We start from the raw sequence: 144,179 nt of genomic DNA, 5'->3' as shown, positions 1-144,179 counted from the left end.
CGCGACTTCACCGGCACCTGTCTAATGAAGCAATCCTCAACATATACGCGTTAACACACACGCGTGCGCGTACAAACATGTATACATATATACATATGGTAGGAATGTCTTCCACCATAGTCCAGTCTTCACGTTGTCCAAGCATCGTCGTTCTCGTTTCTGCGAGAGTAACAGCGTGAAGAAGGAGGCCAAAGGAGATAGAAAAGAAAGAAAGAAAGAAGGAAAGAAAGGAAAGAAAGGTGCTGGACGAAGGGCTCAAAAGCGTCGTTGATGAACCGACCAACTTGAATCCCTAATCATGGCTCGATACTACAATTAGTAATTACGGTAGCCTCGTTCGACGCCAGGAGCTTAAGCGACGACACGAGCACTGTCTCTCTCTCTCTCTCTCTCTTTCTCTCTCTCTCTCTCTCTCACTCGCTAACTCTCCTCCTTTTTATTTCACCATCTTTCTTTCTCTCTATGGCTCCGTCTTTTTCCCTCTTTCCAGTTAGTTGCTCGCGCACGTACCTACCAGGGCCCAGGGCGTTATCATAAGTCGAGTTTTTCATTGACGCCGGTAGCCGCGGGTCGAAACCGGTCCATGGAGATCGACCCACGAAGAGGCTGCTGTCGAAGGAAGAAGCCAAGGGAGAGGCTATGAAGAGAAGACGAAGAAGTCGAGACAAAAAAAAAGACGAGAGAGAAAGAGGGAGAGAGAAAGACTCTGACTCCACCTCGTTGCACGGCAACGACGACCTCGGATACGAGGCGAAGCTAAGACTTTCCTGACCGAGTCCATAAAATGCTAAATGCTCGGAGAAGAACGACACGCGATATTCCGTCGAGTACGTCCACCAAGCCGCGGGATACGTTTCTTTTCTCGTCGAGTATCAAACGTACCTAATACTAACCCCGCCCCGTGCCCCCTCGCCACTCCTCTCCGACCGTCCTCCCTTACACACCCATTCGATTCGTACTCCTTCGAGAATTCACGATTAGTTTTGCATCCCGAATCACAAACGCTCTCGTTCGTGTCCCGAACTCGAGAGAGCAACATGCATTTTTTTTCTTTTACCCAACCACCGATACATCTTTCTCTTTGCACGTGACACTTGAATAAGTTAAATACACATAAGTATATATGTATCTATGTATATATGTATTACATTGGTACTTTAAGTTTCGATTCTTCCTAACTATTTCACCGTTTTAAGAACAAATCCCACGATATTGAATTCGAAAGAAAATCAAGCAGCATAGGGCAGGCGTCGTGAGCGCCGTTAGAAATAGAGCGAATCGAAGGTGCAGCGAACTGTATCCGAAAACAAATGGTTATGCGGAAGGAAGAAAAAGAGAGAGGGAGGGAGGGAGAAAGAGAGAGAAAAAGAGAAAAAAAAAGAAAAAGAAATAGAGGAGAATCCGTGTTGGATCATTTTTCAGTCAGTCCTCTCTATCGAAAAATAAACGAAGATGAAAAGAGAGATTCATAGATAGATAAAAAGAGAAAGAGAGAGAAAGAGATAGAGATAGAGGGAGAAATAGAGAAGGGACGAAAAGGGAAGAGTGGAGGGGAGAAAGAAGGAAGAGGAGGAAGAAGTAGAAGCAAGTTACGAGAGCCGGACCTATTTTCGGTCGGCAAAGTGCAAGCAGGACGATAGTGGTGCCGTGATGCATCGCAGCATATGGCGTAAATCAAGCAGCTGCGACGACTGATTCCAGTGGTACCAACCCACGCTCGCATTATATCAGCCGAGAAGGCATATTTATTGCCACGGGCCGCCTAGATTGGAACAAATGCCGCGTTGGCTGCCGAGCCATCGCTCGTGAACTCGCTCGGGAGAGAGACCGAAAGAGAAAGAGAAAGAAAGAAAGAAAGAGAGAGAGAAAGAGAGAGAAAGAGAGAGAGAGAGAGAGAGAGAGAGAGAGAGAGAGAGAGTAGGAGCATATGCGCGCGCGCGCACCCGAGAACACAACCGAAGAGACAGGGTCTACTACGTCATTCGGACACGTGTCGACGACGTTTGCAAATCGCGCGAACGGACATTGTTTCGAACAGGGGGAAGAACTGTGGTGGTGGTGGTGGTGGTGGTGGTGGTGGTGGTGGTGGTGGTGCTGCTGCTGCTGCTGCTGCTGCTGTGTTGTTGCTGTTGCTCTCCGGGATCGATAGAGCGAAACGTGCCTTCGAACTCGGGAGAAGCAACTTGGACGCTGCATATATTTCCTCACTCTCTCTCTCTCTCTCTCTCCCCGTGTCTATATGTATGTATATGTGAGGAAGAGAGAGAGAGAGAGAGAGAGAGGGTAAAAACGATAACCGTGAAAGGCCGTTTGCATTTTGCACGCACCTCTATCGAACGATATGTTCTCGCACGCATGATAACGCGACAAGCGAGAGTACAATTTCTCTTATAAGAGAGAAAGAAGTCTACAGGTGGGCGGTTTCCGATATTTTCTTTTTTTTTCTTCTCCTTTTTTTATTTTATTTTATTTTATTTTATTTTATTTCCTGTCTTTTTTTTTTGTTGGGTTTCTGTTTGTTATTTTTCTTTATTCTTAACACCTCCAGGCACAGTGTGCTTCTTCCCTAGCTTATACGACCTAACGGTATAACGTTCTTGTATAATCGGGATATCCTGCCGCGAAGTAGATATATAATACTTATCAAAAATTATGCGAAAGTATTCTTCCTTTCAACGAGAGAGAGAGAGAGAGAGAGGGAGAGAGAGAGAGAGAGAGAAGAAAGAAAGAAAGGAAGAAATAACGAAGTCAACGACCTTGCACCCAGCTCAACCAACGCAAGCATAATATCTTTCCGAGTCCCGTTGATAATAGTGACGCGTGTACGAGCACGATAACGCGAGATGGCCGCGGGACAGAGACGAGGGAGAGGGAGAGGGAGAGAGAGAAAGAGAGAGAGAGAGAAGTCCTCGATTTGTGGTGGCAAGAAAACTCTGATTGCCACGCTGCCACGTTCATTACCGATCGGACCATTAATCTGGAACGATTCGATCGCGAGACTCCAAAGGGGCTTTTCTCCGGTAAATATCTACGACGATAACATCTCAAACTTAATATTCGTTTTACCGATCGAGGGGACATAGATCTTTGACTTTTTATTAAACTCGCGACAACCGGTCGTCTGTTCCTATGATGAACGTCTTGAACGTTCAGATGATATTGAAACTCGATAAAAGCATTATTGCTTGACGTCTATCCCTTTATAGGTATAAGTGTGTAATCCTGTTCTATGTTCACGCATACACACGTATGTGTATACATTCTCGTTCAGTTTGAAATTATCAGACAAGAAGGATCGTAGAAAGTAATTGATTTTTATATAATTAATGTACTGATTTTAGATAATAAATAAATAAATAAATGAACAAATATAAATCAGTAAAGTAATAAAAAATAATAAAAATTCCTACGCGTACTAGTTATTTACTAAATAAAGAAACTTATGACAATATTTTATGCAATCTACAAAATATTTCTCAACCCTTTATTATTTCATAATGTAACACTTGTGAGAACTGAATAATCCATCTCTTGGTAGCATTCAGGGAAGACGTACACCTATATTTTCTCATTCAAGATTTTCAACCTCGTTCATTTTGTAAACCAGTTTTTTTTTTAGCTGGAAACGGATAAATACATAAATACAAACGTACTTTCTGCATCGAGTCTACGATTAATCGAGAAATACCAACAACAGCAGCGACAACAACAAAATGACAAAAGGAAACTCGCGGAGGAGCCGCAGTTTAAGTCGAGCATTTGTGTGCGTGTAGGCATTCAACTTTAAAGATCTACCGAGTAATTAGATATCCCTGGAAATACGTCAGGTGCTGACTGGCTAGTCGAGATCCCTTCGTGAGTTTATACGAGAGCACGAGCATAGAAGTGTTTCGCGCTCCTAGGAAATAAGCGATATTGGCTTACGAGATTGGAAAAGCGATAGCCTTGTCCACCGGCTTGCCCGTTCTACTCTCGCGCGTTTACTTATAAAGCACGCGTGGTGTAAGCGCGAGAGGAGCAAAGCACACCCTCTATTCACCTTTTCTATATCGTGAATTACATCATGGAATCCTTTCCCTTTAAACCTAAAACGTTTCTCTTTCTCTCCATTTTCGCGTTAATTTGCATAAACGAAATCCAGATTTTCGCACGAACGTTTATATATATATAATATTTATCTACAATTTATAAAATAAATCTCTTTCCAGAGTGAAAGAGTAAAACGATCGCGAATGAAATATTGTTGTAGAAAAAGCAATGAAAAAAAATAAAGGAAAGAAAGAAAAAAGATCGAACGTTCGATGACTTCGAAAGACCATTTTCCCGTACCGGTGGGTAGGTAATATTTTTTCTAAGTACATACACGGACTCACAAAAAGCCTATTCGAGGTATCGAGGATCGAAGAAGTATCGACTAACCGAGCATCTACTATACATCGAACTTGTAACCGATACTCGTGCTACATGCCACGAAACACCACCATCCTCTTTTCTGCGCCACACGCACGCACAGCTTGTCGTTTAGAGTCCTCTCGCTTCGCTAGTTTCCCCCTCCCCCCCTCTCTCTCTCTTTCTTTCTTTCTTTCTCTACCTATATCTACGCTCTTTTTCTTCTTACTTCGCTATCAGCCTCCGCCTCGTCGTCGTCGACACTTAAAAAGGAATATCGTGCGCGAGCAATTAAATTTGCGGGACAATAATTAACTCTAGACGAGACGGAGGCGCCTGTTGGTGGATGCATAGAGAATTGGAAAACAAACTACCTATCTCTCTTTCTCTTTCATACACTTTGAATTTCGATTTCCGATCTCCGTGGTACACGGTATGCACTATGAACGATTACGAAGAGTGCACAGGATCGAGGCGACAAGAGTACTGCTGCTACTTTTGCTGGTGCTGCTGCTGTTTCTGCTGCTGCTATGCGGGACCAGAATTATTGGCGAATTTGCATCTTAATGAAACTACCTGCCTACTCCTGGGGATAGCACAAAGACCGCCTCGTAATTTCTCCTACTATCTGCTACCGTCCAACTCATCGTCGTCGGTAATCAAACCGACAATACAGATAAACTCTTTAGAAACGCCGTAGATCATTGATTTTATTGCAAGGAAAATCGTTCCCTAATGAAACGAGCAGACGACTTACCTCTTAGAACAAGATTACCTTTTAGTTTTATTTTTCATCCACGATCGAGATAATATTTTACGTACATATATCTATCCTACGTATATAAGTAAGTATTCATAAATATATATATACACACGTAAATATGTAAACGCTACAAGGAGAGAAGGAAAAAAAATAAAACAGAATGAAGATGAAGAAGTAGATGTAGATGAAGATGAAGAAGGCTATCTCTTTACGAATTTCTCAAGACGCGTTCACCCGACGACGTAACGCGAGAGGAGAAATTCCGAAATAGAAGTGCAGGGAGAAACGAGCCAGGGAACCGAGAGGAGACTATTTCGGGTGAGGTCAGAGGCTGAGGTCAGTCTATAAGGCTTGGTCAGCCACCCACGAGTCCTGGAACCCTGCCAAGCGCGACACCCACGCTTCGAATCAGACGGAAACCTGCGGGAACTCGAGCAACGCGTTCGTGGATCGTGATCTACGTTTCTACAATCGCCTTCTTCGTATTCACTTTGGTATTAGAGGAGAATACTGAACAAAAAAAATTATTCCTTAAGAAGAAGAAGTAAAAGTAGATAACCTATCATTCGTAACGTGTAAAGAATAATATTAAACATTATAATTAAATACAAAATATATTTTTCCTTTTTCATAATTATCAAAGTATTTTAGCGAAATAAAGAAGCTATGCTCATATGTATATCATACACATAAACAAACACACACACACACACACACACACAGAGGTAAAAGCAATTGATCGACCTCGGCATTTTGTAGATCGCGATCTACAAAATACCAAGGGGTCCACGCATGGCGGCGGCTTCTCTGATAACCGGTACGTGGGTGAAAGAAGGTAAGAGATACCGTGAGGTCCATTCGGTCGCGCGTCCATGTATATGTGTGTCGGTAGAAATAAAGAAAAAGAAAGATTAAGAATACGACAAAGGCGGGACGAGAATCGATCGAAATCCCCTGCCAAAGCTTTGCAAACTTCTCCTCTCCTTTTCACCATACGAAAGTATTTTACTGCTTTACGTCGCAATGAAATATGGTAATCACCCGGTACATGGCAGATATTAGCAACGATTACACCACTTGCGTCACCGATCTCCACGCGTGCTCGCGCGCGCATTCACGCGTGTAGTACGTGCCTTTAGTTATATACGAATTTCCATCGAGCCTTTTATAAAATCACTTTCTGTTATTTTCCTTCGTGTTTTTCGTATTAGTTGAAAGTAGAAGTAAATAGTAGTAGTAGTAGTACCCTTCGTCTAACGAGACGTGAATGATGACGATATTTCCCCATTGCGAAATCGCAAAACGTTAGATGCCCGCTGCCGCTAAAATAATTCAGACGATAATGGCCGTAGAAATTTGTTCGACGCGTACGAAAGCTCCCACGATGTTTGAGAATCGTCTTGGTGTATCGAGAGGAAAGAGAAACACGTAGAAAAAGATTGAAAGAGAAAACGAAAGAGAGAGAGAGAGAGAGAGAGAGAGAGAGAGAGAGAGAAAGGCAAGGGGAAGATTCTTTTCATTGTGAAAGGTTCCGACGTGCTTTCGAGAAATCATCGTGTTTCCCCTTCTTAATCGACATCAATTTGTTTCTTCAAACGTTTCGTATCGTTGATCGAACTGATCGATTGTTAAACATCTTTCTGATAGTTCCAATTACAAAAATAAATATTTTTTTATTTATTAACAGGAAGCATCCTTTGATAAATTAATTGGAAAAATAATATTGGAGACAGAGTTACGGAAAACGACAAATGTAAAAAGAAACCAAAGAAAAATAATTATAAAAGACGTTCAAAATAGTGTTTAACAGATGTTATTAAATGATCAAATATATCAATATTATGCTTAAAAGAATTAACATAAATGATCATTCTATTAAAGCAACTGTAATAACCATTTAGTTATACGTAGAATCCTTATTCCTATAATTGTAACAATTATATCAATTTATCTATTTTTTATTTATTGTATAAATATTAATATAATAAATTAATTATATAAATATAATTATTTATTATATAAATATAATAAATATAATATATTTTTTATTTATTATATAAATATAAAATAAAATAAAAATATTCATCGACGGATGTAAACATATGTGAAAATAAAAAAAATAGGTCGTTTGAAGTCGTTATAATTAATGATTTTTGTCTCGTTTACTACGGTTAGACGTTCCAAGGTAATTTTGAAAAGAATATTAAAGAGAACAGGAGAGAGAAACGCGTTATCGCATTTCGTCGACGGTAGGTATACCTTGGAGAACAGCCAAAAAAAAAAATGAAAAAGAAGAAGAAGAAGGGTAGCGTGGGTGAGGGAAGCTGACCCGAACTCGTCTCGCGAGACTCGACCTCTCCACTTCTCTTTCCCTCCTTCTATCTGTTCACCAGATTCTCCGAAAATAACCTCGCCCGTTTAGCTTGACGTCACCCCGTCGTCCAAACGAACCAACCAACTAACCACCCTCTTCCTCCCTGGCTCAAACATTTTCAGTACCGCGATCGACTTTACGGCACATCGAAAGCATAATCGTTGTCGTTTATTCTCTCTCTCTTTCTCTCTTTCTTTCTATTTCTCTTTCTCTTGAACACGCCAAGATCTACCTTGCAGTCGGTTATTTTTCGATAGAAGACGGCTGTTACCAGAAGTGGAAATGGTACGCATCGCGAGATTAGATTTATGTGTTGCGCGTGTCTCCATCTTCCCCTCAAAATGCAACAACGTTTTTCGATCTGTACGATAGAAAGAGAGAGAGAAAGTATATGTATATAAGTTTGGTCAGGTTAAATCGAGCCAACGTGTGCCTCGATGGATCACTCGAAGTAAAGATCACTGAAGATCAACGCACGAATCTCGGCTATCGAGTCATCCGTTATTTTCCGAATTAATTAATCCATCAAACTCGAAATGAACTCTCGCAGCTTCGAATTGATATATTCTATTTCAGATCAATTTTATTTAAACTGGTTACTATTACTAATATCACCAAAAATCCATACGATTAATTAGCGTCGTTCTGTTGAATTCTGAAATCATTTCGTATATACAATAATATACAAATGTATTCTAGATCGAATCGAAAATTAGAAATAGAAATAGATAGGATATGTATAGTAAACCTATGAGTTGTAGATACTCGGTGCAATCGAGTAGATCAACGTTAACGTTGCACCATGATGCAACGAGCCGCGAAGAGAAAAAGGGCAGGTTCCAGGATGAGGATTCAGGATGGTCTACGCGAAGACGACGATTGACAATCCCGCGGTGCTCTCGCCGGGTCAAACGGATAGCGCAATTTCGAGCTAATGTTCCAACACGATCGCGGATCGAGATCGAGATCGATCGTCGATTTACTCCGAGAAGAAGAGACGCCACGATATATTGGTAAGTACTTACGTGACGGTGATCTCTCGGTGAAACGGCTAATGGCCAGGAAGCAGCAGCATAGAGGGAAGAAAATGAAAAAGAAGAAGAACGAACTAGTAAGAAAGTGAGAGAGAAAGAGGAAAAGATGATCGTAGCCTGGATCGTTTCCGATCGAGAAGAGACCGGATGCATCGCTCACCGATGTTAACTCGAACCGAAGTGCTGAGACCGGGTGCTAATGGCCCGGAGTGAAATAAATAGCCCTCGTTACAGGAAAGCCAGGAAAAAAAATCTTTCCTACCCGTGCCCATCGATGGAGATATAGAAAGTCAAACAAACGAACGAACTAATGAACTAACAAAAAAACGAACAATCGTGACTTCCCTACCCGAAAGAGTTGTTCGACTTTTCATCCTCAATATTTTACTCGAATGGTTTTTGTTCTTTTCTTTTCTTTCTTCATCCCCTTTTTTCTCTCTTTATCTCGGTCTCTTCTCAATTGTAACGAGCAATTATACCGATCAGTTGGACATTTACCACACCTAATTATCGAGTATCTATAATCGTTTGTCACTCTAAAGAGTAGGCCGTTATCTTTTGACCAAAAAAAAAAAGAATAAAAGAGAAGAAAAAGATATTATATTCGTAATGTAAACAGGAAATAAAAATAAAAATGAAGAAGATCGTGTTAGGTTAAGTTGATCGATCGATCGGTTCTTTAAACGTTTATAAAAAGGATCGATGTATACACACATGCGGATAAGTAATCGGTTGAACGACGTACCAAGACGATGGTGTTCGAGTTCCGGCGGTTAATTAACAAGGCGGTGCTCGACATACATACACGTGTATACGTGCAACATATAATACACATAAGCACACGAATACATTCAAACGTATATCATGAATCTCGTCGCTAAAACGCACCTTCGTTACAGACTAACTGCCGTATCTATCACTCCGCAAATACGTAAATCGTCGTTGCAGGTTAGTAAGCAGTTATTAGAACGCGAAACTTAAATAGCGGAGGACGTTTACTTTACTAAAGGAGAAGAAACGACAAAAGGGAGTTCGACGATTAACTACCAAGGCGAAAGGCAATTTTCAAATACCGTCAGCCCGTATCTCTTGGGTAGGTGTTTGATTGCTTCGGTAAAAGACGTATCTCCTATTCCTATCGATAGATAGTTCGAGGACTCGGTGTTCTTTCTCTTTCCATACGCTTTAATTACGCAAATAATCATCCAACTTAAACGATAGCGATACTGTTAATTTAGTCGGCGAGTCTCTCTCACGATCGGACTCCCTCTGTGTCCCTAAACGATTCTTCGAATATATAGTATTAGGTGTACCTGATACACACACTTCCAAAGATTAACGTCCAACCTGTGCGAAACTAATCCGAGCAAGCTTAGAGATACGTTCTGTACGTATCTACATATGTGTATGTGTACGTGTATTAAAGGAAAACGACGAACGATAGGTAATATCGCTTTCGACGTGGAACAAGTAATTACTTGTAGACGCGAACCGATCTTATATATATATATATATATATATATAAATCGTAGCGGCATTGTATCAGAATAAAGAGAAAGAGAAAGAGAGAAAGAGAGAGAGAGGGAAAGAGATAAAGAGAATCTAATTACAATGGCAATTCCCTTATCAATTTTTTCGATCGATCTCTCTTTACCTGAACGAAGCTGATACAAATAATAGTAGCGAGCCCCGAGTAAGAGGAAAGTGGGAGGAAGGAGGAGCGAGGTTAATGCGAGTCGATGTAAATTTCTTCGTCGAAACTCGAGCGCAGGCCCGGCCGTTCGTTTCACGATGAGATTAATTGCCGCGATCTATACGATTGGCTTGCTTACATGAAATCGGTATCGCGCGAATCCACCGTCCTTTTCTCCCTACTCCCTTCTCTATCTATCTTCTCTCTTTCTCTCGTACTTGTTCTTTCACTCTTTCTTTCTTTCTTTATCTCACGTTTAAGCTTTTACACACATATACGTGGTTCTAACGCTTGGCACTGCGACTCGGGCAAGTTTGCTTGGGGAATATACGAAGAGACAATGCGCACATTCGTTTACCTTCGACACCGACGTGATTTACCGAGGTCTCCGATAAATCGACGGTACCATAACGTGATCTACGATATTTCGTCCGACTCTTTGATACCAGTACGTGTGTCTGCACCTGTGTGTGTGTGTGTGTGTGTGTGTGTGTGTGTGTGTGTGTGTGTGCGTGTGCGCGCGCGCGCGCGCGCGCTTTAATGTATATGTATGTTCCGTGCGTGGCTCGCATACACATCGATGACACGTAGAGAATACTTTTCGCTTAATCGAGTCCTTCGAGCTAGTACAATCTTAGCAAACGAAACTACTGCTTAGGTACTTGCTCCTCTTTTCTTTCGTTCATCGATTATTTGAGAATATTATTCAATTTACGCGAGTATTATCTTCCGTTTGTTTATACACATTCATTTTTTGGTTATACACAAAAATCCAGGAAAGGGAAAAATGGTTCACGGGGAAAGTTGGATAGATTTGAAATGGTAGTAGACTTGAATGGAACTCGCCATAATCGCAAGTTGAAAATTGTTCTGATAATTGATTCCGTCATTAGGGCCAAGTTATCCGAGTAACGAGATATCGGCTTATGTGTAAATACGTCAAGAGATTCAAACGCAGAAACCGCCTTGCGATAGGGAAAGACCGGTAAAGCGACATTCTTAGCTAACTTTTGCACGAGAAGAATGTGCATAGTGCCAGAGAAGTACGTCCGCGATTTTTGATTTTTCTTTTTTTTCCTATTCCGATTAACGCGACTTTAAACGAGGTGTCACTTTTCGGTTCGACGCATTTTCTGTCGAAATCATTCATTATAGAAAAGTTTCTATTCGAACCAATTTATATGTCAAAACAAGCGTTTTCTCCCTTTTCATCGAGATTTCCAATATAGTTTTGATTACATCACACAAATATTTGTAGCATTCGCGAACAAGAAATTGAGTCGTTTAACTGACCGAACCGAAACTCGAACCCGGGTCTCCCTTTTTGGGGTCCCTCTCGGATTGGCCTCTGTCAACTTCCCCAACGTATAACTATATCATTTGGCATGGAAGTATTACTCGATCCAATATATTAATTTATTTTAAAAAAAAGACAAAAACTCAAAATCAATGAATGATCAATTTATATAATATTAATCGTACGATAGGCTATTGAAGAAATTTCCTGGATAGAAAATGAGAATAAAATAACTCATGAATTTCTCATATATTTGCATATAACTAAATTTTCTCCATCGAGTTAGTTACACACGCACGATAGATACGGATCGACAGATCCAAAGAATCCGATATCGTGTGGACTTTGAAAGAAAGAAAAGAAGAAAAAGAAGAAAAAGAAGAAGAAGGAAAAGGAGGAGGAAGAGGAGGATAAGCCCTGACCGTGGTACCGAGGACAACGCGTTTACACGGGCGGCGACATAGAGACCAAGAGAAAAAGACAGTAATAGAGAGAGAGAGAGAAAGAGAGAGAAAGAGAAAGAGAGAAAAGAGGGGAAGAATTAAGAGAGGGCAAACGTACATGCGACACCAGCCACAAACATATTCTACGTATCCTGTTGGCCGACGCATTAACTCGGAGCATAACCGTACGATATTACTGCCATTTCGAGCAAAACGTAGAAGGAGTCTTCTCGAAGTTCTCCGATGCACCTGCGGTAAGGTACGAGGACTCTCCGAGTGAAAGAGAAGGACAACGGTAAACCGTTTGGAACTTGCTCTCTGTCCTCTCTATACTTCTCTCTTTTTTCCTTTCTGTATCCGAGGACCCTTTTGATACCAGTACCAGTACAAGATCGGCAATATCATCACACGACCACCACCACCACCACCATCACCACCGTTCCTTCTATCTTTCCTTCCTCTCGCATTGGCATAAGGGCACGCGTGGGCAGGCGTGAAATACTACCGCACGACGAACGTTTTATAGGTGGAAACGAGAGGCGACCACGAGAGGTGGGACGAGGTCGGGCTCTCGGCAGGCCCCGCCGATTAAAAGTACGAACACGAGGCCCACGGGTGATAATTAATTCACGGCAGTGTGCACGCCAGACGACGGTTTATCCGTCCGATCCGAACCCGCGCGCGCGCGAGCGCACGCTCTCTCTGTCTCTCTCTTTTTCTTTCGAAACTTCAAACTTTCTTCTCCGTTCCCCTTAACCCTCCTCTCATAGCCCCCCATCTCTCTATCTATCTCTTTTTCTTTCTCACGAGTCTGTTCCCGTCTCTTCCTTCCTGAGAGAAAGAAGATTTAAGAGTAGTACGGTTCACCAAGAGCCCTCGATGGCTCTCTTTTTTAATTGCACGGACCGTCGATCTTGATTATACTCGTTCGAGAAGAATGTCGCTCGAAGGTTGGTGCACTACACTGTAAGAGTCTCATCCGTCAGAACGTATTCGACGTGAGCACCAAAAGCGACCGTTATTATACATGCAAAAGAGATGCCGGCATCGTGACCACGTCCGATGTATTCTTTCTCTTTTTATTTTTTTTTTTTTATCAATTTTTTTCTTTCTCCTTCTCTCCGTTTTTTAATCGTCTTCCATATCTCGATCTTTCCATACGCGTATATGAACTTCCCCATCTAATGACTTTGTAGATCAGTTAAGTGGAAAGTATACGCTTGATATCTCGATTGTATCGAGATTTTCGTTATTATTAATTGAAATTCTGACATTGATTCAGTAAACGTAAAGTTGAATCGTTGAATCTTATTATTTTGTAGTGATATATCACATTTCCGATGAAGATTTTATTTATTTTGTAGAATCATTTTTTTATGACACGCTTTATCGCACCAATCATCTTTTTAATAGTATGATAATACTATATTTATATAGATGAGAAGAAATATTTATTACATCCAAATGAGAACGATTATTATTTTCAATTATTCTCGAAAAATAATTATAATAATTAATTTCATTATTATATCGATATAATGTAAGAAATAAAATCGTTTATTACGACCAATATGGAAAAAGTGTCAATAATAATCGTTTTAAATATTTCATTGAATGAAATATCCGCCCAACGCTGATACGACATAATGGGAAAGCATTTTGTCTCGTGTAATTCGAGACGCTCGTGAATAAGTTCGTTCCGCTTTTAATCCTGAATGATCGTTCTAATAATTTCTCACTCCTTTCTCGTATACACACACACACACACACACACACACACTGCGTTGAAAGCTCAACGAATTTCTAAATGTTTCTACGTTCTTATATCCGCCCCTTTCTATCTGTTGAATCCATATTAATCGATTCTCGAATTAAGCGGGAAAAAAAATATTTCAATGAACGTCTTTCTTTCTCCAAGAAAATAAAAGAAAAGAAAAAAAAAGAAAATAAAAATAAAAACAACGTAGAAAGAGAAAGTTAAAGGATTTATCAAGATCGATCAAGGAGACGGAATCCTTCGATATTTTTTTATTTCTTCCCATTCGTGTTCTTTTCTATCTCTGTCTCCTTTCCTCCCTCCTTTCTCTCTCTTTTTCGTAAGAGACGACGTTCAATCACGAGAGAATGAACCAAACAGTCGTGGATGCAAACGAGGATATTCGTTTTACTTACTTAGCGAGCGTACGACTCGCTATTCTTTTTTGCTAATGAAGGAATCGTCGGTTCGACTTTGTAATTAAACCCGTCACGGGTACAACAACAACAACGACGACGACCATTTCAATGAAACTCTCGTTACAGATATACGGATTGTCCTCTGTCTCTGTCTGTCTCTCTCTCTCTTTCTCTTTCGTACCACCTACTCTTTTCTTTCTTTCCCTCTTTTCCTTATTTCTTTCTTTCAACAACCGAGTCACGTCAGGCTTCGAGAAGATCGTGGCTCCGTTGGCATGACCCACGTCGCAGAAAGTAATTACAATAATGAATGTTTATTTTCGCAATCAGTTCAACCGCGGTAGGTAGAAACGTATACCATTCCATAAGGTTAGCTTCTTTCAGTCTTTCTCAAACCCTGCGGCAAGGTGGTCCCACTTCTCTGTTTCTCCAGTCTCGTAGGGGGGCATCGATGTGTCTCGATTCGGATACACTCGCTTACGTATTTCCTCACACTGTTTTCGTACAACAGTTTCCTTCTCTTATCTTTCCTTTTTCCTTTTTTCAATCTATTAAACGAATATAAAACGACGAGCTTACATTAATCCGTACGAACGTAAAATAAAATGACGATAGGTACAAATTTGAAGCAAGAAGAAGTTAAATGAAATTCGATTTACTGTGAACAAAAGAAGAAGAAAAAAAAAGAAACGTTGATTAAAACGTAAAGAAGCGAAAACGCGAAAATTCGTTCCCTTTGTTTTTTTCTGTGTTTTTTTTCCTTCTTCTTTTTTTTTCTTCTCCTCAACGACGAATCAGGAGATTTACGCGATTGCCTTATCCAAAAGTTCGTTTTCTCTTTCGCACGGAGTATGTACCTTCTACTGCTCATTTATCCTGGCCGATCGCCGACGTATGTAAATTCGCGTAGCCGTTAATTGCGGCGAACTTCTTTCGGGTTTCTTTTCGTCGAGGGGGCGAAAACAGAAAAGAAAAAGAAAAAGAAAAGAAAAGAAAAAACATAAAAAAGAACAGAACTGCGCATCGCTGGAGGCATGCGCCGATACTACCTAACTACCACGTTTAAAAAAGAATCGTGATTTCTAAGAGCATCGTCCTTGTTGTTGTCGTCGTCGTCGTCGTTTTCTGTGTGATGCCGAAAGCATTTAAATACTATGTCTCTAATACTAACGTCTCTTATCGAAGTTACAAAAATTCAATTCAAGGAGTAAGAGAGAGAGAGAGAAAGAAAATCAAATAAAATCGTCATTTTTATGAATCATCCCCTAAACTTATTGAAAGAAGAAATTAAATTAAACGACGAAAAGAACAAACAAAACAAAACAAACAAAAAATCTAGCAAACGTAGTATGAATCGACAGTGGTAGAAAGAGAAGAAGTGAGCGTATTATGCGGCAAGTTCGAAGATCAATACCGGTTTTATCGTCGGCATCAGTGGCGGCAGCCACGTGTGCATCGGCGAGCATCTATTACGCGCTAGTACGGCACACGAGTTTACGTGTTCTTTCTTGAAAGAGAGAGAGAGATAGATATTTCTCTTTTCACTCTCTTTTTCCTTTCGTTCACGGTATGCAATTGTATCGATAAAACAAAAGCGGCCTATCGGCGGCGGAGCGTACCGTACCATTAATGGTTACTCGTTTCCTCCACCCACCAACCAACACGGCTTTCCTTCGCTTCTGTTATGCGATAATCCGCAGAGGCGGCTGCTGCTACTACACCGCACTGCATCCCCGTTCGTATCCATTAGCGTGAGACAGAGAGTAAACTAAGAAATTGTAACCATCGTGGCGAGGGCAATCAGCAGTAGATGTAGAGGTAAAGGAAAGCAGTGGCAATGAAAAGAGAAAAATAAAAAAGTTTAGAAAAAGAGAGAGAGAGAGAGAGAGAGAGAGAGTGAAAAAGGCGAATGGAGAGAGAAAAGAAGAGAAGGAGGAGGCACGTAATACCGGTGTTAGTTAAGTAAAAGGAAGAAAATTTATGCTAAGATGAGACAAAAGCCCTTTGTTCGAAAAACGGCCGAGGAGTTCGAGTTTGTTTTATGCGACAACGATGATAAGCCTAAGTTAAACTCTCTCTCTCTCTCTCGCTCTCTCTCTCTCTCTCTTTCGCTAGCTTGAGTCTCGTCAATGATCGTTGCTTTTTAAATACCTGGGTGCGTGCCCCGTCGATGACAACGGGAAAACGCATAGAAATTTGTAAACAATACACCTTCTGATCTACGAAGTTTCTTTTATAACATATATTTTTCTTTTATCTACGCCCACATTTGGAAAGTAGCGTAATGCGAACAGTACGAAAAAAGATTAGTCGTTATTTATTCTTTCACTCTATTCTCTTTATCCTTAACAACGATGATGCTCTTTCATTCCCTCTCTCTCCCTTTCTCTCTCTCTCTCTCTCTCTCTCTCTGTCTCTCTCTTTCTTTCTTTTCGATTAAAGATAAAAAGAGGAGTGAGTAGGGAAGATATCGGTGGCACGCAGCTCGTTTCGTATCGGCTCGTCGATACCAGAGAGAGGAGTAGCATCGTTTCTGCGAAAGGCTGTGCGGTAGCAGTCGGGTAGTAAATGTCAAAATGCCCACGAGCAGCAGCAACAGCTTGCCAGGACGAGGTTTGGTGCTGTATATGTCGCTGCGAGCTCCATTAGGCGAGAGTATGCGGAGAGAAAGAGAGAGAGAGAGTGAGTGAGAGAGTGAGAGAGAGAGAGAGGAATAAAAAGAGTGGGGTGAAAAAGCAAAGGACGAGGAGGAGCACGCTACCAGTAGTGCACCTCTGCACTATGCAATATGCATTCGAACCAGTTGTACCGGGATGGCGAGGTCGGGGTGAACGCCCAACGCCTTTAAAAGAGAGCACACCGATGCGATGCGATGCGATGCGATGCGATGCGATGCGATGCAATACGATGTGCTTGCTTCGCCCTCTCTTACCATATTCTCTTTCCTCTTTTCTTAAAGCTTAAGGGTGCATTTTCAACCAGGCAATGAACAATTCTCGTTTAATGTTAAATAATGAATACCTTGAAGAAAATGACGCTTTCAATATTAGCGTTCTTCCTCGTAACTCATTTCAATTTTGAACGTATCATAATTTTGAAATTTTTCATTTAATTATTGATTAACAATGACCTCGTTAATTTAACGACACGCAACCATAGGCGTTTCTTAAACGCAATTTAACTATAGATAAGTACAAATCCAGTTAGAGGTTTTTCTTTTTTTCTTTTTTTCTTTTTTTGGTTTAAGATCGAAGCCGTAGGTATTATCGAGTTAGCCTATGATAGATACAGTCGTTGGCTGGGTAACGAAGCGTAGATATTTAAATCAAGGAACAAGCTATTAAATCAGTAGATCGTTATAAAGAAAATCTGGAGCGAAAAGAATAGTTCTTAGCAGACATCCGTAAGTATGGGTACGTCGTTACCGTATCGTCGAGAACTCGATAAAAACATGTTTCGTGATAAGGTTACGAGTTAGCGGCTTGATTGGTAATATGACGGCAATTGTTAATTAAACAAGGCAGGTTTTATCGGCGATTTCTTAAACACCGATTGATGACGACTTCAATGCGATTTTTCATTTCGTCTATAATCGAACGTAGGTTAACAAAATTAAAACAAAATGAACAATAATAATAATAATACTAATAATAATAATAATAATAATAAGATAAGACAAGCCCTTAGAATCGGCAGGAGCGAAAAGCCGAAACAAGTCTCGAGCTATTTTCTTAAACACGTCTTAAATTCCAGCTAATAATTGAGCAGCTGAACGTCTGGGCGGAGATACCGGAATTATGCAAATCGCGTCAGATCGGGATCGCGTCCCGAGGGTACGACGCGTCCAAGGAAAGAGGAAGGCGGGGATGATGTTGGCCAAGGAAGAAGATCTACGGCAGGAGGAAGAAGAGTAGCGGCAACAGTAAAAGAACAAGAAGAAGAACAAGAAGATGAAGATGAAGAAGATGAAGAAGATGAAGATGAAGATGAAGATGACGATGAAGACGAAGGAAGAAGTAGAAGAAGAAGAAGAAGAAGATGATGATGATGATGACGAAGAAGCAACAGCAGAAGCATCCAAAAGAAGAAGCGAAGAGTGCAGAAAGAGAAAGATAAAGAGAGAAGAAGAAGAAGAAGAAGAAGAAGAAGAGGGTAGAGTCTCGCCCCATTGTGATTGCCATAGCCAAAGGCCAGAATGTGTTTCTTCGGTAGTGTGCGCATCGTCGACGTCTCATGCCGAGCCGCGAGCAAAAGCCGAACGACTCCTCTCTCTCATCCTACCATTTCGTCCCTCGTTCCAGCAACGAAGCAACAGGTTGCACAACCTTTTCCACCTGCCCCTCTTGTTTACCGGCCGCCATACACGTATACCAACACGGGTCGTCCTCTTTCTCCGCTTGGTGTCGAGGATGAGACGAAAAGAGGGACTTGCATGCTACGCACACACGTATTTACACACTCACGTGAATGTAATATATATATATATACATCAACGAACTAGTCCAGAGTAGGACGTTGTATGTACGTACGAAAAGAGTCTTACATCGCAAGAAGAAAAAAAGAAGAATATTATATCCGTGAGAAGTTGTGAATAGTAACAGTACACTCTGATTTATCACTCCTGTTCTCGTTCGATCGGTCGAAAGAATTATGAATCTCTTACTACCTCGCTTACGGAACGATTTGAATGGTTCAAAAGAGAAAGATAAAAGTAATGTGTTTATATTCGCGTTCATTCCCCGTTCATACGAAAAGAAAATTTCGCACGGATAAAACTAACGCGTGTTACGTTTCGGAATACATTTATCTCTATAGAAAACGAGGGACGCGTTTTAGCGATTCTTTTGAAAAGAAAAGAACTTATACGCGCGGTGGTGGTGTAGCGCAGCAAGAAAAACGCTTTAACGTGGACGAGGTTACGAGCGTGTTCCAGCCGAATGGAGATGATTTTTGCGACGTCGTCGAACCACGACGAGGAACGTCGTCGCTACGATGACGGAAGTTTCGTATACGTGCCATGAAAGAAAAAGAAACAGAAGAGATGGTGGAGGAAGAAGAAGAAGAAGATGAAGAAGAAATGAAAAAATAACGACGAGGACAAGTTTCAATAAAAAAGATACCTATGGTGAAAGAAGAGGCGCGAAAATGTCGTTCTCCAAGATAATCTCGCTCGAATTCCGATTCGTATGCGAAGCATCAGGAGCAATGACTTTGCGTTCTTCTTCTTTTACTATCATTCTCTCTCTCTCTCTCTCTCTCTCTCTCTCTCTCTCTCTCTCTCTCTTTATCTTTCTTTCTCACTATATACGTGTATATATATATTTCATTTTCTTTCCCAACGATAGTACGCCGAAGCAAGGGCGATCAGAAAAATTTCAAGAACGAGAAAGAAATGTAAAAGAAAAATGTTACATCGTGTGTGTATATCACTTATAGGATATATTCGACCTGTTCATTTGTCAAATTGAGATTATCTAAACGCGAAAAGAAATTTAATAAATTTATCTATACAAGTCGTATATTATTTATCATTAAACGAGCACAAAAATACTTATCATTTAGTAAAGTAAATTTTAATTATTATTTATCATAAATATAAAAACTCAAGTATATACACTTCGCCTTTAAAAATTTCCCTCCAAAAAAAAGAGCAAAGAAAATTCTACAAATAAAATTAATTTCTTCTACCTTTTCTGTCCTCTATCCATTCGTATCACGAATCGATCGATATTTTTTCGAATTATCTTCAAAAGGACACCAACTATCGATATCAACTTTTCCAAGAAAGGTAAAGTATATATCCTCGAGATCGAGCAAAGAAGCTAAGAGATCTCAACGCAGGCATCGTTGTTTTACGAAGGCGTGGCCGTGCCCATATCCAAGATGGAATCTTTCTAGGACGAGGTAAGAAGTAGGAGAAGAAATTCTTCTCTGTAAATTGGAACGATTCGCTTCCAGAAGTGGGTGGGTCCGGTAAGCATCGATCTAGACGTTATTCGTAACGTTTGTATCGTTGTGCATATTTATTTGAACACAACACAATTAAATAGAAAGAAAAAAAAGAAAAGGAAGAGGGAAAAACAAATCAAGAAATACCTTTACTTTCTATCTGTCTCTCTCTCTCTCTCTCTCACACACACACACACACATTCTCCTATGTATTTCTCAGTTCTTCTATCTTTGTCTCTCTAGCACACGTGATATCGGACCATGTGGCATACGGTGCAGGGGTCAGAGATAAAAGACCCAGATAAGAATATACCTTGGACGCGCAGGTGAACCGAGGAGAGTAAACCCAAGTCGATAACCGTTGCTCGTGCTATCTTATCTCTCTCGCACGCTCTCCTCTTCTAACGAAGGTTCGATAACAAGTCGCTCGTTCGAACGACGACAACGTTGATGTGAGTGAGACCACGTAAACTCCGAGTTCCGAATTAACCGCAATTATTCGCCGTTTCCTTCCTTAAACTTTTCTTGTTTTTCCTCGAAAAAAACATCTTCCTTCTCTTTCCTATGCCTAACCACCACCAACTATTTGTTTAACGTTTAGCTAGTATGATCATTTTTACTCGAAAGGTTAATGCAAACAAGTTTATCTTTTCTTTTCTTTTTTTCACTCTCAGTTTTCATTTTTCCTAACGGAAGTTTGTACGAGTAGGTACACGAGTTACGAAGAAAGCGATTATCTGATAAGAAAGAACGCCTGAATCGTTCGTTGCTATGAGACAACGATTAATGTCAATAATTTTTGTTTTTTCTTTGCGAAGATAACAAAAACGAGGAACGGCTTGTACAAGCGGATGTATTTGAACTCGTTAAATCACGATTTTTTTTCGTATGACGTACGATTTTGATCATGCTAGATTACGTGTCACGCGTGATTCGAAACTAGGACAAAATTTGTATTATTACGCAGAAATGAAATCATCCGAATTGTTTTTATATAATTGATTAACTCAAAGTTTTCTTTCTTCCTGACCGTTTACTTCAGAATTATTAAGATGGTGATAAAAAATTATAGATTGACCATAGACAGTAGGATTTCCGAGTACGTCGTAGTCGTCCTCGTTGCGGTCGAACGATTGCACGGTAAAGTTTATCGTAATAAAAAGCTACGGAATAAACACAGTACAAAGTTGATAATGATAGACTACGTAGATATTCGCTAGTAGATACATACGTTTTCTAAGTATTTACATTAGATTGATATTATATTTTCTTTTAAGTCAGTATTGACCGTTATAAATATTGATAAATATCAATAAATATCGATTAATGTCGTACCGGTATTAAAAATAAAATCGACTTATTATACAATGATCCACGAAACTGATCTCCGATAAATCCTAAAATTATAAAATCTTTATCTTTGTAATGACATGAATAATTTTTTTTCGAATAGAATCTGCCACAATTAATTTTATTTTGTATTTATGTTTTAAAACTACGAATAATTATAAGCATTACATGAAAATATATCTCTTACGCGTATCCATATTCAAATTGAAATAAAAATAAAATTAAATTAATTAACCCACCCCCTTCCTCGCGATACCTGGTGGTTATAAATTTTGGAAACGCTTGTATGAAACGCTTCCTAATTGTCGCGGATTTGTTCGCAAGAATGCATAAACATTCTGATCATCATCCGAAACAAAAATAGTCACGGTTAATCGTTCACTCGGAACGGAGTTTAAGTAATCGAATTTTTTCCGCCGAGTAAAGATTTCAACGCAGGTCTGTTAGTGAAGCAGAACAATATTTCAGATTGCAAAGACGTTTGTATGATACATTATGTCAAAACTTTTTTATAGGAATGTACTCGAACTTACAGCTACATATTCACTTGGTGTTCCGCTATCAGTAGCCTGTACTTCCGCTCGTTATCGTTAACTCTATTTCTGTATAACCTTACAGCATAAATAAATTATATAAAAATATCTATATACATACGGATATTTACTTGGCAATTGAAAAAAAACCTAGTTAATCCGGAATTTGCTAAGTTCTAAATGTTATTATTTTTCTATTATCTTCTTTTCTACTAGAGATAAAAGTACTCGGTATACATATGCATATACTTTACAATTCGAAACAACAAATACGTCACAGTTAACCTGAAATTTGTTAACTTCCAAACTTCATTATTATTATCTTATTATCTACTTTTGTACTACTTACCAACTAGATACACACGTGGATATATTTGTCTATTCGAAGCAATAAAAATGGTTTACATGCGCGTCATACTTAACACTAAATTTGTTAAGTTATAAACATAATCATAATCTTATTATCTACTTTTGTACTAGAGTAAAAGTAAGAGAATAAATATATACATCCTGTACAAGGCCAGATAAGAAAATTTCTATTATCCAAGAAGAGACTTTCTCGATCCTACCGATTCAAAGATAAAGAGCAGAACATTCGCTACGACAAACAACTACACAACGACAAGAAAGAAAGAAAAAAGAAAGAGAGAGAAAGAGAAAGAGAGAGAGAGGGGGGGAAGGAAACAGTTCGTTTTTTCTCGTTCGACAAAAAGCCCCGATTACGTCTCGAGAAAGTGCAATGTTCCATGAGAATTTCCATCCAACGGCTCGAACTCGGCACGAACGTTCGAAGGTCCAACAACGTACTTCTACTTTTATACTTTAAAGTAAGTATTTTGCCTTTCTCGTTCCATGACAAACGCGCTTCATTGTTACTAGATAGAAAAACTTTCTTGATTTTTTACGATACCGATCGATTTTCGCTACATGCGTCCTATTGAAAGATAATCTATACCAGCTAGCTATTGATCTTGAAGATTGCAATTCTTCTCGGTATTCAAAGTAATGCACCGTACGATGAATAAATAATATAACGAACGAACGAACGAACGAATGAATGAATGAATGAATGAATGAAAGGAACGGAAAGAAAAAGTGGAGGAAAACAAAAATTCTCACTCACCTAATCGATCCGGTTGCCTCCCACGTCGGCGCGTCTTCAAAGAATCCCACTGACAATGAGTTCAACTCCACACATTGTTTCCTTCTTCAACGTAAACACTCGGATTCAGTGTTAGATGTTTACAACGACACGATGATCAACGAGTGTATATAACACGGTCCACGGTGGCCACGTGATCTGATCGTAGGCGCGGGGAGGAGACACGAAGGGAATGGTCGGACGCACGTGACGCAACTAACAATAAGAGAGAGAGAGAGAGAGAAAGAGATGGAAAGGGAATGAAATGGAAGTAAAAGAACGAGTAAAAGTTGTAGATAAAGACGAAATAAATAATATTCTATTGATCTAACCGGTAATCGTAACGACAACGAAGGGACAACGATTGTCGCGATCGCACGCGCGAAATCATACTGATCGTAGATTTTGCTCGGCTACGCGTTCGCCGCGAAACGCGCTTTTCAAAGGTGCGCGGATAAGAAGGCGGCCGCGGCCTCCTAGACGAGAAAGACAACGTATCATGGGAGAGAAAAAGACGGAAAGAACGAAAGATATAGAACGAGAGAGAGAGAGAGAGAGAGAGAGGTAAGAGGAGCGCGTGGCACGCGACGTGGGTCATACGTCTCCACCCCTCGGCACCTTCACCTTTTTACCACACGCGCGCCACCTACCGTCGCGGTAAATAAAAGCGTCGGTTGGCAAGCCAACAACAGCAGCAGCAGGTCGCGTTTTCGAAAAATAAAAATGTACAATTGGCCACAGAAAATTCGGCATCTGTCAGCCGATACCAGTTCATGCATCCTAACTTTTCTATTTCTTCTTTTATTTTGTTTAATTTAATTTGCTTTCCTTTGCTTTGCTTTCCTTTCTTTTGCTTTCCTTTGCTTTAGTTTAATTTTTTTTTCTTTTCTTTTCTTTTTCTTGCTTCGTACACGTACCAAAGCACACGACAAACGCGTCCGAACGGCGATAGCGACGCGCCGCGAATACTTGCGACGTCTGGCATTGCGAGACCTACTCTCCCGACGATGACGTCGACGTGGTCTCTCCTTTCGAAACGCACGCCACCTTCCGCACCCCCGCGAACAGACACTACTAACGGTCGAACGAGGCGCACTAAACTTTTCAAATTTCCCGCTTCCGCCGCAGCCGCCGATGCCGCCGCGAAACTTCTTTTCCTTTTTTGATATTTTCAACCCACGGCATTGAAAATTTATCTACATTTTATTTTTAACGCAACCCTGACACAGCTTTGAATATTTATAGATTTTTTTGTTTCTTTTTCATCAACCTTGACGCAACCCCGCGAAAAGAAACTTACAGTCGAACGGGGTGTATCTCATCGTTTCACGCACCGCCAAACTTCTTCCAATATTTTCTCATACGCTCGATCGAGTTTCTCTTGAATGATTTTTTATTTCTTTTTTTTTTGCTTTTAAATAATTGACGGAAATGTAGAATAAATAAGAAATAGAAAAATGTATTATAAACGTTCATCCTTCTAATTGTAAGAATCGTTGTAGTAATATCGTTAGTGTAAATGTCTACACATTGGCGTTCAGCGAGTACTTTTACTCTCGGCTTTCACAGTCTCGGTGCATGTTGTTATCGTTTGAAATTCGATAGTCCGTGTATTTTCTCGGGTATCGTGAATGCGATACCGGGTAGGCGGATGTATTAACGAGTCGTCGAGTAACGACGCAAGACACGCACGCCGATACGAAGTAAACACGAACGACCAACATTTATCGACACTCCCGATTTAACCAAACGATCCAATCCATTCCCCATTCACTTCGTCTGATATTCTCGCACGGTGGGTTGCTTAAAAAATGGATCTTTCTAAACGCGATTAGAAAGATTAAACGATTCGAGGTTCGCGTCTACTTAACCGAACAGAACAACTGTCGAAACTTTCGATAATCTAAAGTATATCCTATCCAATCGATTGCGTTTATTTACCGACCAATCATAATCGAATAATGGCAAGGTTTTGGTAAATGAAGTTTTCTTATTAGTCGATGATTTTCTTCAACGCTGATTGGTTAATATCCGAAGGATTACTTATCGATTATTAATATCATATATTATAATAGATATATATCTTCTTCTTCTTCTTCATTCTTTAATTAAGGCAAGTTGCCTGTTTCGTAACGACGTTTTTCTGCCTATTGCACTGTTAAATTGTCGCACTATCGTTTTCGTGGGCGCCCCGCACTTCTGCGGCCAATCGGTGATTTATCCCGTGCAATTCTGCTGATTCTTGTTGTCCATTCTGCTAATAGACAGAGTGTCGTTTCTATGAGCCGCAAATTTTTTTTTTACGTTGGGTAGGGAGCTAACCTGATCCAACAACCTTCCTCCTTTTCCCGGGCTTAGGACCGGCAACATGATCGCTGACCTTGATCCGTCCAGCGATCATGCAGGCGGAGTTAATAGATATATATATATATTAATTATTATATATATTAATATCACATAAATTGTATAAATGGTGGTTCTCATAACTCGACTCAACCCCAACCCGTTCAAATCATATTTAGGTTCATCTCCGTTACATAAATATTTGTAAAAGATTAAAAAAGGAATAAAAGAATAAATAAATGAGTTGCACAGAAAGTTTACGCCGATTAACAAATATTATATTATACACACACATATATATATATGTTTCATTAAAAAATCGAACTTTCCGGATAATCCGATAGGAAGGTCAATGGAGAATCGATTTGTCGTCAATCGAAGCAAATAAAAGAAAGAAAGAGATATATATATATATACAGAGAGAGAAAGGTAAACGTAAGAAAGAGAAAGAGAAAGGAACAAATTTGGTCAAACTATTCACAGGATAGATAAATCAAGGAACGTCCGAGATCGGATATCGCATCGCGTGAGCGTGCGCGCGCGCAAGCACGCTCGCTCAACTCGCGTCTAAATTACCCGCCGTTAGCCGAGATCTGAATTACCGGTTAACACCGATTGTCGTGTCAGGAACGCGATGTATGTTGAATAAAAACGGTTCGTGCTGGGTGTATCGCGGTAGTTAGGCATACCGACGCACGAGCCGGACACATTGGTGGTGGTCGGATCGATCTGACTTACTTGTTAGTAGTAGTGGCATAACTATGGGCAGCCATGCGGAATTTTAGAGAGAGAGAGAAAGAAAAACGACTTCCAGGTTTCGCGCATTTCAAATTCGATCGTTGCCGATAGATCGGTAAGCTGTACTATTCATAAGACTTAGTAATACTTAAAGAATAGTAACTCTTAGGAACGTTCTAACCATTTAAATTCTAATATATCTTCAATCCTCGTATACTATAACGAGTTAGTGCAAAATCGCTTTCTAAGAAGCAACGTCGTACGCTGCAGTTCATTAATCGGAAATTGTTAGTCTTGCTAACGTTTCTTTTCTTTTTATTAACCTCGAAGGACATTATATGAATGTAGCAGGTACAATTGCAAAGTATGTAACGTAAATTTTAATCGCTCATCTGACTGTACAATTTGTTAAATGTCAGCCCGTTCATGTTCGAAGAAAACGATTTGACGAGTTAGAACTTTGTGACAAGTCCGATGGAGAAGCGAACGAATTGTATTAATGACTGACTGAGATTTGATTATTCGATTTTTTAAAAAGAGAAAGAGATGGAAGGATTTTTAATCGATTTTACGTTAGATCAGAGCCCGTTCTCGTTTTGTCTTTAATAAAGTCACCTTCTTCAATCCTTCTTATTTTTCATCTTCATCTTCTTCTTCATCTTCTTCTTTTTCTTTTTCTTCTTCGTGTTCAAGATACGAACGTAAAGTCGTTACTTTTTTGATTTACAAGACGATATAACGGAAGAGTAAGAGCCTTTAATGCTTAATTCTTTTTACGCGTTAGTCGTTTTTATATTCCGTAACCGATCGTCGTAAAAGCACGTATGATAATACGATGTAATTTATGATACGTCGTCGCCGAGCATTGACCAGTACCATCGAGCTACGTTACGGCTTTATTATTTAGCATTTTCAACGAACGAACTCATAAAGATCATACGAAAACAAAGAAAAAGAAAGAGAAACGTCATAAAAGAATCGGTATAATCTTTCCATTTTCATCGATTCACAATAACGATGAGTTTAATTAAGAACAGAACATAAAGTTATTCGTGGAAATTCATTCATGAAATGCTAATAACCATTGGTTTACGTCTAAATCAATAATTAATTTCTACTGCTCCATCTTCGATCACAATTAACCATCATCCATCACGGAGGAGCATGATCGCTTTGCATATGTATAATTAACATACGATCATCCATCATCGGTCTTCGTTGTCGATAAAAGCAGACGCGTTATACACCGTATGTACGTACTATTTCTGTTCGATCAGTTCGTTCGACTAATTGTAAATTCAATGAAGAGATTAGATACACTCGATAAGTTTAGACGGTCGTCGTAGAATTTTAAATATTACCACTACATATATATATTCAAACATGTAAATTTAGTATAGATTTCTTCTTAGCACGGTTGTCTTCTTAATGATAAAAGGGCAGAGTTCTTTTTAAACTCGTAAATAGAAAGGATAGATCTACGTGACTCAATAAACCTTTAAAGGTTATTACGAGCGAAATTTTATCCGATAAAAATATTGTTTTAATATTATTCAAAGATACATTTTTGTCAGATTATCAGTAACGACAATGTTATCGTAAAATTTATCAGTTCTCTCACTTATTTTTGCTTGCCAACGTAACAAAGTTAGATTACTGTACCTATGTATCGTATAAATATAGTACACAGAAACATATATAAGATTTACTATATAGCTGTATTATTTAAAAAAAAAAATTCTAATATTTTATTTATCAAGAAAGTACTTACTTACATTCGTATATCTTATAATGATTTTCAGATACATACCAACTCCACTTCAGATTCCCACCTCGAATACGCTCGTATACACGCGCACACGCGTTTATATAGTGAATACGAAAAATGAGGCGTAAGAGACCGATAATAAAATTGTAAAAGTGTCTTAAAGATCGAAAGAAGAGAAAGAGAAAGGAAGGAATGGACCGATGCTGTTCGTTCGATTCAAAAAGCCCGCGCGCGCGCGTTATTCGACTCAGGTTTGCTCGCTAATGGTGCGGCGGCAGCTTTTACGCGATCGAGTCGTTAAGCTTCTACCTTTTCTTTTCTTTTCTCTTATTCTCCTCCTTCTCCTCCTCTTCTTTTTCTTCTTTTCCTTCTTCAGTTTCTTGTTCAAATATATACGCGCGACCTCGGCCACTCCAATTCGCCGTTAATTGGGCGACATTTTCGCCGTGTGCACCATTTTTACGCTCCTGGCCTATCTCAACGAGCCTATATCCAAAGGTAGCCGGGTATAAATTATGGCGATTACTGTAAGCGCGGCTGCGGTTGGTATCCTCCAACCCGGCAACTCGATTCGGCTCGCTAATTATCAACTCTGCGTAAATTTCCATCCTTTCTACAGGATACTTTCGAACGGATGCCGCCGATAGAGAAATAAATGTGCGACGTTATGTGCAACAGGATGACGTTAATATCTCGAGTAAGTCCAACCGCGCGTTACTTACTTACATCTTCTACCTCTATCAGTCTTAATTCGATCAAAAGAAATCATCGGTTTAAGAAAAATTCATGTAAGATGGTGCTTAGAAAATGTTTTTATCCTTTCACGACCATCCTACATTTGTATGCAAGAAGAAGAAAAGTATTTCTCTTTTTACTCCCTCCATCCCCCTTCTCCCTCTCCTTCTCTCTCTCTCTGTTTTTCTTTTCCAACGGTAGCTGAAACATAAAAATTTTTAATACGCGAACCACCTGACGATCGCTTAAAGTCCGCTGAACCGTAAGCGTAAGAAGTTTATGTTCTGAGATGCCTAGCGTAACGCTGCCCAAGATTTACGAGCTTTTATCGAAAAGGGAACAACGTACCAATAGCGAGCCGTTATTTATCGCTTAGGAACGAAACTTTCCAGTGTTTCTTTTCCGTAAGATGTTCTTCGTCGCGATCGTTAATAGCAAACAACGGTGTGGGATTTACAATGACTTCGTGCATTTTATCCCGAATTCAAAATCGACGTTTCAATGCTGTTTTTGTTTATCGATGGCAAAACGTGTCCAGTGTTAATTCCATTTCGTTTGGCGAGTCTCCGAGTTGAAAACATAGTCTTCCGATTAAAGTGTCTCGAACGCTTCGAAGCGAATGTAACGAACGTTGAATAAAAATGCGCTCATAATCCTTGCTTTTCTCTTCTTCTCTTACTTAAAGGGACTCTCTTAGGTTAGTAATGAATAAAAAAAAGAAAAAAGATTCGAAACTGTTGGTACTTAGGGAGACAACGTTTTCTTGATTCGCATCGTCGACGTGTACGACCCCCATTGGAAATTCCTCTAGTAACGTCGATACGACCTAATGGATTTTCTGTCGGCTACCATTAGCGATACTGTCCTGCGACTATCCAATAAGGAACAAAAACGTTCGTGACACTGTATGCCCAGGCAAGGAATCGAACCACCAGACCTCTAAAGATCCTGGCACAACAACGCGTTTTTTACTGATTACTTGCAATGCCACCCAACGTTTACTCGTGCATACATTGTCCATATTTTTATGTACGTGTAGGTAGGTATTATAAATAACAATGTATAATTAAACAAATTTAAATGATTATTTTCTCGATATAAATCAGGACATTTTTTTGCTCTTTCTTTTTTGTTTACAATATATATAATTAATCTTTTCGAAAATATTTCAATGATATTCTTTTCGTCTCGAAGATGGTTAATTTTTATACTGTTTTTTTTTTATTTTCAAGGCAAAGGTAGATGATAGATGCGAGACTGCACTCGGATTCTTTATCTTCGATGCACTTCCGAGGAGGGTAAAAGCCCGGAGGTGGCGAGAACAGGGCAGCAATTTGCGTAATTGCGATATCTCGCGAATTCTACCTCGGGCGCGGCTCCTCGCGACTCCTCTTCATTTCTTCTTTGGGGCTTTCAAAAAACGACATGCGTGAAAATATCGCTTTGATCGATGGAGCTAAACGATCTCTTGCATTCTTCGCTCTACAATCCTACTACTTTTTCATAAGTGTAATCTTGAAGGTAGCAGTAATAGCAATAGTAGTAGCAGAAGACAGGTAATATAAAACTAATGTTTTTGTGATAGTAATGTAATACTAATAATAGTAGTAACACTAGAATAATGGTAGTAGTAACAGTAGTAAACCATAACATGTTCGTACTATTCCAAACGTTTTCCGAGTATAAACGTTAGTTCGATTCTTTGCTCCTAACATTTAATCTTTGGTATGCACAAGTATTTACAAAGTTAAGTAGTAAACCTAGCTTCAAATAAATAGTCATTTCTCTTTCTCACTCGGCAAACCAAGTACGATGGAGATACATTGAATAAAGAGGCACTTATATACATAGACTTGTTTCATATATTTAATGCGATTCACCACGAATAGATATTCGCAACATTGATTTCCTTAGAAAATATTTAATAGATCGAACTAGATATCCGTAATATCTGTTATCACTTCACGCTCGACTAATTGTAAAATCCTAAGAAACGTTCTTAAAAAAACATCTCCAACTAGTTATGGATATTATCGATCTCCTCTCTCTCTCTCTCTCTCTCTCGCGTTAGAGTAAATTACTCACAGGTAGGTACGATTAATTATTAAATTTATTCGACTTGTGATCATTCATCGATTAACTAGGAGGAGATGTACTGTTAATAAAAAAAAAACAAGAAAATTATAAGATACGAGGCATTCAAAATAATCGCGTTCGTTGCATTCTTCTTCAGAGGAAGAAGGATCGAAGGAGGATAGAAAGTCCAAGTACACGCGCCAGTTACCTACACGCATTTGCGTATAAATGAAAAAGAAAAAAGGTGATTGAGATGAAGAAGAAGAAGAAGAAAACCAAAACCAAGAAGAAGAAGAAGACGAGGATGCGTCGCGGGCGCGGCTCTTCGCGTGGCTCTTCGTCTCGTCGTTATATGCACACATATGCATTCGTTCAAGATTCGTTCGTGTGTGTGTATATACGTAGGTGAACTCGAGATATGCGAGATCAGCAAATCTAAGATCGTGCAACTGGTGTCCAGTGGCGTGTCCAAGGCATACGTTGGCCAACGTTCACCACTGAGAGAGAGAGAGAGAGAGAGAGAGAGAGAGAGAGAGAGAGAGAAGGAGGGAGAGACACTTATGTGGATGGGAACGAAGAGTGAAGGATGAAGAGGGCCGAAGAAGAAGAAGAAGAAGAAGAGGAGGAAAAAGAAGAAGAAGAAGAGAAGCTGAGCCAGAGGCGAAGGAGAAGGGAGGTGGAATGCGCGGGTTCTCGAAGGAGGAGCTGTCGGCGGTGAAAAATCACGCACCCCGCTACCACTGCCATGGCCACAGCATCTGCTCTACATACCCTGGCTCTCAACTTTCTTCTTCACTTCTCCTTTTCCTTTTCCTACTTCTTCTTCTTGTTCTTCTTCTTGAAAATCTACTTGAAACACACCGTGAGAAGAGACACGACGACGACGTCAGTGGTACCCGCATCTCGACGATAACTCTTTTCCTTCCTCAAAGTATTACCGATATTACCTATCCTAACTACTACTGGAAGGGAAGAAGAGATCCGACCAAAAGAGAAAAAAAGCCCAGTACTTCAGATAATTCGACACGATCCTTCGGCAGTCTCCCTCTACTAACCTCCTCGTAAGCCCGTTAATGGAGCTGAGCATGATAAAAATACGATATTACCTGCAGGTTACTCTAATTGGACGTTATCGTCTTATCTTTTATCCCCTTTACAGCGTCTACTCACTCTACGATACCAGATATATATATATATATATAGTGTACTCGCGAATAGGTAGAAAAAGATTTTTTCGTTAGGGTTACGATAACAATGAGGTAAAACCCATCAATGAGAACCTCGAAGAATCAGAGTGCAGTGTAGCAGAGCAAGATATACGTGTGCTGGCTGAGCTACCGGTCGGTCGGGTCGGGTCGCTGTTCTCCTGTGTTTCATCTCTCCCTTTTGCTCTCTTTTCCTGTCCCTTGCCCCCCGTCCCGTTGTCTCCTTCTTTCTCTCTCTCTCTCGTCTTCTTCTTCTTCTCTCTTTCTCTCACTCCTTCTCTCTGCTTCTCTCTTTCAACGGCCGCTGCTACTCCCAAGAGTCGTCGTTGGACCGTTTTATTACTTTTATAAATGCCGCCGAGGCGTACCGCTGCCACCATCGCGGGCGTTTCCTTTGTTGCTGTATTACGGTCCATTGTTGACTGGCAAGAAGATGCAAACTTTCATTTTGATATTGTTTAATATTATTTATATATGCACAAACTACGCGGGAGACCGTTTGGAACATTCCATTTTCTTACCGTACGTATACGTCTGAATAAGAAATCTGATGATAAGAGTATCGACGACTTAACTCCGATCTCAAAATGCTCTTACTTGCCATCCTAACGTAGAGTCCCATTTGTGATCCTCTTTCGATTCGATACCGTCTCTATCTATCGTACCTCTGGTTTAAATATAAATTTTGATTGGTAAAATCGAAACCAATCATAAATTCGAAGATACTAAAGTTTAAGGAGTATTTCTCTCATTGTCTATCAAAAACGATCATTGAAAAACGATCTCGTTCTTCTCCATCCTTGAACGTGTTCATTGCACCGTGTAGAGATGCAACCTTTTGTCGCATATGCATAAACATAAAACGGTTACACGAGTTGCGTACGTAGGAACGTACCTGCCTCTTCCCTCCCCCCCTAACTCTTACCCGTCGTTGTTGCCAGGGACTTGCGCTCTAGTAGCTCGGCCTACCTGGAAATCAATATCAGCCGACATCCAGGTCCGCTTCTAACTCCAGCGACAACATAATGCGCAACAGTTGCGTCTCAATAAGGAAAGAAGGAGAGATGCTTGAAGTAGAAATCCATTGAGCTGTCGTACATTTGACCGATAACAACCATAAGGTATCGTCGTCCCGGTGTTACTCTCTTTCTCGTGTGTACTACTTACAAATGATCGATAATGTGATCGAAAAAAAATAAATGAACAAATCCCAAATAAACGATAATTTATAAAATCGTTCGCGTCAAGTGGTCAAATGAAATTAAAATGAAAATTTAACGATGAACGAGTGCGACAAAATATCGACCTTGCTTGAATATCGTAAAATGAAATTGTTGATTAACGAAGGAACGATAAGAATAAAGCTAAATTTTTAACGTCTTTCATCAGGATGACGGAAAAACGTCTTTCGTTGGGTATCAACGTTAGTATTCTTCTGATTCTCACGATATTTGGTATTTTATTGTCTCTACCTTTAAAATTACTTTTGAATACGAATTACGATGTACAAAGTCACGAAAATCAGAGTGAAAACGATACTGATACATTGTCCAACGAGAATAAGAACAAAGAGATACTAGAATTGTTAATCGATTATCGTAAATTAAAATTGTGCAGAAGACATGGTTATAAAGATCGGATAAGATCGATCTTTTACAGCGATTACGACGAGAATTGTATGTACGTACAAGTTATTACGAAACAGAAAGAAGAAACTAATTTCGATTCGTTCGAGCAAGTCAACGAGTTGGTGCTAAAGGTGGATAAGAAAATAGAAAAGGAAGTGAAAAAGGAGGAAGAGGAGAAGAAGAAGAAGAAAGTGAAGGACAACGAAGAAGAGGAGTCGCAAGAATCGAAGGAAATCGTTGGTAAGAATATAAAAAAAAAAAAATCGAAACAATACTGTTGAACTGACAATGAGAGAAAAATCGAATTAACTTCAGTTGCAGGGCACATCCTCGTGACGATGCTTCTCGTTTCAGCGATTGCAGCTTTGGTCGAAGTACTACGGATTAGATTTTCCACGGACAAGGTATCGCCTTTCTCTTGATCATCTCATTTTCTTTTTTTCTCTATTCTACATTTAAGCATAAAACAAATATCTACTTACTAATCATTCAAACTCTAGCTCGTCTCAATGTTGAAAAATACTTTATCTTCTTTCTTCCTCGATGTTAAAATCAGAGTAAACGTCTAAAAGGTCGCATATCTTTAACAAAAGAATAAGGATTCTTCGTCGAGAGGTAACGTCCCTTCAAGAAAAAGCTCCACCGTTGATCTTCCGATTCAAAGACGCTTCTTACCAAGAGAGCCAATGAAGAGTCAAAAATCCTTCGAATTGTTAGGAATGCATCGATCTTCTTTGCGTCTTTTGGGTATGATACCTAAATGTATTATGCATAATAGTAAATAATGTGATAATCGTTTAATAAATCGGTAAATAAAATATAATTTATTATTATTATTATTATTATTATTATTATTATTATTATTATTATTATTATTATTATTATTCGTTTTCTAGGTGAGCGACCAACCCCGCTTATTCGACGTTCTTCCTTCCCAACGCAACAGGCTAACAATAAACGATCGGCTCCATCGGCCACTGGCACGCCAAATATACGAATGTCACGACGTCAATCGGCCGAGTCCGAGGAAGAAATCGGGGTACTTATCACCGCTCTTCATCATCGTACACGTTTGATCCGTCGCCATTAAGGTAAAGTGCATTCAAAGGAGCTATGGAATTCAACGTCCATCTTATCTCGACGTATATCGATCGATCGATCGAACGAACGTTCTCTTCTTCCTAAGAATCTCATCGTTTTAAAAGTTCGATCCTCCCGATTCCATCTTATGAGAGCTTATCTTAGATTTATTTTCATTTCCAATACTTCCAACAGGTCTTTTATGCACGATGCACAACGAGATCATATCCAGGACCTTTTATCAAATTCAACCTACATATATAAATACAAAATATATATATACATACATGCACATATTCATAAACGTTTTGAACGTCATTAAGGCCCATCATGCATGGAGGATAACTTTTACGAGAAATTCATTATTTCTTATTGGTACGAATCTGACTGCTGTTCGCATCTGAAACTTTGTATGTCATCCGTATCAAATGGAATGATTTCTTTACGTCCGTACTTACCCCAAATGGAATCATAAAAAATTATTTTCACAATTTTCACAACAACTAAGCAAGATCAATTATTATGCGTGTATGTTTAGAAAGATACAATTTTCATATTTCATTTGATTTCATTTCATTTCATTACTAATGATGACCTTATGTTTTTAGCAGGCAAACTACATATGATTACTAAATAACATCTCAATGAAGTTCAACGACAAGAAACGAATTGTATAAGTTCTTATACATTCTATTTATGTATAAGAAGAACCAATGAGATAGAAAGAAATGAAAAAGGTATATTTTCGAGAATTAATGAGTTAGAAAATATTTTGGTAATAATAAGGTAAAAAGAGAAAAAAAATAACAATTGTTATATTCCTCCGTTATAAGATACTTGGGACCGTCTAATCCTGTGATCATCGTCGTTCTTCATGTGATACATAAAATGTTAATTATAGCTTATGAAATCTATACATACATATATATATATATATATACATACACATGAACATGAATGTTCTATGAAAATGTTTTGCTTCTTCGTACGTTTCGCTCGCCTTTCTGATATTTTCTTTTCAGACTTTAAATATATAAAAGCTCGATCTTAACAGTGTAAAAAGGGAAAAAAAATTTCCAATAAATCGGATAATTATAAATCCATCATCTTTATTCAATCCATCCTTTATTTAATAAATAAATAAATAAATAAAATAAAGAAAAAAATCCGAAAAATAAGAAGAACGTTTTGTTGTTTTTATCCTTTTGACAATAAAAACAAAAATTAATAAAATCAAATGAAAAAAAAAGAAAAATTTAAACTACAATCGATTAAAGAATTTTCGCGCGTTAAATTTAAAAGCAACGTTCCTTCAATCGGTAAGTTAACCTCGAAAGAGAACTAACTTGAGAGTGAGTACGTGCATTCGAAGTAATGACAGATGGCGCTGTTTTCAAGGCCATTGTACGTCGTCGTCGTCGTTGTCGTCGTCGTCGTCGTCCTCAAGTATTTGCCGTTGACGTCGTCGTCGTCGCTATCGTGTCGTTATCGTTGTCATTGTCATCGTCAAATGAAGAAAAGAGACGTAGAAAATCGAAATAATGAATTAAAGGTATCGCGGTAAGAGGTTTGTCCGGATTATAACGTGCAAAATAAAAGGAAAGAAAAAGGGAGTTTAGAATGCGGACCAAGATTGAAGATAAGATAACGTGTATTTCAGCAAAATAGATCAGATCTAATCTTATATTAGTGTGGTCAAAGTTTCGCTTGTTGCACGCAGTTGCCTAGGCGACTAAAAGAGGGTACCCTTTTATTACTACGTACGTTATACGTGCATGCTCTGAAAAAGTGTGATATGAGAGTGGATCGACGCCAATCGTCGAGATGTCGATTTTCAAGTTCCTTCGATGATTATTCAATGTTCCTAAATCGATCGATCTGAAGAAAAAAAGAAAACAAAACAAAAAAGAAAAAAAAGAAGGGTGAGTTGAAGAGGCGGGGTGGAAGAGGTGAAAAGGGGCAGGAAGGAAGGAAACAGGGAAAAGGAGAGAGAGAAAGAGTGAGAGAGAAAGAAAGAAAGAAAGAAAGAAAGAAGAAAAGAAAGAAAGAGAAAGAGTGTGAAATAAAGTGAAAGACAGACAGGGAGAAAAAAATAAGGAGATCATGGACTATCCTATTTTAAATCACTACGACCCATCCGTAACGGATGAGACAGCCGGTAATGGTGTAGACCAGCAAGAACTACTTTGTGAGTTTTCTAGATCTTTCCATCGTCTACCTTGCGATCCTTTTTTATTTCAACTCGTCGGTGTCAGAGGTAATAAAGGAAGATGTGAAAACGCACATAATAAAAAAAAAAAAACGCGCGAAAACATCGTTCCTTGTCACAAAGTGCTCTAAGAGATTTCTATGGTAGAGATGACGTATGTATATATAAAGATGTATGTATGCGTATATATCGTTCGATATGATGGGGCTTAGAAAAGGCGCCAAATTTGTAATTTTCTATAAACGTCGCATTCTTTTGTTCTTTTTCCCCTTCAATTCCGTCAATGTTAAATTTATCTCTTTGCTAATCTTTCTTATCGTTTACTACTAATCTTTTGTTTTTACGGTTGTTTTGATATCAATGACAAGTCTCTTTTTTTAATATTTGTAATGTTTCTTTCGATTAATAAATTGTGCATAAAGTTGCAGTTTTAAGAATGGATATTGAAGTGTATTTGTTTCATGTTTTCTTGTCAAATTTCGTACAATAAGAATTCCCGTACGTTATATGCGAAAAGATTAAAGGTTTTTCTTTTTTCTTTTTTAGGTTTGGTTATAATTTTTAATTTTACTTTTTAGGGGGAGAATCGAATTATGTATTACCAAGCGATGAGTATATGCCTACACCTGAACAATTTGAAGAGGAATTTATAGGAGCTGAATTTCGTGAAACTCGAACATTGCTCGCAGATGGGGGAGATAGGTTTGGAGTTTCCACTGCCACTTTCGATACCATCGAGGAACTTATGTGGATGGGAAATCAAGGGGTATTAGAACTTTAATTCAATTCTTAAAGTGTATTTGTTATATCAACTATAATGTTTGCGAATAGCTTTTGAACTCTTTTACTTTCTGTTTATGCAATCATATTTTTTATAGGGTCATGTAACATCTTATTATGGTCCTGGCTTACAAAAATATACTTCCTTTCAAGTACACGCAACACAGGAAGTGCGACAAATTCATCCGCTAGATGAAGGAATTTTGGTGCTCACTCAAAGTATATTGCGATGCCAATTAAGACGTGGAATACCAATATTCACACATATGTATGTACACATATACTCATAAGAAAACTTTATACTTCGATATTAAATGTTATCAAATTGTAGGTCATCGAACATGGTAGATATGCAATGCATGCTTCAAATTTCTCCAACTAGAATGTTAATGGGAGGACATCAAGAAAAAATCATTGATTTTAATCTTACTAGAGGAAAGGAGACTGGATTAGTAAGACATTTTGATATATTTATAAATCAACTTCATATCGACAACTATAAATACTTCTCATTGTTAGGTTCATGTGGGAGAAAATGGTTGTGCAATATTAAGGCAGCATAGTAGACTTATTTGTGCTGGTAATCCAGCAGGAAGAATTGATCTCAGGGATCCAAATACGTTATCTATAGAACATACTTTTGATACTCATAGTGGTTCCCTTAGCGATTTTGATGTTCAGGGAAATTATCTTGTTACCTGTGGTTTCAGTCATAGGTAAAAATAGTCATTATTAATTAATAGATTTGAGATTATTTAAATGTTTTTAATTTATTTATATATTGTAATATATATAGTCGTCAAGGTCTGACAGTAGACCGATTTTTGATGGCATATGACTTAAGACAAATGCGAGCTTTAAGTCCTGTTACGACATTGGTGTACCCTCTTCTTTTAAAATTCCTCCCAAGCTATTCCAGCCGACTTGCAGTTGTTTCTCCTTTAGGACAAATGCAATTGCTTGATACAATCTATGCCAACGTACAACAACCTTTAACATGTTTATATCAGGTGAATGCTTATATAATTGGCTTTAATTTATGATTATTATTTATAAGTGGTTACACGTTTACATATGTAATTATAGGTTGCCACTAATGGAGGGCTTATACTATCGTTTGATGTATCTTCTACATCCCAATGTCTTTGTTTTGGAGATTCTGGAGGATCTATACATTTAATGTCTACAAATACTTCTGAACCTCAGTTTAATACATTTTCAAGGTTAGTAACTATTCCATATAGATACTTTATTAATTAAAATAATTAATACACAAATTAAACTTTTCTTTTATTAGACCTACAGAATTTGCTGATCCTGTTGATTCTCTTCAACCTATAGCATTTGATGATGATCTTACACCATTCAGTGCGATACCTGTGATGTATACCGGACATCCATTACTAAGCGATTGGCCAGAAGAATTATTGAAGAAAATTTACAGGTATGTTCTAATTACTATAGCTTCTAAGAAATGTTTGTTTTATTAAATTATTTATTTTAAATTATAATAATGTCAAGATTTTTTCTGACTACTAACATAATATTTAATTTAATAAGCGCTATGTATTGCTTTATTAATTTGCAGGAAAACTCCTCCAATTGATTCTGAAGTCCTGCGCACAATGAAAATGCAAGGAACAATAGGTTATGCTCCAAATCCTCAGGCTTTTCGACGTAATCAAGTGAGGAAACAATATTCTCCCAAATTTCTACAATATTCTTCTCCATCTTTTTTCAAACTCCCTTAAAACGTATATTTTTCTCTTTGCATCCTCTGAAAGATCTCGTATTTATATTTTCAATTGAATTTAGGAGTTAACGAGTGTTATCTCATTCATAAGGTTTGATATAATTATACATGTGAATGTATATGCATAAATATTTAGATATTATTTACCGTACTATAGGTAAAAAGATAATTCAGACTATTTTTTTTATGCTTTTGAGTAATCTTCAATATCTTATAAGTAATTGAATTTTCAAACGGTAACTAAAGTCCTTTATATATAAAAGCAACACTATTTTGATTAAACATAATCTAATGATTCTTTTGTCTACTGCCATCCGTGATATAATATACAGCTAATGTAATTAACTGTAAAGATAATATCGCGAAACTATTTTACTATCAAATGCCTTAAAGATCTTATTTTAATCAACAATATCAGTATAGTCTTACCATTTAAAAGCAATGCGAGAGCAATATCCTTGTTCTATATCTGCAATATAGAAATTCAAGCTCAATATAATTAAAATATTAATTTTTGTAGAAAGAAAAAAGATATATTATTAAGACTGATAATATTTCGTGATAAATTTAGAACTTAACATTGTTAAAAAAACGTGATATATTTTCATAAGCTAGTCTATTGTATTCTAGTAATTTCAGTGTGATAATGCATAAGAAAGAAGGATTTATTGTATAAATCAAAAACATACTGCCCAAAAGATGACATGGAATTGCCATTTCATTTTTCAAATAAATGTATTATTCAGTTTAAAATGATTTATATAAATGTAAGGAAAAAATGAAAAGTATGCTAAACGCTCAATTGATCTCGTTGGTGTAAACTGTTATATTTTTAGTTACATTTAGTAATTAATAGCTTATTACTTACAGTAACAAAATTATGAAATAAGAAAATTGTGTATATATATATATACACACAATTTTCATATATATATATTTATTTTCTTTTAATTATTATTAAAAACAAAATTGAAAGCACAAACTATCGGGTAAACTTTTACTTATATTATCATTATTATATAGTGCCAATTCATAATAATTGTAAATTTATCCTAAATCAAGCAAGTGAAACGGTGAAGACAAGACCATACCGAGGGTTTTGATGAAATTGCAGGGTTACGTGTAATGAAAAAAAAAAAGTATTTTAGGAGAAACTCTATGGATAAAAAAAAACTTAGATTAAGTCATTAGGAGATGGAGGATGCAAAAGAGATTCCCTAGCATGCTACAATATGCACTTTAGAAGCTGTAGATTATAATATATATATTTCAAAGTTAGTTTATATTCTTTTGTGTTCTCAAAAGGTTCTAAATTATAAAGAAGATAGAGTTAAAAGTATTCATAAAAGTTCAAAATCGATCAGTATTTCTTTATTCTAGCATTAACCCTTAAATTTCATCAATTAATATGACAATCTCCTATGTCTTCAAGTTAGCATAACAATACTATGTTTATAATCAAAGCGTTTACGAACATACACTGGTTACTTTTTTGATATTTTTTATAATTATAAATATTAAGTACATTTTTGCATAGATTGTGCCATTTTGATATAAATGTATAATTGAAGTTGTACTTGAATGAAATAAAAAGTTGTAATAATATATTTATAAGCCTTGCATTAATATCGCGCTACTTAATTGAGTCGCGCCCAAAATATTTTCCGAATAGGTATTATTTATTTTTTAACAATTCTGATTAATTTATGTGGAGCTTATAACAAAATTATACAACTTTTATACTATGCAGAAAAAAAATTATGCATATATTAATGATTAGAATAAAAATAAATAATACCTCTTTTACAGATACCTTACAATTTGGAAAAACGACGTGGCGTAGTTGCAAAACTTTTCGCGTCAGATTCACGAGCTAAAACAGATGACGGAACTTTTGTGGCAATACCAAAGCGTTATCGTAAAATTGAGGTCAAATATTCACGAATCGGTTACGATGAATTTGATTTTGATCAATACAATCGGACCAATTTTTGCGGTCTCGAAGCTACACTTCCAAATAGTTATTGTAATGCGATGTTACAGGTAAGTGTGAAAAATAATTTCTAATATTTGTATTATTATAACTAATACACGTATATAATATCCTCGTTATAATTACAGTTATTTTATTTTTGTGAACCTGTAAGAGTTGCACTACTTTCACATTCATGCCAAAGAGAATTTTGTTTGTCGTGTGAACTGGGATTCCTTTTTCATATGTTGGATACATCACGTGGATTACCCTGTCAAGCAGCCAACTTTCTTAGGGCTTTCAGAACTGTCCCAGAGGCAGCAGCTTTAGGTCTTATTTTAAGTGACTTGCATCCAGAGGCCAAAAGGAAAACAAGTTTAGTCAGATTAATCCAGGTATTTATACGGCATGCAGATATTTTTTCATCTATAGTTAAACGTAATACGAAAAGATGTTAACAATATTTTCAAAATCTTCTTTTAGAGTTGGAATCGATTCATTCTTCATCAGATACATTACGAAATTCTAGAAACTAGAAAACGCCAGCAGGAAGAAAAAGAAGCGGCACGTTTGAAATCGGGACCTAAATGTGCACCATTTGTTTATAATGAACAAGATTTCCCAAGCATTTTACAGGATCTCGGTTCTCGATATAAAAGTCATGATAAAGAAAGGAAGAAAAGGAGAAAGCAAGAGGAGGATGGTAAATATATGTGGATAAGATCGAAAGGTAAACACAATTTATGTGTATCCTTAGCACTGGGCACTTTTTGTGTTTATTTTTCAGCCTGTATGTAATCATATTTTATATTCTGCTTAAAATATTCAATAGAATTCCATATATAGCCATAAAATACAAAAAAAGGCAATACGTTAGAACATGTATTATTGGGATGCATTATCAAAAATTAGTAATTGGGAAGCACACTTATATAAAAAGTTTATCATTTAATTAATGAAATTAAAACATTTAAATGTTTTATTATCAACCGAATTCTAACTTGACTTCTTACTTATATTTTATGATATTCCATCAAACTCTATTAAATATTTTAAACAGGCTTGTTCGAAGGCTGCAGGGCTATATCCGAAAGATGACAAGAGGCAACTGGAAATATACGGTATTCTACTATATTTTGTTTTATGATGTACTACTACCACAGTGGCACAAGAATCTTTATTATTTTATAGTTTCCATCTTAATAGAATTTTTAGGATCTTTTTGTACTCTTGCATTTTTTGGATATTGCATCTGAAGCTTTTTAATCGAACGTATTTTAATAATATTTCGGACCCGCAATTTTACCTTAACATTGCTCTAGATGTTCAGCAATGCATTGCATTGATTGTTCGAGTGCTTTTTATATGATTTATTTTTAATAGATCGCAATGTTACAAAAATGCACGTTTATGCCTTTTGCACACTTGTAAATGAGTAAGTTTGTAGTTAAATAGAAAATACATTTATATTAACGATTTCTATTATTTTATATTACAAGTAGATCAAGGTAATAAAAAGTCCCCTGAAGAAAATGAAGTGCGAGATGAGGAAACGGAAATCAGTCGGCTATTTGGATCTGAACAAATGCACATACATCGTTGTCAGAAATGTGGACAAGAAGCAACTAAACATTCTATCATGTTATTATGTAATTTAGTATACCCCGAAATAGTCAATCCATGTAAGATGTTATCTAATAATTATATTTTTGTATACATATTAAGTTTATATATTAAATTATTAAAACGATGTAATATACAACTAAACTTTTGTTTCATGTAGCAGAAGAGATTCCATTTACAAACATACTTGAACGAAGCTTGAGACCAGAAAAAATCACTCCTGCATGGTGCGACGAATGTCAAAAGTTTACACCTACTCTTCAATCTCGACAATTGACCAAGTTACCTCAAATATTGGCCTTAAATTGTGGCTTAGATACGCAGCAGGTCAAATATTTTAATATAAAATAATTATATATATATGCTATTGGATTTTATTAAATTATAGAATATTATATATAAATGATAATTGATTTTAGGACAAAGCTTTTTGGCAAAATCAAATGGATATCGTCGTCCGGAAAGTTTTGAATAATAAGGAAGCTAGTCCTTCATCTAGTCCTGTTCCAATTACTGTTAAACCATGTCGATATGGTAGCAATTGTATCAGAGTTGGTTGTAGATTCAGGCACATTGGACGAGATTCAGGTAGAGTCATAAGTAACATTTCATAGAATCTATTATAATTTTATCAAGATATATTGGAATAAATTTAAATGATATTTTAAATAGAAACATTGACGGTATCACCTGCTACACCTCTTTCAAATATAACTATCACGACTACTTCAACACCTCCGAGTCATCTGTATTATTCACATTCATGGATTCCTCATAATATTGAAATTTCTATAAATGAAAACGGCGTATTGTCAGTTGAAAAAATAACTTCGCCAAAGATCGATGATAGTACTGCACCAACTATACTAGAAAATGGACAAGATGATAGCAATACGCAAAAAACTTCTAATACCATAGAAATAATTCAAGATAAAAATGAAAGTGAAAATGCAGAGACAGAAAAGAAGGTTGAAGAACAAACAACTAGCTTGACAAGTAAAGCTCAATACAGCCTTAGCGCGGTTGTGTGTTATGTGGATGATAAAAATAACGAAGAAAGAAGAAACCTTGTCGCGTTATTACGTGTTGGTCCTAACTATCATAAACGATCAACAGGTAGTGCGGTATCTCAGTGGTATATTTTCAACGACTTCTGGCAAGTAATATTATAAATAATAAATATTCGCTGATAATGTAAAACACGTCTGACAAATATTTTTGATTACAGTATATCTCCAGTTACACCACAGGAAGCAGTTTGGTTTAATCTTGACTGGAAAGTACCATGTGTTCTTCATTATACAATAATTCCAACACCAGAACCATCGACATATGTAAGTCCACTTACTTATGATGTCTTTGGTGAGGACAAATGCATTGCACGTAGTGGAGGAACAACGGGTATTACGTTCACACCTCTTTCGTCGGATGAAATGCCCAAGAAAGGTACGATGTGCGAATAAATAAAATAATGAAGAATAGAACGATTGTTCTCACAAGACCATTTATTATTTTAGGAGAACTAGTAGGAATCGACGCCGAATTTGTTACTTTAAATCAAGAGGAATCAGAACTTCGAAGCGATGGAAAAATGTCTACAATTAAACCGAGTCATATGTCTGTTGCGAGGATTACTTGTATACGAGGGTATACTTAATTAAATATTGAATCGTATATCTTATAAATATTAACTTATCTTTTATATCTAAGTAAGTCTTAAATTTGTAGACAAGGTCCTCTCGAAGGCACACCCTTTATCGATGATTACATTAGCACACAAGAACAAGTGGTTGACTATCTTACAAAATTCAGTGGAATTCAACCGGGTGATTTGGATGCCAATTTCAGTAGTAAACATCTTACAACGCTCAAATCGACCTATCAAAAATTAAGATTTTTAGTGGATAATGGTATTATATTCGTCGGTCATGGATTAAAAAATGACTTTAGGTATTTATCAATGAATTTGTTTCCTTACAATTAATTATAGTTTCTAATCTATTTATCTCTTATGACAATTTTTTTATATTTATTTTGGTGATAGGGTAATTAATTTGGTCGTGCCTCCAGAGCAAATAGTAGATACAGTATGGCTGTTTCATCTACCTCATCATCGTATGGTATCGTTACGATTTCTAACGTGGCATTTCTTAGGTAAAACAATACAATCTGAAACACACGATTCTACGGAAGATTCACGAGCTGCTCTGGAGTTATATCGTAAGTACAAAGAACTGGAAAGTTCAGGAAAATTAGCAGAAAACCTCAAAGAACTTTATACCGTTGGGACCCAATTACAATGGAAAGTTAGTATTTTACTCATAATAATATTTATAATTTATGTATTCATTTACTAATTAATAAAAACTGTTCATCGTTGCAGGTACCAGATAGCTGATATGAGGTTAGTGAGTGTATTAATGATACTGAGAACATTGAATTAGAAAACGATAATGAGGTCCAAGTGATAAATGCATTTGAGTGTATAATAGGCCAAGTAAATAGTTCAAAAATTAATTCATCTGACAAACTTTAAATTTAAAAACGTTGATTAATCCAATTAAGTTCTTTTCTTTTTTTCTTTTTCTTTTTTACGGCGATAAAACGTTTTATCTATTATATATGTACAAAAATTAATTTTACAACGGAAGAGAATATGAACAATTTTCGAGGTTAAAAACGATTAATATGGAAATTAAAATTACGGGTATAACATGTTGATAATTTGTTTAAAAAAAATTAGGTAAAAAAAAGAAAAAAAATAAGAGCCTACTTTAATCTAATCTAAGTCAGAAATTTGTCGTTTATCATGATTCGTTATCAAAATATATCGGAATTCTTGTTACATCGAAATTCATTATGAATTATAGAAAACATTTTATAAAACAAGTAGGTGAATTAATATAACGAAATTTCTTGTTAATTAGAATTCAGAAAGATGGTATCTAAATTGTTAATAATCAATAGTAAGAATTGTACATAATATTCCATAGCATATTAGCATATCGAAGATCAGAAATTGTTTTTCACGCTGTTTCATTCGTTCGACGTTTCCTTTTATTTTATTTTATTTTCTTTTTTTCTTTTTTCATATTTTAACAATTTCGACAATATCGTTAATCATATTAATACGAAACGAACTTTTTAATAATGTGTGTGTATAGAAATAGTAATCGGTATTATGGCAATACTTTTACCGTGACAAAATAACATGTACACGATCGTAATAATTTCCTTGTATATGTACGCTCTATCGGGACATAATGATACTTTTTTATTCTCTTAGGGTACAATAATTAATGTATTTTTTTATAATCTTTACTTTTTCCGATGAATTTTAGTTATTTCGTAACGATCATGAGCGTCTTTATTTATTCCCGACGATTATCAAAAGTGTCGTCAATCTAATAACTCTATCTTTTTATACGAAACTTTCGAAACGCAAACACATTCAGGATATAGTGATATATTTTACAAAAAAGAAAAGAATAAAAAAAAAGAAAGAAAGAAAAAATAAAACAAATAATTGTACTCATTATAGGTTATTTTTGTATACATTTTATCAATGAAAAGAAAATATTAAAAATAAAGTCAAAGTCTATTGCAAATATTGTCTCCTATTTGAACGCGAATGACGTTATGAACGAATAAATAAATACATTTTTATAACATAAATCAATTCTATCGTAATATTTGATACGACATTTTTCCAAAGTCTTGTTCACAGATTGAGATGATCGTGTTGAGTAAAAAGATCGAGAAGACAAATGATCGAATCTTCGTGCTAGATCATTACAATATTTGTAAGTATTTACTTAAGTAGTTACTAAATTAATACATCAATCATTTTCTTTTACCACATATTTTTAAAAGTACTATATATATTTATTTATATATATTTTATATTATATGAACTTTTTCTTATTATGTGTCACATAAGACCTTTTAAATTAAATTATAAATTTAGTACGCAATCAGTGATGACAAAAAAAATAACAGCATTTAATTAATATTAATATCATTATATATTTTTTCTTTAATGTTACTGCTTAATGTCGTATTTACAAAATTATTTTCTGTTTTTTTTTTTATCGGTTGCTGATTTTATCCATTTCAGTCAAACGATCTGCTTTAAAACTTACTTTCCGTACGTAAGTATATAATAATATAATTAATAATTTACAAAATTATACACACACCTGGGGCATGGCTAGAGCCCTTCTCATATGTTAACGACGCTCTGTTATATGTTAAGTGGTATACATACATACATATATAAATTTAATAAATAATATGAAAAATTAGCGTACTGCCAAGCCTGCTTCCCAGATGTAACGAGGAGCCCACACATAGGCGTTGTTGATCGTAGAAGCGAATGAGATCCTTCGAAAGGTAAACTCTTTTACGCGAATGGTTTGGAAAGTTTTGAACCTAACGTAAAGATTTTTTTTTTAGTCAAACTCACTTTAGCAATCCATCCTCGTACATTTGTTTTTTTCTTTCCTCCCGCTTCTTAATATTTATCTGATCTTACTTATTTATATGATGTTTCTTCGTAATGAAATAAAGAATAGAAAAGAAACAAAATAAAATAAAATAAATACAGAGGCAGTTTCGTAGGTCGAGCAAGAAAATAAAAAGAAAGAAGAAAGGTAAGATAAAACTTTGATTTTCTCTCGCTTCTGATGACCCGTAAGGTATGGCTTCAAAGTAATTAAGTTACACGTAAAAAGAAAACATCTCCTGACTAGAAACTTGTGTGATCGAGCTGCTGCAGGAGCTGGAAGGAGTATTAAGTGGCAGTATTGCTGTGTATGAACGATAACAAATCTCACGGCATTATTATATCGTTCGATCCACCAGCTGTTTATACGTTTGTCTCAAAACAATTAAATCCACTAGATTCATTTTCTCCTTCTTTAGCTGGACATCGAGAACGTTAAGGCACTTATTCCGTAATTTCCAATGCACGATCGAAACGTGGAAAAAAAGATTCGATCGAAAAGAGAAAAAGAGAGAGAGAGCGCGAGAAAAATCTGAAGACTCTCTGTTAGGAGAAGTGCCACATTTTTAAAGGTGTTCTTCACCTTGTTGGAAGTGACCATTCCTGTTCAAGGGTTGTCTTTCGGGTGCATCGGAAGGTCGATTTCTTTTGAAGAACCCACACTATTAACAGAGATCAGATATATTGTAATAAATAACATAAGGTATTTCTATAGAATAGAATTATAATGAATTAATATTAATTTTCATGTTTTGATCTAAAGTATTGCGTTCTTTGGAATTACTTTAAACTTACCTTATGAAGTAGGTAGATGAGAAGTAGTAAGATTATCGTTCCGGCGCACGCCGACAAAACTACTATCCAAAGTGGAATGACATCTGGAGAGGACGGAACAGCGGTCGGTTCGATGTTCGTATAAATTTCGTGACTTTTCACCACTTGTTCAACTGGTGTACCGATAAAGGGTTGCTTTGTAACACGTGCAACCAATTGACTGGAGACCTTAATTTTTTCTTGAAACGCAAGTTTCTTCAAAGTTCTGATATTAACGAGATACCTCGCTGCGATAGTTATCTCTTGATCCTTCTTCAAAGGACCAAGGACGCAACGTAGTATGACACATTTTGTGGTATTACAAGGATTCGGATGTTGAATGATAGGATTAGTTTCATCCGTGGAAAGATTATCGTCGATTTGTCGACGATGTCTATTATTCATTTCTTCGAATTTTCTAAACTCGGCTACGCTCAATGCATCGTCATTCTCTCGCCTAAATCTTGAATTGAGATGATTTGGATCTATCTCACCAACGAGATCGAAACGATTTCTACCATAGACTCTGGTATCGACTTGTCTATCCTCCATTCGTTTGTGTTCGTCAACGTGCGAGCTAAATTGGCTCTCGTAATCTTTATCTACATTGGATCCTGTTTGTTGGAATCTGCTAGAAGACTTGATAGCTGGAGTACCACCTATAGCGTAAGTACGTTCTTCCGTATAAGTGTAAGATCCTTGTAAAGGAAATCTGCGACCATCTTTCAACACGATATATCCTTTCCTATCCTGCCCAATCAAAAGCTGACCTTCTATTCTCAAAAATCGGCTATCTTGTGGTTCGATTGATTCAGAACTGTAACTTTGTACGCCTCTTTGATCCTGTAGAGGGAACATCGAACCATCCTGAAATTCTATGTATTCTTTCCTATCAGCGGATGTTCTAAATCGTCCCATAAACTGAACATATTGTTTTCCCTGCCTACTGTATGATTGATAACCAGTCGCTTCTTTCGACAAGGATCCGAGAACTTTCTCTAGTTCTTGAGTAGAGCTAACGTTTCGCAAACGGAATTCTATTTCACTGCTACCAACAACATGCTCTCTATCACCAGTTATGAATTCCGTTTGTCTTTCTGTATCACGATTTTCCAAAATATCGTCATAAGTCTTTTCTTCATCGTAATCATACTCTTCTTCTTTTCCTTCCTTTTGTCTTAATTGTTCTTCCTCTCTCATACGTTCTTGCCCCCCTTTACGACGTTCTTCCTCCTGTCGTATCTTCGAGAGTAAACCTTCATATTTTTGTTGCCGAGACAAACGTTCTTCCTCTGCAATTCTTTGACGTTTTAATTCATCCAAACGTCTGTCCTCTTGTATCCTTCTCAAACGCAATTCTTCCTCGATTCTCGACATTTTTTCCTCTTGATGACGACGTTCTGCTTCTTGTTTCCTCATATATTCTTCATGTTGTCTTATATTTTCACTTTCATCGACACGCACCGCCGGAGTACGCATTGAAGAAAATGAACTTTCTTGATTTCCATAAGCAATCCTTTCACCTTCCTTCCAACGACTTTCAATAATTCTACTGTAATTTGAATGTCCATTACGTGATTTATCCAAATTTGATAAATTCGGATCAAAATTATTTCCTTGAACTGTCGTATGTAATCCACTTCCTATATTCGTTGAGCTACCACCATAACCATCGGAGTCTGAATGGAAAATAATTCTCCTATTAACACCAGATACTCCATCGGATGTACTACCACCACCAACACTACTACTACTACTACTCGTCACACCAGAACTGTTTTGCGTATAAGTGGTGGTTATTACATCGGGTTGTTCTCCACTAGATGTAAGTTGTATCCTTCTGGTTTCGCTGTTAATGACGTTCGTAGAGGACGACGAAGAGTGTCGTGATTTTTGAATGTCCGAACTGTCCCCACTGTTTACGTCACTCTCTTCCTTGCGATTCGATTTATTATTACTTTGCATCGTTTCAAAACCTCTTTGTACGTTGATCGTCTTTCCTGAATGCGACTCGTCCAAAATGACGCCAGACGGATCAGGATAATTTTGCAATGGCCTTTTTCGTTGCTCAAGCTAAAAAAAAAAACAAAAATTAAAACGTGAATATAATATAACGCTAAATTATTAACACAATTTGTCGATGTTATTATTCACCTGGAGGCTAAGGTAATTAGCATTCGCTGTTTCGCAAGCAATCGATCCAGTCGTTTCTGGTTGCTCAATCAAATATAATAATTCTTCACCAGCAAGAGTTTGAGCTGGCCATATAAGAAATGCTTCTGCTTCAAGTATATCCGATGGTCCCTGATTATATATAATATAATTGTGAATGACCGCTGGTCCAAATTCCGATTCAGTCGTAACGTTCGTTCCGGTGTAATTGTAAGGATTGTAGTAGATCTCTTTAGGTCGACTTTCACCTTCCACGAGTAATTCCGTTTCGATCCAAATCGGTAAGGATAAGTGCCAACTATTGTCGCCGGTGGTCGTACTATTCTCAGGATTGGTCGTATTTACTTCCATATAAAATTCGTAGGACGGTGCCATACTGCTAGATGTAACAGGTTGCAAGAGTACTTTGAAATTGACCAATTGTGTTTGAGGCAGAGGATTGCCGATATCGCAACGCAAAGTATTGTTGTTCGATTGTTTAGGTGCCGAACATTGTACGGGTACTTCGGTTTTATCGATTCTCTCGATTTTAATATAATCGATACCAGCAGGCAATTGGATATTGTAAGTCGCTTCGAACGCATCCTCGCCGTTATTTATCACCAAAATCTCGAGTTCCAATTTCTTTCCAGATCCTAGAAGGTATCGTCCGACGTTTGGTTTCACGCTGAGCCGTAGATCTGGTATGCAAACGTTGTCAGGACCACAGTTCTTTCTAATCGATAATGAATCTTTTTTGGACATGGTAGCACCGATAACAGGTCTCAACGAAATCCTAGGATCTCGTGGACGATTATCGGGCAAATGATCGTCTTTCAAACTTATACGTAACTCCGCTTCCAACGATGTCAACTTATCACGGATATTAGGTGTCACGTAAACCTAAACGATAGATAATCATGTTAAATACAAGCGAATTTTATACGTATGATAAAAAAATTAAATAGGATTAAATTAGAGATTAACCTGCACTGTACGACAGAGTTGTTGATTTCGTTCGATCGTGATTGTTTTATTTATCATATTTTTATTCTCATCTTCGATAAAAAACAATCGGGGTGCCTTTGTTTTCTTAACGTCAACAACATATTGAACATTAAATACGTATTTCGATAAGACACCATCACCGCTGTATTTGAAGCATCCTCTCAATGGTAAAGATGTTACTCTGGTACCATCGGAAAGAGTATAATTCTTATCATCCAAAGATATCAGTTTAGATTCCGTTTCAAAAGTCACGAAAGAATCCATTTTGATGACTGGACGAGCTCTGAAGAAGAATGCTGAGCTGGATTCGTAAGCTCCAACGACCAAATCTGGGTAATGATTGCCATCGAGATCCAAACTACCGGCTACAGAAAATCCGAAGGTTTCAATTGGGACGTTCAATTCTTCCGCTTGGATAACTTGTGAATATTTCTCTGAAACACCATTTCTTGATCCGCGATAAACATAAACAGCACCCCGACCATTCAATCCAGCGTAAGGAGCACCCACGGCGAAATCGCCATAACCATCATGGTCAATATCCCCCAGAAATGCCAGTGACAAACCGAAACGCCCGCGATTACTCTCTCCGTCTCTGGAAAAATGAGATAAAAAGCTTATCGCGAAAGTTCAGTGAACATTAACGAGATTTCGGAATTCTCGGAATTTTTCTCTTGATAATTATTTCTACTATTTATGAAAGTGAAACTAGAATTTAATCTAACAAGATTAGAAAGATATTGAAATAATATATATTTATTTTTTTTTTGTTCATTTTCAATCATACCTGCTGTCAACCTTTCGGAACTTTTCAAGACCTCTTCCTTGATAGATAACATAGATCCTTCCAGTTTCGATGTACATTTCTGGATTATCTGGAATAGTATACATAGGTGCTCCAACTATAAGATCGTCCAAATTGTCACCATCAATGTCACCAGCTGCAACGGCGTAACCAAAGTAAGCACCCATTTGTTCACCAGTGACGTTCTGATGATTAGTCATATTGGAAGTGAAGAGTACGACCTAGAACAAAGAAGATTAGAATATATACAAGATGTCCTACTTAAATTGTTAGAATAATATGGAAGTACATAGTACAGATTATTTTTTTTCAAGATAATTTTTTTTTGAGATACCATAATCATCAGTATAATATAATGAAACATAAATCATATTTATTACTATACTATAACATATATAGAATAAATTGACGTTCAATCGTTCGAATTGAATATTCACAGCTAAGACAGGACAACGTCTGTCGGGTCACTTAGTAAGAAATATCTTTTTGTGAAGAAGAAAAAAGAAAAGCAATCGCAGAGATGAAAAAAGATTCCTTGTAAAAGGAATGACGATTAGGCTAGGTAGGTGTATTTATCGTTGGTTAGCAGTAAGGTCAGAGTATATCTTACCTTGCCACGAAGACCAGATCCCCTGGGTACACCAACAGCCGTGCCACTGTCTCCGTTTCCAACGAAGTCTCCCGTGGCGACCGAGTAGCCCATGTAACTGTCGTCTTCGCTTGCCGGAGCTTCCTTTGTGAACATCACTTTGGCGCGATTATTCAACGGCTGCGAAAATACTTGGCCTGAAAAGCGAATTGTATAGTATGTTTAAAAAACGAAACATTTCTAACGGTGATTAACGATCTCTTTCTCTCTCTCTCTCTCTTTCTCTCTCAAGTGGGTGGTTGTCCATGTACGTATATCTTTCACGATTCCTTATTTACTATATCTATATATTATTTTTCTTTATTTATTTAAGGACAATATTTTTAAAGTCGCAAACCCAGTACGAACCCAGCACCATCGGTCGGATTAAAAGTTCAATCCTGGATTTTACAATTTCTTTTTTCTTTTCCTTTTTTAATAATAATATTTCTTATAAATATTATCATATTATTTTTAATAATAATTGACGCGAAGATATTTATTTAAAATATTTCTAATTTAATTTGTTTATAAATTTAATTTGTATTTGTAAAAAAAAAATATTTATATATGTCACTTTTAAAAGAGGCATTTGATGAAATGAATTCATTAAAATTACTTAAGAAGTTTGATTCCAGAAACCCTTAAAGATGCTTATTAAATTGAAAAAGAGGCGAGCTTGGGTTCGTGACATTTAAATTTTTTTGTTGATTCAATCGTGAAATATCTCGAACATGATGGACTTGTTTGCAGGTTTTACAAGCGATACATTATTATTTCATATTAATATTTAGCTTTTAAGCGTAAACATCGTATCGATAATGACATTATTTATACGCAGCGACATTCCAGCTGTCTTGATTCTCTTTTTAAAATGGAATGACGAGAGAGAAGAACTGGAGCGACGATTAGAACGATTACGAGTAGTAGCAAAGGTAGCTGGATCCAACATTACGTTGCACGCCTCAGTTCGAAACGTGAAGCTGGAAAAAAGCGACCTGCACCTGCTGTTAGACGTGATCATCCTAAACTAACCTGGCAGTAATCATTTTAATTAACAAATAACAAGCGTTCTCATCAATCACGATTGTCAATTCGAATATCATTTTTCTTGTTATTTAACAGAATAAGTGTAAGTACAACAAATCGTCAATCAAAATTAAAACGTATCCTAATTGAAATGCAAAATTATTTCTTCTTTAATATGATCAATAAATTTATATTAGGATATCCACTGCCAAGCGAGTATGGGAAAGATGAAAGATTTTTTTATTCTGTATTACTCGACAGACACATTCCTTCGAAGATTTTCCGTATATAAATCTTTGAAAGAACAGCGTAGGAATATCAAGCAACACATGTTAATTTGCCATTTTTAAAGTGGTTTGCAACAAAGAAAGAAAGAAAGTAAATGGGGGCGGGGGGACGGCGGCTAGGGTGGTAGCTGATTAAAAAACCGACAATCACTGACACATTTTGTTTTACTTATTAGAAATTGGGGCATAAATTTGGTCTGCTGCAAATACGCGGTACCTGCAACTTCTTCCTGTTGGAATAAGGTAGTTGCCACGAATTGGAATTTCATCGAAGTGCTGATGGAATAAAGTTGACCTGAAACGTTTGACCTTTCTAAATCACTTAATAAATATATCATTCACTTCATTTCAATAAAATCCGTCTCGATTCTGCCGCTTCTGAATCGTCCTGTAGTAGCAGATAGCGTAGATAAATTCAATCAATTTTTTACATGAGACAATAATTTCCAAAATTTATACATAAATATATCTAATAACAATGATCACGATAAAGCATAAGTTTTCGTCATCTTCGTGATTATTAAAATATATTTCATTTTAGCTAATAATTAACGAGATTATACAATCGTTGACATTGTTCATATTTTTTATACGTATCTTGATTGAGAAAAAAAAACGAAAGAAGAATGCTTCATCGATTCGTACTCGAAGACAATAAAATTCTCGACAAAATATTTCAAAGATGTTAAAACAAAAAATTAACTTACCTTGCCAATACCAACTTCCTGGTGCACCGATAAATAATCTTTCGCCGTTCTGAAATCAGTAAAAATATGAATTGAATTAAAATGAGAAATAAAAACAAGATAAATGTAAGAAAAGTATGATTTGTTAGAGTAACGCATTGCTCTTCAGTAAACAAAGTATGCACAAGTCGAATTAAACGGAAACTGAGCGCACCCACGAAACACGAATTTTTTTTTAATTAACAAGATAACTTCGAAGATAATTGTAGTATGTACTATGTACACATGTGTACATGCATAGTGTACTTGTATACGAATCTCACAAATACGCGATAAATCGGCCGCTCTCGGGAACGTATGCTACTCGCATGCAAGCGAAAGGGAGACACGCTTATGCGTGTAAGCATATTAAATTTGTCGAGCGAAACGTACGCGAGAAATCGCAGATAAAATCGACGATGCTTTCCCATCGTCGTTCATTAATTTTAATGATAAATTCCTTCCGAGAGTTCTATAGGCGTGCCAAATTAAAAGAAGATTTTTTTTTCATTTAAATCAATAGTTTTTAATAATAATTTCATTCTATTGTACTTGCATTAATGTCAGTCATCTGAAAGAAATTTTTGTTTCTATATTATTTTTATTTATTTATTTATAATTAGTATTTTACTTAATTAATTAATGCTGACTATTTATTTAATTAAAAAAATGTTGGGGAAAATATTGATTCAACACAAGTTGTCTTGTTTTTAATAAAAGTTTAGTAAATAAAAATTTGTCTTAAGAAAGAAAATTTAGAGAATAGTCGAAAAACATGGAAAAATAACTAAAGCATATCTTAAGTTTCTGATACGACGATGATTTATGAAAAACAAGTTAGGTACTTAAAAACTCACAATCCACGTAATCACTCAATCTTTTGAGTGGCAGCACTCGAAATCGTTGACATATCTAAACGCTCGTTAATCCGTTCACGACTCACATTTCCCATGGCGTCTCACGTACGACGTAAGTATAATACTTACTTATTTACTTGCTTACCATATTCAAAACCGATCGGCAAGAACCTGTCGATTATAAACTTGTAAAGAATCCGAGGGTCAATCTCTTAAAAGGTGCCGCTTTTATCGAATTACTTGTCCGAGCACATTTACATTTTTTATTATAAATAAATTCAATATAATGATACTAACATATTAATTTAATTATTTTATCATTTAAACAATAGATTTACCAGACCAGTCAAAATAACTGGTCTTGCAATTTTAATTTAAAATTCCTACTGCATGTAACATTTTCTTTCCGTAATGATATGACTTTTGTAGCTATAACTAAGGAATCAGTTTTATGAACTTTATATTATCTTATATATATTCGTAACAAATATATTTTTTGCTATTGCTATTTTTACCCTACTAAGTACTTTTTTTAAAGACCAGTCATTTTGACTGGTTTTGGTAGAAATAGGTTTATCAAAATAGCTGGTAAATCTAGTGTTAAAAACCGATCGGAAAAAATTAATCGATCTTTCCTTGAAAGAAAAATCAGAACATTGTTAAATCATAGATCGAGCCCCTTTTAAAACGAAGCCGCCTTTATTGAATAGCTTTTTGTTTGAGCATTGATTTCTATTATAAATGTATCCAAAGGATTTCCTTCCTATCGTTCATTGTAAGATTCGTGTTCGGTATAGAACTGGTTTAATTGTATCTCTTTGTCCGTTAGCGAGATAAACGCGGTATAGTAGCCTATAAATTATCTCACTAACACGCACGCTTCTGTGACGTTTGCGTTCACGTTCTATATAACGGTATGAACTAAGACGGAGACATCTAACGACGGTAATAAAGATTACGCATCGCATACATATTAATTAATAGCCCGGGGAGCATGAATGATCTCGTAAGAGACCAAACGCGTGGAAAATAGATGAGGCCGTTCCTTTTCTTTCTTTTATCCCTCCTCCCCCTCCCGCGAAATTACGTAAACGAAGTGGTATATACCGTCGGTGCATATCTATACGTGTATCTATGCAACTTAAATGCATTCTAACATGCATACAACAACAACACGATGCATGGGACGACGACGATTGATAGGCGAGAAGAGAATTTAATGGCATAACGAATTCAAACGCGGAAAATAATTATCATTTTATCGGCCTAACGAATCAAAATTATTACGTAACGTGATTGTTTCTTTCTCTCTCTCTTTTTGTTTTTGTTTTTTTTTCTTTCAAAGATCGTCCCTAAAGGGATAGAAAATATATTCGACGAAGACGAAACTAACAATAAGATCGGAGTATGAGAAAATATGTTTCGAGTCAAGGTCTCGTATTGTATATCGTTGAGATCAAAGTGTTAATCGTGGGACAATGCTGGTGCACTTTCTCGAAGTGCACCTATGCTCGACACGTGTACCCGATCACCTACGCGCGAGGAGATGCATACGAGTTTCATAAGTCGAATAATCTAACGATGATGATGATGATGATGATTATGATGTTAGTGAAAGCAAACGTTTAAAAAAAAGGTTAGTGAAGGGGATGAATAAGACGACATGTAAATGATTAAACTGATGATATTCTTAAAGGGCATAAGTTTGTTATAATACATAAATTTAAAAGGAAATTTCAAGTTTAATTATTTCGCGTATCGAATTAATTGACTACTAACAATGATTTATGCATTTATAATGATTCTTCATTGAGATTTATTAGAAAAGACAAAAATATTTATGTCGTATATAATAATAAATTAAAAAGAGAGTCACACACAGAGAGAAGACATGCATATCGATTTAAATCAAATTCTTTAAACGTTTAACAACGTGCAACGACGTAAGGGGGTTGAATAAAATCGAATAGAAAAGCGATTAACGCGATTGGAAAGCAATTCAAACGAGAAAATAAAAGATAAAAAATAAAGAGATAAAAAGATAGTAGGTCCAAGGGGCGCGATTTATTTACTTTTCATTTCGTTTCTCTTTCATTCTCTCTCCCTCTCTCTCTCTCTCTCTGAGATGGTCGCGAGTATATGTCGAAAAAACTCGTCTAGTCCGATCGCGGAAAATATTTTATTAGGAATAGAATAGAAAAATATATAGATATTTAGATACATACGTGTATCTATCTGTATGTAAGTAATATACGTATATTTACATAGTAAGAGAAAAAGAAAGAGAAAGAGAAAGAGAGAGAGAGAAAGAGAGAGAGAGAAAGAGAGAGAGAAAGAGAGAAAGAAATAGGATAAGAAGTACCGCGTACATGCAAGGGATTCGCGAAAAGAAAACTATCGTCTAGCTTCGTTTTACTCTGCTTATCATGAGAAATGGCGGCCGTTTATAAAACAATGCAAGCAAGACCACCGGTGCGCGTAGGTGGCCTTCTTGCAAACGGTCGACGGTGAACACGGAACGCGGTGACAGAACGAAATGTCCGAGCCTTAAATGGCCACCTGAAACTCTCCTTCTCTACCTCCTCCTCCTCCTCCTCCTTCTCCTCCTCCTCCCTTTTCACCCCTTTCCCTCGTCAGCATTGCCATGCTGTGCTTGCATATATCCTCTCCTTTTTTTCTACTCTTTCTCTTTCTCTCTCTCTCTCTCTCTCTTTCTCTTTTATTATCTCTTCCCTTATTCTTTCAAGTTTTTTCCTCATCCCTTTATACATATATCCTGACTCCCAGTGCTCGAAGGGATTACGCGTACACCGTGGAAGCTCACTTTCAACGTTGAGCATACAAAGTCAACGTGACAAGGAATATCTCTCTCCCTCTCTCTCTCTCTCTCTTTTTCTCTTTCTCTTTCTCTTTCTCTTTCTCTTTCTCTTTCTCTTTCTCTTCTTTCGATCAAACTCATTTCACGGCATCTTACTTACGATTAATGCTCACGTTCGAAGATTTTTCAACTCGAATTCGATTTCGATGTAACGTAAAAACTGGGATAGGATGAAAAGAAAAGGACAGGAGGGGAGTGTAGAGGAGAGGAGAGGAGAGGAGAAGCAAATACGTCGGTGGTCGGGTGCGTAAAGACGGGCAAAGTACGAGTTTAAGTGGCGCCAGTCCGGTGGGTATTTCGGCTCGAGCCTTTTATTTATCGTTTGTGTCCATAAATGTTATTATTTGTGAGAGGGCGCACTGCCCGCAACGCCGGAGATTCGCACGCTCGGCGAACAATGGAAGCGAGCCTCCTCCTATTTTTCCTCCTCATCCTCCTTCTCATCGTTGAGAAAGGACACACAACGATGTCAAACGTGCGACCGAGTCACGTGACGTCCAATGTTTCGATGGCTAACACATACACACACATACACAAATATACACACGCGTATGCATATGCACCGATATACCCAACCGTGACTTCTATACATTTGCAAGTTTTTTTTTGTTCTTCCTTAGATACAAAGAGATATAAATATATATTTATTTTATTCCGCAATGTTATGGGAAAAATTTGAAAAATAAAAATGCACGAATTTTTTTCTTTTACTTCCTTTTTCTTTTTTATATACGCATATAACGTCTTATAATGCATAAAATTTTCAATTTATTATATATATATTCCGGAAAAAAATATAATATAAAATTAATTTCAAATGTAAGTATTATCTTTTTTTTAACAGTCGCCAAAAAGATCTCGCGGTAGAAGCGTTCGAGGTATTAGTCGTGCAACGGTAAGCAAATACGTGCATTTGTCGTTCGGTCTCGTAAGACACGAAAAGACACGAGAGGAGGAAGAGGATGGGAATGAAAGAAGGAAAGAGGGGGAAAGAGAGATGATGCATACGTGTACCCCCTACGGAGTAGCGTCGACTCGATGCTTATACACGGTAAAAATTTGCAACCGAGACAATGGCGATCGGAGGCACCGGTCTGTCTACACGAAACACGACCGACACGAGTTGTATTCTGGCGCCGATCGGAAGAAGAAGGAGAGAACCACCGAGTATTCGAGATTGAAATATAACCAACCGACCGAATGTGTACTCGGGAGTATCAAGTGAAATTTATGCTGACATCCCAGGCCTCGTGCTCGTTCTCCCTCTCTCTCTCTCTTTATTTCTTTCTTACTCAAGCTCGAGATCACCCTCTTGGCATGCCAGCCGAGATTGAAAGTACTTAACCCTTAGTAAGAAGAATTTCTTCTAATATTATTTTTTTCCTTTCGAGTTATACGCATTTTACTATCGTCGGTTTACGTTTATCGAATTTGAGAATCACAAATGACCTCTCACTCACTTCTCCACCCCCACCCCTATCCTCCCCCCGTCATATATCAACCCGTTTATCTAGATTATGAAATTTTTTTTTAAGGGAAGAAGATAAGAAAGGAGAAAATAAAAGAAATTAAACGACGACAACGACAACGACAACGACGACGATGACGATGACGAGAACGATGTTGACGTGGGTTCCTCGCGAAAAGAGAAATTCCATGTCCTAAATCGTCGTCAGGATTTGCGAGCACGTGCTTCAATTTCTTTTAGCAAGGATATTTTGTGCTTCGTCGTGTATCGTTTCAGAGAAATTATCTTTCGCAGCATCTCCGCGATCCGGGAGAAGAACGGAGAAACTCAGTCAGACGTACGCACGAAGCCTAGATATTACGAGCCTTATATATATATAATATTACGAGCTTGAAATATACCATATCGAATGCAACCAGTGAAAGAAAGAAAAATAAAAAGAAAGAGAGAAAGAGAAAGATTGTACTCTCTCGAGGGCAAGAAACTTACAGCTGGACGACTTTGGCGAGCAAGAAACGATGTAAGAATTACATTGAAGAGATCGATCGAAGAGAGATACACAAGGTATATATCGATCGGTTTCTATGCATAAATGAGTATCATCAGGATTTCGAACGATCGAACGAGAGCGTGCAAAAGATATCGAATGAATTTGTGAGATCCATACGGAGAGATCCCTAGATCGATGTATATTAATATTATTTATTTTTATCGAACGTCAATTAACTATATTCTATTGAAAATAAGTATTTTATTGAATGAAATGAATTATTTGTGAACAAGGGGGGGAGAGAAATTGGATTATATCGATTATATTATACTTTCGTTCTTTTTTTTCTTTCCCTTTTTCTATTTTTATTTGCGTATGAATTGAAAATATTTATGCGATTTTGCATGGCATCGAACAGGAACGATCGAACCCGAGAAAAAAGAAAGAAAAGGATCGAGATAAAGTGGACGACGGATCGTATCGAAGAATCGGCATCGATCGTTATCGAACCCGGGTATATCGATCGATCGATCGATCTCTTGCAGATCCAACGGCAAGATAACGCGTGTAAGTTGCTTCGAGGAAAGAGAGGACGCGATTCCAGAAGCGAGCAGTTTAACGCGAAGATCGATGGTCGATCGTACGAACGTTGGCATCGAAAGGCCCTCTAAATCACCGCGAGTGAGATTTAGTAGTCGAACGGAAAGAGTACTACTCCGTTCCGTCCTTTGAAACAATAGCAATTTTTCTTACTACGTCCATACGCGTCCATTTCTCTTTCTTTTTTTGTTTTCTCCTTTTTTTTTTTGCCATTTCATCCGTGAAAGATGGAAATATATTGTCAAAATTCATAGTTCTGTTCGTTTGTAAATCGATCGAGTTAAATGTCATGAATAATTTCTTTCATGTAAATCATCAATAATTTAATTCGATCTTCCGACATAAATTCTATTCTTTTTGTTACGATAGAAGAAAAATACATTTATTCATAACACGCGTCGGGCAATTCTAATCAATCTAATCAAATTCCGAACAGTAATAGATAATAGATAGAAAGAAAAAAAACAAAAAAATTATTAAAACATCTAGATATACTTCTATTATCTATTTTATTACACACACTGAACTATTCTAATCGATCTGAATAAATTCTAACCAGTAATAAAAAAGAAAAAAAAGAGAAAGCAAAGAATTCAAAAAACTAAAATATCCGGGGATAAATTAGAAATCGAATTAGCTTAAAATCTTTTCCCAACGGAACGACAAGACAACACTTGTTGCTTACGAGAAAAGGGGATGAAACGAGAGTGTGGACGGAATGAAGAGGAGGTCGATTTCGAAGCGTGGGTAAGAGTATATCGGAGGATTGAGTCGAAGCGAGGGCGGGGTATTAACATTGAATGCCGTTTCAACGAGAGGAGTAAAGTCGGCTACGATCTGCACCGGGGGAACATGCATTAAACATCTGCCATATAGCCGGACAATTCTGAATTATACATCCGAGGAAGATAGCTGAGCAACTGAGTGCTCGCGGAATTGTCCCACTATTTCTTTGGCGGCAATCGAAGCTGTCCCGCTGCGCGAAACCACTCTCTCTCTCTCTAACTCTCTTACTCTCTTTTCCTCCCATCTGATGTGAGCTTAAGTTTATACGAAGTCCCGACGTCGTCTCGTGTCGAGAAACTTCTTACGCTTAGAGAGAGATTAGATCGAAGTCGGTAGGTCACACGATCGATAGAAAAAAAAAGGAAAAAAACGAGAAAGAGATAGAAATAAATAAAGAAAGAAAAAAGGAGGAACGAAGACAGATAATACGTGAACATACCTATAGAACGTAACCTCGTGAACAAGTGTCGTGAGGATAAATCTCCTTGATATTGTATGTAACCCGTTTAGTTTCCGTGAAGTCTGAGGAATGTATGGAATTCAAAGAAATCGATGAAAAATCTCTTCCCAAAGTCTTCTCGATCCTGACCCGTTTGGAGGGACCCAAGTCGAGATACGACGGGCCCAGAAAAGCGAGTTTTCGACAAGACAATCGACTCGCATACGAGAAACAGAGAGAGAAAAATACAAAAAGATAGAAAGTTTGTGTGTTTATGTGTGTGTGTATGTGAGAATCTTACCGATTGCTTTTAGGGCCGTGGGTAAACCACCATAAGAATAAGAATACAAAATACATCGGGATGTTGCGTAGCATTGGAATTCGCATTCCTCGCCATATTCGGTTCTCACCGAACCCCTTGCATCGTCCCTTAACTCTTTTCCTGACATCTTCCCCAGCACCGGGACACGCCAACACTATATTTATATACCCTCCTTCCACCCTCTTTCGGGATTTATACCGTTAAAGGTGATTCTTTACAGATTCGCCTCACCGATTTTGTTTTTTCATTTCTTTTTTTCTATCGTTCTTTTATTTTTTTACATGTTAGAAAAGTTTCAGAAAAATGCTATTATGTTATTAATACCGCGTGATTGTTCGCTAGTTTTCATATTATAAACATAAAATAGAATAATGTGAAAGACATTCAGTTGAAAATATTATAGTTGAAAAAATTTCGTTGTTACCTTAGCCATGGCGGCACCCAGACCCGCCTGACAAGAGCCTTGCCTGTGGTATCCCCAATACCCTGAAACGGAAATGAACAATTATATGTAAGTACAGTGAATGATCTTTCTTTTATATAAATATTTTTTTCTTTTTGCTTATTCTTTAAACTCGTCACACTAAACTACTCTCACGATATTTTCATGAGTATATTATTATTTAAACAAAATTATATATTATTTTTATAAACGTACATTTTGTTAAATCTTTAAAAAGAAAGGTGTTATTGAAAAATATCGGTTCCATTGAAATCATCTAATAGAATAATTCGAGGAAATATTAGAAAATATTGAAATTCGCGTTGCTTATAACGGAAGTAGTAGTCTAGCATATTTCGACGGTATTTGAAGCGTTGGAGGTCGGATCTCAGAGTATTACGAGTTATGGACTAGGAAGTTGAACGGTATAAGTTTCAAAGGCAGCGTGTGCATACGCCTAAATGGTTAGGTGCACGCATCATTAACCTCGGATCGATCTTCTCGCTCGCCAACTCTGCGATTCATTTTCTTCATCTCTAACAGTTCGCCTTTGAGCGAAAAAAATGTCTACTTCTTCTTCTTCTTCTTTTTTTTCTCTTTTATTTCCTTCCATACAAAATTCCGAGCACCGAACAGGAAACTACGATAACTTATCCAAAGATAAGAAAGATTGTAATTAATTAACCTTTACGCATGACTTTTCCCTTACATGTTAAATATTATTTCCGGAATACCGATGTTAACAATTTTATGTTTAAAAAAGGAATAAACGTTTTTTGTCCAATTTAATTATCGATTCTATCGTAACTTAGGATAACTGCATTCCTTTGCATAACACGTTTATTAGTTACTGCTTGAAACTATCTATCTTTAACCCATGTAGACCTCCTACTATATATAGTACAGTTCATTAGAAAAAAAAATTTACTGACGTACACGCTCGACTTTTGAATATCTATGAGCCTACTGTACCATATTTGGGAAGAGTGGTTCCCACCAACCCTTATATGAATTTATTCTTTTCATATATTTTTCTAATGTTTTTTTTTTTTCAAAAGTCTCTTAATTATATTTATAAAGAAAATTTTATAAAATTCTGACTGAATTATTTTTTAAGTCCAAACCAGTTAAAACTCGAAAGGAAGAGTAAAAGAAGGAAAAGAGTTTTGTGTTTCACGTACTATCATCCTTCTTATCTCTTAAATGATTCAACTTCCAAAATTTCAGTCGGAAACATAATTATATACAGAACGTAAATTCTATAAAATTCTGACCGAATTATTTTTAGATTTCAACGAAATAAAAACTCGTGAGTGAAAAAAAAGAAGGAAAGGGGGTTTTGTTTCACATAACTATCCATCTTATCTTTCAATGATTGACCGTACGGAAGAACTTCCGAACTTTCAGGCGTCGGCGATGACAAACACTACTGTTCGTCAACGACTTACAATCGGAACAGGCCCAGAGATAAGAAAGTAAAAAAATGTAAGAGAAAGGGAAATGAAAAGGAGGGGGCTAGGAAAGTGGATATTAGTGAAGGAAAGTCATTCTCAGGGTGGTCTTAAATTTTCCCCAAGTCACGATTACCATAACGTTTATCGTATGGGAGTTGAAACAATGTCAACGATAAACTAGAAAGTTATGAGTTCGATAAGAAAGGAAAAGCAACTATACAAGTGGATCGTTTCTCGAATAATCTTACGATAGATTATAACACTTCAACTTAAAAGGAAACCAAGAATGAGAAAAGAACAAACAAAATAAGAAAAGAAAAAACGAAAAGAAATACGTAAAAAAAATTAAACAATGAAAAAGAAAGATATCGAATTCGCGTAGCAATAAGATGAAGTTTTGCGATATCTTACATTGAGAGTCTTTCAACGTAAGCGTCAGACGTGAGAAATCTGTTTTCTGAGATCAGATCTCTCAGTTTGGATCCCTGACCTCAGTAAAGCCAAACCCCGTCGTCCACGAGCATGCTTACGTCACGCACGCGCACGCATGAAACGCGTACAATGCATGGTAGGTAAATATATATATACATAAGTACAACATAGTATACCTGCCATAATCCAGCTTGGAATTTTTCTTACATTTCCTTACGAAAGAACGTAAATCGGCTATCAATTAAGTTGAAAATAGATAAACAAAATTGTAAGAGAGAAATTCGAACGATCAGACTTTTATTCCATCTACATGGCATTCGCATAATCTTTGATCGATTTTACGATATACTTAACGCAAGAAAAAAAAAGGTATTTATCGATCTATTTATAAAAATCAAGAAAAATCTATTTCGGTGATTAAAACGTTAACTCTACGAGGTACAAATAATTAACCTCTTTCCATTCTTAACGATTTTCCGTTTCAATCTGTTTACATATAGAAATATCTCGAATTATTTCTATCGATATATTGTATTAAAAGATCAAACATAATGCAATTTCGTGTGAGATTCGACATAGGACAATGATGAATTAATTAATTAAGAACTGAATCCCGATAGAGTCATAGAAGAGTGACAAAGCGTTTATTGAGAGTAGGGTCAGTAGATATGTTGACATCTATGAATAAATCGTTTCGAAGATTTACAGCGCGTCTAGGAAGTAGTTTGTTGTGATGTGTGAGTTTCAATTACCAATGGACGAATGACTTTATAGAGATGATATTTTCTTTTATTCCACATTTAAATAATTAAAGAAAAGATTATTAAATTTTATAATACTTTTATGATATGTAATTATTTTTTCAAATGTTCATCATTTATAATAAAATATCAACAATAAACAATATCGTATTAACAGAATGTATAATTTGATATTGTCATTGAATTATTTATATTATTATTAATAGATTTACTGATCATTCGTTGTTAAAAATACTATCAATTAATTAATAAAAATACTTGGTCAAATAAATAGAATTATTTTTTAAATCAGTGTACTAAGAAAGAAAAATATGATAAATATCACGATTAAAATTCTATTCAAATAATATAACTTGTATTTTTTCGTATATAAAAACACAACACAGAGAGATATGCGAATAAAAATTTTCGTGGAAAATTCCAAGTGGTAATGAAATATATTTTAATTGAAATGGTCAATCGTTAATTGAATTAAATATTGTCCAAGACTGACGTAGGGTCATAGCAGCGTGCACGGACTGTAAGAAATGTAGGCTCGAATGAGGGGAGAATATCCGGTCTGTTCCCCGTCGGAGGATCTTGGCCGTGCCTTTCTTCCATATACATACACATATGCACACACATATATATTTATTTATATATATATTTTACCAGTACTAAGAACTTTTACATACTATACACGTTATGAGAGGAAGACGAAGGGAGACCGAAGCGAACTATCGGTCACTTTGGACGAGAGCTGCCACTCATGCAATTACATTTATCGCTTCTCGTTGTCGATCCGATTCACTGGAGAAACGCGATAAAAAAAGGAAAAACAAAACACAGTTCAAATAGATTAATATTTTCCGGGCTTTTACTTCTCGTGAATGAAAGAGAAAGAAAACACGAGTTCCGAGTTTAATTACGAATACTTTTCAACTTTCCCTAAAACTTTTTTGGTTCGAACAATAAATCTTTTACATTTTCTTTTAGAAAATTGATTTATAATTTTATTCGCCAATTTCTGTGTTAATATTTGTCAAATTTTTCTAATTCGAGATTAGAAACATAAATAATTAATTTTAATTAATTGCAAATATTTTTCTACTTTTTTTTAGAGATATTCAAGAAATATTATTTCAATGAATAAAATTATTACGTTCTTAAAATGCATTAAAAAATCTAGAAAATGACTACTACATATATATATATGTAATTTAAAAATAGGGATCGTACAAGATTGTTTAGACGAAAAAATCGAAATCACGAAGTCGAGTGGTTCGGGAATCGCGTTGTTCGACGAGTCTCTTAATCGAGTTACATGGAATGAATGGAGTCACTGTGATACTCTTGGATGCTGCGAACGTGTGAGAAGTCCACGCATTTATGCATTATTATACGTACTGTGGGACGCGCCTTTATCGTATCATTTTTCTTTAGAAATTGGAAGGCCATTGCTGCTGCCACTTCTTTATTCTTTTATATCGGTTATCGACCTTCGTTCATTATCTGTTTTTCTTTTAAATTGTACAATTTATTATTTTTAACTTCGTCGGTAATATAGAAACCTTCTTATATATGTTGTATTTAATTATTGTGCAACAATTTATTCTTTTCCCTAGAAAGTTCGAATTCTTTTTCCATTTTAAATGAGCATTTTGTTATTTATTTTATTAATTGAAATAACGAACAAAAGTACGGTGCACGATACGTCGTGGTCTTTTTTAAACGTGAACTGTACCGTCATAAATATACGAACTTTGTTCATCTCTTTTGTTTTATCTTTAAAAAAAAATGGCCACCGTACTCATCATAGATCTTACAACGCGAATTAGTATCATTCCCGACAAAAGTAACGATTAGCGTGAATTTCACGTCGAAACACCGCGATAAATTGCGTCGGTGTCACTCAACAATTTGTTTTAATGAATCAGCAAGCCGGAAAAAGAAATATGCAGCAATATAACCGGCAGGCAAGCAGGCAAGCTGGCAGGGATGGCTAGCTCGATCGTAATTCAAGTAGGATCAAGTGCTAATTGGCCTCGTTAGAACAACGCTGAGTTAGTACCGTTCTCACTCTCTGGCGCCTTCTAATTATCATTTTTTTCAGCACATCTATGTAACTGCTGCGAACGTGTGGGTGGCTTTCATGGGTGGAATGTACTCCTAACGTTTTGTCCTTACTTTCTTCCATCTAATGGACACCTAACTAACGATTATTCAAACAACACATCTTACATTAGTCTATACATTATAGAATTAATACAAATTATTTAACCTGTTTGATACGATCAGATGGATCAACTGAACCATCCGTCAAGATTTCAGTTCTGTTTTTGTAAAAAATAAAAGAAAGAATACATTTGTTTCTTACTTATCAACAAATCATTAATTCAGTTTCGAAAATAGTGTATCTTACACATTTATTTCCACGAAAGAGTTATTCACAACAAATTTTCACGCACAAGTGCCAAGTGTTCCTGTGTTGGGTAATAGTGGTTACAGAATCCTAAAGATAAAACATTATAAGACATACATACGGGCGAGAGGATGTGGCTTTTCTATTCCAGTAAAGGCGAACAATACTCGTAGTTGCAATCTGACGAGACTTTCCATCCATAAAATAAAACGCGACGTTAGAAATGCGTTATAAATCGCGCAGCGTAGACGTAGAGCAATGAAGATAATCCTACCTATTGCTGAAAAAACGATTCCCAGGAAAATATCAGCTGCGTACGGGTTTCTTTTCTAATTCGTTCTCTCTCTTCCTCTTTCCTTTCCTTGTCTATCTATCTCTTTTCTTCTTTCTCTTTTCGAATCCAACAAATTGTTTAATTACGCGACTCACGAGCTTGGAATTTCTAAACGATGAGTTCACGCCATGATCTCGCTTCATAATCGAAATTTCGAAGTAATGCGTTCCCCTTTTCTCCTCCTCCTCCACCTCTTTGTAAATGAGATATCTATTGCTTTTATGAGATAACACAGCAGTTATACTTTACTCCGTCGATAAAGAAAATTGATAATGTGAAAAAAGCTATTTTGGCACGTTTCGTGTTATCTCTTCGAAGCAATATGTTTTTCTCGTCGGTTCTTAAAATATAAGATTGTTTTTGTTTAGAAGATACTTTTCCTTTCTTAACTTCTAAAGTACAAGAAGAATCGAAAGATTTTCGTTGAGGAAAAATGTTTAAAATCGTAAAATACTCGAACTAACATACACCATCGTGTCACGTCGTAGCTAATTGAATTTCGTTGCTTTTTTAAAACGACCACGAGGAAACTTGCTCGTATGGACAACTTAAGAAGTATCAAAAGGTACGAAAGTCGATATGTCTTTTGTCATTAAAAAGCAAGCAAGAGGCAGAGGAGGTAAGGAATATAACTACGGGTTGGCAGGAAGTATCCTGTTACGTATAGGCGTATTTATGGTTGCTATACTTCGAGAACACGACCATATGTCGCTGAGGATCCTTGAGTCCTCGAAGCTTTCTCCTCCTTTCCGCGCATCCCCCAAGGATTTACCTCTCCACGGGTAAATTCGAACCTCCTAAACTTTTTCTCCGCGTTAATGACGTTAACGTGAAAAAAAAGGATATGAAAAGAAGAACTGTAAGAAGAAAAAGAAAAATAAGAAGAAGAAGAAGAAGAAGAAGAAGAAGATGATGATGATGAACATAAAGAATAACGAAGGGAAATAAGAGACAGTAGCCAAGGACTGTCTCTGTTTTTAAGCCAAGACGCACCACTTTACGACTGTTTATATCACTCAAACTTGAGTCTAAGCAGTATCGCCAGCAGCAGCAGCAGCAACAGCAGCAGTAACAGTAGTAGTCTAACATAAGTCACGACATCATTCTTCAACGTTTTTCCGTAAATTCGATAGCTAAATACAGAATAGGAATAGGAATGGTCGGCGGCACGTGTAAGATAAATCATGAAAGTTTTTTTGAGATTGTACGAGATGAAATACTCTAATAAAACTTTTTTGTTAATCAATAAGAAATCAAAATAGAAAACAAAAAAGAAAAACAAAAAAGACAAGGAAAAATACTCACTCGTTCTACATGGGGAAAATTCTTGAGTTTCGTTGAAATTCTTGTCGACAACCCAGCAGGTGCCAACTGGGTCTCTTCGATTACCAGCCTTAGCTTCCTTCACTGGTCTCGGATCTTCAGGATCGTATCTTGGTTGTATAAGGGAGAACCAAATGTATCTCGGTGCACATGCCTGTAACAAAGAGAACATTTTCTTAACCAAGTCAAACGTCATTCGAGTTTATTTCTTCATTCTTAAGTTTCTCGTCTGATGCGAGTATTTGAATATTTGCTTTATTAACTCGATACATTGCTCGTAATAAAACAATCATTTTAACAAGTAGTAGTAGTCATCGTCTTCATGATCTCGTTCAATGCTAACAACGTTCAAAGTTTCACGATGAACTTGATTTTATTATGAAAGAAGAAAGAATTCTCGTATAAATGACGTCACTACGTTATTTACTTTTCAAAGGCTTCTAAGTTCGAGGATATTTATCCGCATACGTTAGAATATTTTACGTAATGAGTATGTATCATTGCTGTATTTAGAAATTATCTTAACTCGTATAATTATCTACTGTGTGCGTATGTTACTGGATCGTATCTCGCTTTACGTTTTTATTACGAACGAAATCACGAAACGCAATAACGCTTTTCATTATCGAGATAAAATAATCGAAATAATTTAACGAAGCGGGTAACGTTGATAACAAAATTTCATTCGTACACTTTGTACTCTCTTTCACACTTATCTATTAATAATATCGATGATTATCCTGACGAATTCATCCTGTTCAATTGTTCACCATCCCTTTTGTTCTTTCCGACTCGATAATAATCCAATCGGTTTAACTCGATCTTTTGTACTTTACTGACTAACAGAAGCAGCCAATGACCTCGGGGGAAGAATAAGTAATAACAGGTGAAAAGGATTCGATTCACTATCTCTCTTTCGTTTTGTACACTATACCAACGATGTGTAAATCGTTATGAAAGAAATCAAACGAAAATAATAATAATAATAATAAGAAAAATACGAATAAAGCGATAATAGTTCTTCGAACGATAGCCTTGAGCTAACGTGCATGATTCTCACATTGTTTGCTTTTTCAACACGTTAATATTTTAATCGTTTTTCAAGGTTGGCCAGTGTAAGCGAGCCTTAACGAGCTTCGAACGTTAATTTCACATGCACACACCAGAAGTAAAACCATACACGTGTTGTTAGTTCTTGTTCTCTCTCTTTCTCTTTCTCTCTCTTTCTGTTGTTAACCCTTTTGAGGAAGAATTATACGAATGCACACCGGTGTTTATTCGATGCACGCAACATAGGCAATATTAATTGCGAGCCAATTAAGGGCCGCTACAACGAGCTTCGTCGTTATACGCACGCGATTCTCTTATATCTGGGACACGTTGTTGTTGCACGGAAACCGGTGTGCTCTACACACCCACTATATCCAATCTACCCTTCTTTTAATCAAGAATTACGAGGAAAGCGAATCGTTTTATCGATTAAGTTGTTTCACGTGGAAATTATTCACGATTCTACGAACCTACTCTAATAACTGATTTGCTAAAGTAACTGGTGAAATATATTGAAAAATAATGTTTATATTATATATTTTTAAACGAATCAGAGTATTGCAATGGGAACAGATGGTTCAGTAAGAGCGAATGAACATAAAAGAAATGAGAGAGAGAGAGAGAGAGAGAGAGAGAGAAGACAATGAGCCGGAGTAGCATAATTTATCCATTGAGCCAGTTTAGGTCAATTTTTCAAGGTAAAACGTATTGAAGAATAAAAAACGTCGAAATATTTTTAGACCAATCAGAATATTCCAGTGAGAACAGATGGTGTGTACCATACCATAAAAAAAATGAAAGAGAAGACCATGCGTTAAAGTAACGTAATTTATTTGTAATACCTGTCTGGCACAATCGTTAAAGATAAAACATAATGATAAAAAATTATTTAAATCTTTTGTTGATAAATTAGAGTAATAAGAACAGATGGTACGTAACATACGAACGAAGATAACAAACAAATGAAAAATGATGATGATGCGCCAAAATAACGTAATTTATTTATGATATCTAGTTTTGTTCGATAATTGAAGTTAAACATATTGAAGAAAAATAGTTTGAATAGTTTAAAAAGCAAATCAAAGTATACTAGTTAGAACAGATGGTGCGTACCATCTGAACATAACAAAAGAAATAAGAAAGTGAGAAAGTGAGAGAGTGAGAGAGAGAGAGAGAGAGAGAGAGAGAGAGAAATAGAGAGAAGACGATGAGCCAAAGTAGCGTAATTTATCCATTGCGCCAGTTTAACTCAATCGTTGAAGGATTACCGCTATGATAACGTACGAGCTAGCAGTGTGTCTGAACTCAATGCCGACTGACGGAGAGCAAAGATGACCCGTTAAGTGCGCTCTTTCACATTTCTTTCCTTTCGGTTTGGCGCGATGTCGTCGAAGAGAATAATGGCGGTAGAGGACGATCAGAGCTCGCAACTATGTCGTCGAAGCCGTAAGAGGAAAGAAACGGTTATCGGTCGTTCCAAATAAAGAAACCTTTGGCGATTCCTTTCACCGGTGCCGCGAAGAACTAAGGAATTCGGCCGAAGAATCAAAGGAGAACAAGAAGAAGAAAGAAAGGAAGGAAGGAAGGAAGGAAGGAGAGGAAGTCATCGGGGATGAACAGAAACCACGAGAAGAAAGAACTCGGCCGAGCAAGTCTAGGGAATTCGATTGCGAACCTCTTACAAAACGGTTCTTCTACTTTTCTTCGATCAACCATCTTCGATTTCAAAGAAAACGATCACGCTGGTTCAGTAGTAGATTGAATATTTTAAATTATCTTCTACGTCTTTTTTTACCATTTCTAATCCATTACGAACTGTTCTCATTGTTTTTCTTCTCTTCGATTAAATATACTTATCTTCGATTTCAAAGAAAATGATAAAGCTGGTTGTTTCGTAGATATATATATATAGAAGATATTACGAATTATTTATATATATATATATATATTTCTTTTTTTATCTTTGTTTATCCGTTACGAGTATTCTTTATTTACTTCAATCAACGTTTCTTGTTTTCAAAGATAACGATCTAACTAAATAATTAAGTAAATAAAAGATTCAAACTTATCTTTATATTTTTATTTTTTTCATCAATGCAAGTCCATTGCAAACAACTCTAATTTGTTTCCAACGATGGAGAACCTAGTTTTAGTAGATAAAATATTTAAAAATAATTACACTTTTAAATGATAAGAAAATAAGGACAGACAATAATTGCTGAACGTCAAATTTTTGTTCGATCGTCGAAATCTTCCGTTTACTTTTCATGATAGAAATAGCAAACCATATGAAATATTTCAATCTCGTTATCGTCTACGCGAAATAAAGAAATAAAAGAGCATTAAAGAAAAACGATATGTCTAATTTTCATCATTCTTTTTCTTTAACGGTCACTCGAATACGATCTGTATGAACTCGAGGACCACTCGAGGTAGCTTAAAACATGGCTAATAACACGGTTTCTTTAATGTCTTATTCGTCAAGCCTCTTTACAAGCTTTCAACGAGCATATCTCAGTAAACGGGGTAGGAGAAAAGTGTGAAGTCGTTCGTGAATTTAGCGAGTAAAATATTACATTCATGTATCGTATGTATAAATGTGCATATACCGTATAATTAGAAAAATTCATATAGAACGATGAAAACAATAAAATAAATTTTACATAATACATTGTATATTTTATATTATATTATAATTATATCATTATATCATTATAATATTATAATAATATATATTATATCATTATATAATATTATGACGAATATTATAAATCATTATTATATATACATATTGACGCGTACACGTGCAGATAGATCATAGGATAAATTCCTAGATTATATATAGATAGTTATACATCTGATGAAAAAATAAAAAAGAGGAAATAATTTTTGCGGTGGTAAGAAACGTTTAAAAAGGAAGAACACGCGTGCAGGGTGTTCACGTCATTTACGATTCTTCGGCGAACTTTACGATCAAGCCGATTGGATCCAAGCCAAAAGAAGAGAGAAAGAAAACCAAACGGCAGCTGATCTCGCCATCGTCGTAAAAAAGCTCTTTCCTTCCTTCTACCATGCGTTGCGTCTTTATTGTTCATTCGAAAACGTGGAACACACGTGAAGATCCTTCGTGTCACGAAGATACTGTCGTCTCGAATAACCGACGAGATTAACCAGATGCAAAGAAAATTTTCCAAAATTTGTAGAAAGTATAACGTATCGATGAAAAATAAAAACAAATCTTTGAACACTTTAACCATACGATTCTCTTACCCTTAACACAAAAAGTTTCACCATAAGAACCTTTGAACCTTTCGACTCTTTCTCCGAACGATAAATCTAACGTAAAGATAAAAACAAAAAAGATAAAAGAAAGAGAAGAGATAAGAGAAGGAAAAAAGGACGATCGTTAAAAATGTTTAGAAATCGAGGAAAGTTCGGAAATTTATTTTTGGGGTGCGAATGAGGTCATCTCTGGTTGGATGCACTCAACTTGATATTCTTGCGGATAGATTGCTCGTGTTTTAAAACAGTTGACAGTCCTTTTAAATCTGAAAGAAGAGACCAGGGTCCTCTCCTACGTTCTCCACCCTCATACACCCTCCTATCCGACCCGACATATATGTATATTAGGTTGTCCCATAAGTTTCTTCCTTTTTTTTTTTATGCGACTTCAATAGACGATATTTGTTGTTTAAGGTTGATTTACTGTGCTATATATGAACACGTACTTTGAAAGAGCTGTGAGACGACTGGAATCGATGCCATAAATGGACAATAGATGTGCCTGCATGTCTACAAACATAACTGGCTCGAAGTCACATAACGTGGCGCGGAAATAACTTATGGGACAATCTAATATATAAGATTCATACATAAAAAATCGTTTTCGACGATATACCTAAGTATTTATAACACTGAAAGCAACGAATCAGGTTACTTCCGTAGCACGGAAATCATTAAAGAGTACAATGGTTGGTCTCTTACAAAGTCGATAACGTTGAGTTCCGAAAGGGCTAATCTTCCGTTTCTTCGGATTAAGAAATCTTATCTCGTCGAGTACAAAAGAGCTCTTGGAAAGATTAAGCTAAATCCTTTATTCGAACGTCATGAATCGTAATCCCCCCCTTAGTGATGACTACAAACTATCTTTTTTTTTTTTTAAGAGATAGATGGTAATTTTTAACAAAGCAAGAAAAATAATATGATAAAGTATAAATAACGTGCGTGTGAAAGTAATAAAAAATAGAGGGAAAAAAAAACAAACAAAAAAGAAATTTATTCTTTATCTCATAGAATAGACATTGAATTCTGACTTTCTTTTTTTCCTATCTCTCGTTGATACACGAAATGACCCATGATAATGATTAAATAAAATATAATAAAAGAATAGACGACTGTATTAACGCTGTTCAAAAATAATCAACATATATATATAAAAAAAAAACAAAAAGGGAAATGTAACTTTTCCCTATCCTATAAAGTAGACATTGAACTTTGCTTTTCCTTTTCTATTTTTTCAACTGATAAACGAAATGGTTCGTAATAGTGAGCTCACAAAACGTCCATCTTTCTTTCGGCTACGTACGAACACCTCGAGACATTTTATTTACCATGAATGAAATTAACGAGGCATACGAAAATCAAGCCGGTGAACGAGTTTCCGTTCACCCCCTTTCTCGTGAGTCGTAATCGACGAATTACGACATTCTGAGCCGAAGGTGAACTTGATTATTTCGTAGAAAAGTCTCTTACAATTATATCCAACAAGGAGACGATATGAAACATTTTATGACAGTGACTTTACATGACTCCAAGTGTATATCATTGTTAAATTTTGTTTTACTCCCTATCACCGTAACTCGCAAAATATGAGAAGAAAAAAAAGGAATAAAAAAATTAATAGAAAAGATAGATAGGAAAGAATAATTATAAGAAGAGAGGAGTAGGTATACTTCTCGAGTGACAGAATAACAGAGTAGTTACGGAGTGGGATATTTACGTCATAAAGGTGGAGTCTAAGGAGTTGTTTTAGTTTCGAGGTTGACTCACCTCGTATATACTGAGTCACAACATTATTTATACATCGTACGAATACGAGCATATGATTCTTGTGGTCGTGGACGTGCATAATAGCAAGAGACAAAAAAGAGAGAGGAAGAGTTTACGAGAGGAAGGTTAGGAGCTTGCAACTATCACAAAAAAAAACCAGCTCGAACCATTTGTCACTCCTGAATCCTGCAATTTGTTACTGCTACATTTTATATGATTAATACTATAAAAAAAAATAAACTTCCTTTGCGAAATTTCATTTCGCGTTTACACGGGTAAATACAATTTTGATTTCCTCGAATGATTTATCGGCTAATCGTACAATTTTCATATGTTGAAGAAGTCAATCTAAATATTTTGATCAACTTGCTATTCATTTCATTCTGGTTTACGAGTATGAACGAGTAGTTTCACGGTGTTTTACCGTATTAAGGTCGCATTTCCTTGTTCCCGTAACAGAGCTGACGCCGCTAAGGAGACTTCAGAGAGAGAGAGAGAGAGAGAGAGAGAGAGAGAAAGAATGAGAGAGAAAGAGCAAAGTGGTTCGTTCTCGAACGAACTGTCTCGGAGGAGGCCACGAAAGGCTACCGCGGAGCAAAAAGGGATCGTTTAACGGGCGTCGCAATTTGTCCCCTCGACAAAACACACGACTGGAATGCGTATTGTCTGACCGTCGGATTATCCGATCCCTTCTTCTTCTTCTTATTTTTTCTTCCTCCTTCTAGGACCAAGCACCTCACGAGACAAGTTCCAGACTAGCGATGAGTCTCTTCTCGAATTAGCTTATATTTTAGAGTTACTTTCTTTAGTACTAAACCTAAAGACGGTACACGTATATCTATTTAATACCATCGTAACTGATCGAACGATCAAGCTTTTAAACAAAGTTTTATTCTTTTTTACAATCGAGTATAGATAGAAGATAATTTTTTATTGACTTAAACAATACGTATTGTTTTTTGAGCATTGATCACGGTTAGTTGTGAAATGTAACTAATACAGTTTAGGATAAACGAAGTATATACTAATATCAAATATATTTTCTTGTTTCTTGCAAAATTGATTTCATATTATAAAGTAGTAGAATGAATCAAAACGGTGTGTAATTTCTGAGTAACCTCTGAAACCAAACTAAATCGCTTTAAAAATTTTCTAAACAATATTAAAGCTTATTTTATTCGTAAACAATCTAAAAAAAATAAAACACGCAGAAAGCAGTTGAGCACTTGTTAAGAAAGAGAAAAATGTCCTGATTTTAAAATTAAAAATAAATCATCAAATTACTTTAGTATCAATCGGATACATTGAATTCTAAATGTATCATAAAAAGTAAATAATAAGTAATACTGTATAATACATTAAATTCGATCACTTATATTATATAAATATATTCGAGTTTTTTGAGACTTTATTTTCCAAGTTCGAGATATGCATATCGAGTGAATTTTTCTTTCTTGTAACAAAAAAAAACGAAAGATCCGATCGGAAATATACGACATAGGGCAATGCATAGCTATTTCAAGATCTTATAGGTATATGCCCTTTCGTGGTTTAACGCCAATGGTGACTTCTCTGAAGGAACATTGTCCTGTCGAGTCGATTTTACAATGCCATTTCCATTTTCATTCTCACGAGGAGTCTGCCGACAAACGACAATCTCGAATCCTATCGATCCTCTTGACTTCTCCAACGCGTTCACGTAAACTCGATGGGTCCTCGCATGCGAATTCCCAAAACGGGAGAAAGTCAGTACGGAAAGGGAGACTACGATGCATGTCGAGGGGAAGTGAATGGTAGACAGAAGAAGAAGAAGAATAAGTAAAAAGAAGGAAAGTCTCGAGGATTTCGTACAAGGCTCTGCTTTCAAGCCGGGTCGTTGAGGTCGCCCGATTGTCCTTCGCTTTGATATCCCGGCTCTTTCTTGCATTCATTTTTAATTCTTTTTTTCTTCTTTTCCTTTTTTTTAAGGTTTTTTTTGTCGCCAAATTTACGTCTTTCAAATCGTTTCGCTCAGATTCACAATTTTAGAATCATTTTATTCGGTGTCATATAGATATCTTTAATTGCATGCTAAAATTTGTAATAAAATATCACGAGTAAAATCATTCCGTAACCATAAATCTTATTTGACGTATATACAGTTGTATAATTATAAAACTTTACATTATTATTAGCTTATGACAGAGATTGGACACCTTCCAACTTTTTAACCTGATTGGAAATTAAACTTATTACATTCGTGGTGCTCGTTATAAACTCGTAACTGTACGTGCTAACATTAAATTCAATTTCAAAAAAAAAAGAAAAGAAAAAAGAACAACCCTAAAAGAGTGGCATGATTTACAAGTTCCTTCGCGCATAGAGTTTACTGTTACACAAAACGATCTTGAATACAGGGAAAGTATTATTAGAAAGAGTTTTATAAACACACCGTAAGATCACCATCCGAAAATACTTTTGTTTCGTTAGAAGAAAAAGACCAAGCTGTTAGCATTATTCGAACCTACTCGGAAGCTGTTTTCTGTCGAGTCTCCTTCGTCAAGTCGTTTGCCCTTTAAACGCGACCTTTCTCTCGGAAGCAATTAATAGAAGGTAATTATCGTGGTAGCTAACTTGTCGTTCGTGTTTGTACGATGCACGGTGCGAAACGCACGTTGTATGTTCGAGGAAGAAGCAGAAGAAGAAGAAAAAGAAGAAGAAGAAAAAGATGAAAACAAGGAAGAGGTAGAAGAAGGCTAAGTTCAGTTTGAAATCTATCATTACAGAAGAAGCGGTACAAACGACAACTCTTGTTGATTACCTATTGCGTTTCTGTTCCGTTCATGTGACTCTTTCTTTTTTCTTTTAAGCTTCTCCAAACAAAAATTCCATCGGAAAAGTTTCACACAATCATCTATTTTTCATTAATTAATGATAAACATCTTGTAAAATAAATGAAATAATATATGTAAGCATTTATTTTGTTTCAATGTAAATAAAAAATATTTGAAATACTGATTAAATATGTTGAAAAATATTGATCCAATAAATAGCAATCTTTATATTATAGAATTTTTTTTCTCATCACACGATTTTGAAGAATCGATCAAAGTCATGTATTTCATGAATTTTGATTACTTTGATCATTGAAGATATCGAATCATAATTTAATCGTCACTATAGTCTTTCCTCTTTGTAACGGTTTTGTTATTTGAAAAGACGCTATTATTTTCTCGAAAGAGAGAACAAATCAAGTTCGTCGGATTCGCTATGTATCGGATAACGATTTTCGTGGTTGCATCGAGTACCATCGATGGACGTCATGTACTCCGTGACGAGAATAGTGTGTGGACGTTAAGGGTATATTGTTTTAGCGTGCTGGATCGTGCGTCTCTTAAAAGGTTTGGCACGATCGATTATGCGACTCGCGTACCTATTGTACTTCCGATCTTTAAAAGAAACGTCCGTTCTTTCCACAGATTCTATACTTTAATTTATTTTACCACGTGCCACAGATTAACATTTGTCGAACGATAAAAGACGATCTATGAATTATTTACTAAATTCCCTCATTCTTGAAATTAAACGATCTTACTTTCGATCCTCGAATTTTAAACAGAAAACTAAACGAAACCATAAATAAGAAAAGTGTAGAGAAATTAAGAATAAGGAATGACAGAGCTCGTTCACATTCTGAAATAAGTAGATAATTCTAGTACAATAAGAGACAAACAGAAAGATTGATGCAGAAAATGATGTTTCAGAATAGGAAACATGACGTTTTTCTGTGTATGAAAAATGACGATAATACAAAACGACGAATGTCGGTAATTGTGGTATTTACAGTCTCTTATCTCTCTCTTTCTCTTTATCTTTATCCTTATCTAAACGTCTGTTAAGTAAATCAATTCACAAAGAGAGTCAAGTCATGCATAATAAATATTTCAATATAATTATTTTCGAAAAGATCCTCATAACGGACTCGTTCATATTTCAAGATGAAAAACACATTTATTTAATTCCCACCTTGGTGTCCTTGAAATCCGTCAAACAGTTCGATTGCACTTTTCCTTAAGTAGAGAAGACAAACGAAATTGAAAGAATGACGTCTCGTTGTACCCGTTATGGAAGCAATTATCGTGCTGCCAACTCAAAAGCCGTTCATAAGCGCTCACTCGCTAGAACTTTCGGAGAAACGTAGGGCATGTACCGCTTGCAGCCGGATTTACGAGATTTTTCGTAGGTTTTTTTCTACCATCTCTACTGGTCCAAACACTCACATCTACACTCGAACCACAACACTCAGGGTAGGGGAAGAAGTTCAACAGATTACGAGGATCGCTACTACGGTGCGTATGTACCGACATCGTGCTGAAGAGTTTGTCGAGAAAATGCATCAAAGTGAATAAGGGCTGTGGTACATCAGACAGACCGCCGTGCCGTCTACGAATAGATGGGGATACGTGACTTGGAGAAGAGTACAAATCTTTCTACGCTAGAAGATTGCTTTCCGCAATACTACTATCTCGGGGGAATACAAACACAATGGAAAGAGATGAAACACGTGGCCCACGAGTTTTGTTTGAATTGGTAAGATTAAATCATCTTCGAGATTTCACTATTGATGATTGATCAATTTCATCTAAGATTTTCATCATTTTTTTTCATCATTTTCTATAAGTTTCCAGTAGAGTTTTGCTTCTAAAGTATCAATATCGACGCGACTCTGGTTGTTGCTTATTTTCGATTCCCGAAATAGAAATGGAGTCGACTACCGAGAAGCAAAGTTTAGTTCTATTCCTTATGTAAAGTTGAATTTTCCTCTTTGAAAATCGTCTAGGGTTGTGAAATTTTCGCTAAACGTAGAGAATCATGGGTCCAATAACTTTCTCGTAAGAGAAAATGAATATTTATGATTATTCAACTCTTGCGAATAACTCGCACGTGTTCCTTCACCTTCTTTTTTTCTTTTTCTCTCTGACTCTTTCTCTCTCTTTTTCTTCCCTCTTTCAACAACTGCGATTCCCTGTAAGGAGTTTTCCTGAGAAGCCAGAAATAAGGCCGGATTCTTCCAGTTTATTTTTCCTTGTCCTTGCGAGAAAGCTTCGCTTCCGTCGCACAAAGTCTGGATACTTGTGCGCCGATGTGTATCGTTTTATATACGTTGAATTATTTGGTTTAATAAAGCCAAATACATCGTTTTATGTACTTTCCATCCTGTCTATCCAATAATAAATATTTCTTAAATTAAGTTTTCTATTTATTGAGTCAGTATCTTTAAACATTTCAAATTAATGATTGACACTTATCAAAAACAAAAACTCAATTTGCAAGCTTGATGCAATCCGGCTACTATTAAAAATACTGATTATTTATTTAAAATATTAACAAATTATTATTTATACCCAATAAAATATTCGATTATATATTTTACATAATACTGACTAAGTAAATAGAAGTATGAAATGATTTGACAGATGCCGTAAAAAAATATAAGACTGAAAGGTAGTATTTCGATTTCTGCACGTTTTAAAATAATCGATATTACGCGAACGAAATTAACTTTCTTATTTTGCAAAATTCGTTTCCCCGGATATTTGAAGTAAAATAATTACTCACCATAATCGGACCTCCGTCTATATTTGAGGCAGAAACCGTCGCTCCAAACCATTGAAGCGTTTTGTTATCAATCTGACTCAGACCATCAGGTTCCGAGGGAGCTCTAACGTGGTTGTTTCCTAAAAAAAGGATAAGTCATCGGCTTAAATTTTCTACGAATTTAATATTGATTCACATCGGAAATATTCCTTTAAAGATATTGTGTCAAGAAAATGAAAGGAAGGATACGATTCTACTAAGATAGAACAAAATGAAACGAAAAATATGAGTTTTAGATACATTTACACCTGATAATAATCCTTTGGTAATAAGTATTAATTCAAATCTAAGACTTTCGTAACGTTTAATTTACGAGAAATGATAGTAGAAACACGTGATACTACCAATTCGAATGATTCATTTCGTGTGTGGTTCTAATTTCCAAGAAATATAGAATAAATATTGCATACGAATATGTACTTTCGGCCAATACACTTCTGACGTTTCTTTTTTTATTCTGACGACCATGCGAAGCCGTTAGCCTCATCGGTCGCAATTGGTCCTTAAAGGGAAGTTGTCAGTCTTCCAGCTCTACCGGCTACAATACTCGCGTGACCACATCGTACGCGAAGAACTCACGATATCAAGGTGAAATAATAAATGATTGATCGATCGCTTTCATTTAATTTACTATTACTTTTGTGTTTCTTAATTTTTGCTCGTTAATTAATAATATTAATATCTATCAATTTTGTCATAATTAATTATTTATCATGCTAATAACGTTAACGTTAACGATGAAAAAAAAAATAATTAAATCTTCATTAAATATAAATAAATAGGAATACGTGTGATTGTATACAAATAATATGAAATAGTTAATAAAAAATATTTATAAAGAAAATCTATTAAAAACGTTTCGATCGAATTCGAATGTATAAAACTTTATTCGTCGAATGTAAGATCAATTAGCCAAGGATAGGATCTTGTGACCTTCGGAAGAAGGTCCACCAGGTGGTACCTGACAAGAAGTGTCAAACGTTCGGGTAGGCAGGTCGTTCGTAAGGGCTCGTCTTACGGTTTTCTGTATTAGGCAGGGTCGACTTCTTGTCGTGAAGTACGGATTCTTGGTATTTTGTAAGGTTATCCTCAGAGTGCGTATACAACGAGATAGAACTCTCTCTATAAAAGAAGAGAGTTTACTTAAGCCTGTTGATCCCCTTTACAAAGTACTTTCAGAAAATCGTTCTCAGTACAGTCAATACATCGACTTTTAGTTAGGTTTACTCAAAGAGTAAGTGACCTCGAGAAAGACTCTCCTCGAAAGATCGCTTCCTCGTACGCACACTGAATCGGAGATATACAATTCTCGATCGGGAAGATCGTTTGGCACTTGGACGCGTTGGAACTCGCAGGTGGATCGACCGGATCACTTCGAATAAGGATCGATGACGATCTCACTCGGGATCGGTAGGAATCACTCCTCGAATTCCTTCTTTATTCTTATCTAACTATCCACCGATATACAACTATTATATATTTCTCAACATTATACGAAATAACTTGTAAGATTACGAATTTATATTTTATTTAAATTCATTAAAATAAACAATCCGCAATTATAATCTTTACGCTAAAATCAAGGACATTTATATTATACAAGACTTTTAACTATTATAGATTTTTGCTAAACTTAACAAGGATATTTTTATAATGTATTTTTTTTCTTTTTTCATTATTTTAATCATAGCAATATGCTCATAAGATTTAATAGAAATCATTTGTAATAATCTGCACATTGATCTAATTTCAATGAGTTAACAATAGTTTGTTTCATATTGTATCGAAGCTCGTTCGATAATCTTGTCTAACAAGGAGACATTAAGGTTGTACACCAACGGATTTTTACGAGCTTTGGTATATTAGTAGTACACCTTTAAGGTATTCTCATGGTAAAATATTTCGGTGAACTGGCCAGCCAATTTTGAGAAAAAAGCTTTCAAAATTTGCTTTTTTTTTATATATGTGTTTATTGTTTTCTAAATTCAATTGTTTATCAATTTGCGCAATAGCGTAGGTAATAGCGTTTTCGGCTGTCGATACGATGAGTTAGTGTTCATTTTTTGATGGGGAAATAATTTTTCTTTTCATAAGTTTCTTTTATCTTTAAGTTTAAAAAAGGTTTCTATATATTTATTAATATTTATTAAATATTTTTATTGAATTAATATAAATTTGTATTGAATTATTTAAATTTTTTGCATGAAATTTTTAATGATTAGAGTATCTATAATTGTTATTTATTACTATTAAAGTTATATATATTTTTATTATGTTTACTGGTTAAAAAAAAAAAATTATAACTGTAATTCTACAAAATAATCGTTTCTTACTATTTGCGCAAGATTTGAAAAATTATTATTATTATATTTCCAATTTTTTTGTGATAATTTTCATTTTCTTTCCTGTATATAATTAAAAATTAATAAATATAAAAAAATTTTTTTAAACTTATTAAAAAAAGCTATTTTCCCATCAAGAATTGAACACTAACCCATCGGGGATCGACAGCTGAGAACGCTATTACCTACGCTATTGCGCCAATTAATAAATAATTGAATTAGGAAAAAATAAACACATATATATATAAAAAGCAAATTTTGAAAGCCTTTTTCTCAAAATTGGCTGGCCAGTTCACCGAAATATTTTACCATGAAAATACCTTAAAGGTGTACTACTAATATACCAAAGCTCGTAAAAATCCGTTGGTGTACAACCGTAATATCTCCTTGTAAGTCATTCAATTTTACGTTATCTGTATTTATAGGGGTCACGTATTGCTCGTTTGCATTCATTAGGTCATATCGTTATCATCTTTTATGCACACGCATACATCCGCGATCTATTTTTGAGTACGCATCTCGTTTGTACCGTCTTGACGGCACCACAAATCGGCACACAAATAGTCCTATAATATTTTACTATTTTAAGATTGTTCCTTCTATATATGATTATACTTTTAAACAATTTTATTGAGTTTAGAGGAAAATTAGATTTAACTTTCGATCCGAATCTTAAAGTTGTCGCGACAAAATAGAACAAATTTTTAAATGCGATCCTCGTTGGATTAAAATATCGAACCTAAAACACCGAGACTGATCATCGTTTATAGCTACTTATTTTTAATGCAATAAACCAAGCCTAATAAATTGTTGTATTTTTTCATGTATTACCTAAATGCTTTCTACTTTTGAAAATTATTTTATGCTCCAAATTTGTACGTAATATTAAATATCAATATATAAAATCGATCGGTACAAATTTGATGAATCTCTCCCTAAAAATAAAAAAAAATAAATAAGGAACATCCTGTTCAATAAAAAAGAAAAGAAAAAAAGGATGGTTCTCGTAGAGTCGTCGAAACGTTACGGTAAATCGCATGTCCCGAAAGATAGTTCGATCGTTTTGTGCTTTGTTCCGTGCAATGTTAGAGATAACTCGAAATCGATGAACGAGCAGGTAGAACGGTTGAGGATTTCTCGAGCCGGTCGATTACTTTCGCGCCAGCAAATTATGGCCGAGATTATCGTATCGAGTTATGGCCTGCTGATCATAGAGAGATTCGCTCGTTACGAGGTGTGCAAGCGTACTTACATACATTTAATTCACACCGGACTTGATTCCTCTAATTTACATCGAGCTGTAATACCGTGTTCATTGCCAAGCTTAAGGTTAAATTCTACGTTGAAACGTTTCTTTATTTATCTCTTTGAACAACCACAAAAATCTTATATATCTATAACCAGCTAACAATAAGGATCATTCTTTTGGAATTTATTTTCATTCTAACGATCGATCAATCGAAATGATTGAAATGATTGATTATTCGGAATGTTTGAAACAAACGATGAGATTATCTGGAGCGGAAAGTCTTCGAAAAATGAAAGGGTCAACGGAGGGTAGGTGGAGTCTTCTAAGAATAGAATGTTCTATAGTCAGTGTTCTGGTTATTTTACCGTCATTCTCTCTTTCTTACTCTCTTTCTCTTTCACTTCTCTTTTCTGAGATTACGAAGCTACTTTGAAACTCAAGCAAATGAAAATGTGGGTCAGCGACTGCGAACATGTAAATAGAAACTAAAGGTAGGGAGGAGTTTTATTAGCGTACACCTACAAGAATGCATCTCTCTGAGTATCAGACAAGTGCTCTGTAAGAGTTGAAAGAAAGAAAAGAGAGAGATAGAAAATAAAAGAAAAGAAATAGAAAAAGCTAAAGGGAAGAAGATATCGAATTAAGTCTTGAGACACGTCAGACGCGAAGACTTAGTTAGCAACTCCACGAGTATTCGCTACTCTTACTACTTGAATTACAGACAATTCTATTGTCCGTCTTCACCGTTGTTGTCGGTTTTGAACGTAATAATTTAAAGGTGCGCAAAGCAAAGGAAGAAGATACCAAGTTGTACATACATACTTATGTGTTATTATTATTATATATGTATGTACGTATGTGTAAATACATTTTACGAATCTGACGAAGAAATTATACAAAACCGGTCCTGTCGCGATCGATTTTCGATCGTTGATCCAGAATCAACAATTTGCCATCTCGACGGCTTTGATATCGATTTTCTTTCGAGAGATCGACGATAAAATTTCGTGAGTGACACGAGTATTGGACATGATTGCAAGTCTTACCTACGTTACTGTCGCCAATAATCTTACCTTTATCGTCGAAGTGGATGATGTCGCATCTGTTGTCGGTTGCAATGTCGCATCTGTAAACCGCGCCACCCCTGTAGATGCCTGTTTGCGATGTATCGGCCTCCGGAGCTCCTACAATCGCCCTGTGAAAACAATAGACAAATTATTTTTAGTTTAATTATTTCTGGCATCATATTCTTACTAATAGAACGAATTGTTGACAATATTTTTTAGTGTCTTTTCTTTATGACGATTTTGTAACGTACATATATCGTATTAGCTTTCAACTATGGGTTGCTATTAATTATGTTCGTATATAAAAACATTTTTTTATATTTTCAATTAGTGATCAATATGACAAAATATCGGTACGAACTCTAATGCAACTTTGACATAATCTTGATCATCTAATATTTAAAATACTGACAAATTATTATTTATATTTAACATTACATATACATTGCAGTATATTTTACAAAATATTGATAAAAAAATCTGATTGAAAATATAATAATAATATTGATTGAAAAATATTGACCAAATAAATAGAATTATAATTGCGAAGTATTTATAATATAAAAATATTATTTTCCAAGGGGGAAAAATTAAGATTATAAGTTTCTTCGATGTGTAAAAGAATGAAAAAATGAACGAATTAAAAATACGAAAATAACGAAACTCCTGACACCTTCAATTATGTTAATGACGCCACCGGTCGTCGACTCGACGTGCCAAATTGGCCATTATCTTTATTGACTGAAGGATCATCGACATGACGTTTTTCCTAATGGATACGAATCGACGTTGAATGCGGTCGTTAGCCGGGGATAGGAAGGAAGTCGAGGTGTAATTTATTTCTCGCGGGTTTGCCCTTCGAAATTCGAGCGGAGGCAAATCTACTCAGCGTTGAAAAGAGAAAATAGTTTTTTCTCTCCTTCTTTTTTTTTCTTTTTTGATGTTAATAATACCAAGGAAGATATTAGATGAGATAATTGATCGTGTAATTATTCGATAAGGGTGTGTCAGACAAAAGAATGCAAAGATTGCAGCATAAAAATAGAAAAGATTAAAAAGGAAATAATCGACCTTATAATTAATATTATTTTAAATCGATACTCTGTCATTTGTAATTTTCTTTTTTCAAGAACGATGATTCAATAAGTCGTTCTAATCATGAAAATCAATGTCAACAAACTAATGCATTAACCCAGATTTATAACAGGTTCTAATCATTCTAAGTGTCCGTGCTTTTCTAAACGGCCTCGAACGAATATCGTGATATTTTTAACATCGATACATGCATGTATATATAAACATATATGTTATGTATAAGATATATAAGAATAAGAGCAAACCAATGATCGATCTAAATAGTTCATCTAAATTTCAATTTATTTAATAAATTTTTAACATTCATTTGCGTACAACAATACACACAAGTCCAAATATTTATAATAAGAAATAAATTTGCTTTCTTCTTTAAAAATAATTTTTTTTATAATATACATACGAAGGAACGTTAAAAAATCTGAGAAAATCTACTAGACAGATCGAACAACCTTGGCATACTTTAGCTTCTTTGTTGCAGCACACGACTAGGATGCAATGTGTGTAGGTAAAGAGTCCCCCACACGTTTGTTTGTTCACTCGCTCATATGTACTTATGGTTGTAAAAGTGAGCACGAAACACGTGGAAGGAGAAGAAGAAGAGTCGATTATGCGAAAAAGTTATATAAGCGTAAACGATTCATAACTCGCTCGGTGTAATTCGTACACATCTTTAAAGAAGCAATGGCGGAGTAGCGTAGATCACATTGACAGATAACAATAAATAGAACGACCGACAAAATATGTATGAGGCGACGCTAATGAGCGCTTGACGGTGGCACGCTTGTGCCTCGTAACGACGTTTAAATTAGAATCAGCTGAATAAAGAATAGTCACGATGGTAGGGAAAAGAAGAAAAATTAAAGGGGGAAAAATATAAAGGAAAAAAAAATGTGATTTTATTTTTTTTTACAGTGTAAAAAAATTATCAAAGGAAATGTATCTCAATTAAAAGTTTCGTTTACCTGTTCTAAAAACGAAACAAAACAATCCTTTTTTTTTCGAAGTTTGCTTTCTTTTTTATAATTTTTTTTTTTTTTTTTTTTATTGCAAACAACAAAAACTTCGGAACTCCGTATAGAGAAAATTCGAGGCGATCACTGTGAGCTAATATTCAATGAACTTTACGCATGTGTCTCGTTAATAAAGCGCGTGGGTCGAACCTGACGAAGGCCTTGCTCTCGCCTACTTCATTTTTCTTTCTTTCTTTTTCTTTTCTTTCTGTTTTTTCTTTTTTTCTTGCATTCGTGAAGAACCACAATCATCGATATATGACGTATACCACGAATTCGATTTTCTAAATGAAATCGATTCAAAAACTAGTTTCTCTTACGAACGAAGGTAAACGCGAGACATTTATAGATCTGACATTTTATTTGTAAGGATGACGTCACTCGCTGAATCACGAAACTGTTAGAAAATCGGGAAACGTGTCTTTTTTTCTCCATGAAATTCATAATCACCGATTGGAAAATATTCTATTCAAACGATTGAGCACGAATATCACCAAATAAAGTATAGCGCGTCTTTATGATACACAGCTAAAATAACGTGAATCATATGAACGTGTTATGTCTCTTCTTAATGTTTATCCTTGAATAGGCTAAAGTTCCATAAGCGTGCGTCCACCTCGACGTTATTATATTCCACTTTGGCCTTGGTCACAGTAGATAATGCAAATTTACAATCGCTTAAATACACCTGCATATACGATTCGAGATTTATTTTTAAATATTTTTCATCAGTACCATTATTTTTTTATAGCCTTTTTTTATTTATTAATGATAAATTTTTTATAAAATAAATGATCTACTTTATGAATATTTTGTTCAGTATAAATGATGATTAAGTTTCACTATAAAATCGCATCTTATTTATTGGTTTAAATACCGCCATATTGATAAAATTTTATTAAAAAAAAAATAATAATACTGACTATTTATTTAAAATATTATACTAATCAAAAATGTTTCCAAATTACTGACACGATAAATACCAGTTCTACATTATTATTATTCCTCAAATTTGTTCGCGTACTGTAAAATTATTCTCATTCACTGAGAAATAACGGAGATAAAGATAAAGATGCAAACCAAATTAAAAAGAAATAAAGATAAAAGTTCGTGTCTTCCGATGATATTTTTTTTCTTTTTTTTTTCAGAAATTCACTCTCTTTCGTATTTCTCGTTTACGCAAAGGTCGAAGATCGCGAATTAGACGGCGATTTGTCGTTCGGTGTAAATCAAGCGTTATCGTGACATCGTCTATCGTATTGGGAAATAAATATCGTCGGGGTCTTTTATTCGCACGATGGCAGAGGCAACGAGAAACTGCCTGCTGTATTGACTTATATCATGGCGGGTTGCTGGACAGAAGCGCATTTGTAATCCCGTATTTGGCAAAATCGGACGGCTTCACACACACACATCCGACGTCTTGCATGGAAGCCATTCTTGGCGAATTGCTCAATGCCGAAGCACCGTTTTCCCTTAGAATCTCTAGCTTTGATCTTTCTCGAAAAAAGAAAAAAAAGAAAAAAAAGAAAAAATTTACAAAAAAACGAACTAACAAACAAAAATGAAGAGAAAACTTTCGAATCTAATTCTTTAACACAAATTATTAGAAAGGCTGATTCTATGATATGTTGCACTCCTCGATCAGTTTGAACACTTAATAACAAAATAATGTTAAAAGCAATAGTTTTTGCAATAAAATTTTTGTATTAAATTGGTTACAAGTACCACCGATGTTTCGACACTCTGATATTTTTTTAATACTATTTGTTTTTTACCGTGTTGATACCTTACAATCATTGTACCATTAGTTAAATGCTTTTTGTTCATTAGCTTAGAGCCGACCCTAACTGTTAGGTGTATATTATGTTATTAGAAAGATATATCATTATTATCATTAAAAGACTATATTCGATGTTGAACCTTTTAGGAATAAGAAATATACAAATAAGGAAGAATTTACGGCACAACGATTATACAAATGAAGGCTCATAAAGTGACACCGATTATAATTCTAGCTTTTACTTTCAGAACGGAAATCACGTAATATTTAACGTCCTTATCGTGGGGAAGACTTTTTCGTAGGAAGCGTGGAAATTGTCACGTTCGCTTAACCCACCACGAAAAATCAAACGTTTAGTATTCACTAACGCGAATTACCTTTCCTCATTGAGAATACCTTCGCGTTTCTTTGATATACGTAGTTTTCATAATACTTAACTATTATATCATATTTTTCTTTATTAATGAAATTTCATTTAAATCGAAGCTTCTTTCTCACGAGGCAAAATATAAATCAAAAAGGACCTATAATTTATATCATAGAAAAAAATTGTATAAATGGTAGAAAACGAATTATATGCAACAGGTATTGTGTTCAAGATTCTAAAGGCTCGTAAAATACTAACGCCTATCGATAGTAGAAAATCTCTTAAACACGAAATATAATAGTATGAACGAAGAAACGGATAGGCAAGATTTTTGGAGTGAAATCTTTCGATTAACCTACAAGAGTTCAGCGAACTTCCAGTGACTTTTCTCTTTTTATTTTTCTCTCTCTTTCTCTCTCTCTCTCTTCTTCTCTCTCTTCTTACGAAGAACGCGTATATGGTAATGAAGCTCCCGGGTGCGTGCTAGGAAATTTAAAACCAGGTAGATACGCCTTCCGGTCCGTTGGTACTACTCCATACGAGAAGTAAAACTTTATTGTTAGCTACTCCTCGAAGAGTACACGAAGGAGTCTAATGCGGATACGCTAGCCTAATGCAATAACGTATTCACCTTATCTCTGAGAAATTTTGTCGGGTCTCAAACGTCGAGAGCATTTTGCATATCCCATGCAGTATCTAGGAGTTCGCCTAACTTATCGCGATATACTGTTACATGAGATAACATTTTCCGAAGACTCACGGACGATTCCTTTGAAAATTAGTAATGCATGTATTTAGTGTATGTATTAGTAATTGTGCATATATATACAGGGTGTCCAATATAACTCTAGTCACGATTTTTCAAGTACTTGCGATAACCTGGCAAAAAAATACTTTAAACAAAAATTAATCTGTTTTTGATTGACTATACATTGTAATAGAGAAAAATTCGAATAAATATTTTTGTTTAATGTTTTTTAAGGCTACCTTTATTTTTTTAAATAGCACTTAGTATTTTTGACTTTACTGTATTATAGCCATTATTAATACGAATTCAACGATATAGTATACTATGACCTTTGGATGACCTTGACCATTTATTATGAAAAGAATTGAAATTACATTCGATTCAAGAACCTTGATTATATGAACGCAAACGATTTCGTTTAAAAATCACATTAAATGTTCGAATTGAAATCCATGTTCTTGTAGGCACGATTCCACTCTACGTAGTAAATTTCTATTAATTGCTCTTACGATACTGTCGTAGCGAAGTTCTTCGCATGGTGTACGGATTCGCTGCTTTAAATGTTCCTTATTTTCTAATGTAACAGCATAAACTTTCGACTGTATATAAGCCCGAAACAGCACTGTGGTATTGTTTGTGTATTGTATCTTCTTCTTCTTCATTCTTTAATTTAGGCAAGTTGCCTGTTTCGTAACGACGTTTTTCTGCCTATTGCACTGTTAAATTGTCGCACCATCGTTTTCGTGGGCGCCCCGCACTTCTGCGGCCAATCGGTGATTTATCCCGTGCAATTCTGCCGATTCTTGTTGTCCATTCTGCTAATAGACAGAGTGTCGTTTCTATGAGCCGCAAATTTTTTTACGTTGGGTAGGGAGCTAACCTGATCCAACAACCTTCCTCCTTTTCCCGGGCTTAGGACCGGCAACATGATCGCTGACCTTGATCCGTCCAGCGATCATGCAGGCGGAGTTGTGTATTGTATAAGTAACAATAAATTACACACATAAGTAAGTTTTTTGTTTTCAAAAGCATTTGTGCCCTTTGTTCGTCGGTGATAAGAAAAATAATTTTTTGTTAAAATTTTCATTTCTTTGCTTTCAAGGTCATCCAAAGGTCATAGTATACTATATTATTGAATTCGTATTAATATGGGCTGTAATACTGTAAAGTCAAAAATACTAAGTGCCATTTAAAAAAATAAAGGTAGCCTTAAGAAACATAAAAAAAAATTTTTTTCGAACTTTTTTTTATTACAATGTATAATTAATCAAAAACAGATCAACTGTTATTAAAAGTATTTTTTTTTCAGGTTATCGCAAGTACTTGAAAAATCGTGACTAGAGTTATGTGTAATGTTTTATTGATTATGAAACAAATAATATAAATTACTACAAAATAAAATACTAATTCTTTTCCGATAAATATTATCATACGTGTATCTGCAATATTCAAATAAGACATTTTATAAAAATCGGTAAAATCGAGAAACGAGCAAAACTAATCGATACCAAGTAGCATTCTTATTGATATCAGCTTTGCAATAGTTACAACTGTTTTTTTCTGTATATACTTATGCACTTAAATATTTAAGTACTCAAACCAATACAAACAATCAAACACACATGCAAGCATATAGGGAAAAGTAATGTGAGAAAGAATTCAGGCCTTACATTAAATAGGATTCTGTTTAACGTAAGTTAATGATATGTCTGTTGGTAAGGTGTACCTTCCTTATCGGTGTATTAGAAAATGATTTGGTAGTAAGGCGGTTAACTGTATAGTGTAGCTCGCAATCAGTCGATGATGTAACACGCGAATGGAGGCGTATATCGGCGTCTCAAGTCTCTGCTACTTTAAAAGGAGTACCTTCTCACGGACACGGCACACGGTAAAATCGGCTTTCACTGTGAAGAAAATCGAGTACGTAAATATATACCTATTCCATCCATATATGCATGCATGTATACATATATACATAGATGCATAGATACATGCGTGCATATAAAGATACATAGATACATACGTACGAAGAGGAATCTCTGAGAAATCGTGCGTATGCTCAAAACATGACAGTACGAGTTCGCGCTCGCGAGTAACACGATTCCCGCGTGCTACTCCTTGACAATTTCACTATCGATGTCTCCAATCTGTCGGACCGCAAAATAGGCAAGACAGGTATCCTGCTAATGTATTGTATCCATAAAATACAATGTTTATGTTGATCGTAAGAATAGTCGACGTACCGCGAATACCTACATTTTATCTTCGATAATTTGATTTCTATTTTATCATAGAAAAAAAAAACAAAACAAAACAAAATCTAATCTATATAGAAATATCACTTATAATATGTCAAAGTTTCTATCGATTTTTATGTCCCGATTAAAATGGAAATATTACATTTTTTTTCATTTACTATACACGTATATACCTACATATATTAGATCATTAAGTATGGCTATGCCGCGCTGACAGCACAAGTTCCCTTTCGATCACTAAGTCAAAGCAGCGCTGGGCACGGTTAGTAATTGGATGGATGAACTGCTTTTAGGAATACCGTGTGCCGTTGACGCCAAGACTTAGCCTAGTTAACATCTAGAGCTGGTCCCCCAAACTCAGATAAAAAGGAGAGGATTCGAGGTTGAGCCTAGCAACCTACCCTCGGTAAAAACAATAAATCGCTCCGAGAAATAGCAATAAAAAAGCTATTATAACAGGACAAAAAGTCCTAATAAAAAGAGGAAGATTAAGTATGAAACGAATACTTTTAATTCAAAATCGGACATTTCATACTTAATGACCTAATAATATATTAGAAATATTCTCTAAAGTAAACAGGTTTATATATATAAAATCATTTTTTTAGATACAAGTTCTATTTTTTACATGACATCGATCTTATTCCTGCTATATAATCCAAGATGACCACCGGATGACTTTCTTATGGATCCACGAATTTAACTTTTCTGAACATATTTGGAAAGGCAACCGTAGAATGGTCATCGGCCATGTGTGTAACAGACCTTGCAAAACTCTGAACTAACCTACAGCATTTCACTGCGTATGTTACAACTGACGTTGCTATTCATGCGAGAACAAAAGCATCAATAGTATTCGTAGAAACTGCATCATCGATCGAAAAAAAACGTTTTATTTTGTGAAGACTTTTTCGAAAGAAAATACGAGATCGATAATATCAACTGAAATTTTATTTTTACAGTGTACAAAAATAATAATTGTGCTTCGATAAAAAAATGTTTTAATTAGATCAATTTAGTTGAATTAATAAACAACCCATTTTTGCTTTTACATCATCGATAATCACGATGATCTTACGTAACAATGTCGTGATGCACTTCTCCTATTCTTGTTTATTTTCAAATTATTGAATAATTTTCCTTTAAAGTGTATATATTTGCAAGAGTGCATTAGTGAAAGACCAAAAAGGAAAGAACACTTCTCGCTCATTTCTATCCGGCTCTATTCTTTTCCTAAGAGGAACTATAAATCTTCGGTAGGATGCTCGTAAAACGCTTTTCCGTACTTAGGTCGTCCGGTGCAGAATTCGACCCTTCGTTTGTTCTTCTCCACGGAAGTAGAAACATGTGTCAGGGCAAAGTCTCCGTAGTAACAAAGTCATTTCGATGGAGTGATGTCTAATGAACGAAACTATACATATGGCTAACACGGAAAAAAGAATGAAACGAAAGAAAATTCAAAGTAAAATAAAGAAAAATAATATTTTTGTAACATCCAAAATTCGTCTCGTTCTATAATCAGGAATAAATAAAATAAAGCAATAAACTGTTTTATTCGTTTTAAAAATGAAATATGAATAATAATCGCTGCAAGTAATTTGTTGAAATTTGATATAAAAAATTAAATATTTTTATAGCATAAAAAATTGATTTCTATCTATAATAATAAGACGAATATAAAAATGAGATAAAGACAAACAGAAAATCATTTATCGTAACTTCTATTGGATATATCAGGCTTTGTAAGGAAGGAAGGTCGGGCGGGCTCGAGTTCTTTTTGCATCGCGTGATCACACGCGTTAACGTGTTCTAAAGGTAAGAAGCCCGATGCTTGCTGACTCTCTCATTCGTTAGGATAATGACATAAGCAAAGTTTCAGGCACGTGCCTCACGCGATCCTTATTTATTTTCCTTTTGCATTAACTATCACCCTTCTTCTTCTTTCTGTCTGTTATTCATGTTATTTTGGGTTAATGCGTTTTATATCTTTTTAAACCGATCATAAATGAAAAAAGAACTCTCAACTTGCAATGGTCAAACCCTTGACATATTCGTTTCATTCTTTTGACCGGAAATATCGAGGAAATTGAATCCTCGTTTCCTGGAGTCACGCTTCGTTTACTGTATGGAAAGTGCGGCAAATGTTAAAGGATACATTTCTTTGATTATCTTTTTTTCGCCGAATAAAGAGTACCGATAAATGTGAACGAATTTATAAATAATTATCGGTCGATTGAAAATTTTCTAAAAAAATATAATACTAATACTTATGTATAATGCATACATAAATGGATAGTTATATACTTTGATGCGTTTACAAGATAAGATTATTTAGTAATCAAGAAAAAAAGACAAAAAAGAAAGAAAGAAAGAGAGAAATAATTGCTTCTAAAGATAGACGAAAACTTCGAAAGAGAATTCAAAGTGGAATTTCCATTTTAACTGTAAAGCATCCTTATCTTCATGGAAGCGAGCAGCGATAACGTAGGCATGCTTCCTAGAATATCAGTAAAAAAGTGTTAACAACAGTCAACGCTCACAAAGGAGAATCACTTTTCGCTCATTAGCAGAATACATTATTAATAAGAACATCCTCTTTTTCCATGCATTCCATCATTGTCTAATATCTCATTGACGTAAACAATAAAAGGACCCAGAAGAAGACCGATTATATTCCGAAACAATTTAGAACGAGTTAGTGATTCGAACAAATGATCATTGTTTTCCAACTGATTAAATAAATCTCCCGTACTTTTTTTTAGAAATGGTAGACATTTAATTAAATGATATAAGTTTGTTTAGCAAATCCAAGAAAAAGCGACACATCACCGGGCAACAAATACGCGTCACCTCGAGTTTCCTTTAAAAGAATAAAAGCTATAACTGTTGGTGGTGAGTCATATGATTTTCTCGAATCGTTTAAATTACTAATATCACTTGTCTCATCCTATTTGGACAGGATTTATTCGAAATATTGGATGTGTCAGAAGAATTCCGGTTGCACAATAATTTCATAGAAATAAATTCAATTTCGAGATAATTATCAGATCGCACGCGTATTAACGAAACGTTTGAAATTCGTTGATATCCGAATAATCTCGAATATTCAATTTCTTTTCGATAATACTCGACAAGGCAAACGTTTTCAAAGATATATATAAATTTATAAATACATGATTATACGGATAGTGGAGATATCTTTAGAAAATAAAGGAAATATCGGCGCGTAGAAGCTGAGTAGTTAACTAGCTAGCACAAAGATTAGATCGCATCCGCAAACATATGCATGTGAAGACCGCTACGGGGGGGTCGGTCTAACCTTCAATTCCACTTAGCTTCCTCGAAATCCAGAATAGAAGCATGTGACCAAGAATAAGGCAGGATCAGATTATTGAAAGAAGAATAGTAGCACGTGTATCTTCCTCGCTTGCTTTCTTTCTTCGTTCGAAGTACATATTCGAAAGGGAAGGTAAGAAAAACAGATCGAACAGGAAGATTACACGAAGGTATTAAGAGCTGAGCGACACACGTGAGAACGATGAACCACCCACGTGATCAACGGCCCAGCGATGATCTAACATCCTGTATCAGAGTGGCCCTCTCATCGTTGAACGTGGTACGTTATTCTTACGACCGGTCGGTGATCTCGTTAAAAGAAAATCGCGGATACGATTACACGATTCAGCCACGTAAGTAAGCACCTTCTTAGGTAGATACACGCATATACACACATACAAATACATATATATACTTGTGTATTTGTGTTTAAGCATGCATGTAAGTTATGAAAAAAATGTAGAAAAAGCGTTTCGAGGAGGATTGAATTTCGCATTTCCGTTACTATAAAGCGTTACGACGATATACCTCGACGGGTCGTGGAGCTTCGATTATAAATATCATGCAATTAAATTCTATTTCAGGTAGGTCATATCAGAGTCTCTCATTCTCACTGCAGATTAACGAAGATAAACGTTGCTAAAGCTTCTACGAGAATTAGCCTAAATACAAGTAGCCACGAGTTATATACATATCTTGTTTGAACGCATGTATCACGTAATCCGAATTTCCTGTCTATACGAGAAGAGGATTGTCTCTCTTTCTCGCGTGATTTCACATCGTCCACGATTCATCGTTTATTTTTTCCCTCAAATATATATATAAGTAATTAAAGATAATTACAAAGATAATTAAAAGATAATTATAAATATATAAAGATAATATATATATATATATATATAAGTAATTAAAGATAATTGCATCATGAAAATATTCAAAAGCTTATGTACGAAGAAAGATATTCAGGTACTTCAGACAAGGTATATATAGAGAGTCTCTTCAAAATTTCTTACCGATTTATATTTTAAATATATGTATTGCATATATTTTTTTCAAAATCGATAAAAATTATATATGTATACGTGGGTTGGTGAAACTTAACATAGAAACAATTTACGTTTCGTTCAAACTTACTGTTGTTTTTCGACGTGGTCTTCGAACTTTTGGAAAAGAATAAGCTCAAAACTTTTCAACCCTACATAGTATATATACAAATTTATAGATGAAAGAAGATATTGGTAAGATAGATAAGTTTTACTAGGCGTCATCGACGTAATCGTTCGGCATTAGTTCGCGTTTCAACGATCCGCCAGTATTATTTATATTCGTCGTCTCCGCGGGAGTAGAGCAGGAGTAGAACCGGAGTAGAAACGTTTATTCGTGGCTCGTCGCGAGCGTGAGTCACGCGAGATTCGAGTCTTATTTGTTGGACCGACGTTTTTTAAAAAAAAAATCAAAGAAATAGAAATGAAGAGAGAATCGGGAGAGGATAACTCAACACTCTTAGGAGAGGATGATTGAAACACGCGAAAAAAGAAACTAGGACCATTCTCGCTACCAATCGAAGAGCAGACCAGAATATTAGGTACCGCCCGTTGACGGGACAAAAAGTTACGCGAAGAGATTCGTTCGAATGGGCTAATGAAATTTAAACGAGATGATTAAATTTCTAATTAAAATAAAAAAATATTAAAAACATTTTTTATCATGGATTTAATGTGCTGGGATTGTATATAATATTATAATATTCTTTTGCAGATGTTCGTAGAAAATACGTTTCCAAGGTTTGAGAATGCTTAAATACCAATGATTCAATCATGCTGACGCGCTCGAGCCACGATGAATCGAACTTTTTTCCAGTATCGTGACGTTGATTCAACTAATCTATAGACCAGAGATAAGTTTAATTCTATATGCGTTTGTTTTGTAAGCGCATCAAGCTCGTTGAATTAAACTATTATAAGTTTCAAGGATAATTTCTTAATAAATACAATCTCTCGATATTAAACGGATTTATGATCGATCTTGCCGGTTACAATCTCAATAACGATAAATCATAGAGCAATCGTTTAAACGTTTCTATTGATCTGATTAGAAGAAAGGGATGAAGAAGAAGAGTAGGATGAAGAAAAGGCGCGCGGGCCAGTATGAAAAACCGCGGCAAATTCGAAAAGGCGAAGTAAGGAACGACAAAAAAAGACAAAATTTAAACTCACCATCCTCGTCCGGATTTGTCACGATAAGATGAAACAGCAAAGCCGAACATAGAATTGAACTCTTTGCGATAAATCGCATAGTGTTTAGTTTCGACGTTGAAAGCTTCGATGGTGTTAGGTGGAGAACCAATGATAACGAAGAGGAAGACAAGTAAACCGATAAATATTTTCGAATACATGTTTTCCAATTGTTTTCGTTGAATTATTTATCCTGATAACAACAAAACAACAAAAATTCTTCAGAATCTTTTTTCCATTCACTCTCGATGACCACTTTCCTCTTTTTTCCTTTTTACGGTTTTTAATCACTCTCATACGTTTACACGTATATTCATGTATCCCAAATACGAGAAGAAAGAAGATATTAATAGTTAATTAAAATGAAAAAGAAAAAAGAGAGAAATAAAAAATTAACGTTAATCGTGCACGATCGCGATCTAATACCAATGACTCTAATACCAACGGTGAGTTGATTGATTGTCAGGGTGCCGGTAACAGCTGCACCACCGACGACATGTGGCTTCCACCACGAGCCACTCGACGATGGTCTGCTCTAACTAAGAGGTAGACTAAAGAGTGAGAGAAGTCTGCTCGACGGACGGACTCGCACGGACAGACTGACTGGAACTCCCTTCTTTCAGTTCCTCTTTACTCCTTCTCTCCTTCTCTATCTCTATCTCTCTCTTTCCTTATTCCAACGAATGAACGAACGAACTAACTCCTACCCATCAACTAACTTTTAAAGAAACGCTGTCGTCATTTAAAACTTCATGACGTATCGTGATTACACTCATCGATATAGACCCTATCTAATATTTACTTACTTAAATTTCATACAATCGTAATCGGTATTTTGAATATTTAACACTACTAAAATTTTCTTTTCTTTTTCCCATTAGCTTTCATCATCTAATTAAACATTCTAATCGATTTTTAAATCTTAAATATCACATTAACTTTCTTTCTTTAAATATATTATTATTTGTACAAACATTTTTGATAACACTTAGGTATTTTTATGTATATTCTTCAATACGTTTAGTTTTATTTAACAATCTTATCTATAGGATCGATTAGTAGAATTATTTATCAATAACACAAACAAGGACTTTCAAAGGGAAAGTTTTAAAAAATGTATTCGCGCCTAGATCTGTCATATTTGTTATGCAGTACTTATTTATTAACCAACGATTATTCAGAGAGTTTACTACTATACCGACTTCAAATTTTACCAACTATGATAAATACTGTCTATTGAAGAGCACTAAAAAGTTAGCATAGAACCTCAATAGCTGAAAAAAATGAAAAAGTGCGATAAATTGTTAGCTATTTGCTAATTTAAAATCCATAATTGCTAACTTTATTAATTAATTATTTAATTAGTTATTAATAATTGAAAATAAAAAGTAACACCTATAGGGTAGTGAAAAGAAATAAAAATTATAATTTACAAAATATTTCCCTATTGTTTATATATTATGAACGATTAACCTATATCTTTTCACTATCCTATAGATTGTTACTTTGGAAATCAACTTTAAATATATCCCCTGCTGGTATATATATATATCAACTTTACTTTCATTTTTTTCAAAGTGCGCTTGCGCCTTGAATTTGTGGTTGCGCATGCGTATAACATAGCTCCCACTCATGACGTCACCATTTCATAATTTTATTCAAAGTGTAATAATTATTTTTAACTAATTAACGATAAATAAAACATATTTTATAAAATAAAGTTGAGGAGCCGTACAAACAAAAAGTAAGCAATTGATTGAAAACAAAAAACAATAGAAAACTTCATTGCTTTGCTTAGAAATGAGAAAAAACATTTTTGTTTTTTCAATTATTAATAACAAATTAAATATTACATTAATAAAAGTTAAAGAGCCAGACAAACAAAAAGTGAGCAATTGATTGAAAACAAAAAACACTAGAAAACTTTATTGCTTTGCTTAGAAATAAGAAAATACGTTTCTGTATTTTCAATTTTTAATAACTAATTAAATAAATAATTAATAAAGTTAGCAATTATGGATTTTATATTAGCAAATAGCTAGCAATAAAATAAATTTATTCATTTTGTTCAGCAGTTGAGATTCTATGCCAACTTTTTAGTGCTCTATCGAAGAAAATATTTATAGTAAATACAGTTATCTACATTACCAACACGATGCATATAAATGAGAACATTTATTTCTACCGACAGTAAGAAAAAAGATACTTTACTTACTGCACAATTAATGAAATGAATAGAACTGATAAGACAAGAAAACTCTATCCTAGTCTAGTAAATGCACACACAATAAAAAAAACTGGTGTGTGTACTTATGTACGCACGTAAGAAATTATACTTCTTTGGCGTACCAAAATGAATATAGCATCAACAACATCAAAAATAACTTCAAAAAAATAAGTATAATCTTATTTATTTGTACATGAAGAAGAAGAAGGGTTTAATTAAAAGAAATAAAATAAAAAAAAAAAAAAATAAAATAAAATAAAAAAAAAAAATAAAATAAGAAATAAAATAAAAAAGAAAACTGGTGTGTGTACTTTTGTACGCACGTAAGAAGTTATACTTCTTTGCGGTACCAAAACGAATATAACCTCAATAACCTCAAAAATAACTTCAAAAAAAAACTTCAAAGAAAAAAAATAACTTAAAAAAAAAATAATTATTATTATATATATAAGAAAGAATAAAAAAAGAAAAAGAAAATATCAAAATATAGATATCAGTCCACACTAAATATAAGAGATATATATCGAATTACTTCACGCGTCAACAGCCATGGCGCGGTTACAGCATTAGTTCTCGCTTCGATCATTTAAGTAAAGCAGCGCTGAGTACGATTAGTATTTGGATGGGTGACCCGCTTGAGAAAAAAAGGGGGGAAGAAGAAAAGAAGACAACTTCATGCCGTATACTTGAAATCGCTTTGCCGCGCGTCGAAAAAACTGACAAACTTCATGGTGTCGTTTTTCTAGACGCTCGGAACAAAATCAGTCCCCATTACATTTTCCCCAACGCGCCAAAAGAAGTATAACTTCAATAAAATAAGAAATAAGAAATAAAAAATTGATCAAATAATAAACTTTGAGGTAAATTTTCTTCGCCAGGTGCAATACGTAAATAATGTTCTTCATCCCACATTAATGTCGGTTGGTGCGCCGTAAGACTCTCTTCTACAGGAATGTGTTCGCTGACATCATTTTGTCCAACTTAGTCGTGAATTTGATTATCATTAAAATTTGAATCATCAATTTTAATATCGTACATTCTATACAATGGAGACGGTATTAAAAATTATAGCCAAGTTTTAATTATACGCTTGTTAACAATGCCATGTAAGTAACTAGATCGGTCAATTTTTTTACGTTTAATATGTACATTTATACAATAATCGTTATCGATATTTCTTTAAAGAGATTTGACCATTGTATTAACTGAAACAGGCAGGTTATTTAATTGACCGTAAATGGCGTATTTACCATTCACATGTCTCAGACGTCTGATCTGCATAAAAGAAATACGAGGAAAAATTAATCTTTCAGAAACTAAATCTAAAGGTAGTAGATGCTAATAGCCCAGTCAACGCGGGCCATACCCGGAACTTTTTCAGTTTATGCTTAAAAATTTGATCTAAGGGTAAGTTGACGACGCTGAATCGAATGGTGCTAATTATAATAAAATCAGCAACCGGCATCTTGGGGAAAAAGGGTAAAAAAGGGTAAAATATAGCCTGTTCTTAGAATCTAGGCATTTAATCGAAAAAAGTTTCAAACAAAAGTTGTAGAGAATTAAAATATACATAAAAAATGTTCTATGAGTTATCTTCGTATTTTCAAAAATAAGCGAATAAAATTGGATTGAAGATGGGAACAAAATTTTAAGAGTGGGAGAAAGCAAGCTTATCCCTCCGTCGCGTTTTACACGCGAGCGAGCTAGTATGCGTGCGAGCGTCCGTGTGCACTAATACACAAACGAAGGATCTTCGGCAATCTTCGGGACTCTCGGTCTTGAATGCAAGTGAGAGTGAGAGAAGAAACCGATATTTCCCTTTTCTATTTGTTTAGGCGATAACGAGTATTATTGTCCTTGGCCATCGATTGTTGAGCGTTCTGATATTTCTCTTTTTATATTTTTTCTTTTGGTAGCAAGAATTTTACGTCTTGGCCATCGAGCGTCTAGCCTTTTGTATACGAGTGCGAGTGAGAAAGAAAACCGATATTTCTCTCTTTCTATTTTTTCTTTCGGTAGCGAGAACTTTTCGTTTTGGCCATCGTGCGTCGAGCGTTCTATATATCTATATATATCGGCGTATAAGCGCGGCACTTTTAAATCGAATCTTGATGCTTATGGCACGCCGTTTCTTTATTTATTGTCAAAAATAATGAATCTTGAGTAAAAAAAAAAATAATTCATTTTAACAGAAACTACTATTATTTAGTTGAGAGTAAAAATAATGAATTAATTTTGTGTCTCGCCATAAAATTAATTAGAATAATTAATTGATATAAATTCTTTGCCTCACAAAAATTTATTTGTACATCAAATTGAATACGTATTCTCTTTAAGACGAAATTTAAAATTTAAATATTTTTCCTATTAAATTATGTATTTTATAAAATTTTAAATTACTGACTTTTTGTCTCGTAAAAATTTATTAGTGTATCAAATTAAATACATATTTGAAAAAGAAGAATTTTATATTCACACATAAAATTAATTCAAGATATATATGAAAGGATATTCTAAAAACGTGGAATTTATTTTTTGTCTATACATAATTTTAATTCATTTTTATTATGTTATAAGAAAACAGTAATGCATTCCGATTCATCTTCGAAGTCTTAAGAATTGTACGAAAAATATTGAGCAATTATCCAATTGGTGCGTTAGCGTAAGTAGTAACGTCTTCGCTTCTCGCGCTGGGTATTAACGTTCGATTCTTCGTGGGGGAATTATTTTTTTTATAAGTTTTTCTATCCTTAGGTTATATAAATTATTTTTACATTTCCTAATTTCTAATTATATATAGAAAAAAAATTAAAATTATTACAAAAAAATTCAAAGCAATAAATTTTTTTACATCCTGCACAAATAAACGAAGTTTATTACTTAAATTACAAATTCATCCTGTAAATATCATCCTAAAAAATGTATCGTTTCGGCACGTTAAAAATTAATTTTTGTTATTTATTGGATATTATTTAATTTATAATTGGTAATTTTATTACTCGCGTAATAATGTTGATTTCTTAATAAAATTTATATCGTTAGTGCAAAATTTGAAAAAAATCTGAGGTGAGACTCACTGATCGTCTCCTTGTTAAGGATAGAAAAACTTATAAAAAAAATAATTCCCCCGCGAAGAATCGAACGTTAATAAACCAGCGCGAGAAGCGAAGACGTTACTACTTACGCTAACGCACCAATTGGATAATTGCTCAATATTTTTCGTACAATTCTTAAGACTTCGAAGATGAATCGGAATGCATTACTGTTTTCTTATAACATAATAAAAATGAATTAAAATTATGTATAGACAAAAATAAATTCCACGTTTTTAGAATATCCTTTCATATATATCTTGAATTAATTTTATGTGTGAATATAAAATTCTTCTTTTTCAAATATGTATTTAATTTGATACACTAATAAATTTTTACGAGACAAAAAGTCAGTAATTTAAAATTTTATAAAATACATAATTTAATAGGAAAAATATTTAAATTTTAAATTTCGTCTTAAAGAGAATACGTATTCAATTTGATGTACAAATAAATTTTTGTGAGGCAAAGAATTTATATCAATTAATTATTCTAATTAATTTTATGGCGAGACACAAAATTAATTCATTATTTTTACTCTCAACTAATAGTAGTTTCTGTTAAAATGAATTATTTTTTTTTTTACTCAAGATTCATTATTTTTGACAATAAATAAAGAAACGGCGTGCCATAAGCATCAAGATTCGATTTAAAAGTGCCGCGCTTATACGCCGATATATATAGATATATAGAACGCTCGACGCACGATGGCCAAAACGAAAAGTTCTCGCTACCGAAAGAAAAAATAGAAAGAGAGAAATATCGGTTTTCTTTCTCACTCGCACTCGTATACAAAAGGCTAGACGCTCGATGGCCAAGACGTAAAATTTTTGCTACCAAAAGAAAAAATATAAAAAGAGAAATATCAGAACGCTCAACAATCGATGGCCAAGGACAATAATACTCGTTATCGCCTAAACAAATAGAAAAGAGAAATATCGGTTTCTTCTCTCACTCTCACTTGCATTCAAGACCGAGAGTCCCGAAGATTGCCGAAGATCCTTCGTTTGTGTATTAGTGCACACGGACGCTCGCACGCAAACTAGCTCGCTCGCGTGTAAAACGCGACGGAGGGATAAGCTTGCTTTCTCCCACTCTTAAATTTTGTTCCCATCTTCAATCCAATTTTATTCGCTTATTTTTGAAAATACGAAGATAACTCATAGAACATTTTTTATGTATATTTTAATTCTCTACAACTTTTGTTTGAAACTTTTTTCGATTAAATGCCTAGATTCTAAGAACAGGCTATATTTTACCCTTTTTTACCCTTTTTCCCCAAGATGCCGGTTGCTGATTTTATTATAATTAGCACCATTCGATTCAGCGTCGTCAACTTACCCTTAGATCAAATTTTTAAGCATAAACTGAAAAAGTTCCGGGTATGGCCCGCGTTGACTGGGCTATAAGGTACACCTGTTTATTTGAAGCCGTTATATGTTGATATTAAAGGAATATTCTTCTTGTTTAAAGATTGTATGCATGTATTACAAAGCTTAGTATTTTCCATAGGTACATTAGGTATAAATTGTATTAGAATATCCTTATGTTCATTAGATGGCTCTTTTAAATCCTTTTTAAACCACAATCTGTCACATACTGAGCATGGATGTCCAAATGAATTGCCCAACAATTTTATTTTAAATTCCTTATGAGCTCGCATAAATTGATGATAATTGCTATATGGTAAAGAAGGATTTAAATTCATATCAATAAGCTCGTCAGTGGAATGATTAATTACTAACTGGTCTGAAGAGTTAGAATAAATAGAGGGTACATCTAATTGAGGTAATTCGTGATCAATGATTGTGTCTTGGTTTAACGAATTGCGTTCTTCATCTGGTACAATGTCTTGATTAGACAATACATGTATAATCGAAGCATCAGCTGAATATTGATTATTTCGTGCTCGAGATCGTGAACTTTGCTCCATATTTGTTGATGTAATGTTTTTTGATGTTATACGATGATGACACGGCATAGAAGAATTTTCCTTATGCACATCATCTTGCACAGTAATATAGTTGTGATAGTCATCTTTTGCAGTAGACAACGATGTATCTTGAAGAAGTAAATGTAAAAAATAAAGACAAAATTCCTAAACGTACCAAAAGAAGTATAAGTTCAAAAATAATAATTAGCAGTACTATTAGTTATTATTGTGAATTTTAAACTGTATAAATTTGTACCGGTAATCATAGGATGAGCTGATGGTTCAGAAGTCACTAGTAAATTCGAAGTCAATGGGGTACATAAAGTTCAATTCGCAGACAACTGGTTTTCCTGAAGAAATAAATGTAAAATAAATGTCAAATAAAATAAATGTAAATAATAATTCATATATTTCTGAATCATTTTTCTTCGCAGCCAATGAACCCTACAACGTTTTGCATTAGCGTGCATTATGTTTTCCTTATTTTCCTTATTCCTTTTCTTACGAAGACGATAATCTTTACATTTCTCTACATTAGTTTTTGGCATCTCGAAAACTTAAACGGAAATTTAAATGTATACTGATCCTGGTCAATAACAAAGCTGCAAGAGATTATAGTTTAATAATAACTTCAAAATTAAAATAATTAAAATAATTGAAATGAAATAAATAAATTTTCGATAATTAATAATAAATAATTAAATTTGTTTGTAGAATATAAGACTGGAAGCAATTCGATATTAATGTCGTAAGTTCGGTTAATTCGACGCATGAATGAGTGAGATAGGGAAGGATAGATAAATCAATCAACACAATTTTACGCGGTATGAAACACTTGCTTCGGCATAAAAACTCTCACGAAGTTGAGAGAAAAGCCGGGGTAAGCTATGACTTTATTTAAGCAAATAATACAGTAAATAGTATTCTGTGGAAAAGCTACACACGTGTGCCCTTATTTCATTGCAAAGTATCACCTTATTTCTTCTTAGACTGGAGAACTCTCTTACCTTTGTCTCCACTACAAATACGTAAAATATCGCCGTCTGCTTAGGCGCGTTATCGGGTCTTCAGTGCTCGTTATTCTCGCTGCCAACAACTTCCACTTGGGGTAGCCTGAGCCACTACAAATTTATCTCTGCTGGTCGACCGGTAAACACAGTAAATAGGCACCGTTACTCTCGGTGCCAAGCATAGTTGTGCCTTTGCACAACCCCTCCAAGCTAGGTAAAGAGCGCGGTCGTATGCTTGCACGACCCCATCGAACTTAATGACAAGAGCGGTTGAGTCTATGCAAAACCCCTTCAACTTGGCCAAGTGCGCGGTTGTGTCTACGCACAACCCCCTCAAACTTAGTAAAAAACTCGGTTGCGGCTATGCCCAACCCCTTCAATCTTACCAGTCGACAACTCGAAAGCACATCACTAAGAAACAGCTCTCAATTCAATAAGGCCAATATGGCGTCACTTTACCTTACCAGAAAATGAACACTCTTTTTCGATATCCAAAAACAGTCTGTCGCTTGCGCCCCCGAGAGCCAGGCCCTACGCACCCATCACCCCTCTCACATACCTCAAGACGCACTCGCATGTACCTAGCATGCTAAGGCGGTCCTACATGTATCTCTAATGCCCCCTCGCGCCCTCATAACTCAACTAAGGCAATCGTGACCGATCCTATTTAGAGTGTAATTCTAACCAATTTAATATCTCAACGCCGTCGCTATCTAACCTATTCGGCGCGCAATACAAATCGGTCAAATGCCCTAATTTCACCGAACAAAATTTAAACTAATAGATAAATGTGAACGCTTAATCTTAATTTTTGTATTGTTGCTAAGGAGAATAGTTGAAGATCTACGTTCGATCGGCACTATTGTTTTATTAATTTAAATCGCAACGTGTCCAGCAACTTTTTGTACGATTTACTGGCCAATCTTTAGTGAATCTGAAAACTTATGCCACACAACATTTACTTTTCCATATTCATTGTATTCAATATGAAATAACTACAATTTTCTCGAATGCCAATATATACTCTACATTTGTAAATAAAACAAAATATATAACTTCATTAAAAACTTTAATAAAATAAAGATATTAAATAAAATTTAAATAAAATACAATTATTAAAAAAATTAATAAAATGAAACAACAAATAAGAAAAAAGAAAGACACTTGGTTAAATCAATACAAAGTATAGTACTATATTGGCTCGTCAGGAAAAAGCCTTGTAGCATAAAAGCTCTGATTGATAAATTAAATATAATAAGGAATTACGGATTTAACGAAAGATTCAACACGTATCTCACCTCTTGCTCGCTTCGCTTGTATACGGATTCAACAAAAAGGTTCACCTCGTTTATGGAAGTATAAGGAATACTTATACTTTTCTTATTTCGTTTCTAGCTTGTATCGCTTTGTTCGTCGCTTTCTTTGTAAATTCTTCACTGGTTATCTAACACGTGTCATCGTAGGCGTCCAGTGGAAGAATAGGACGAGTGTCTTTGTTTAATAGGCCCAGCAGGGCGTTCTTAGCAACGGTTTAAAGAGTGGGGAGGGACGATAACAAAATTTCGATATTTTCAATATTTTCGAAATGATTGAGCCGCGTATTTCGAATATACGCTAAAAATCTATAATCTTTACAAATGGTACATAAATCGTTATTACGTTGAGTGCTTCACGAATTCTGAAGGAAATCCTCGTCAGGCTACACTGATTATTTAGTATTGAAAAAGAAGTATAACTTCAAAAAAAATCACAATAAATTCACATTGCACAATACGTTTCCAGTCTTTTATGCTATACTCTCCATATTTTTATAATTAATTACAGATTACCTATCACAATGATTACATATTATTATTATTATTATCATTATAATTTTCCTTGTTACTTTTTAATTTTCCTTGTAACTTTTTAATTTTCCTAGTTTATTTTTTAATTATTGTTATTATTATTACATTATTAGTATTATTATTATTAATTTTATTTTTACATAGAATATAGTTGATAAAGAAACCTGTTCCCCCCCGCCCTGCTTGATGATCAATAATATTCTCTAATGTAAGAAGATTATTTCTTTTTATTATTATATTTTTATTCTCATTTATTTATTTAATTTTTTACATAAATATATATATATATATATATATTTATAGCGTGACCAGGTAAAAAGGGGGAGGATTGAAAGTATAAAAAGATAAGCTACTAATCATTTTTTATTAAGTTAACAAAAAAAGAAAGGAAAAATATTTTCAATCGATCGATATATTATATATATAAGAAAGAATAAAAAAATATCGAAATATAGATATCAGTCCACATTAAATATAAGGGAGATATATCGAATTACTTCATGCATCAATGGCCATAGCATGGTGACAGAACTAGTTCCTGCTCGATCATGTAATTCAAGCAGCGCTGAGTACGATTAATACTTGGGTGGGTGAACCGCTCGAGAAAAAAAGAAAGGCAGAAGAAGAGAAAACTTCATGCCGTAAATTTGAAATCGCTTTGCCGCGCGTCGTAAATACCGACAAACTTCGTGGTGTCGTTTTAACAGATGCTCGGAAAAAAATCACTCCCATTACATTTCCCAAACGTGCCAAAAGAAGTATAACTTCAACAAAAATTATTTCCTAGTAAATCTCCATAGAAAATATACTTGTGGTTACTCATTCCTCTTCTACAATACAAATTAATTACAATCACTCACCCGTACTAAGAAATACATGTACAATAAATAAACTGTAGAAAAAATATATAATTTTAATGAGTAATTCCACAAAAAGAATTATTCTTGTGTTACTAATTTATTGGAATAATTACAACTAGCAACTCGTACTTATTAAAATCTTTTATCCTTGGCATGATTGAACATCGGAAGACTAAATTTTTTGACTCATTCGATACCAACTGTTATATTACATTTATGTGGCATTTTAAAATTAAAAAAACAGTGTAGGATTCGTGAAAAAATTGGGCCGTTGGACAGACTGGACCGGGACTCGAACCCGGATCTTCCGCTTTCCGGGCGACTGCTCTTTAACCAATTGAGCTATCCAGGGCCCACCGTCCAATCTCCTCACGAATGCCTATTTAAGTGTTTGGCCTGGAGGTGCTCGCATCCCACACTCTACCCCCCGCAACTTTACATTCGACCCCGAATGTTCGTCATTAGATCTTTTTCCAACGAACCGACAAACCAAAACCTGTGTCCAACCTCGATCTTTAATACAGACTTAAACCAACGCTGTATAACTTACACGAGGGTGCTATTCCCAATACAACCTCGATCTTTAATACAGACTTAACCACCAACGCTGTATAACTTACACGAGGATGGAAAACCTTGCCTAGTTCCTCAGCCAATCGTTCATGTCGCCACTGTGCGTCTTATGTCGGCCTAACCTCTCTTTCATAGATGTTCAACTTTAATTATTTTTCCTAAATTATTGCGCGGTCGTAGAAGTGTGACACGAAGCAAACCTCCATCCCGGACGAGCCCCCAAAATGTAGGATTCGTGAAAAAATTGGGCCGTTGGACAGACTGGACCGGGACTCGAACCCGGATCTTCCGCTTTCCGGGCGACTGCTCTTTAACCAATTGAGCTATCCAGGGCCCACCGTCCAATCTCCTCACGAATGCCTATTTAAGTGTTTGGCCTGGAGGTGCTCGCATCCCACAACAGTTAGACTTAGAATTTCTGCGATGTTTTCAAAACTTTCATACTTACTTCATAGCAAGTATTGTAGTCTGATGACTGGAGAATTCCTCGATTTGCTATTAAAGAAAATCTATCGAAGATCTACTAAAAATTTATTGACAATCCATCGAAAAATTTATTTCACATCTTCGAAAAAGCAGGAAATCCGTCGTCTTATCTGTAACATAAAATAGAACATAACGATAAGTTATCAACAATATAATCACAAATCATATGAAATAAAATCGAATAAAATGTAAATAAAAACGGATACTTACAATGCATTTCAATAGGATGAAGCTCAATTGCACCACGGCGATGCACCTCACGTGAATCTAATAACGTGTTATTAACGAAAATAAGAAACTTTAGATGAGTTTCTTATTGCGAAACCGAAATTAAATTATGCGGCGAACAACACTGATTCTAATTTACGTTTGATTATAATATGTTGTACGCTCGATCACTGACCCTACAACTAATTAAAAGACTGCTTTGCACGCAGTCAATTAAAAGAAAAAAATTTCACACTTAAAAAAGTAATAGACGCAATACATTTTTTTAATAAATAAGTAATACTTTTATTTTTATCCTATAAGAAAAAAATTCTTGAGGAAATCCTTAATATTCTACTTTTATCTTTGGTACATATCAACAAATATTTGAATCTATATTTGTTATAGAATTTTAAATAATTATATTTAATTTTTAATATACAAACACATGTGTGTGTCTTCAGAAGTGCATTTATAAATATATTTTAAAAGGCAGCCACTTAAGCTACTCAAGTTGAAGAAAATTAAAAAGGTTTTTTGTATGTTAAATCCAACGATGATCACCTGTAAGAAGAAGAAAACTATATTAATCATACAATCAAGTGATACAATAGCCTGACATATAAATCGTCCAATTCGCAGATGCACTTTTCAATTGAAATCTCTATTTATAGTTGCAATTAAATTAAATTTATACACGTGATTTTACATTTACGTAAAATATATAAAAAAAAAGATAAGTACAAATGTAAAGTTACTAAAAAAATTATATCTATTAATTATTATGAAATACTTTTAAACTACATTATATAGAAAAGAAAAATTACAAATTTAATAAAATACGATCAAAGTGAAAAATCTTTAAGACGAAACAAGAAAAGAGAAAAAAATTACTGTAATATTTACCGAACGTTATTTAAGCTTCAAAATTTAACAATATAAAAATTTTCAAATTTTTGACTCAAACTAACTAAACACATATGCATCTTTCTGACGATTTTAATACGAATTTGGTGTCCCAAGGAGATGGAATGGTCCATCATCTCCAATTACAACTACAAATTAATGACGAGCAAAAAAGTAATATAATAAAATATAAAATATGACTATATAGAGAGTTATTTTCGGAAAGTTCGAACTTGCTGTTAAACCTTTGAAAATAACTCAATAGTCTATGTAGTTGCCCTCTTCAGTCACAATTAAGTGGGGACCTCTTTGGCAATTAGCCTCTTCGGCATAATGCCCCTCTTCTTGCTTCATGCTCTAAACTCTGCTGTGAGGCTTTTTCTAAGCGCATTTTACAATATATTTCCTAAACAATCGCAGCCTAAAGAAATCCACAAATCGTTCAGCTACATTTACTCGACTGCCTCAACAGATATTTGATCTAATCGATGAACCTATTATTAACACTTTGTATTTAAAAAATTAAATAATATCAAACAAAAGCAGAAATTTAGTCATACATCTTATGGTCTTACTTTTTTACTCGACTACTTTTATCTTTACTCTACTTTATATTTACTATATATATGTAAAGAATATTCTTTAATTGATTTACCGCGTTAGTCGAAATCGTTGGTACGTACCTGACATACAGGTCAGCTGATGTAAAAGAGAGGGGGAATAGATAAGATAAGAGTTGCGAGATCAGTCGCGAGCGTTTACTTGAGCAGTAGGAACGATACGGTTTATAACGAACACTAAATGTCGTTTCTTCTCGTTACAGGTAAGAAATGTAAATATTAGTCACATAAGTTTGAAAATAAAAGTTTAAATCTTCTCGTTACAGAAACACAATTTTGTTTTTAACTGTACTCGACCTACACCATAAATAGTCTTATATATACATATATAACAAATGAAGTATTAAGTAGGAATTAATAAAGAGCAAAGCGTTAATATACTTAATATTAAGAGAGTAAGTTGTTAAGAAAAATTAGGATATTAAACATATTTTATTATAATCACCATACATACTACTTTAGATCTACTACTTCCTTCTAAACCTTACATTTTACTTTAAATCTCACCTTATACTTTAAATTTTGCTTCTTATCTTAAAACCTTGCTCTTCATCTTAAAACCATACTGTTCCTTTGTTGCCTATATATAAAAATTATCCTCTCTATCATCCTTTTGTTTTTTCCTCGGTTTCGGTTCGCGAATATTCGAGAGGATTCGGTACGACCATACATCAGGTGATAATTTCAATCGCCGCAATTTGACAACATGGCACACTCTTAAGCAACAAAGGAGTTATATTTAGTTTCTACTTTCTCTTTTCTTATACATATTATACTAAAATAAATCTAACAATCTCAACATAAGTATTCAACGTATTCAGCTATCTTCACTTTTAAAAAAAAAAATTAATTTTTATGAAAACGCAAAGACTTTGCAATCATTCGATACTGATTTATATATCGCGGTACAGAGTATCAGTAATATATGGAAAAAATAAAAGAAATACTTAAATGAGATAAATGAATCTAAAAGTTGCTGATACTTTGTATAATATCTGGAGAAAAAATTTTCCACTCCTGAGTGGAAATTACAATCGCACGACTTCTCCGATCTCTACCTACTTACAAATTAAATAAACATTCACACCTAAGTATGCTACCTGCCTGTCAATACCCATATTTAAAAAGAGCAAACATATGATACATATCCACCCACTCACTCTACGATTCTCACACCAGGGTGCAAAAGCCTAAATCAGAGAGTATGCCACAGGGCACCTCCGATACCCTAGTTAAAGTACGTTTTCTAAACTTATATGCAAATAGGTATACGTACCTTTTCTGTAATCGACTGCCAAGGCTAATGATTATTGCAAATATGACTAAATCAAACATACTAGTACATACTAGTATATATGCATACTAGAAATATACGAGTATATCAAAGTTTTCATAAATAAATGCGGTAACTCTACTATTCAAAACGATTTTATTACGAAAAAAAAATTAGAAAAATTTAATATAAATAGAAAAATATAAATATTCGTATTTTTCATACCATAAATGACTCTACAAGTAATACTCTGAGCATTGAATGATGCATTAATTAAAAACTATCGCGAAACGATCTACAACACACTCTACCTAGTACGCACATACAGGTGCAAAGTACATTGTGCAACCACTAGCACAATAACAGTCGCCAATAGGGGAAAAACTTGAAACTAAACCCATACTTACTGTTACTCACCTATACGTGTGACACCTGGGCACATGCATAGATGAGAACGCAGAAAGTATGGGGGGGGGGAGAAACGGGAGATTAGTCTATTAGAAACTGAAAATCCTGATCTAAAAGCCATAATTAACATACACAAACACATCAAAACATTTTATTTCATCTACACGGGTTAAGATTCTACAAGTCATTTGGATTTGACTTTTCGATTGTAAGAATTGTTAAATTTAATTTTTTAATTTTATTATTTTTATTTATTTATTCTTACTCCGCCCCTTTCGGGTTTGGAGGACTTCCCTTACAAGCTCCCTTCTACAATATCTTACAATACTTTGCCATTTACCATAAACATATATATATATATATATCATCCTAAATAAACTATATTACCAGCATATCAACTTAATACTAACAAATTCAACTTATTAACTGACTTAAAATAAAAACAAACAAAAATTATCTTAACAATCTTCTCTCAAACCCTCTCCGCTTCACTTCTCTTTCCTATCACTCGTTTTAATATTTCTGCCTCCTTCGCATCCTGACTTAGTATCTCTTCTATTCCAACCTCACTCCTCGTTACTTCACATGTTTCCAGTATGTGCATGTAATCTTCCTCTCCTTCATTGCACAATCTACACCTCTTCTCCTCCTCCCCTTTCCAAAACTCTCTGCTTTTGCATTCTGTTCGGCGATATTTACGTTGTTGGAATAATTTATATTGCGCGCGGAATAGGATAGTCGGCGTATGCGTTAATTAAGTTGCGAGGGCGCGCAAGGGCTGTCGAAATGCGTGCGGACACGCCTTACCATGCAAGAGGCAGGGGAGAGCGTCTTGAGGTGTGCGGGGGGAATAGGATGCGTGGGGCCGTGTGCACGCACGAGTCTCATTCTGGTGTTCACTCTGGTTTGAGCTACCAACAGTGTTTTTTCTCATCTTGCGCTTCTCATTATCTTGGCCTTTTGTTCTAGGCAACGTGAATAGAGCGTGTGTGAGTGAGTGAGGAGTGTGTGGAGTTTTTTGGTTTTTGTTCCCAACAGGCTCTCCACGTGGGCTTCTAGTCGGGCAGTTGTACGGATTTCTACAACCTGTCTCCAGGCTCCCCACGTGGGCGTTTAGCTGGCAAGGTGTAGCGAACTGTCTGCAACCTGCCGCCCGGCTCCTCACGTGGGCTTCTAGTCGGAGCGTTGTACCGTTTTATCCACAACTTGTCTCCAGGCTCCCCACGTGGGCCTGTGGCGAATTATGCTCTCCACGTGGGCTTCTAGTCGGGCAGTTGTACGGATATCTACAACCTGTCTCCAGGCTCCCCACGTGGGCGTATAGCTGGCCAGGTGTAGCGAATTGTCTGCAACCTGCCGCCCGGCTTCTCACGTGGGCTTCTAGTCGGAGCGTTGTACCGTTTTATCCGCAACTTGTCTCCAGGCTCCCCACGTGGGCTTGTGGCGAATTATCTGCGACCGGTCACCAGGCTACCAACGCGAGATAAGGTTCTGGCCAGACAGGCCATCGTTAGGTGCGGTAAGAAACCGCGTGCGTTCGATTGTCGTCTTGCGTCGGAAGCGAACGGTAAGAGAGCTCTCTAGCGTGCGACCAAAAGGTACCTCGCGTCGTTTATTCTATTAATATATTTTCTTTCAGCGTTTTGTTTGTAATTGTATGCTTCATCAGCTTATTGAATAAATTGTTCTCTTGCCCCGGCTTTTCTCTCAATTCCGTGAGAGTTTTTATGCCGAGTCAAGTAGCTTTGTGCCGTGTAAAAGTGTTTTGCTCATTTATCTATCCTGTCCTATCTCACTCATTCCAGCGTTAAACTGTTTAATAGAACTCATTGGGAGGGATTCGACCATTTTCTGGTCACATATATAATTGCTAGAAACACATTCATTCCCGCATCTGAATCTTGCTATTATTTTCCTATCCCTCGTTGACATATCCTTTTTCAAATACTCTGGTTCTTCCTCTACTCTTATATACTTGTATATCGCATTATACCTTGAGTTATTTATCTTATCCCTTCTCTCTTCCTTGAATTTCCTTTCCATGTTCAATAATATATTTTCTCTTACCTCCTCTTTGAACTCCATACCTCTCATATATCTTGATTCCTTTATTCTCTCTCTTCTTATTATTCCGACTCTCATCTTTGACTCTTTCCCTATTTTCTCTCTTTCTCTGTCTCTATCCCTTTCTCTTATACATTCCTTCACCAATTTTATATCCGAATCCCTTATCTTCTCTTCGAATTTTAACGCTCTTCTTAATGCTTTAATTCTCATTTTTTCATATTTACATTCTTCCTCCACTATATAATTTGGCGTATTACTATCTAACCCTAAGGTCCATTTCATATATCTTCTTTGTACACTTTCCAACCTCTCATCTTCCTCCCATTCCCATATTTCCGCTCCAAATAACGCTACACTCTCCACTAACGCTGTAAACAATTTCTTTCTTCTTTTGTAGCTTTCTTTTAAATATCCTTTCTCCTATACTCCACGCATTCTTCATTACGATTATTGCTTTCCTCTTACTCTCCTCCACGTGCCTCTCATTCCTTCCATTCTTCTGTAGTATATAACCTAGGTATCTTATCTCCTCCACTTCCTCTAATTCTCTATCACCCCACTTCCACAATCTATCCTTTCCTTTTCTTTTTTCAAATACTATAATTTTCGTTTTTGTTTCGCTTAATATCATCTTCTTCCTTTCCAGGTACTTCTTAAACCTTCCTAGCATACCTTTCAATTCTTCTTCTCTATCTGCAATCAATACAATATCGTCCGCATATGATACGCTCCACACCTTCTCGTTCCCAACTCTACATCCTCCTTCTTGCCCTTTTCTCATCTCCTCTTCTAAGTCCGCCATATACACATTAAACAGAGTTGGACTTAACGGGCATCCTTGTCTTACTCCCTTTTCCGTCAAAAATTCCTCCGCTTCTTCCTCTCCTACTTTGATTACATTTATTGTTTCTCTGTAAATGTCCATAATCTTTCTACTTAGCTTAAACCCCACCCCCATCTCCCTCAACCTTTCCTTTAATACTTCTCTGTCCACCCTGTCAAACGCCTCTCTAAGGTCAACAAAACATGCAAAATCTTTTCCTTTCGGTTTACTTAGCTTATCATCTACTATATGTTTAATTGTATATATTGCTTCTACTACTCCTCTCTTCTCTCTAAAACCAAACTGGCTCTCCGTTAATTTACCCTGTATCTTCTTCTTCAACATTTCATTCAACATACCAGCATATATTTTATATGCTGTGCAAGTTAATGTTACTCCTCTGTAATTTTCTATAATATCTTTATCCCCTTTTTTATAAATCATGCACATTGTCCCTCTTCTCCACTGTTCCGGTATTTCTCCCTCTTTCATATTTTCCTCAACAACTCCCACAGCGCTGTCTCCACCTCTTTTGGCATATATTTCCACACTTCATTCTCTAACTTATCCTCACCCGGTGCCTTTCCTAACTTAAGTTTATTGACCTGTCTCAATAATTCTTCCTTGTCCAATTCTTCTTGCTCCTCTATCTGCTGCCCTACCTCTTCCCTCCTCCATTCCCTCTGTTCTCTTCCCCTTCTTTCCTTTCCTCTTAACTTTTCCATGAAATGTTTTCTCCAATGTTCTAGCTTGATCTTTTTGCTTATCTCTTCTTTCCGCTTCTTTCTGAACCTATTAATATACCTCCATACCTCTCCTTCACCTGTTGCATTTTTTAACTTCTCCTCCTCTAAACTTTCAAACCTTTTCCTTTTTGCCTCACACCAATTCCTGTACTCTCTTTTTTTGCTTAAATAAAAACTCCTTTGTACTTCCTTTTTCCTCCATGACTTCAGAATTTTCCTTAATTCCCTCTTTTTTCCTTTCCATTCCTTATCATACCATTTTCTATCTCCCAACTTCCATGCCTTGACTCGCTTCTTCATTTTAGTACTGCGCTTTCTATTACCTCCTTTATCTCTTCCCACCTTCCCTCTATCTCCTCTTCTTTTCCCAACCAACCTTTACATCTTTCATGATACTGCTCAAACACCTCCCTGGACCAAATTCTTCTTTCTATCTCCTTTTCTACCTTCTCTTCCTCTGCCTTTAATTTTACTTCTTCCTCTAAATATACTTCTAATGGCATATGATCTGCCTCCGTTCTATGCCCTATTCTCATTTCCTTTATCTGGTCAAAAGCCTCCTGATTCCCAATTGCATAATCTATCACCGATTCCCCTCTGCTACCAATATATGAACTCTCCTTCCTCTCCTTTCTGCCCATTTACTATGCACCATCCTTCTTCTGCTATTTCCTTTACAAGTCTTCTTCCTTCCTCATTTATTGTCTCATCTTTTGACTGTCTTACTTTAACTCTCTTACTTTCCCTACCCGTTTCTTCTACCCATCCTCCCTCATTACCGGTTCTTGCATTCCAATCTCCCACTAACAAACACATCCTTTTTCCTTTGATTTACTTTTCCTCTTATAATTTCCATTGTCCTTACTATATCTTGGTTGTACACCCCTACTATTTTCCAAATCTGTCCTCCCTGCCTTATCTCCTGCATAACTATATTCTCACTCCAAACCTCAAATTTCCTACCCATCACCCTTTTACTAATTCCTACTATTATTCCTCCTTTTGCTCTGCCTTTACTATAATTTCTTGATGCTGCTACACATTTCCACTCAAACTTTCTTGGCAACTTCCCTTCTAACCCTGCCCATTTATCTTTCTCCAACCATGTCTCTACTAATATTACCACCTCAAAACCACTCAGATACTTCCACACTTCCCTGTCCTTACTTAACACCCCCGCTATATTCCACACACACATACTCATTCTTTTTTTACTCTCCTCCCCCTCCTCTTTATCTTCCTGTTCATCTCAATCCTTCCTTCTCTCCTTTCCCTCCTCCACAAACTCCCCCCTCCACTCGTCATACCTCATCCATCTATCTTCTATTAAGATCTTCATATAACCTACTCTAGCTCTTTTTCCTTTATACCTCTGTTCTCTTGCCTTATCTAAAATCATCCTCTGGATCTCCCTTTCCTTTATCGTCATGTCCCTATCTATATACACTCCTCTTTCTAAGTACTTCTTATTCCTCATTATCTGCTCCCTCATTTCCTTATTCTCCAGCTTTACTACCACTAACTTTTTCTCCCTCTGCCCCTTACTCACTCTTACTTCTGTAGCTTTCTCCACTTTAACCTTTACTTTAATATTCTTTTCGATAAACTCCTCCCCCTTTTTTTCCAAATTTTCCTTCTCCACGTTTGTACTCCTTATCATTATATTATTCCTTCTCTTCTCTCTCACATCTTTCCTTATCCCATTCCAGCCTGTACATTCTCTGTTCCAGTGATTTCTTTTCCTCCATCCTTTGTTGCCTTTTTATCATCCACAATTTCTTCTCCTCTTTCCATTCCTCTTCCCTTTTTTCTAAAATACTAATCAAACTTTCTAATTTCCTTTCCATTCTACCCAACTTCTCATTCATCTCTCTGCTATCCTGGTTCTCCTTCTCGAAGCATAACCTCGTCTGTTCCATCTCCTTTTTGTCTGCATTACTCCTTGTTTTTATATTTCCGCTCGTTTTACCATTCATCTTAATAACTCTCCTTGACCTGTCAGAAATCTTCTTTATCGACTCTTCCACCAACGCTTTCTCCTCTATCCTAACCTCACTCTATCAGGCGTCCTCCCTCTTATACCCTTTTTCTTCCACTCTACACTCTCTTAATCCTTACAGACCTCTTAAACTTCTTCCTTTACTTTACCTTTCCTTCTCTATTCCAGTTGTTCCTCCTTTTACCCTTTACTCTTCCACTTATCATTCTTTTTCTGGGATCTTTCATCCACACGACCACTCTTTCTCGCGCTCCTACCGGAAGTCTAATTTTTTAATATTTAGGAATTTTAAAAGAGAAAAATAAATATATATAAACAACTTCGGACGACTCCTTTCATTAAGTTGGCTGTTCTAATAAAAGAACTGGGCTTTGAGCAACTACTTAATTGCTATAATCTGTCCGTCTTGCTTATTTATTTATAATATCGAAGTATCGATATATCAAAATTAATAATAAATAATTATTTATTTAAATAATTACAACCAGTAATTATGCCGATTAGGTCCTTACATCCTCGACATGACTGAGCACCGGAAGGACTTTAAATTTTTAAACTCACGACATAAGAAGATCTACGATGGTTCCAAAATACATCTTTGAAAGGAAAAATACGCACGTAAGAATTTATATTTCTTTTGCGTAACAAAACATTTTTTTCGCAGCCTATACGGCTTACAATATTCCGCGTTTGTTTGTGATGGATACTTTCTTTTAGACACATTTTTATAACGATAGTAATAGGCATTACACTTCTCTGCATTAGTTTTAGAAATCTCGAAAACAGAAACAAGAATTTAAATGTGTACTGATACTGGTCAAAAAGCTGCAAGAGATTATAGTTTACTAAGAATTATTGTAGAAAATAATTTATAAATAGCTAAGATGCATTCATTTTTCAAGACTTTTGATAGAATATTAATGCACATGGTTTCTTCACAGTGTGAATAACAAGAAGACAGTGTCTTCCAAAATCTTTCATGATTTCAGTGTCGTCTGCTTCTTCTTATTGTTGTTGAAAATAGTGTGTGCACTCTCTTCCAGTAAAATGATTGATCACCTATGCGGAGAGAACAAGTTTTCTACTGCTTTGAATAAACATTTTTTAAAAGAATTATAATATTTGTTTCTTTCAGAAGCAAGATTATTATTTTTACCTTTTAACAGATTCATAACTCCGCCTGCATGATCACTGGGAGGATCGAGATCAGCGATCATGTTGCCGGTCCTAAGCCCGGGAAAAGGAGGAAGGTTGTTGGATCAGGCTAGCTCCCTACCCAACGTAAAAAAAAAATTTTGCTCATAGAAACGAAATATTGCCTCGGAATAGGACGGACTCACAGATGACGACCCAAGCAAGAAAAAGGACAAAGAGTTGGAAAAAAGAACACATAATGCGTCTGGCTACCTGGAACATCAAGTCATTTAATAATAAAGATCAAGAAACCCTAAAAGAATTGAAAGATAATAAAATTGATATATGCGCTTTACAAGAAACCAAAAAGAAAGGCAAAGGACAAATACAATACGACGACTACTTAGTGATCTATAGTGGTGTAGAAAAACAATTCAGGGCAAAAGAAGGGGTAGCCATCGCAGTATCCAAGAAATATAAAAACAACATGCAAGAGTGTGATTACATATCTTCACGAATATTAGTGGTAAAAATGAAAACAGAAGACCAAAAATTAAATATAGTGTCAATTTATGCACCAGAAGATAACAAACCAAAAGAAGAAAGAGAAGCCTTCTACGACCAGACACAAAATATAGTCGGATTATTACCAAATAACCAACAAATAATAATCCTTGGAGATTTTAACGCCCGCATCGGAAATGAAATAATACCTGGAATTAAACAAAGGTTCAACGAAAATGTGTTAAATGATAATGGAGAACTTATGACACAATTGTGCACATTTAACGAGCTTAGGATTAACAACACATTATATAACCACAAAGAGCAATACAAACTCACATACAGCAACACCAGAGGCTTCAGGTCCACAATTGATTATATTGTTACCAATAGATACGTCCAACCACACCAAATACTAGATATCAGGACGTTAAATTCCGCGAATGTAGGAAGCGATTATAGCCTGCTACTAGCAAAAATAAGAATGAAGTTTAAACCCCAAAGCAACCTTGCCCGAGCAACCCAAGAACCGAAAATAAACATCGAATCACTATGGAACTTACCAACTAAACAACTATATGAGAACAGGTTGAAGGATAAAATCGAAATAAACCCAATAAAAGAAGAGGATAATATAAACACAGCCTGGAAGAAACTAAAAACTAACATTTTAGAAGCTGCATATGAAGCCCTGGGAACACAAGCTGTAAAAAACCGGGCTAGAATGATCAAAACTCCTTCATTCCGCCCAGAGATTAAGGAAATATGCAAAAAAAAGAAAATAGCATACCTTAATTATAGGACATTACGAACACCTGAATCATACGAAATGTATAGACGAATCCGGAATCAAACAGCGACATTAGTAAGGCAAACAAAACAACATCATTGGGAGATTTTTTCGAAGAGAATGGAGAGTGACTTCTATGGACTCCAAAAACAAATCTGGCGATTTATTAGAAATCAAAGAAAGGAGGTCAACGAAATGGTCGAAACAAATCAGATCACAAGAGAAACCTGGATTAACTACTTAACAGAGCTCTATAAATCAGAAGAACCTCAAGTGGAACTAAATACGCCAGAAATAATAACTAAAAGCGACATACAAATTGAGTCCAGTGATGTAGAAACAGCTATTCGAAAACTAAAGAATAGGAAGAGCCCAGGGCAAGATGGCATTCCAAACGAACTGCTAAAATATGGTTGCCAACGTCTCACACAACAGTTAACATTCCTAATACAAAAAATACTATACCAACACAGAATACCTGACGAATGGCGAACTAGTACAACTATAGTTATGTTTAAAAAAGGAGACAAAAAGCTGCCTACAAACTACAGGGGAATAAATCTTTTAAACATTTCGTTGAAACTAACAACAAAGGTTATAACGAATAAAATTAACAGCTTAACGAATCTAGAAGACGAACAACAGGGATTCAGATCAGGCAGATCGTGCACAGACGCGGTTTTCATCATAAGACAGATAACAGAAAAATCAATTGAATACAACAGACCAGCATATGTGTGTTTCATTGATCTGGAAAAGGCATTCGACCGACTGCAGTTAAAGGATGTTATACACCTCCTCTATAACCGGCAAATTCCGAATAATCTTATCAAGACCGTAGAGGACATCTATAAAAACAATAAGATCCAAGCAAAGATAAATGGTGCCTTGACTGAACCGATTGATGCAGGTCGTGGTATCCGACAAGGGGATTCCCTAAGTCCCCTGCTCTTTAACATCATTATGGACGAAATAATAAGAAATGTAAGACTGCTAAAAGGATATAAAATGGGCAACGAAGAAATAACCATCCTATGCTATGCTGATGACGCTGTATTAGTGGCCGAAAATGAGGATGATCTACAACGTCTACTACACCGATTTAACTGCATAGCCAAATCATTCAAAATGAAGATATCGGCCCAGAAAACTAAATGCATGACAACGTCAAAGACGTCATTAAGGTGCAAACTGGAAATTGAAGGGAAAGTTACTTAGCAGGAAATGAGATTTAAGTACCTAGGAATAGAAATCTCAGGGTATGGTGATGTTGAAGCAGAGGTAAGAGAACAGACAATGAAGGCATCCAGAATAGCGGGTTGTTTGAATGACACAATATGGCGAAACAAAAACATCGACATAGAGACCAAAGCAAGAATTTACAAGACAATGGTAAGACCTATTATGTCACATACCGCAGAAACTCGACCAGACACGGCGAAAACGAAACAGTTACTAGAGACAACCGAAATGAGAGTGCTTCGCAGAATAGTTGGAAAAACACTACTGGATCGAGAGAGAAGCGAAGATATAAGAAGAACATGCAAAGTGGAAAACATCAACGAGTGGATACTAAGAAAAAAAAAGAATGGAACGAACATATTAGCAGAATGGACAACGGAAGAATCGTCAGAATTGCACGGGATAAGTCACCGGTTGGCCACAGAAGCACGGGGCGCCCACGAAAACGATGGTGCGACAATTTAACAGTGCAATAGGCAGAAAAACGTCGTTAGAAAACAGGCAACTTGCCTAAACTAAAGAATGAAGAAGAAGAAGAAGAACAGATTCATGTCTTACTTATTTCTTGTAACTGTGGTTGAATTCTATTCGCATAATAATTCACATGAAATCTCTACGAAGGAGACATAATATAAAAGAAATTTTTATATCGTTAACCATTAGAAAATGAAATTTATATGCATAGATCTGATGCTGGAATGGAGTCTTTTTCTTGGATGTATTACGGTATTTGAAAGGAATAAAAAATGTAGAGCCGCATACTTAGCTAAAACTATTTAAGAAAGTAGCTTATGTATGAAATATAAAAAATATAAAAAGAGAAGCAAAGTACCATAAATTGAATTAAAATATAATATAATACATATATTTTACTCGGTAAAGTTCTTTTACTGAACAGAATATTGCTATTCTACGTATTATTGTCTATTATATTATCAGGACAAAGAGAACGATTGTAATTCATCGGTATTCTTTGATTAAAATCAGAAAATTGTCATCATATGGGTAAGGCATAAAAAATCGCACAGCATGTTATCTAGTTTATTCATTTTCACCCTAAATTGATAATCACTATAGAGAAGAAATGAAACGAATTAAAACTAATAAATAATACATAAATCAGTTAACTTAAAAAACTGATAAATATTAATACATACCTCAATTAACTTCAAAAAAGACTTTTATTACTAATATTCACAAATAATCAATGTTTTTGAAGATATATATTTTTGAAGATATTCACAGTTTTTTAATATCAATCATCACTGTATGTAATGATTAAAATAAACCAGAGGATAAATAGGACGTGTCTTTGTTAATGGAGTCAGCAGGACGTGCTTAGCAACGCCTTGAAGAGTGGGGAGGCGCAATAACAACATTTCAATATTCTCACTATTCTCAAATATTCTTAAAATGATTAAGTCGCGTATTTCGAACATACGCTAAAAATTTATAATCATTACAAACGGTATATAAATTGTTATCACTACAGGAATTCTAAAGGAAATCCTCGTCACGCCACGCTCGTTATTTAGTATTGAAAAAGAAGTATATCTTCAAAACAAAAACAATATCATTCACATCGCACGATACGTTTCCAGTCTTTTATGCCACACTCTCCATATTTTTATAATTAATTTCAGATCAACTATCACAATGTTTACAAGTTGTTGTTATTGTTATTGTTGTTGTTGTTATTGTTATTGTTGTTATTGTTATTGTTGTTGTTGTTATTGTTATTGTTGTTATTATTATTGTTATTGTTATTATTATTATTGTTATTATTATTATTGTTATTGTTATTATTGTTATTGTTATTATTATTATTGTTATTGTTATTATTGTTATTGTTATTATTATTATTGTTATTGTTATTATTGTTGTTGTTATTATTATTGTTATTATTGTTATTGTTGTTATTATTATTGTTATTGTTATTATTATTATTATTATTATTATTATTATTATTATTATTATTATTATTATTAATTTTCCTTGTTACTATTTTTATTTTTAATTAATATTATTACTATTATATTATTATTATTATCATTAATAATTTTCCTTGTTAAATTTTAATTTTCCTTGTTTATTTTTAAGATAATGTTATTATTATTATATCATTATTATTATTGTTGAACAACCGACGCCTTGTATCGGTACTCCGGTGGTTTTTTTGTCGTTGAAAATGCACTTATAGATGGATGTTAGGAATCGTTTATTTATGAGGAATGAGGGTAGGTGAAAATAAATTAAAATATATTTTTTGAGCCCAGTCAGTACTAATAAGTACGATTTATTTGGCTCGTTGCAGGGAAAAGCCTTTCGGCATAAAAACCCTGGTTGAAATACAGTTGATGCTGATGTGTCGCTGGCTTGCCTATCGGCAGCTATCGCTGATGATGTTAATCCAAAGGCAGAATATAATTCTGACCACGTGGCCTTCTTTTCTCTTGTTCCTTTGTTCCGCTGATGTAATAGTAGCGCAGGAGTGTAGTTCTCTTTGATGTAATCGCTCGCAGGTCTCGTGGTAGAATAGCATTGAAGCGTGAAAGCATGCGGCTTTTATAGAAAAAGACGATGCAACGCGCGGACCAATTACCGAAAAGTTAGATAACGTAGCTGTCGATGCATATGATTAGACTAATAGAAATGGTGGGAGAACGCGTGCTAGAAGAACGAAAGCGCCCTGCAAGGAGTTCGCTGCGCTCCTTTGTTACACCGTAACTAAGATGTTTCTTTGTCGCTATATCTCGGCACGCGTCGATACGTCTCGAAACGTCCAGATGATTCTCACTCACTCGCTTGCGTAGGATTACGCAACAATTATTATTATAAATTTTCTTCTTAGGTAAAATATAGTTGATAAAGAAACCTGTTCCCCCCTCCTTGCTTGATGATCGATAATATTCTCTAATGAAAGCTGATTATTTTTCTTTTATTATTATAATTTTATTCATTTATTTATTAATTTAATTTTATAAATATATGTAGGATTCGTGAAAAAATTGGGCCGTTGGACAGACTGGACCGGGACTCGAACCCGAATCTTCCGCTTTCCGGGCGACTGCTCTTAACCATTGAGCTATCCAGGGCCTACCGTCCAATCTCCTCACGAATGCCTATTTAAGTGTTTAGCTTGGAGGTGCTCACATCCCACATTCTACCCCCCTGCAACTACATTCGACCCCGAATGTTCGTTATTGGAAAACCTCTTCCTTGAACCATCTATCCTTCTTCGTCGTACACGTCTTACTTTACGTCTTACTTTTACGTCTTTACTTTACGTCTTTACTTTTTACGTCTTACTTTACATCTTTATTTTACATCTTTTACTTTACGTCTTACTTTACGTCTTTAATCCTGAACGCATTGCTGGGCCGCCTAAAAGCCGTCTGCCTAGTTCCCCAGCCAATCGTTCACGTCGCCACTAATACGTCTTTACGTCAGCCTAACCTCTCTTTGATAGATGTTCAACTTTTAATTATTTTTCCCTAATTGTTGCACGGTCGTAGAAGCGTGACACAAAGCAAACCTCCATCCCGGACGAGCCCCCAAAATGTAGGATTCGTGAAAAAATTGGGCCGTTGGACAGACTGGACCGGGACTCGAACCCGGATCTTCCGCTTTCCGGGCGACTGCTCTTTAACCAATTGAGCTATTCCAGGACCCACTGTCCAATCTCCTCACGAACGCCTACTTAAGTGTTTGGCTTGGAGGTGCTCGCATCCCACATATATATATAGCGTGACCTGGTAAAAAAGGAGAGGATTGGAAGCATAAGAATATAAGCTACTAATTATTATTATTTATTTATTTAACAAAAAAAAAGAAAGGAATCATATTTTTAATCGATCGATATATATATAAGAAAGAACTGAAATCATCCAATGCAAAAAATGTCAAAGATTCGGGCATGTAGCGTCCAATTGTAACATGGGGTACCGATGCGTCAAATGTGACGAGAACTACGAGCCAGGTCAATGCAAAATCAACAAACAAAACAAAGAGATAAATAGAGAAATCCTCTTCTATGTATTGTACAATAATCATGGACACCCTGCATCGTACAAAGGCTGCCCGAAGAGATTAGCATTGCTAAACAAAATCAAAGAAAAGAAACGAGTAGAACAAGAAAGGATGCAACATAAAATCATACAAATGAATAACTATGTGAGATCTAACCTCCGATATTTTGAAGTCGTAAAAAACAACCCGACAAACAACAGAGTGGGTCGCAGAGAAGCATTCGCCACTATTGTTATCCAAAACCTCCAACCTATAACAGAAACACAAGGGATTTCAGAAATAGCCGAAGACGTTAAGAAGACTCTCATAGAGGTCTTCCAAAAGCAATTTGACTGGCCTAAAGAGAGAGTCATCGAAAATTCAAGACGTATGGACGTTCTTTTTGATATCATCGAACAAAATGACAATGGACACGCATATTAATAAAAAAATAAAAAACCGACAGCAAAGACTGAACATAGTCAGCATAAATGTAAACTCGCTCATACAAAACTAAAGAAGAGCAACTCTTCTTAAATTCATGAAAACACATAAACCTGACATCATTCTCATAAGTAAAACCAAGCTTAATAGCATCCATAAAATATCATTCCAAAACTACGACATCATAAGAACGGACAGACCAAACTCCATTCAAGGTGGGGGTACCGCTATAGCAATAAAGAGAAACATGAAGTACACCAATATAAATCTGCAAGCACTTACGAACTCGAAAATAATAGAAACAACTGTGATAAAACTCAATCTCACCGATGGCGTTTCGATATACATAATTGCGGCTTACGCGGCAGGTAACCACAAAAAAGAATTCCATCTCTAATTCGCGAAAATGTTCCGATACCTGAAACTGGAAGCATCGAATAACTACTACGTAATAGCAGTTGACTTAAACGCGAAACACCAACACTGGAAAAATTACACATGCAATCCAAGAGGAACATTTCTCTTCAATTGGCTGCAAGAGAACGACATAGAGTATAAAGCTTGTCTAAGGAGCACAGATATCCCCTCATTTCCCAGAGGAAACTCATACATAGATATCTGTATAGCGGACAGTAGATTAGAGTTCCACACACCGACAAAGACGGAAACTTGAGATGCTTACCCTACGATAGCGACCACAACGCGGTGTCGATGACGATCTCCAAAGAAAAAGATACTCTGTTTACTCTAGAAGTAGGCCAGTCAACGCGGGCCTAACTTCGACTTTTTTAGCTAAACGCGTGCATCTTTGTCCTAAGGGTAAGTTGACGACGCTGAATCGAATGATGCTAATTTTATTTAAATTTGATCCCGAGGTTTTGAGAAAAAGGGTAAAAAAGGGTAAGATATGGCCTTATCTTAGAATCTAGGCATTAAATCAAAACAAGTTTCAAACAAAAGTTGTAGAGAATTAAAATATACATAAAAAATGTTCTATGAGTTATCTTTGTATTTTCAAAAAAGAGCGAATAAAATTGGATTGAAGATGAGAAAATAATTGTAAGAGTGGGGGGAAAGCAAGTCTTACCCCTCTGTCGGTTTTTACACGCGAGCGCACTAGTATGCTAGTTGCGTGCGAGCGTCCGTGTGCACTAATACACAAACGAAGGATCTTCGGCAATCTTCGGGACTCTCGGTCTTGAATGAAAGTGCGAGTGAGAGAACAAGCCAATATTTCTCTCTTTTTATTTATCATGCGATAACGAGTATTATTGTCCTTGGCCATCGATTGTTCAGCGTTCTGATATTTCTCTTTTTATATTTTCTCTTTCGGTAGCAAGAATTTTACGTCTTGGCCATCGAGCGTCGAGCGTTTTGTATACGAGTGCGAGTGAGAAAGAAAACCGATATTTCTCTCTTTCTATTTTTTCATTTGGTAGCCAGAATTTTACGTCTTGGCCATCGAGCGTCGAGCGTTCTATATCTATATATATCGGCGTATAAGCGCGGCACTTTTAAATCGAATCTTGATGCTTATGGCACGCCGTTTCTTTATTTATTGTCAAAATAATGAACCTTGAGTAAAAAAAAATAATTCATTTTAACAGAAACTATTATTATTTAGTTGAGAGTAAAAATAATGAATTAATTTTGTGTCTCGCCATAAAATTAATTAGAATAATTAATTGATATAAATTCTTTGCCTCACAAAAATTTATTTTTATATCAAATTGAATACGTATTCTCTTTAAGACGAAATTTAAAATTTAAATATTTTTCCTATTAAATTATGTATTTTATAAAATTTTAAATTACTGACTTTTTGTCTCGTAAAAATTTATTAGTTTATCAAATTAAATACATATTTGAAAAAGAAGAATTTTATAACCACACATAAAATTAATTCAAGATATATATGAAAGGATATTCTAAAAACGTGGAATTTATTTTTTGTCTATACATAATTTTAATTCATTTTTATTATGTTATAAGAAAACAGTAATGCATTCTGATTCATCTTCGAAGTCTTAAGAATTGTACGAAATAAATTGAGCTATTATCAAGTGGTGCGTTAGCGTAAGTAGTAGTGTTAAAGCAGCCCTGCTGCAGTGCGCATCGCTTTAAGGTTATCTTTTTTTTTGCCACGCACATTATCAAAGATTCTTGCAGTAAAATTAAAGTTATCAAAGCCAGTGTCAATGAACCCTTGCTGAAGGGAGTGTTTCCCATTAATTCTTGTCAGACAAAAACCGTGAACCATCTCACCTCCATCAAGAATTGGGCACAACAGAGAGCCCGGAGGGCTCCCGCCAAACATGGCGACCCAACCTCATTCCCACAAGAGGAAAGCGACACAAGACCCCATTGGTGCTGATCGAACCTCCAAAGCAGCCAGAAACATCATCAACCGAAAAGGCAAGCTTGAGACTTTTGAATTAGAGAGATTTTTCCGACTCTCACAAAAACCTGCGACTCCCAATGTTACACCTAATTTTACAAGATCCAGGTCATCGTCACGCGATTCACGTGCAAACAAATCCAACATGGCCGTTGACGACACCAACATTACCGACGAATGGGAACTTCCTAAAAAACCTATTAAAAGACGAACACCCGATAATACAGGGAGCACTTCAACCCAAAATACATTTGATCCCTTGATCAACGCGCCAACAGATGGCGCTCCGCCTGCTCAGGCTAATTCAAAACAAAAAGTGACAACAAATACTCCCGTAGGTTCTACTCCTGCAGCCAATACCAACTTAAAGAGATACAAACCTCCACCAATCATTCTCAATGACATCAAAATTAATGACCTGATAAATAAACTAAAGGATAGTAGCTGTTTCTAGCAATTATATACGTGACCAGAAAATGGTCGAATCCCTCCCAATGAGTTCTATTAAACAGTTTAACGCTGGAATGAGTGAGATAGGACAGGATAGATAAATGAGCAAAACACTTTTACACGGCACAAAGCTACTTACCTCGGCATAAAAACTCTCACGGAATTGAGAGAAAAGCCGGGGCAAGAGAACACTTTATTCAATGAACTGATGAAGCATACAATTACAAACAAAACGCTGACAGAAAATATATTAATAGAATAAACGACGCGAGGTACCTTTTGGTCGCACGCTAGAGAGCTCTCTTACCGTTCGCTTCCGACGCAAGACGACAATCGAACGCACGCGGTTTCTTACCGCACCTAACGATGGCCTGTCTGGCCAGAACCTTATCTCGCGTTGGTAGCCTGGTGACCGGTCGCAGATAATTCGCCACAAGCCCACGTGGGGAGCCTGGAGACAAGTTGCGGATAAACGGTACAACGCTCCGACTAGAAGCCCACGTGAGGAGCCGGACGGCAGGTTGCAGGCAATTCGCTACACCTGGCCAGCTAGAAGCCCACGTGGGGAGCCTGGAGACAGGTTGTAGCTATCCGTACAACTGCCCGACTAGAAGCCCACGTGGAGAGCCTGTTGGGAACAAAAACCCAAAAAAAACTCCACACACTCCTCACTCACTCACACACGCTCTATTCACGTTGCCTAACACAAAAGGCCAAGATAATGAAAAGCTCCAGATGAGAACAAACACTGTTGGTAGCTCAAACCAGAGTGAACAACAGAATGAGACTCGTGCGTGCACACAGCCCCACGCATCCTATTCCCCCCGCACACCTCAAGACGCTCTCCCCTGCCTCTTGCATGGTAAGGCGTGTCCGCACGCATCTCGATAGGCCTTGCGCGCCCTCGCAACTTAATTAACGCATACGCCGCCTATTCCGCGCGCAATATAAATTATTCTAACAACGTAAATATCGCCGAACATACCGCCCGCCTTCGTCGTACTGACGGACCAAACCAAACTACGGTTGACTGGTTGTCTTAACCGTCACTATCGTCGAACCTGAGGGGGCACAGACGCGCAATGTGTCGCTGACGCAAAGAGGTGCTGGTCTTGACGGTGACCACTCGCACCAACCCGTCCGGGCCAGGGTGCAACTCGGTGAGCCTGCCCAACGGCCATTTTGAGAGAGGGTACCGATCATCCCTTATCAGTACCAGCTGCCCGACTCGGAAATTCTCAGATGGATTCCTCCATTTCTCTCGACCCTGTAAATGTGACACGTACTCGTTTGACCACCGCTTCCAAAATTATTGCGGACGCGCTGAAGAAGTTGAAACCTATTTAACCGGTTCTCCGGCAAAGTAGATAACTCGGCGTCCTGAATCAAAGCCGACACTCCCTCATTGAGGAAGTGAGAGGGAGTGAGCACTTGCAGGTCGTCTGGGTCCGAACTCAGCGGGCCCAATGGACGAGAATTAAGGCAGGCCTCGATTTCCACGTGAACGGTGGAAAGCTCCTCAAAGGTGAGCGTATGTTCACCCACAACCCTTTTCAAATGGTGCTTGACCGACTTGACACCAGCCTCCCACAACCCACCACAATGCGGAGCATTGGGGGGAATGAAAGTCCAGCTCGTTCCGTCGTTAGCGAGGAGAGATGCAACCCTATGATAAAAGTCCGAAGCTCGGCGGAACATAGCCTTAAGCTCCTTATCGGCCCCTTGAAAATTGGTAGCGTTGTCACTATAAAGGTTTCGGCAAATACCACGTCTTCCTACGAACCGACGATATGCACAGAGGAAAGATTCCGAGGATAGGTCGCTAACCAGCTCGAGGTGGATAGCACGAGTAGCGAAGCAGACAAACAAAGCGATGTATCCTTTACCCGATCGGTTTCCACGACCCTTTGACATCGTCACTTTTACAGGACCCGCATAATCAAGGCCAGAATTAGCGAAAGCCCTACTCCCTACCACTCGATCCACGGGTAACTCACCCATAAGTTGGTGAGCTAGTTGAGGCTTAGCCCTTTGGCAAGGCATACAGACTCGAATAACTGATTTGATCAACCGATTCCTGCCTAAGACCCATACCTGCGACATCAGGTAACCCAATGTTAAAGCCGGAACCCCCATGGAGGCATTGATAGTGCGCGTGCCGCACAAATAGTCGACTAAGATGCGAGTGTTGAGGCAAGACTGGCGGGTGTTTCCGATCAAAAGCTAGATGAGAACGTGTCAACCGGCCTCCCACCCATAAGAGACCATCCTAATGGATCGAATAAGCGAGCAATATTCGACAAAACGGATCTTTTGGTGTGGGCGGCAGCCAAGTCTGCTACGCTAGCCGCGTCGAACCCAAATTCGTCTTGTTCCGGGACCCATCGAACTCCTAACGTTTTGACAGTCTGATTACCTTCTATGTGTTTCTCCACACCCGGTCGTGCAGAATCTGGAAGAACCTCTATAGAATTAGCCGCCCACTTATCTAACTGGATGCCAGCAGAATCTAACAACTTAACCAGTTCATCCCTCTTTCTAACTGCTGTCGGTATGTCATCCGCACCGGCAAAAGTGTCGTCGACATACGTCTCCAACTCCAAACACCGAGATCCCAATGGATACCGTGAACCTTCATCCCGTACTAACTGCAACAGAGTACGAATCGCCAGGTAGGGAACGCAAGCTGTGCCGTAAGTGACAGTATTCAAACGAAATTCCACCGGTTCAGATGCTGCGTCAGGCGACCAGATAATCCGCTGGTAGTCCTGATGTTCCGGCTCCACTCGAATCTGACGAAACATCTTTACAATGTCAGCCGTGAACGCCACTCGGTACCTACGCCAATTGAGCAAGATTAAAGAAAGATCGCTCTGTAATGGAGGGCCTGTAAGTAAAAAGGAATTTAGCGAGTGTCCGTCCCTCGTACGCGGAGAGGCATCGAATACCACCCTTAGCTTCCACCTGGATTCATCCTGCTGCACCACGGCATGGTGAGGTAAGTACCATGCCTCTCGGCGCAGGACCTCCGACCTCGGGACTCGTGACATGTGGCCTAGCTCCTCGTACACCCTCATGAAGTCACGGTACGCCTGAGCCAATCGTGAATCCCGTGCAAACCGACCTCTCCAATCCTTCCGATGCGTTTCCTTCTCCAGCTCCCAAGACCGCTGCCAAATGTGATTCAATTCCTCCTGAGCCGAACAGTGCAAAACCAGCGAAGAAGAGGTAGTCGCTGTAGCCTCCGCCCGCCGTGCAGCTCCTCCATCCACCGGTCCGGAGATGATCCACCCAAGCGCCGTATCCTGCGCGACGAGCTGCGACGTCGAGAATCTTCTTATCCCCGGCCGGAGCAATTGGCCGTAAATATCGGCACCTAAAATTACATCTATCCGCTTCGAGACGACAAACTCTGGATCTGCTAACGGAATGTCCTTGAACAGGTCTCCGCCAACCCTGGAAGTATAATTGATAGACGGAAGCAGCGAAGTTAGTTTTGGTAACACCAGAGCATCCACCTCGACCTGGAAGGTGGTATCGACCGCCGACCGGATAGTAACTCGTACCCCCGACCGGGCCGTACCCGCATCAACTGCCCCTAGTCCTGAAAGAGGCACATAAGTACGCCGCTTAGACAATCCGAGTAACTGCGTGATCGTTTCGGAAACAAAGGAAACTTCCGATCCCTGATCCAGAAGCGCTCGTGCCCATGTTCCCTTCCCCTTAGTACCTGCTACCCAAACTCGTGCAGTAGCAAGCAGAATACTCCTAACGCTACTCGAGGACGTAGCCGCATGCAAACTCACCGGCGGCGCACCAGTCCCATTAATTCCCGAACCTCCCGCAACCGCTCTGGAAACGGGTGTCTGCATTCATACTCTACTGGGCGTATGGATAAGCGTATGGTGCATGCCCTTGCACGCGAAACAGCGCCCCCTAGAGGAACAAGGCTTCCCCGAATGCTGCCCGAGACAATTGGCACACAAGGCCAAACGCCCAACCTCTCGTATCCGCTCCGGTAACGCCATTGACTTGAACCGAACACACCCAAACACCCGGTGTGGACCCTCACAAAGTGGACACTGAACACCACTTCCAAACCCCTCAGTCGTGATCGCCGGACCCCTCGAATGATGAACCTTGCGGGGGAGACTTGATCTAGGGGGGGAAGCTACCCTTTTTTCCCCTCGGTTTTCCCCCTGCACTGCACAAACCGAGCCCTCTTCTCGAGAAATCCGATTCCGCGAACGTGGGCATAAAGCAGGGCCCAGGGGCGCCTCTCCTTCCTGACTCCAATCCTGAAGCTGTGATCAACCCTTCCATCGAGATGAGTTCCGCATTCCACGACTTACGCGTGTCCACATCCAATCGCGTAACTAGCAAGAAATAAAGTATGCTATCCCAATTTTCTACCGGCCAACCCGCATTCTTCAGAGACCTAACTATACACTGCATCCTATCAAGGAGTGAACGCAACTCTGCGATGGACTCCCTCTTAAGACGCGGAAGATCCAACAATGCCTGAAGTTTTTTAAACAGAAGGAGCATCGGATTATAATACCGTGCCTTTAACGCCTCCCAAGTGCTAGCATAATTCGCAGTGCTAGTCGACACATCCTTAATCCATCCTGCAGCCTCACCGACTAAGCACGATTTCAGATATCGCAACTTGGCGGTATCGTCCAGTCGCGGGGCCTCGTGCACCATGGACCTGAAACTGTCAAAAAAGTTCTCCCAATCCTCCTCATCGCCCGAAAACTTCGGCAGTGACATCTTTGGAAGCTCCGAAAAACTCGGATCTAATCCGGAACCCTGGGGGTGGGAAGATTCCTTGTGGGGGTGGGCGCCTCTGATTGGACAAGCTGTCGACGCAACGCTACGAACGCGCGAAAGGCTTCATCATATGCTTCACGGATTTCCTCAATTTCATCCTCTATCATATACGGGTCGTTCAGAGCGTCCGGCCTGACTGCGATCTCTTCGTGGGTCTGCCGCACCGCCGCAAACACCGTAGCCAACGCATCTATTCCCGGCTGAATCAGATCGACCTCCAGGGACGCAAGCGGTCTAGTCATTAACCGACGATGGATACTCTTAAGCTCGGCTAAACGCGTCCTCTGCAGGGCGACCAACTTATTCAAAGCAGCAGGAGGCATGATGAGCGAATCGAAAAACGAACAATGGAGTTAGTAAATGTAACGACAACTAGAACACGGAGGAAAGCTGTCTTGTCCCCACTCTTGCTCTCCGAAACGGTAGACGAAGAAGAGGGGAAAGAGAAGAACGCGCGTGCTAGAAGACGCGGATATTTAATCCGTAACCAAGGAAACGCGGCGCTATGCCGCCCCACCGTGGTCCCACTCTCAGATCTCCCACTACTCGCTGTTCGCGTCCCCACCAACGGGCCTAACGCTCAGCATAAGTCTCAAACCGGAAGAAGGAATCCGTGCGGCCGGAAGTAAAGCGCTAGCTAAGTAGGGGTAAGCCGTGCGGCCGGAAGTGAAGCGCTAGCTAAGTGGGGGTAAGCCGTGCGGCCGGAAGTGAAGACCCAACACGTGGCACGTCTCGAATCCACACGCGCCACGCGATCCCAGCGGACAAAGAACGATGACGCAACACTCAGACAAAGCCACAAAGAAGTCCACACAAAGAACCGAGGAACAAAGACGCAAGCGTTTTCCGATTTTACGAATTTATCAATCCCACCTATCACTCATTCCTCACCCGGGGCACCAATGTTTCTAGCAATTATATACGTGACCAGAAAATGGTCGAATCCCTCCCAATGAGTTCTATTAAACAGTTTAACGCTGGAATGAGTGAGATAGGACAGGATAGATAAATGAGCAAAACACTTTTACACGGCACAAAGCTACTTGCCTCGGCATAAAAACTCTCACGGAATTGAGAGAAAAGCCGGGGCAAGAGAACACTTTATTCAATGAACTGATGAAGCATACAATTACAAACAAAACGCTGAAAGAAAATATATTAATAGAATAAACGACGCGAGGTACCTTTTGGTCGCACGCTAGAGAGCTCTCTTACCGTTCGCTTCCGACGCAAGACGACAATCGAACGCACGCGGTTTCTTACCGCACCTAACGATGGCCTGTCTGGCCAGAACCTTATCTCGCGTTGGTAGCCTGGTGACCGGTCGCAGATAATTCGCCACAAGCCCACGTGGGGAGCCTGGAGACAAGTTGCGGATAAACGGTACAACGCTCCGACTAGAAGCCCACGTGAGGAGCCGGACGGCAGGTTGCAGGCAATTCGCTACACCTGGCCAGCTAGAAGCCCACGTGGGGAGCCTGGAGACAGGTTGTAGCTATCCGTACAACTGCCCGACTAGAAGCCCACGTGGAGAGCCTGTTGGGAACAAAAACCCAAAAAAAACTCCACACACTCCTCACTCACTCACACACGCTCTATTCACGTTGCCTAGCACAAAAGGCCAAGATAATGAAAAGCTCCAGATGAGAACAAACACTGTTGGTAGCTCAAACCAGAGTGAACAACAGAATGAGACTCGTGCGTGCACACGGCCCTACGCATCCTATTTCCCCCGCACACCTCAAGACGCTCTCCCCTGCCTCTTGCATGGTAAGGCGTGTCCGCACGCATCTCGATAGCCCTTGCGCGCCCTCGCAACTTAATTAACGCATACGCCGCCTATTCCGCGCGCAATATAAATTATTCTAACAACGTAAATATCGCCGAACAGTAGCATTGATAAAAATGCTTTTACTATTTTTCCCAAAAATAATAGACTAACAGTTGTAGCTGACAATCACGACACGTATGATAAAATTAAATCCTGTCTCACAGGACAAATGCAATATTATACATACACGAAGAGAGATAAGAAGCCAATCACGATCCTGCTTAAAAACGTCACTGGCGACTTTACAGAAAATTTAATCACAGAAGAAATCAACGAACTTACAATCCCACAGGTAAAATTATTAAAAGTAAAATTATTACCAACAAGAAGACAGGGTGACTTCAAACATTATATTGTGCAAATCTCGCCAGACAGTGTCCTAAAAAATTTAGTCAAAGTTAAAAAACTCTGTAGCCAAAAAATTAAATGGGAAAGACTTAAAAAACCGAAAATCCTCCAATTCACCCGTTGCCAAAGAATCGGCCATTCAGCAACAACTTGTGGTATGGAGTACCGCTGTTTAAAATGTGGCGAAAACCATGAAAAAGATGCATGTTTAATTAAGAAAGAAGATGATAAATCCAAACTCAAGTGCGTAAATTGTGGTAACTACGGCCACCCCGCAAATTACCAAGGATGTAATTACCTGAAATTTGTCAACGCAGCTAAAAGGGACCTGGCAGCTCAATCGTCTCGTTCCCAACAGACCCCAGGTCTACGAAGATCAGCCCCATCTGATAGACTACTCCAACCAGGACTATCTTTTAGACAGGCTTTCATGGGAGGTGAGGCCGCTCAACAACCTCCCTCTCTCAACCAACCGAACGCAAACTTCCTGGAACCACCTGCTTGGGCTGTTGAACTACAACGCTGCGTCAGTGGCCTAGCTCGAGACATACGCACGATGAACACGAGGATGAATAACCTCGAATATGAATCCAAGAGAATTGACTACTTATTTGAATTTTTAAATATCAACAATGGAGCATACTAATACATCGTCCACACAACAACAGACTACGAGCCAAAATTCGGTAAATAACTCAAATAGCATACTAAAATTAATGTCAATAAACGTGAACTCAATTCAAAAAAACAAACGTAGATTTGAATTGAACAGCAGACTATCTCAACACGATCCTGATGTACTATTTATCTGTGAAACCAAACTCAAAGAGTCACACAAAGTATCCTTTAAAAACTACTCGTTAATAAGAACTGACCGTCCACGGGGCAAAGAGGGTGGTGGCACGGCAATTGCTATTAAAAACCACATTAAATATGATCATTCATTCTCCATCCTCTGGTAATAATCAAACTATTGAATATACAATTATTAACCTTCCAAGTGCAGAAACCCAGAACTGAAGACTTACTTTATTAGCATTTACGCGACTCCTGGCAATAAAAAAGCCTTCAGAGACGAGCTTGACGCGCTGTGCGTAAAACTGGACCTCTCAAACCCAAATGCAACATTCTTGATGGCAGGTGACCTGAATGCTCGTCACAAACTTTGGGGAGACTCAAAAATAAACGGTAGGGGTAAATTCCTAACCAAATGGGAATTGGAGAAGGCTCCGATCCTGAGAGCCAAAATCTTTCCACCCTGTGACGCATCTTATAACCCAAGTAAGTCTTACTTGGACTATTGTATAACTAACTTAAACCTTATCAATCTAAATGAAGGTAAAATTCCTATTGCTGACTACGACAGTGACCACAATGCTCTCATCTTTTCGGTTCAATTATCAACCCAGCTCCAACAAAAAACTGACTCAATAAAATACAATATCAAAGCAACCAAATGGGAAAAATTCTGCAAACACCTAGACAAGGAATTTCTCCTATCACCTCCCGATGACGGGAACCTCTCTATCACGGAGATCGACGATCTCATTGAAAAGATTTCCGGGGCAATCACAAATTCAATTGAGTCCACAGTTCCTCAGTTTAAAAAGCGAGATAGTGTTTTGAAATATGTCAACTCAAGAATTAAAAAACTTCAAAAGAACAAGTCGCACCTTATCACCAAGCTTCATAAACTCTACAAAATTCGACCTCCTGACTATCAACAACAAATCTTCAACACTAAACACACCATAAAATTAATAAAGATAGAACTAGAGAAAGAATTCTCTGCTTCTATCAGCAGTTACTGGAATGGCTTATTAAAACAAGTCAACCACGGGGATCCTGCAACGTTCTTCCCGAAGATTAACAGGATACTCAGGCCTAGACAAAATATCTCGATTGCTAACCAAACGGTTAGTATAGATACCGACCTCATCACTCCTGGCAATGTGGACCGTTCGAAAGCTGTGACCGATCTGACAAATGGTTCAATCACCATCACTGATCCAATCGATAAGCTAAACCTAATAGGACAACACTATCAAAAAATCAATTCACCAAGACATCTGAATACGGGTACTCCTCTAAAAGCAATCATTGATATTGCATACAAAAAAATAAAAGATGAACTTGATGGGATAAGATCCACAGCCCAGACATTTACGACCTTCAGCGCCACAAACAAAGCCTCCCATCCTAATGTTGATGTGAATAATCAAATCATATTCCCAAGCACGTTGGGAGTCAAAAAGATCTTATCAAAACTACCTAATAAAACATCTAGTGGTCCAGACAACATTCCAGCAATGGTCCTAAAGCACCTACCTGATTCAATGATCTTTGCGCTAACGGTAGTATTCAACAACGCCATGAACGCAGCCTATTTTCCCAATGCTTGGAAATCTGCAAAAGTTTTGCCGATCCTGAAAAAAGGTAAAGACCCTACCAAACCGGCTAGTTACAGACCTATCAGTCTCACTAGCAACCTGAGTAAGGTCTACGAAATAATAATTAACAACTCCATCACCAGAACCTGTGAAGAGAAAAAAACCATCCCCGATCAACAGTACGGCTTCAAACGACGTCACTCGACCATTCACGCTACACACACTGTTGTTACTGATTGGCTGCAAGCCATTCATCATAAAGAACTCGTGGCGGCCGTGCTTATCGACTTAGAAAAAGCCTTCGACTCTGTTTGGCTACCAGGGCTTATCTTTACACTTTCCAAAGCTGGCTTTGAGAGTTGGCTAATATACCTGATCTTTGACATGACACATGGGAAAACTTTCCAGACCTGGGATGGCTGCAACATCTCCACGGTTGTCTTGCAGTGCTTGAGGGTCTACAACAAGGTACGGTGAATTCCCCTATACTGTTCAACATCTACACCAGCAGACTCTTACGCATGTTCGGACTTAACACCATAACCGATAAGCATGGAAAGGCTTTTGCAGACGATTTTGTAGCTTATATAATTGGCACCAACCCACGACTACTACAAGATGAACTCAATGAGCTACTAAATAATATAAATAAGTTCTATCAGCAGTGGAACTTAAGAATAAACCCAGACAAATGTGAGTCTATCCTCATTAGACCACCGTTGACAAAAATGAACCAGAGAAGATCTGACCAAATAGCTGCCTTCCATCTGTCTACTGAGCACCCAGACACAAAACAAATGATTACGGTACCGCACAAAAATGAAGTGAAATACTTAGGCTTCTACCTGGACCACCTGTTAAAATTAAATATACACGTTGACAGACAACTGACAAAAGCCAAGATGGCCTTCCAGGCCAACAAAAGACTTTTTACAACAAGAAACTTAACATCCGTGCAAAAGTGATCTGCTACCAGCTCTTGATAAGGCCTATACTCACCTATGGCTCTCCAATCTGGTGGAATATAAATGCTGCGACAATGGAAAAGCTAAGAGTCTTTGAACGTAGTTGTTTACGAGTCTGCTGTGGCACTTACAGAGACATAAATACAAACTTTCGCAAGTTTGTAAGTAACAAAGTCCTCTATGAACGAGCCAACATTCCGCGTATAGATAATTTTATTATCAAGCTGAATCGTGATTACTTTAGTAATCTCCCGTCAATCCAGAATGAAGAACTAAGCAGAGTATGCAACATGGACCAGTCCAAAGGCGAAAAATACAACGTGTCAGGCTTCATCTTCCCTCACATGTTCATTCACTTTGACCGGAACGATCTGATACAAGATCACAACAACATCCCCATAATTTATCATTATCTGCGTCCAAAAAATGATAAAAGAATCATGTACTCAGCTGACAGTTTTAATAAACAGCGACCTAATTTCAGGTATTCTACAGACATACCCCTGAGAGACCAACTGGACTTCCATAGACTCAACGACGCATACTGGTGGCTCACGGAGGAGACGCCACACCGGAAGCATCTGAGAAAGAGGAAAGACCTAGGGTGTCCCGCCCTTGTGTAGTTTACAGCTGACTGCACACCTTGCATATAGTGTACATAGTGTAAATATAATTTAGTTGTAAGCATATAAGAGACCAAAATCTTGATGAAGTTTTACTATAATTTTACATCATTTATTAATTAATTAAACAATACAGACACTCATAGTGAACTATTCCAATACATTTAATTAAAACACGTATAATTTATGTTAAGAGTTTGTTGGTTGTGAGCAGCCCTACAAGGGCCAAGCAACATTATGTAATATTAGACTAAGACTGGCATTTTATTAAGTTGTTTGCTGCCATGTAATTCTCAGACTTTGTAAGTGAAAATGCAAATAAAAACTTATTTTAAAAAAAAAAAATTAGCGTAAGTAGTAACGTCTTCGCTTCTCGCGCTGGGTATTTAACGTTCGATTCTTCGTGGGGGAATTATTTTTTTTATAAGTTTTTCTATCCTTAGGTTATATAAATTGTTTTTACATTTCCTAATTTCTAATTATATATAGAAAAAAATTAAAATTATTACAAAAAAATTAAAAGCAATAAATTTTTTTACATCTTGCACAAATAAAGGAAGATTTATTACTTAAATTACAAATTCATCCTGTAAATATCATCCTAAAAAATGTATCGTTTCGGCACGTTAAAAATTAATTTTTGTTATTTATTGGATATTATTTAATTTATAATTGGTAATTTTATTACTCGCGTAATAATGTTGATTTCTTAATAAAATTTATATCGTTAGTGCAAAATTTGAAAAAAATCTGAGGTGAGACTCACTGATCGTCTCCTTGTTAAGGATAGAAAAACTTATAAAAAAAATAATTCCCCCGCGAAGAATCGAACGTTAATAAACCAGCGCGAGAAGCGAAGACGTTACTACTTACGCTAACGCACCAATTGGATAATTGCTCAATATTTTTCGTACAATTCTTAAGACTTCGAAGATGAATCGGAATGCATTACTGTTTTCTTATAACATAATAAAAATGAATTAAAATTATGTATAGACAAAAAATAAATTCCACGTTTTTAGAATATTCTTTCATATATATCTTGAATTAATTTTATGTGTGGTTATAAAATTCTTCTTTTTCAAATATGTATTTAATTTGATAAACTAATAAATTTTTACGAGACAAAAAGTCAGTAATTTAAAATTTTATAAAATACATAATTTAATAGGAAAAATATTTAAATTTTAAATTTCGTCCTAAAGAGAATACGTATTCAATTTGATATACAAATAAATTTTTGTGAGGCAAAGAATTTATATCAATTAATTATTCTAATTAATTTTATGGCGAGACACAAAATTAATTCATTATTTTTACTCTCAACTAAATAATAATAGTTTCTGTTAAAATGAATTATTTTTTTTTACTCAAGGTTCATTATTTTTGACAATAAATAAAGAAACGGCGTGCCATAAGCATCAAGATTCGATTTAAAAATGCCGCGCTTATATGCCGATATATATAGATATATAGAACGCTCGACGCACGATGGCCAAAACGAAAAGTTCTCGCTACCGAAAGAAAAAATAGAAAGAGAGAAATATCGGTTTTCTTTCTCACTCGCACTCGTATACAAAAGGCTAGACGCTCGATGGCCAAGACGTAAAATTCTTGCTACCGAAAGAAAAAATATAAAAAGAGAAATATCAGAACGCTCAACAATCGATGGCCAAGGACAATAATACTCGTTATCGCCTAAACAAATAGAAAAGGGAAATATCGGTTTCTTTTCTCACTCTCACTTGCATTCAAGACCGAGAGTCCCGAAGATTGCCGAAGATCCTTCGTTTGTGTATTAGTGCACACGGACGCTCGCACGCATACTAGCTCGCTCGCGTGTAAAACGCGACGGAGGGATAAGCTTGCTTTCTCCCACTCTTAAAATTTTGTTCCCATCTTCAATCCAATTTTATTCGCTTATTTTTA

The 144,179-nt window shown here is 36.3% G+C and overlaps 6 protein-coding genes and 1 long non-coding RNA gene across 23 annotated transcripts; 3 read left to right on the top strand and 4 right to left on the bottom strand.

The window, feature by feature from the left end:
- Positions 1 to 33,004: 33,004 nt before the first annotated feature.
- On the top strand, positions 33,005 to 35,812 carry LOC122519116. 5 transcript variants are annotated; one of them, XR_006304247.1, is made up of 6 exons: positions 33,005 to 33,874; positions 33,950 to 34,038; positions 34,228 to 34,381; positions 34,531 to 34,725; positions 34,910 to 35,242; positions 35,326 to 35,812. XR_006304247.1 is itself a non-coding variant. In XM_043638371.1 (5 exons), exons 1-4 carry the CDS (start codon positions 33,397 to 33,399, stop codon positions 34,722 to 34,724), a joined length of 915 nt encoding a protein of 304 aa, XP_043494306.1. In that variant the 5' UTR covers positions 33,006 to 33,396; the 3' UTR covers position 34,725; positions 35,326 to 35,812. The 5 variants fall into 5 exon arrangements, 2 of the variants coding, with proteins under 2 accessions (XP_043494306.1, XP_043494305.1); XR_006304246.1 differs by having other exon boundaries at positions 35,323 to 35,812; XR_006304248.1 differs by lacking the exon at positions 34,910 to 35,242 and having other exon boundaries at positions 33,006 to 33,874; positions 35,323 to 35,451; positions 35,548 to 35,812.
- Positions 35,813 to 36,739: 927 nt separating this feature from the next.
- On the top strand, positions 36,740 to 45,568 carry LOC122519103 (PAN2-PAN3 deadenylation complex catalytic subunit PAN2). 8 transcript variants are annotated; one of them, XM_043638335.1, is made up of 21 exons: positions 36,740 to 36,902; positions 37,502 to 37,689; positions 37,802 to 37,971; positions 38,035 to 38,155; positions 38,223 to 38,419; positions 38,500 to 38,713; positions 38,790 to 38,926; positions 39,001 to 39,147; positions 39,292 to 39,388; positions 41,266 to 41,499; positions 41,578 to 41,823; positions 41,912 to 42,158; positions 42,931 to 43,110; positions 43,212 to 43,378; positions 43,471 to 43,639; positions 43,724 to 44,207; positions 44,280 to 44,497; positions 44,569 to 44,698; positions 44,780 to 45,001; positions 45,096 to 45,357; positions 45,435 to 45,568. In XM_043638335.1, exons 1-21 carry the CDS (start codon positions 36,818 to 36,820, stop codon positions 45,447 to 45,449), a joined length of 3,930 nt encoding a protein of 1,309 aa, XP_043494270.1. In that variant the 5' UTR covers positions 36,740 to 36,817; the 3' UTR covers positions 45,450 to 45,568. The 8 variants fall into 8 exon arrangements, with proteins under 8 accessions (XP_043494270.1, XP_043494269.1, XP_043494268.1 ...); XM_043638334.1 differs by having other exon boundaries at positions 42,928 to 43,110; XM_043638333.1 differs by having other exon boundaries at positions 36,740 to 36,971; positions 41,912 to 42,131.
- Positions 45,569 to 47,866: 2,298 nt separating this feature from the next.
- Positions 47,867 to 99,803, bottom strand: LOC122519102 (integrin alpha-PS2). Of its 6 annotated transcripts, none has more exons than XM_043638324.1 (14): positions 99,640 to 99,803; positions 99,196 to 99,406; positions 86,389 to 86,510; positions 81,686 to 81,804; positions 69,971 to 70,142; positions 63,266 to 63,327; positions 54,984 to 55,032; positions 54,494 to 54,571; positions 52,943 to 53,118; positions 52,315 to 52,553; positions 51,507 to 52,122; positions 50,523 to 51,422; positions 48,351 to 50,441; positions 47,867 to 48,217 (listed from the first exon to the last, which is right to left on the bottom strand). In XM_043638324.1, the coding sequence occupies exons 2-14, from the start codon at positions 99,372 to 99,374 to the stop codon at positions 48,122 to 48,124; spliced, it is 4,899 nt and encodes a 1,632-aa protein (XP_043494259.1). In that variant the 5' UTR covers positions 99,375 to 99,406; positions 99,640 to 99,803; the 3' UTR covers positions 47,867 to 48,121. The 6 variants fall into 6 exon arrangements, with proteins under 6 accessions (XP_043494259.1, XP_043494258.1, XP_043494260.1 ...); XM_043638323.1 differs by having other exon boundaries at positions 99,655 to 99,803; XM_043638325.1 differs by having other exon boundaries at positions 99,659 to 99,803.
- Positions 98,263 to 99,387, top strand: LOC122519125. Its single transcript, XR_006304257.1, has 2 exons — positions 98,263 to 98,564; positions 98,738 to 99,387. It is a non-coding gene; the product is annotated as an uncharacterized LOC122519125 (long non-coding RNA).
- A 16,625-nt stretch (positions 99,804 to 116,428) lies between the features above and the next one.
- On the bottom strand, positions 116,429 to 117,647 carry LOC122519375 (trichohyalin-like). The gene is made up of 2 exons (XM_043638779.1): positions 117,188 to 117,647; positions 116,429 to 117,060 (listed from the first exon to the last, which is right to left on the bottom strand). The coding sequence occupies exons 1-2, from the start codon at positions 117,645 to 117,647 to the stop codon at positions 116,429 to 116,431; spliced, it is 1,092 nt and encodes a 363-aa protein (XP_043494714.1).
- Positions 117,648 to 132,469: 14,822 nt separating this feature from the next.
- On the bottom strand, positions 132,470 to 133,396 carry LOC122519363. The gene has a single exon (XM_043638760.1). It carries the CDS (start codon positions 133,394 to 133,396, stop codon positions 132,470 to 132,472), a length of 927 nt encoding a protein of 308 aa, XP_043494695.1.
- Positions 133,397 to 133,476: 80 nt separating this feature from the next.
- Positions 133,477 to 135,132, bottom strand: LOC122519361. The gene has a single exon (XM_043638759.1). It carries the CDS (start codon positions 135,130 to 135,132, stop codon positions 133,477 to 133,479), a length of 1,656 nt encoding a protein of 551 aa, XP_043494694.1.
- Positions 135,133 to 144,179: the final 9,047 nt, after the last annotated feature.

Source organism: Polistes fuscatus, unplaced genomic scaffold, assembly GCF_010416935.1.
Source record: "Polistes fuscatus isolate 324 unplaced genomic scaffold, CU_Pfus_HIC Scaffold3, whole genome shotgun sequence".
Lineage (NCBI taxonomy): Eukaryota > Metazoa > Arthropoda > Insecta > Hymenoptera > Vespidae > Polistes > Polistes fuscatus.
This window is presented reverse-complemented; position numbering and strand designations above follow the sequence as displayed.

Bases quoted from the DNA above. Each gene is read 5' to 3' on its own strand.
- LOC122519116 (XM_043638371.1), top strand. From the start codon at position 33,397: ATGACGGAAAAACGTCTTTCGTTGGGTATCAACGTTAGTATTCTTCTG. The intron at 33,875-33,949 runs GTAAGAATATAA...AATTAACTTCAG, and splicing joins AGAATCGAAGGAAATCGTTG to TTGCAGGGCACATCCTCGTG. The intron at 34,039-34,227 runs GTATCGCCTTTC...CTTTAACAAAAG, and splicing joins TTAGATTTTCCACGGACAAG to AATAAGGATTCTTCGTCGAG.
- LOC122519103 (XM_043638329.1), top strand. From the start codon at position 36,818: ATGGACTATCCTATTTTAAATCACTACGACCCATCCGTAACGGATGAG. The intron at 41,500-41,577 runs GTAAGTGTGAAA...TTATAATTACAG, and splicing joins ATTGTAATGCGATGTTACAG to TTATTTTATTTTTGTGAACC. The intron at 41,824-41,911 runs GTATTTATACGG...ATCTTCTTTTAG, and splicing joins GTTTAGTCAGATTAATCCAG to AGTTGGAATCGATTCATTCT.
- LOC122519102 (XM_043638324.1), bottom strand. From the start codon at position 99,374: ATGTATTCGAAAATATTTATCGGTTTACTTGTCTTCCTCTTCGTTATC. The intron at 54,572-54,983 runs GTAAGTTAATTT...CAAACGTTTCAG, and splicing joins AGGAAGTTGGTATTGGCAAG to GTCAACTTTATTCCATCAGC. The intron at 53,119-54,493 runs GTACCGCGTATT...TTCGCTTTTCAG, and splicing joins CCAACAGGAAGAAGTTGCAG to GCCAAGTATTTTCGCAGCCG.
- LOC122519375 (XM_043638779.1), bottom strand. From the start codon at position 117,647: ATGGACATTTACAGAGAAACAATAAATGTAATCAAAGTAGGAGAGGAA. The intron at 117,061-117,187 runs GTAAGAGGAAAG...CGTTATTTGGAG, and splicing joins TGAGAGGCACGTGGAGGAGA to CGGAAATATGGGAATGGGAG.
- LOC122519363 (XM_043638760.1), bottom strand. From the start codon at position 133,396: ATGGGGGTTCCGGCTTTAACATTGGGTTACCTGATGTCGCAGGTATGG.
- LOC122519361 (XM_043638759.1), bottom strand. From the start codon at position 135,132: ATGCAGACACCCGTTTCCAGAGCGGTTGCGGGAGGTTCGGGAATTAAT.